The sequence below is a fragment of the Carcharodon carcharias genome, chromosome 13, assembly GCF_017639515.1.
Source record: "Carcharodon carcharias isolate sCarCar2 chromosome 13, sCarCar2.pri, whole genome shotgun sequence".
NCBI lineage: Eukaryota > Metazoa > Chordata > Chondrichthyes > Lamniformes > Lamnidae > Carcharodon > Carcharodon carcharias.
This window is the reverse complement of record NC_054479.1, coordinates 51130895-51275073: the sequence shown is the minus strand read 5'-3', so window position 1 is coordinate 51275073 and position 144179 is coordinate 51130895. Positions and strand designations below refer to the sequence as shown.

Below are 144179 nucleotides of genomic sequence, written 5' to 3'. Positions count from 1 at the left end.
TGCAATCAGATTTTCTCATCCCACTACATATATAAGCTGTAGATTAAATGGATGCAGTAATAAACTCCATCTGAATAGCCTTGTACTTCTGTCTTGAAATTTGTCCAGAAACTTTAAAGGAGTGTGGTCTGTATAAACAATTGTTTCTGACAAATTGTTTGAAAGATAAATCTCAAAATGCTGCAATGCTAATACCACACCCAAAGTCTCCTTTTCAATCGTTGAATATCTTTTCTGTTGTGCATTCAACTTCCGTGAAAAATACCCTATCGGTTTTTCAATTCCAGTGTCATCTTCTTGTAACAGTATGGTCCCAATGCCTGTATCACTTGCGTCAATGACCAACTTAAATTGCTTGGCATAATTGGGTACTGCCAAAACTGGTGTCGTAGTTAATACAGTTTTCAAATTGTCAAATGTCTTCTGACAATCCTGTGTCCACTGAAACTTCTTGTTCTTTTTTAATAGTTCAGTCAGTGGAGCAACCACACTGCTCAAATTTGGTACAAATTTTCGATAAAACTTAATCATGCCCAGAAATCTCAAAACTTCTTGTTTTGTTTGAGGTACAGGGAAATCCACAATAATCTTGACTTTCACATCTCTTGGAGCCACCTTACCATGTCCAATGGTATGGCCTGGATGCATAACTTGCGCTTTTGCAAATTCACTTTTAGCCAAGTTCATCACCAAATTAGCTCCTTGTAGTTAAGTAAATAATTCTTCCAGATGTTATAAATGCTCCTCCCATGTCTGAATGAAAATTATCAAGTCGTCAATATAAACAGCACAATTGCTCAGACCTGCAATTACTTTGTTTGTCAGTCTTTGAAATGATGCAGGTGCATTTTTCATTCCCAACTGCAAGACTTTAAACTGATATAGTTCATCAGGTGTCACAAAAGCTGATATCTCCTTTGCTCTCTCCGATAACGGTACTTGCCAATATCCTTTTAGCAAGCCAATCTTTGTGATAAATTTTGATTGTCCCACTTTCTCAATACAATCTTCCGACCGTGGTATAGGATATGAATTTGCTTTTGTCACCGCATTCACCTTTCGATAGTCCACACGCAGTCCTTGTGTTCCATCTGGTTTTGGTACCAGCACGTTAGGAAACTCCAGTAACCGCAACTAGACTCAATGATATCATTTTGAAGCATGAAATCAATTTCTTTTTGTACTTGTGATAACTTTGCCAGATTTAATTTATAAGGATGTTGCCTTAGTGAAGATGAAACTTCTACAGATACATCATACATAGCTAAGTTTGCCCTTCCCAGCTTATTTCCACAAATATCTTTGTGTGACCGCAATAGCTTTTCCAAATCACTTTGACACTTGTATGGCGGGCAACTCAATATTACATTTAAATTGTCAAGTACCCCCTCATTACCCAATCTGACTGGAGGAAAATCAATTTCAGAATCCTGCATTTCCACTTCTTTCTCATTATCTACCTCCACTGACACCTCGTTTTGGTCCTATTCCCCGTCAAAGTACTGTTTAAGCATATTTACATAACACACCCTTTGCTTCTTTTTTATCTGGAGTATTTATTAAATAATTTACTTCACTCAATTTCTTTTCAATCCTTTAAAGCCTGCTAAACTTTGCCTTTAATGGGTCTCCCAGTATTGGTAGAACTAGCCCTTTCTCCCCAGCAACAAAACTATGAGCTGCAGCTTTCCTGTCTGCTTTCATTTTGATCACTTGCTGTGATATCTTTAAATGTTCCCTAGATGGTGACTTGATTGAGGTGTACAAAATTATGAGGGGAATAGACAGAATGGACAGGATAAAATTGTTTCCCTTGATGGAGAATTCTAGAACCAGGCGACATAGATTCAAGATAAGTGGCAGAAGGTGTAGGGGGGACGTGAGGAAGAACTTTTTTATGCAGAGGGTAGTGGGTGTCTGGAATTCGCTGCCCAAGTTGGTGGTAGAGAAAGAAACTTTAAGCTCTTTTAAAAAGTACCTGGATCTGCACCTTAAGTGCTGTAAGAGGCAGAGCTATGGGCTGAGTGCAGGAAGGTGGGATTAGAAAGGGCACCTGGGTGTCCTCGGGCTGGCATGGACAAGATGGTCTGAATGCTGTAAGTTTTCTATGGTTCTATAACTAACATGCTCTGTCCAATCTTGACTCATAATCCAGGAGAGTAGTTTCTGAATTTTGACCCACCAATTTTTCATGAATCAATTTCAGGGGTCCCCTTAATGACCATAAACTAGTTCAAAAGGATTAAAACCAGTCGATACATTAGCAGCATCCCTAATAACAAACAACAAGAATGGAATTCCCCTATCCCAATCCTATGGATAATTATGACTATGATGCCATCTTTCCAAAGCCCCTTGTGATTCAGGATGATAAACTGTTGACTTCAACTGTTTTATTCCCAAATTGTTCATTACTTCCTTAAACAGCTGTGACAGCTGTGAAATGTGAACCCTGATATGATTGTATTTCTTTAGGTAAACCATATCTGGTAAAAAATTTTGTTAACTCTTCCACAATTTTCTTTCTAATGTTTCTCAAAGGCATTACTTCATGAAACCTTGTAGATACATCTATTATTGTCAGTAAGTATTGATTTCCACTTTAGTCTTAGGGAGGAGTCCTACACAATCAATCAAGACCCTAGTGAAAGATTTCAAATGTTTGGAATTGTAATCAAAGGTGCCGGTTTAATCACTGCTTGCGGTTTCCCTATCACCTGTCATGTGTGATATATTCTACAGAATTTGACTACATCCATATGCAATCCAGGCCAAAATAAATGTTTTTGTATCTTCGCCTGTGTCTTTCCAATTCTTAAATGTCTCCCCATTGGAATTTCATGAGCCATCCTCAGAATCTCATTTCTATATCCAAATCGTCGTACAATCTGATGCACTTCCCTCCAGCTTTCCTTTTCTGAAGCATGATAAGGCCTCCATTTTCTCATTAAAATATTATTCTTAAGGTAATAACATTCTAGAATACATTCGGCCTCTGTTTCTGAGTAAGCTGTTGGATATAAATGTTTTATTTGCAAACCCTGTTTCTGTAACTCCACTAATCTCCTGGAGTTAAACTTTTCAGCTGAATTGTCCTCTAATGTGTCTTCCTGAACAACCTTATCAAACACATCATTAGCTAATTTGATTTCCACATCTCCCCTGCCTTTGAACTTGCTGTTCTTCTTGTTGCACCTATGAGTCTGTGATCTCGCTATCACACAATCTGGAAACAATCCAGGATGCCCACTCTCCAGCACTTCTGTTGAAGACACCACTACAGGCTGCTCAACTACCATAGGCATCACCCACATTTGTGACCCAGCTCTATCATTACCCAGAATAAAATGATCCCCTGCAATGGGCAATTTTTCCACTGCTCCAACTATCACCTCGCCTGTTTTCCACTTACTCTTTAAATTTACCTTCCGCAATGGAATAGGTTTAGCATCTCCATGAACCCCACTTAGTAACACCTGTTCCTGCGACACTTTGAACAACAAATGTCACTATCCCACAACATTAAGGATTCACAAGCCCCTGTGTCTTTAAAATTGTAACATCTTTACCTACTCCATCCTGTACACATGGAAAGACTTTCCCTTCACATACAAAATCTTTAAACATTTCTGCAACCTGCTCCTCCGAATTCTCTTGGGTAAATTGTGAACACAGAATCACAGAATTTTAACGGCACAGAAGAAGGCCATTCAGCCCATTGTGTCTGCACTGACTCTCCAAATGAACATTATAACCTAGTGCCATTGCCCTACCTTTTCCCCATACCCTTGCACATTGTTTCTATTGAAATAATCATCTAATGCCCTTTTGAATCCCTCGATTGAACCTGCCTCCACCGCACTTCCAGGCAGCGCATTCCAGACCTGAACCACTCCTTGTGTGAAAAAGTTTTTTCCCACTTCTTTACCTGTCACAGATCCTCCCTGTTTTACCTGTACACAAACTATTGGTTTTTCATGTGACTGAATCTCAGAACCCACTGTACTTTTACTTCCAGTACTTCTCTGTACCCCAATAATTCCAACAGATTTTCCCTGCAATTTCCAACACGCTGACCTCATGTATGCAACTTTATTACAATGAAAATACCACAACTTTTGAATATCACATCTACCTTCCTTTCTATTCTGAGAAAAAACTTCCTGGGAACATCCAGCTACTTCTTCTCTTCCCTGGCTACCCACCTTCCTACTATCTATCCTTTTCTGGTTTAAAAGGATGACAAAAAAAGGTTTAGCTCTATGAACTAACTCATAATTATCAGCTATCCCTGCTGCTTGTCTTACCTTTTGGACCCTCTGTTGCTCCACATGAGTTCTCACTACCGAAGGAATTGTATCTTTAAATTCTTCCAAAAGAATTACTTCTCTAAGAGCTGCATATGTTGTCTCTATCTTTAATGCCCACATCGGTCAAAATTATTTTGTTTTATTCTTTCAAATTCAATATAAGTTTGCTCAGGCTGTTTACTCATATTCCTAAATTTCTGCCTTTATGCAGGAACCAACTCATATGCACTCAAAATAGCCTTTTTTTTTAACCATGTCATGTCATAGTTCACCAAAATTTCTTCTGAAAGTGAAACATAAACCTCAAGTGCTCTACCCACCAACCTGGATTGTAACAACAATGTCCAATTTTCCTGTGGCCATTTAATCTGTTTAGCTATTTTCTCAAATGAAAGAATGCTTCAACATCTCTTTCCTCAAACATTGGAAGGGCTTGTACAAATTTAAACATCTCATCACTGGGTTATGGTCTGGAAATAAGCCTTCTTCACCCACATGCATCTCTTTTTTAACTGCTTGTGTTTTAAGCTGGAATTCTCTCTCTCTCTCTCTTTTTCTCTTTCCTCCTTTTCTAACTTTGCCCTTTCTAATTCCCTTTCTTGTTTTCTTTCTCTCTCCTGCCTGTCTACCTGTTCCCTTTGAAATGCTCTTCCTTTTTCTGCTGCCTCTAACTCAAGTTTTTTCATTTCCTTTGTTAGTTCAAGTTTCTTCATTTCTAACTGAAGTCTCATTACCTCCAGCTGTGACTCACTAGTGTCCAGTATCACTTCCAACTTTAAATACTGTGCTATACCTTCAATTATATCTGCTTTCTTCACCCTTGCAGGTAACCCCAATTGTAATTTATTCACCAATTCCATTAAATTAACTTTAGTTACCTTTTGCAAACCATCTAAAGTTATAACTTCAACTCCCAGACAAGTCTGAGCAACTGCCAAAGCCATATTGCAGTCTCACTACTTCAAAAAACCTCACGCCAACTCCTGTAATCAAAGTACTTCTCGTACTCGTAACCTCAAGATTCACCAACTCCAAGCCAATCAAGGAATTTCAAATATACCCCAGACCAGCCCCCAGCTATGTTATGGTACAGCTGTTAGTAAATGCTGAGTTGTTCAAATCCCAGAGGGAAACGTGAAACAACTGCCACAACTTGTTTTCCAATGTGTATAAATTTCAAGATGCGTGTGTTGAATTCAGTAGCAATAAGACCACCAAGTCTTATAGGTTTTTACAAAACTAGATTAAACATTTATTAACAAGGAAAATGATTTTTTAGCATATACATACATCTACAAATTACTACTATGATAACTTCTAAATCCCCTAAACAATCTAGCTCCCAGTTACGCTTTCATTAAAGCAACAGTGAGACACACAGATTTTAAAAGAGCCAAGCAAAGAAACATGATACCTGGAACATTGATCTTAATTGACAGGAGGAAGTGTTTTGCTGTGGGACTTGGTTAGAAGAGGATCTTAGTTTTCCAAAAGTCCAAAGACATAGTGAAACAAGGTGAATTTGCATTCTAGCAGCTCACACTTATCCGGATTAAATTCCATTTGTCACCAATCAGCCCATCTGACCAGCCCGTCTATATCCTCCTGTAATCTAAGTCTAGCCTCCTCACTATTTACCACCCCACCAATTTTCATGTCAACTGCAAACTTACTGATCAACCCTCCTACATTCAAGTCTAAATCATTTATATATACCACAAACAACAAGGGACCCAACATCGATCCCTGTGGAACCCCACTGGATGCAGGCATCCAGTCACAAAAATACCCCTCGACCATCACCCTCTGCTTCCTACCACTCAGCCAATTCTGGATCCAATTTGCCTTGGATCCCATGGGCTCTTACCTTTATTATCAGTCTCCCAAGTGGGACTTTATCAAAAGCCTTGCTGAAGTCCAAGTAGACAATGTCAAATGCATTGCCCTCATCTACACACTTGGTCACCTCTTCAAAAAATTCAATCAAATTGGTCAGACATGACCTCCCCTGAACAAAACCATGCTGACTGTACTTGATTAATCCCTGCCTCTCCAAGTGTAGATTAATTCTGTCCCTCAGAATTGCTTCCAATAGTTTCCCCACCACTGAGGTTAGTCTGACTGGCCTGTAGTTCTCTGGTTTATCCCTTCCTCCCTTCTTGAATAATGTACCACATTGGCTGTCCTCCAGTCATCTGGCACCTCTCCTGTGGCCAGAGAGGTCTTGAAAATTATTGCCAACGCCCCTGATATCTCCTCCCTTGCCTCACTCAACAGCCTGGGATACATTTCAACTGGGCCTGGAGATTTATCTACTTTTAAGCCTGGCAGACCACTGAGAGCCTCCTCCCTTTCTATTCTAATTTCTTTAATTATATCACAGTCCTTTGCCTGATTTCCATACCCATGTCGTCCCTCTCACTTGTGAACACCAACCCAAAGTATTCATTTAGAACCCTACCTACGTCTTCCGGCTCCACACACATGGTCACTATGGACAAGTTAGAATGGATGAGAGGAGCAGAGAAATTGAGACGCAAAGGAACGCAAGCTCCAACAACTTATCGACACCAACACCCATCCAGGACCCTGCACCCCTGCCTGTCCCTCTGTCCCCATCCCGTCTTCCAATCCCAGCCCCGGCTGTGTATTCACTATACCCCTTGACCTTCCCCTCTCTGACGTTGAACGTTCAGTGCTCAGCAAAGGACTTAGTTTCATACCCTTATGCCCTCATCTCAATGAATTTCAGGCTCGGCATGACGCTGAACTCTTCTTCCGCCGCCTTCGTCTCCGTGCTCACTTCTTTGGGCAGGAGTCCTCTCCCCGTTCCACGGATCCTTTTACCCACCTCCAATATTCTCCCTCCACCTGGACCCCTCCCTCTAGATTCTTACCTTCTCTTGATCTTTTCATTGAGAACTGTCGGCGTGACATTAGTCGTTTCAATTTCTCTGCTCCTCTCACCCATTCTAACCTGTCTCTCTCTGAACTTACTGCACTCCGTTCTCTCAGGTCCAACCCTAACATTATCATCAAACCTGCTGACAAGGGTGGTGCTGTTGTTGTCTGGCGCACTGACCTCTACCTCGCCGAGGCTGAGCGTCAACTCGCAGACACTTCCTCCTACCTCTCCCTGGACCACGACCCCACCACTGAACATCAAGCCATTGTTTCCAGGACTGTCACTGACCTCATCTCCTCTGGAGATCTTCCTTCCACAGCTTCCAACCTGATAGTTGCCCAACCTTGGACGGCCCGCTTCTACTTCCTACCCAAAATCCACAAACAGGACTGTCCCGGCCGACCGATCGTGTCAGCCTGTTCCTGCCCCACGGAACTCATTTCTCGCTATCGTGACTCCCTTCTCTCTCCCCTTGTCCAGTCCCTTCCTACCTACATCCGTGATTCCTTTGACACCTTACGTCACATCAACAATTTCCAGTTCCCTGACTCTAACCGCCTCCTCTTCACCATGGAGGTCCAATCCCTCTACACCTCCATCCCCCACCGGGATGGCCTGAGAGCGCTCCGCTTCTTCCTCGAACAGAGGCCCGAACAATTCCCATCCACCACTACTTTCCTCCGTCTGGCTGAACTTGTTCTCATACTGAACAATTTCTCCTTTAACTCCTCTCACTTCCTCCAAATAAAAGGTGTGGCTATGGGTACCCGCATAGGCCCCAGCTATGCCTGTCTCTTTATGGGGTATGTGGAACATTCCTTGTTCCATTCCTACTCTGGGCCCCTCCCACAACTCTTTCTCCGATACATCGATGATTACTTCGGTGCTGCTTCATGCGTTTGTCGGGACTTGGAAAAAATTTATTAATTTTGCTTCTAATCTCCACCCCTCCATCATTTTCACATGGTCCATCTCTGACACTTCCCTTCCCTTCCTTGACCTCTCTGTCTCAATTTCTGGTGATAGACTGTCCACCAATATCCATTACAAGCCTACCGACTCCCACAGCTACCTCGACTACAACTCCTCACACCCCACTTCCTGTAAGGACTCCATCCCATTCTCTCAGTTCCTTCGCCTCCATCGCATCTGTTCTGATGATGCCACTTTCAAAAACAGTTCCTCTGACATGTCCTTCTTCTTCCTTAACCGAGGATTTCTACCCACGGTAGTTGACAGGGCCCTCAACCCTGTCCAGCCCTTCTCCTGCGCATCTGCCCTCATGCCTTCTCCTCCATCCCAGAAACATGATAGGGTCCCTCTTGCCCTCACTTATCACCCCACCAGCTTCCGCATTCAAAGGTTCATTCTCCGCCATTTCTGCCAACTCCAGCATGATGCCACCACCAAACACATCTTCCTTTCACCTCCCCCCACCCCCCGCCACCGGCGGCATTCCGTAGGGATTGTTCCCTCTAGGACACCCTGGTCCACTCCTCCATCACCCCCTACCCCCCTCCCATGGCACCTTCCCATGCGAAAGCAGAAGATGCAACACCTGCCCCTTCACTTCCTCTCTCCTCACCGTCCAAGGGCCCAAACACTCCTTTCAAGTGAAGCAGCATTTCACTTGCACTTCCCTCAACTTAGTTTACTGCATTCGTTGCTCCCAATGTGGTTTCCTCTACATTGGAAAGACCAAACGCAGACTGGGTGACTGCTTTGCAGAACACCTTTGGTCTGTCCGCAAGCATTACCCAGACCTCCCTGTCGCTTGCCATTTCAACACTCCACCCTACTCTCATGCCCACATATCTGTCCTTGGCTTGCTGCATTGTTCCAGTGAAGCTCAATGCAAACTGGAGGAACAGCACCTCATCTTTCGACTAGGCACTTTACAGCCTTCCAGACTGAATATTGAGTTCAACAATTTTAGACCTTGAATTCTCTCCTCCATCCCCACCCCCTTTCCGTTTCTTCCCCCTCCTTTTTGTTTTTTCCAATAATTTATATAGATTTTTCTTTTCCCACCTATTTCCATTATTTTTAAATGTATTTCCACCCATTGTTTATCTCTACTTTTTATGCCCTTTTAATATTATTTCATCCCACCCCCAATAGAGCTATCTGTGCCTTGTGTGTCCTGCGTTTTGCTCTTAATTAGCACATTCCTTTAGATAATATCACCACCTTCAACACCTTTGTCCTTTTGTCTGTGACATCTTTTGGTTATCTCCACTTATTACTGTCTGCTTGTCCTAACAACCCCACCCCCACCCTTAAACCAGCTTATATTTCACCCCTTTCCTATTTTTACTTAGTTCTGTTGAAGGGTCATGAGGACTCGAAACGTCAACTGTGCTCTTCTCCGCTGATGCTCCCAGACCTGCTGAGTTTTTCCAGGTATTTCTGTTTCTGTTTTTGTTTTGGATTTCCAGCACCTGCAGTTTTTTGCTTTGGTCTGTGGGTATGTATTAATTGGATTAAAGCCAGCTGGTCTGGGTCTTTTGATATGTACTAGTTTTGATATGTAAGAGAGATAGCGTGCATTTGCATTTTTTGTATAGGGCATTCAAGAAGTGGGGTGAAAATTGACACCTTACTAGCAGCTAGCAAGGAATATGCTTACAATACTAATAAAATTGGCATAATGAAAGCGGTTCCCTTGTTAAAAGGTGAAGTTCAAAGAGGTTGTTGATACAATGAGAATTAACATTCAATGGGGCTGTTGGGTATAACTTCAGTAGTTTTTGGGTTTGCAGGCAGAGGCAAGATTAAAAGGCAGCTGCAAGCCTCCAACTAGCTCCAGAGTGAAAATAACCTCATTTTGAATTTGTGAAGTGAAAACACTTTGCCTGGTGTTTGGTTAAGTCTATGGGTTGCTGTTGCCTTACTGGAGATTAGATTTGTTTGAATCTGTTAAAAGGTATGATAATAGTAATTTGTAGCCATGTGAATATGTATTTTTAACCTGTGTAAGTTAATAAAATGTTTCATTTAGTTTAATGTAAAACCTCGAGAACTACTGGCCTGATTCCTGAGTTTAGAGTCGTATCTCAAACATAACACTAAACAACTGTCATAACCAATAATTTTAAAGTTTCCCTCTGGGATTTTTAAAATAACTCTGCTTTACCAACTGCATCGGTCATAAGAAATGGGGGCTCGTCCAGTAGTAAATTATATTTTTAATTCCTCGATTGGTTAGGAATTGGTGAATCTTAAGCTTATGCGTACGAGAGGCTCTTTGAATTCCGGAGTTGGTGAGGTATTTTAGAAGCAGTGAGACTGCAAGATGGCTTTGGCAATTGCTAAGACTTGTCTGGGAGTAGAAGAGGTAACTCTGAGTGGGCTGGAGAAAATAACTAAAAGTAAGTTAACAGAGTTGGCGGGTAAGTTACAATTGGGGTTACCTGCAGGAGCTAGGAAACTGGTATAGTTAAAAGTATAGCACAGCATCTACAGTTGGAAGTGAAATCACAGCTGGAGGATGTGAGACTTCAGTTGCAAATGAAAAAGCTTGAATTAGAAGTAAAGGACAGAGAAATAGCTTTTAAAGGGAATTCTAAATTGCAAAGATGGAGAAGGAGGAAAGAGAGAGAGAGAGAGAGAAAGAGAATTCCAAAAGCAAATGCATTTGTTAGAAAATGCATTTTCTAACAGTTAGAAAAGAGATGCCAGTAGGTAAAGAAGGATTCATCTCTAGAGTAGAGCCCAGTGGAGATATGCTTAAATTTGTACAAGATCTTCCAAAGTTTGGGGAAACAGATATTGAAGCATTCTTTATTTCATTTGAGAAGCTAGCCAAATAGCTTAAATGGCCACAGGAAAATTGGACATTGTTATTACAGTCTAAGTTATTAGGTAGGGGGCTTGAGGCATGTGCTTTGCTTTCAGAATAAATGTCAGTGAATTATGATGTGGTGAAAAAAGCTATTTTGAGTGCATTTAAGTTGGTTCCTGAAGCATACAGGCAGAAATTTAGGAATATGAGAAAACAGCCAGGCAAACTTATATTGACAGAATTACCTGGAAAAACTCAGCAGGTCTGGCAGCATCGGCGGAGAAGAAAAGAGTTGACGTTTCGAGTCCTCATGACCCTTCGACAGAACTAAGTAGAAATAGGAAAAGGGTGAAATATAAGCTGGTTTAAGGTGTGTGTGTGTGTGTGTGTGTGGGGGGGGGGGGGAGAGAAGTGGAGGGGGGGTGGTTGTAGGGACAAGCAAGCAGTGATAGAAGCAGATCATCAAAAGATGTCACAGACAACAGAACAAAAGAACACATAGGTGTTGAATTTGGTGATATATATCTAAACGAATGTGCTAATTAAGAATGGATGGTAGGGCACTCAAGGTATAGCTCTAGTGGGGGTGGGGGGAGCATAAAAGATTTAAAAATATTTAAAAATAATGGAAATAGGTGGGAAAAAGAAAAATCTATATAATTTATTGGAAAAAAAACAAAAGGAAGGGGGAAGAAACATGATGACACCAGTGCTGGCAGTACCCAATTATGCCAAGAAATTCAAGTTGGCTGTTGATGCAAGCAATATAGGCATTGGGGCTGTACTGTTACAAGAAGATGACACTGGAATTGAAAAACTGATAGCGCATTTTTCATGGAAACTGAATGTACAATAGAGAAGATATTCAACGATCGATAAAGAGGCTTTGAGTTTAGTGTTAGCATTGTAGCATTTTGAAACTTATGTTGCAAACAATTAATCAGAAACAATTGTTTATACAGACCATAATCCTTTGAAGTTTTTGGACAAATTTTGTGACAAAAGTGCAAGGCTTTTCAGATGGAGTCTATTGTTACAACCATTTAATCTACATATTATACATATTGCTGGAAGAGAAAATCTGTTTGCAGATGCATTACTAAGAATTTGAAGCTTAAAGGAAATTGACACATTAAAAAAAAAATCTGGACATTGAACTGAAGTGATTTCCGTTGATACCATGTAATAAGTACAGTAGATAGTGTGAGATGGGTTATTAAAATGAAGCCGTCTTTTAGAATTATGACGGTTCATTTTTTGATAAGGAGGGAGATGTCATGAAGCTATTAATGTATATATTATTGGAAAATATTTTTCTTATAAAATAGAAGTCTTGTCTGCAATTGTCTTAATTGGATTAAAGCTAGCTAGTCTGGGTGCTTTGATATGTACTATTTTTGATATGTAAGAGAGACAGCGTGCATTAGCGTTTCTTGAAGAGGGCATTCAAGAAGTGGGGTGAAAATTGACACCTTTCTAGCAGCTACCAAGCAATATGTTTATATTACTAATAAAATTGGTATTATGAAAGGAGTTTCATTGTTAAAAAGCAAAATTCAAAGAGGCTGATGATACAATGAGAATTAACATTCAATGGGTGGGTATAACTTCAGTAATTTTTGGGTGCACAGGCAGAGGTAACGTAAGATCAAAAGGCAACTTCAGGCCTCCAACAGTGATAAGAATCTCACTTTGAATTCGTAACGTGAAAATGCTTTGCCTGGTGTTTGGTTAAGTCTGTGGGTTGCTATTACCTTAATGGAAATTAGTTTGGGAATTTGTTAAAAGTTATGATAGTAGTAGTTTGTAGCCATGTGTATATGTATTTTAACTCATGTAAATTAATAAAATGTTTAATTTCTGAGTTTAGAGTCGCCTCTCAAACATAATACTAAACAACTGTCATAACCAATAATTAAAAAGTTTCCCTCTGGGATTTATATAATAACTCTGCTTTACCAACTGCATCGGTCATAACACGCGTACTCTCTCTGTCTCTCTCTCACACACACACACACATACACACACGCACGCGCGCTCTCTCTCACACACACAATTCACAAACACAAACACAGTCTCTGTCTCTCTCTCATACGCGCACTCTCCCTTTCTCACACACAACTTACAAACACACACACAGTCTCTGTCTCTCTCTCACATGCACACTCTGCCTCTTTTACACACAAACTTTCTCTCGCACGCACGACACACACATGCAATCTCTCTCTTCCCCCACAAGCTCTGCAGTCTCTCGGTCCTCGCCGTCTCTTGGTCCCCAGTCTCTCGGTCCCCATGGGCCCTGCCGTCTCTCGGTTCCCAAGGATCCCGCTGTTTCTCAGTTCCCCCATTTTGACATGGAGGTTACTAAGTTTAAAGAATTTTCCATTTAGGCGGTATTTAACACTGGCACCAGAGAGCAGTTGATTTTTGATGAGGTGAATAGCCACTGTCAGGTAGATTTTAGATAGTATTGGGCTGATCACACAGTCTTGATTGACACCGGTCTGAATTTTGAACGGGTCTGTTTCAGATCTCCCACTCAAGACAGTTGTAGTAATATCATCATGAAGCAGTTACAGGATTTTGATGACAATTCTTGGACATCCAAATCTTTGGAACACAATCCACAGAGCCTCGCAACTGAGTCAAATGCTTTGGTCAGGTTGACAAGTGCAATGAAGAGCTTCTGCTATTGTTCTTGACATTTCTCTTGGATTTCCTTAGCATCAAAGACTATGTCCAAGGTTCCTCTGGAAGGGCTAAAGCCACACAGTGTCTCTAGGAGGATTTCCTCAACCACAAGAAATAGGCTATACAGGAGAAGGCCCATCAGGATATTCCCTGCTATGGACAAGAGGGCAATATCTTTAAAGTTTCCACAGTGTGATTTATCTCCCTTCTTGAAGACAGTGACTACTGTCCATTGGAAAAGTGCATGGAGCTTTGATGTGAGCAAAGCCCGTCAGCTTTGAAGATCACAGTTGGAATACCATGGCTGTAGGCTTTGTTGTTTTCCATCAGAGTGATTACTTGTTGCAGCTCTCCCATTGATGGTGGTTTGCCATGGATTCTACCACAGGGTACTGGGGGATAGCCTTAAGAGTTTCGGCTGCCACTGTGGATTCACAGTTGAAGAATTATTGAAAATGTTCTTTCCAGTCTTGACAGAACATTGTCATACTTATGAAGTGAAACATCCAATGAGTGACAGGATTTTGTCCATTAGACCTTGGTTTATAGATGGCCCTGGTGGCTTCAAAAAACTTTCGCACACCATAATGGTCAGCATACTGTTGGGTCTCTCGGGCTTTCTCTTCCTACCACATGTCCTTTGTCTTTCAGATTTGTCTATGGTGTCAGCCTTGAGGTACTGGAATGCTGCTTTCTTGACTTGTGATCTTGGGTTGTTCCGCCAGGTTGAAGGCTGTTTGTTTTGTTCTCAGAGCTCAGTATTGTTTTTGTCAAACCGAAGCAAAAACCATGACATCAGGAGTGGCCTCATTTCTTACTCCTTGAAGCAAAATGCTGCCAGTGGTAAAAGCAATTGACTATCTCTAGTTGTTATTAGGGATTTAATTTTAATCTTCCAACCCTCCAATTTTCATGAAATTTTCACATTGCTTGGATTTATGAATCGCCCAGAATAAAATTGATTTTGCAACAATGGCACATGAACAAGATTGTGCATGCTTTAGAGTCACCATTGGAACTGAGAGAAGTGCAGTTATTCCATGTTGCTGCTAGTTTGTGAATTTGCTTCATATGATTTCAGCTTATTCCAGATACTTGACTTGCGACCAATGCAATAAGTCTGCTCTCATAAGCAAGTACGCTTCCTGCCGTGAACTGAAACGTGACTTTTTATGATTTCTCGCACAAAAAATTTCATATAGCTTCCTACTTCTCATGCTTGCTTACTTGCCTGCCTTGCTAAATGTCTGTCAAAGTACCTTTTGAATTTACTGATATAATTTGTCCATCCTGATTCCTGGGCTCTACATATACATCTGTTCCTTTTTCAAGTAATTCAATCTAAGTCATTTGCTCACCTTTCCTCTTTTGTGCTACTGAACACATGAGCTTCCTAATTTTTGCTCAGTACCGTACAGGGCAATGCCTAATCAACTGAACACTGAGGCAGTGCTAAAGTTCAAGTGTTTAGCGATACCTTAATTTTAAAATTCACATCCTTGTTTTCAAAGCCCTCCATGGCCTTGCTCCTCCCCCTCTTTGTAACTTACTCCAGCCTTAAAACATTTAGGTCTCTGTGTTTCTCTACACCTAGCCTGTTATACATCCCTAATTCTCATCATTCTACCAATATTGGCTGTGCCTTGAGCTGCCTTGGCCCTTAGTCCTGTTACCTCCTTAATTCCGTATCTCTCCCCTCCTTAAAATCTATCTCTTTGACCAAGTTTTATGTCACCTGTCTTACTTAATATATTCTCATCAGCTTTCATGTCAAATTTGTAATCACTCCAGTGAAGCATCTTGGGATTTTTTTCCAGCCATTTTAAAGACGTTATATAAATTAAAATTGGTGTTTTTGATCTGTTTTAAAATTACTTGTTTAAAATGGTTTGAAATTTGAATCTTGAAGTTTTTTTATACAGCCAACTCAGCACCAGTGGTATTAAAATTACTCTTAATGGGCAATTAATTGTACAGCTTGTTAGTTACACCTACAATATAGTCAGTCAGCTGTGGCTTTTAATGTGTCCCTCCTTACGTGTTGGGCATAGGCAAAAGCAAGTTGTAGAAGATAAGTGAGCTCTTGCAAAAGGGAGCATTGGACGCCCACGTGTCTGAAACAATGAAGAGAGAAATTCATGTTTTAAAATTGCCCTGTAGCTAATTTGATAGACAGACTCTGATGTTAGCAAGTCAACAAAACTTTGTTGCTAATGCAAAAGAATGACAGAATAAAAAGTTTCTTCAAAACTTTAGAAATTTTCTACAATTCCTAACAATTGGGTAAATCTGTATACTTTAAAAATAAACAAATGTAGTTTCAAATAACTTTATTTTTCAAAAAAAGTAAAGCTCAAAAATTGTGGTCTGTGTCTATTTAAGACACTCCCTTAAGAACATGAGAGCATTGGAACTAGGAGCAGGATTAGGCAATTCAGACCCTTGAGCCTGCCCTGCCATTCATTATGATCATGGCTGATCTTATTTCGGCCTCAACTCCAATTTCCCACCCTCTCCCCATAACCTTTCAACCCATTACTAATTAAAAATCTGTCTATCTCCTCCTTAAATTTATTCAGCGTCCTGGCATCCACTGCACTCTGAGGTAGTGAATTCCACAGATTCACGACCCAGTGAGAAAAATAATTCCTCCTCATCTCTGATTTAAATCTACCACCTCTTAGCCTAAAACTATGGCCACTCGTTCTAGAATGCCCCAGAAGGGGAAACATCTGCTTCACGTTTTCTTTGTCTATCCCCTTTAGTATCTTATATACCTCAATTAGATCTCCTCTCATCCTTCTAAACTGTAGCGAGTATAGACCTAAACTGCTCAATCTCTCCTCATAAGACAAGCCCCTCATCTCTAGAATTAATCTAGCGAACCTCCTCTGAACCACCTCCAGTGCAACTACATCCTTCCTCAAGGAAGGGGACCAAAACTGTGCACAGTACTCCAGGTGCGGTCTCACCAATGCCTTGTACAGTTGCAGCAACACTTCCCTATTTTTATACTCTATTCCTTTAGCAATAAATTCCAAAATTCCATTTGCCTTCCTTATTACCTGCTGTACCTACATAGTGGCTTTCAGCGATTCGTGCATGAGGGCACCCAGATCCCTCTGCACTGAAGCATTCTGAAGTTTCTCTCCATTTAAATTATAAGTCGCCTTTTTATTCTTCCGATCAAAATGGATAACTTCACACTTATCCACGTTAAACTCCATCTGCCAAATTTTGGCCCATTCACCTAACCTGTCCATATCCATTTGTAAATTTCTTATTTCTTCATTGCAACTTACTTTCCCACCTATTTTGGTGTCATCTGCAAATTTAGCTATAATACCTTCTATCCTTGAATCCAAGTCAGTAATATAGTTTATAAATAGTTGTGGCCCAAGGACCGAACCCTGTACACCCCATTAGTTACAACTTGCCATCCAGAAAAAGACCCATTTATCCCAACTCTTTGCTTTCTGTTGGTTAGCCAATCCTCTATCCATGCTAATATATTAACCCTAACTCTGTGTGATCTTATCTTGTGTATTAATCTTTTGTGCGGCACCTTATCAAAGGCCTTCTGGAAGTCCAGATATACAACATCTACAGGATCCACTTTGCTTGTCACATCTTCAAAGAACTCCAGCAAATTAGTCAAACACGATTTACTCGATTAAGATTTACCGTGCTCCATTTTTTCTGATCGGTGGGGCCTACCAGTTGATTGCATGATATGTTGCCTGCATTGTCATCCACCTGACTAGGTGTGGCACCTTGAAGCATTGAAAAGTTTTGTTTCAGAATAAATGTTCAATAGAACATGTCAATGAAACATCCTTTCTGAAAACCAAAAAACAAAATATTGGTTTAGAAATCACAGACACAAAGATAAGTAAACACATTATTACCCTGTGATACTGAATTACACATACAAGGCAGATCTTAGATTCAATCACCATTCAGTGCTTAGATTATTTGATCTAAATTGCCACCACAATGCTCGGATTAACAACAAAATGAAACAGCGGTCCTGCTCTGAACTACTACTGTCATATACTGCTGGAAAGTGCTCGAGTGTTAACCTTAGTTGAGGTCAGGATCAGTGTTCAGCAGTCAAATAATACTTATACTCTTATTAAGTTTACACAGAAAGAATGGCAGCTTGCTGAGGTATGAAGACAGTTGATCAGAACTTGAATCCCAATGATTTTGAATGTCTTTTGGGGAGGGAGAAAATTGAAAGAAAGGAACTAACATGAACAAAAAGCAAAAAAAAACTTCAAATACAATAAATCTAAAACAAAAACAGAAAATGCTAGAAGCACTGAGCAGATGATATCTGCAGAACAGAAACATTGATCTTTTGGATGTGGAACTTTTATCAAAACTGGAAAATAGCATGAACATACAACCACCAAATAAAAAGGAAAATAAAAACTGCAAATGCTGGAAAGACACAGATCAGGCAACAGATTGGAAGAGAACAGATACATCAAATGTTAGAGCTCAGCCCTTCTTTAGAATTTCACAAGGTTTTTTTTAAATTCAGTTGAAGGTCTTTTCCCAAAATAATAACGAAAATAAACTTGCATTCAAATAGCAATTTTCCTCACTTCAGAACACCCCATAGTGCTTCACAGTCAATGAAGTACAGTCACTGTTATAATATAGGGAAGTATGACAACTAGCATGCACAGATCCAACTCTCATAAGCCGCAGTGAGATAAATATCCAAACACTCTTACAGTGGCAAAGACAAAAAAATGCTGGAAAAACTCAGCAGGTCTGACAGCATCTGAGGAGAGATAGACAGAATTAACGTTTCGAGTCCATGTGATTCTTCTTCAGAGCTAAAGAGAAGTAGAAATATGGTGAAATATATACTGTTTAAGGAAGGTGGAACAGTTGAAGCTGGATAGAAGGCCAGCGATAGGTGGAGGCAAAGGAGAGATTGCGAAAGATGTCATAATCAAAAGGTCAAAGGATTGTTAATAGCAGTGGTACTAGTTAAAGGAGGTGCTAATGGTGACATTAAGAGTGGAAAGCAGAATGTGATATTGGAAGGACCTGAGTAAGCACTCTGGAAAATGACAGATGGCCCTAGTTGGGGTGGGGGGGGGAGGGGACGGTGGTGGGAAAAAAGATCGAAAAGGCTAAAAGCTGGGGATAAAACAATGAATAAAAATGGAAATAAATGTAAAAAATAATAATGAAAGTAAGCGGAAAATAAATAAATAAATGAATACAGAAAAAAGGGAGGGATCAAAAAGGGGTGGGCATGGAGGTAAGAGTTCATGGTATGAAGTTGTTGAACTCAATGTTAAGTCTGGAAGGCTGTAAGGTGCCTAATCAGAAGATGAGGTGCTGTTCCTCCAGTTTGCGTTGAGCTTCATTAAAACATTGCAGCAGGCCAAGGCAGAAAGGTCATGAGGACTCGAAACGTCAACTCTTTTCTTCTCCGCCAATGCTGCCAGACCTGCTGAGTTTTTCCAGGTAATTCTGTTTTTGTTGTGACAGACCTTTCCGCTTGTCTCTTTCACCCTGTTCATCTTCATTCCTTCTATTTCTCTCCTAGTGTTTGACAAGGTGTTTGCCAAAACTCGCTTTCACAGCCATATTTCCTTCCTCAGCGATGGTCTTCGTCTCCAATTTACCCCACATGGATTCCAACTAAAGTTCCATCCCTCATGTTTCGAATCCACCCAGGATTACAGTTGTCTCCAGGACATACAACAGTCCTTGGACTATTGTTCTTGTCGCATCCTGAGATCCACACTCAGTGCCATGCGCCGCCATATGAACACACTCAATCTCTCCCTCCAGCTCACCCTATCTCAAAGCTGTCCTTGCCCCCAGTTTCATTTTATTCTTCATCTCATCTAAAGCCTTAACAAAAAGCTTTGTCACTTTCTTTCAGCTAAGGAATTCAAGCTCCAACACTTTGATACCAACACCCATCCAGGACCCTTCACCCCTTCCCATCCCACTGACCACATCCCGTCTTCTAATCCCAGCCCTTGCCATGTATTCACCATACCCCCCTGGCCTTCCTCTCTCTGATGCTGAACATTCAGTACTCAGAAAACGACTGAGTTTCACACCCTTACGCCCTCACTGCAATTAATTTCGGGCTTGGCGTGATGCCGAACTCTTCTTCCGCTGCCTTTGTCTCCATGCTCACTTCTTTGGGCAGGAGTCCTCCCCACGTTCAATGGATCCTATTACCTGCCTCCAGTATTCTCCCTCCACCTGGACCCCTCCCTCTGGTCTCTTACCTGCCCTTGATCTTCTCTTTGAGAGCTGTCAGCGTGACATCAGCCATCTCAATTTCTCTGTTCCTCTCACCCACTCTAATCTGTCTCCTTCTGAACTTGCTGCACTCCATTCTCCCAGGTGCAACCCTGACTTTGTCATCAAACTCGCCGACAAGGGTGATGCTGATGTTGTCTGGCGCACTGGCCTCTACCTCGCAGAGGCTGAGCGCCAACTTGCAGATACTTCCCCTACCTCCCCCTGGACCATGACCCCACCATCGAACGTCAAGCCATTGTTTCCAGGACTGTCACTGACCTCATCTCTTCTGGAGATCTTCCCTCCACAGCTTCCAACCTCAGTCTCCCAACTTCGGACAGCCCGCTTCTACCTCCTCCTCAAAATCCACAAACAGGACTGTCCCGGTAGACCGATCATGTCAGCCTGTTCCTGCCCCAGGAACTCATTTCTTCCTATCTTGACTCCAGTCTCTTCCTACCTACATCTGTGATTCCTCTGATGCCCTACATCATATCAATGATTTCCAATTCTCTGACCCTAACCTTCAGCATGGACGTCTAATCCCTTTACACCTCCATCCCCCACCAGGATGGTCTAAGGGCTCTCCGCTTCTTCCTTGAACAGAGGCCTGAACAATCCCCATCCACCACCACTTTCCTCCATCTGGCTGAACTTGTTCTCTCGCTGAACAATTTCTCCTTAAACTTGTCTCACTTCCTCCAAATAAAAGGTGTGGCTATGGGTACCCACATGGGCTCCAGTAATGCCTGTATCTTTATGGGGTATGTAGAACATTCCTTGCTCCAGTCCTACTCAGGCCCCTCTCACAGCTCTTTTCTCAGTACATTGATGACTGTTTTGGTGCCGCTTCATGTTCTTGTCTGGACCTGGAAACATTTATCAATTTTGCTTCCAATTTCCACCCCTCCATCACTTTCACATGTTCCTCTCCGACACTTTCCTTCCATTCCTTGACCTCGCTGTCTCAATTTCCGGTGATAGACTGTCCACCAATATTCATTACAAGCCCACTGACTCCCACAGCTACCTCGACTACAACTCCTCACACCCCACTTCCTGTAAGGACTCCATCCCATTCTCTCAGTTCCTTCGCCTCTGTCGCATCTGTTCCAATGATGCCACTTTCCAAAGCAGTGCTTCTGACGTATCTTCCTTCTTCCTTAACCGTGGTTTCCCACCCACGGTGGTTGACAGGGCCCTCAACTGTGTCCGACCCATCTCCTGCACCTCTGCCCTCACACCTTCCTCTCCCTCTCAGAACCATGATAGGGTCCCCTTTGTCCTCACTTTTCACATCACCAGCTTAGGCGTTCAAAGGATCATCCTCCGCCATTTCCAGCATGATGCCACCACCAAACACATCTTCCCTTCAGCGCCATCGGTTATTCATAGGGACCACTCTCTCCGGGACAACCTGGTCCACTCTTCCATCACCCTCCCACAGCACCTTCCCATGCAATCGCAGAAGGTGCAACACCTGCCCCTTTACTTCCCCTCATCTCACTGTCCAAGGGCCCAAACACTCCTCTCAAGTGAAGCAGTGCTTCACTTGCGCTTTCCTCAATTTGGTCTACTGCATTCGCTGCTTCCAAAGCAGTCTCCTCTACATTGGAGAGACCAAACACAGACTGGATCACTGCTTTGCGGAACACCTTTGGTCTGTCTGCAAGCGTGACCCAGGCCTTCCTGTCATTTGCCATTTCAACACACCATCCTGCTCTCATGCCCACATGTCCGTCCTTGGCCTGCTGCAACGTTCCAATGAAGCTCAAAGCAAACTGGAGGAACAGCACCTCATCTTCTGATTAGGCACTTTACAGCCTTCCAGACTGAATATTGAGTTCAACAACTTCAGACCATGAACTCTCCTCCATCCCCACCCTTTTTTGATTCCTCCCACTTTTTTCTATATTAATTTTTATTTTTAAATTTTTATTTATTTTCCCCCCACTTGTTTTCATTCTTATTATTTTTTACATTTTTATTCATTGTTTTATCCCAGCTTTTAACCTTTTTGATCTTTTTCCCACCACTGTTCCCTCCCCCCACCCCCACTAGGGCCATCTATTGCTTTCCAGAGTGCTTACCCTGGTCCGGCCATCATCACATTCTGCTTTCTACTCTTAACGTCAGTATTAGCACCTCCTTTAGCCAGTACCACTGCTATTAACACCCTTTGACCTTTTGTTTATGATATCTTTTGCAATCCACCTATCCTTGGCCTTCTACCCAGCTTGGCCTGTTCCACTCCCCTTAAACAGTATATATTCCACCACATTTCCACTTCCCTTTAGCTCTGATGAAGAGTCAAATTAACTCTGTCTTTTTCTCCACAGATGCTGTCAGAAATGCTGAGTTTTTCCAGCATTTTTTGTTTTTGTTTCAGATATCCAGCATCCGCAGTATTTTGCCCTTACTCTTAGTGATTTTGGTTGAGGAATAACTGTTGGCCTGGACTCCTCCCTGGCTCTTCTTGAAATAGTGCCACAGGGTTTTTTAATTAACCTGAGCGGACAGACGGGTTTCAGTTTAACATCATATCCAAAAGACAACACCTCCAACAATGTAGCACACCAATTGCAGTGCTGGACTTTCTTAGATTACGTGCTGAACACAACCTGGACTGAGCTTGTGCACATACTCTTCTGACTCAGTGCTCCCACTGAGCCAAGGTGGATGCTTAACTCATAAATTATTTTGTATAAATGCTGAAGGGGCCACTACGTTTCCAGCAATATTTATTTGTGCCCTGAAAAACTCAGCAGGTCTGACAGCATCGGCGGAGAAGAGTTGACGTTTCAAATCCTCATGACCCTTCAACTGAACTGAGTGAATATAAGGAGAGGGGTGAAATATAAGCTGGTTTAAGGTGGGGAGGGGGTGGGGTTGGGGTGGGGGGGAGAGAGGTCGGGGGGGAGGGTGTTGGTGTGGTTGTAGGACAAGCAAGCAGTGATAGGAGCAGATAATCAACAGATGTCACAGACAAAAGAACGAAAGAACACAGAGATGTTGAAGGTAGTGATATTATTTAAACAAATGTGCTAATTAAGAATGGATGTTAGGGCACTCAAGGTACAGCTCTAGTGGGGGTGGGGTGGAAAGACTACCAGGGCATAAAAGATTTAAAAGTAATGGAAATAGGTGGGAAAAGAAAAATCTATATAAAGTATTGGAAAAAACAAAAGGAAGGGGGAAGAAACAGAAAGGGGATGGGGATGGAGGAGGGAGTTCAAGATCTAAAGTTGTTGAATTCAATATTCAGTCCGGAAGGCTGTAAAGTGCCTGGTCAGAAGATGAGGTGCTGTTCCTCCAGTTTGCGATGGGCTTCACTGGAACAATGCAGCAAGCCAAGGACAGACATGTGGGCAAGAGAGCAGGGTGGAATGTTAAAATGGCAAGCGACAGGGAGGTTTGTGTCATTCTTGTGGACAGACCGCAGGTGTTCTGCAAAGCAGTCGCTCAGTTTAAGTTTGGTCTCTCCAATGTAGAGGAGACCGCATTGGGAGCAGCGAATGCAGTAGACCAAGTTGGGCGAAATGCAAGTGAAATGCTGCTTCACTTGAAAGGAGTGTTTGGGTCCTTGGACGGTGAGAGAGGAAGTGAAGGGGCAGGTGTTGCATCTTTTGTGTGGGCATGGGGAGGTGCCATAGGTGGGGGTTGAGGAGTAGGGGGTGATGGAGGAGTGGACCGGGGTGTCCCGGAGGGAACGATTCCTACGGAATGCCGCCGGGGGGGGTGAAGGAAAGATGTGTTTGGTGGTGGCATCATGCTGGAGTTGGCGGAAATGGCGGAGGATGATCCTTTGAATGCGGAGGCTGGTGGGGTGATAAGTGAGGACAAGGGGCACCCTATCATGTTTCTGGGAGGGAGGAGAAGCCGTGAGGGCGGATGCGTGGGAGATGGGCCGGACACGGTTGAGGGCCCTGTCAACGACTATGGGGGAAAACCTCGGTTAAGGAAGGAGCACATGTCAGAGGAACTGTTTTTGAAGGTAGCATCATCAGAACAGATGCGATGGAGGTGAAGGAACTGAGAGAATGGGATGAAGTCCTTACAAGAAGCGGGGTGTGAGGAGCTGTGGTCGATGTAGCTGTGGGAATCAGTAGGCTTGTAATGGATATTGATGGACAGTCTATCACCAGAGATTGAGACAGAGAGGTCAAGGAAGGGAAGGGACGTGTCAGAGATGGACTATGTGAAGATGATGAAGGGGTGGAGATAGGAAGCAAAATTAATAAATTTTTCCAAGTCCTGACGAGAGCATGAAGCAGCACCGAAGTAATCACTGATGTACTGGAGAAAGAATTGTGGAAGGGAGTAGGACTGGAACAAAGAATGTTCCACATACCCCATAAAGAGACAGGCATAGCTGGGGCATAGTTGCTCCCAATGTGGTCTCCTCTACATTGGAGAGACCAAATGTAAACTGGGCGACCGCTTTGCAGAACACCTGCGGTCTGTCCTCAAGAATGACGCAAACCTCCCTGTCACTTGCCATTTTAACACTCCACCCTGCTCTCTTGCCCACGTCTGTCCTTGGCTTGCTGCATTGTTCCAGTGAAGCCCAACGCAAACTGGAGGAACAGCACCTCATCTTCTGACTAGGCACTTTATGGCCTTCCGGACTGAATATTGAATTCAACAACTTTAGATCTTGAACTCTCTCCTCCATCCCCATCCCCATCCCCTTTCTGTTTCTTCCCCCTTCCTTTTGCTTTTTCCAATAATTTATCTAGATTTTTCTTTTCCCACCTATTTCCATTATTTTTAAATCTTTTATGCCCTGCTAGTCTTTCCACCCCACCTCCACTAGAGCTATACCTTGAGTGCACTAACATCCATTCTTAATTAGCACATTTGTTTAGATATTATCACCACCTTCAACACTTGTGTTCTTTAGTCTGTGACATCTTTTGATTATCTGCTCCTATCACTGCTTGCTTGTTTCTACAACCACACCAATCCCACCCCCCCCCCACCCCCTTCCCTTAAACCAGCTTATATTTCACCCTTCTCCTTACATTCGCTTAGTTCTGTTGAAGGGTCATGAGGACTCGAAACGTCAACTCTTCTCCGCCGATGCTGCCAGACCTGCTGAGTTTTTCCAGGTAATTCTGTTTTTGTTTTGGATTTCCAGCATCCGCAGTTTTTTGTTTTTATATATATATATTTATTTGTGCCCTTACGGTCAAGGGGGGTTTTAAAGATTTCAATTTGTGTGAACGCTATTGCTAATTTAGGTATGTTTAACTCAGTAAATTCTTTGTAGGATACCCTGTCCCATTGATTCGTTTGGCCTTGTGCCCCAAATGGATTTGCTGAGGTGACTATATATTTTTTGGTTGCATCTAGACAACCCACATTCGCAAAACTTGGCAATAACTCTAAACCATTCAGGGGTTTACGACTTTCTATGGTCACCTGCAGCAGGAAATATTCGAAAGCAGAGCTTCCCTCTGACAGCGATGTGAACTTAGGCTGGAGCACGCCAGTTGCTGGAGGAGAAAAATAAATAAAAGCGGCGCCTGGTTGCTAAGACACCTCCAGCCCGCTTGGCGACTCCTCAACTCGCTGCATGCCGGTCCGAAACAAAACGCGGCAGCAAAGGGCGGCGGGCTTATTGACTAGAGGGGCCAATGGGCGAATGGCGCGGGTGAGAGCCGGCCAATGGGGATTGGACAGGGGGGCGGGGCCTGTGTCCGGGTTGCCGCTATGTGACGGAGCCCGGGGGGTCTAGCGGCTGCATTCGGCTGCACGGGACGAGTGGGGACGGCAAGGACAAGGGTGAAGAGGGCTCCGAGTGTCACTGCTCACTGACTGAGGCAGAGATTTATAAACCAGTGAGTGTTCAAACGTCGTCTCATCGTCCGATCAGTCGGAGTCGCGAGCAATTGCGGCTAAACTTAAAAAACCGTTAAAAAGACCGGGAGAGAAAAAAAGAATTCCCCCGGAGGGCGGGCGCGATAAGACGACGGTTGCAGTGTGTTCTGTTTATTAAAGGCCTTTTTTGAAGTAAAGGAGGGAGGGAAAAGCCCTCTTGGGAATGGGACACGTCCTTTTACTATCTCTGAATCAGTGTTTTGAAAGATGTGCGAATTTATTGGTCTTTGGGCGGGAGAGAGATGCTGATGTCTCCGCCTTATTGTAATTCATCCAACAATCGATTCATGGCCGTCAGCGATTGAGGGCAGACACTCGACAGCCTCCCTTGTCTCGCCAGACTGAGACTCAAAAGAAACGTTCAGCTCCTGGTCACCGCCTCCACCGCTTTCTCTCCCCCTTCGCCCCTTTCCCTCTCATCCTCCTCCTTATCCCTCCTCCCTTCCCACCTCCTCCTCCCACTTACCCCCTCTTCCTCCTTATTCTCCTCACCTTTGCCCCTTAGTCGTCTCCTCGCTCTTGCCCCCTCCTTATTGTCCTTCTCTGCCACCCCCCCCACCCCTTATTGTCCTCCTCGCGCCACCTCATCCCTTATTCTCCTCCTCCTCGCCCCCCCTCCCCTCGCCCCCCTCCCCTAGGGAATATGAATTATTCAGATAAGTGAACTTTTACTGAAATTTTCCTTTGGTACAGAACTGGATATATGTTTCATTGTTATGAATTGAAAAGGTCTACATGAAGGCTTTGAATAATTAAAGGTGGGGGTAGTTTTAGGAAGGGAATTTCAGAGCTTTGGCCTAGACAATAACTTGTATTTATGAAGTGCTCTTAAGGAATGATGTAAAACGTCCCATCACAGGAGCATTATCAAACAAAATTTAACTCAATCAATTAAGGAGACTATTATAGTGTATTGATTAAAGTGGTGGTAGATTTTAAAGATCAAGTTAATGGAGGAGATGCAGACAGGAATGAAATTCCAGAGCTTGGGGCCTTAGCAGTTCATAGCATACTAATAGTAGTGGAGGAATTTAAATTTGTGCCACCTATTGAGACGTGGGAAGATTGGAATGGATTTATTGAACTTAATTTGTTGGAGGGCCAAAAAAATGAACAATTGATTGAAATATTTTTTAAAATATATGTACCATTGTGAAATGGTTAAATTCAATCCATTCTCTGATGCACCTTTTTCTTGTGTGTGGTGTGTTCCTGGTGCGTTGAGAAGCAGGTAACACCATTTTAGTATGTTTATAACTGATCTGCCTGATGCTTCATAGGACAGGGAGCAATCTAGACAAAAGACTTTTGGGAAATTAAGGATCCATGTCTGAAACATCAACCTGCTCATTCCATTGATGGGAACAGTTTCCAGCATTTAATTTTTAATTTGATTTCTGCAGATGTTCTGTTATTGCTCCAGTGCATTCGTTTGAATGGATTGTTTGTATTTACTTTTCTGTCCAGTTCAATTCTAGATACATTCAGTTGTTTGATTTCTTTTGCAATTAAGATATTTATTTTTGGTTTCTGCCAGGTAAAACCATGTCTGAAAGAAAAGCTGTCATTAAGAATGCTGACATGTCTGAAGACATGCAGCAGGAAGCTGTGGAATGTGCTACCCAGGCACTAGAGAAGTTCAACATTGAAAAAGACATAGCAGCTTACATCAAGAAGGTAAGAGTATTGCTACTTAAGTTATGATGTACTTTGGGCTAATTAGGTTGGATTTAATATTGCTGAGAGCTGGCCTTCTCCACCCTGAAATACATGTTCATAAAATAAATATAAATAAATAAAATTGGATTAAAAAAAAGAGGTCAAGATGGAGGAGGGAGTTCATGATCTGAACTCCTTTCAGGTATCATCTGTTGTAGTAACAATGAACTGCAAAATCAATCAGCAGACCGCAGTCAAATTTACTGAAATTGAATTTAGAACAACATTAAGTCTGTCCTAAAATAAGAGCCATGCAATGATACATTGCTAAGCCATTCCTGTACCCACCTGCAACTGAGTTGGATTTTTAAGCAATTGGGAATTTAAGACAAAAGTAAAATACTGCGGATGCTGAAAATCTGAGATAAAAAACACAATGCTCGGCAGGTCTAGCGGCATCTGTGGAGAGAGAAACCGTTAACATTGAGTCCATGTGTCGTCTTCAGAGTTAAAGAGAAGTAGAAATGTGATGCATTCTATACTGTTTAGAGGGGTTGGAGCAAGAAAGGAGATCAAGGATAGGTGACAGCTAATGAGAGACAACAAAAATGTCATGGACACAAGACAAAGGGAGTGTTAATGGTAGCAGTGAAAAGTAAAGATGATGCTGATAGTGGCATTAAGGTAAGATAGCAGAAGGTGTTAATAGCACAACATAGAAATTGACAGATGGCCTTGGAGGGGGGGCGGGGGGAAAGAAAAATGAACAAATAAATTAAAGAATAGAATAAAATAAATAAAATTGGATTTAAAAATAGGTCAAGATGAAGGAGGGAGTTCATGATCTGAAGTTGTTGAACTCAAATGTTAAGTCCAGAAGGCTGTAAAGTGCCTAACTGGAAGATGAGGTGCTGTTCCTCCAGTTTGTGTTGGGCTTCACTGGAACATTACAGCAGCCCGAGGATGGACATGTGGACATGAGAGGAAAATGGTGTGTTGAGATGGCAAGCGACAGGAAGGTCTGGGTCATGCTTTCAGACTGAGCGATGGTGTTCTTCAAAGCGGCCACTTGGTCTGTGTTTAGTCTCCCCAATGTAGAGGAGACTGCAGTGAGAGCAGAGAATGGAGTAGATCAAATTAAAGGAATTTTAAGTGAAGTGCAGCTTCACCTGAAAGGACAGGTGTTGCACCTCCAAATGCATGGGAAGGAATTTAAGACTCTGTTTTCCAGATTTGATTTACTTTTCTCTTTATGGTTTTTCTTAAACATTGCTATCTCTGTTCATATGTTAAAGCACTTGACTTCCCATTGATTAGGATGGTAATAAAATCTTGGAAACAATGCTGTTGAATTAAATAGCTGAAACATGATTATAATAATTGCCCTGATGCTCAGGTTCTGTAAACCTGTACAAGTTTTGATTTAATAGAATCGTTACAGCAAAGGAGGCCGCCATTTGGCCCATAAGTGTGTATGCTGGCTCTCGAGCAGTTCACATACTGCCTTTCTCTTGCTATCTCCCCACATTCCTCCTTTTCAGATATTTAGAAAACTTAGCAAAATGTAGAAATATTTACAGCACAGAAGGAGGCCACTCTGCCTGCTATGTCTGTGCCAGCTAGAGATACCCCTCCCCCATTTTCCAGCAGTTGATCTGTAGCCATGGAGGTTACAGGACTTCAGGTGCATCTCCAGAAATCTCTTCTACCGTTTTAGACAGAGTTCCAGACCCCTCCTACCATCCTCTGGGTGAAAATGTTTTTCCTCATTTCACTTTAATCGCTTATGCCCCCTAGAAGCTGACCTCTCTGCTAAGGGAAATCGATTCTTCCCATCCACTCTATCCAGACCCCTCAATCAAGTGTGATCCTCTTCACCTTCTCTGTTCCAAAGAAAACAACCCCAGTCTATCTGATCTTTCCTCAGCTGCAATTTTCCAGTCCTGGCAACATCTTCGTTAATCTCCTCTGTACCCTCTCTAGTGCATTGCATCCTTTTTTTAATGAGGTGACCAGAACTGCACAGTATTCAAATTGTAGCCTAACTAGTGTTTTATATAGCTCCAGCATAACCCCCATGCTCTTATATTCTACGCCTCTGCTAATAAAGGAAAGTATTCCATATACCGTCTTAACCACCTTATCGACCTGTCCTGCTACCTTCAGGGATCTGTGGACATGCACTCTAAGGTCCCTCACTTCTCTACACCTCTCAGTATTCTCCCATTTTTTGTGTATTCATTTGCCTTGTTTGACCTCCCCAATTGCATCACTTCACATTTCTCCAAGTTGAATTCCATTTGTCACTTTTCTGCCCACTTAACCATTGTTATCATCTTGCGGTCTACAGCTTCCCTCCTCACCTATCATTTAACATTTGATTGAGGCTCGTATTTTTTTTATTACTAGACTAAACCATGATGATCTAATGATGCTTCTTAATGTCGAATGATTGTGGTAGGACTTGATTATTTGGAAGAATTTGCTGTCAACAAACAAGAAAACACGTTTTGAACTATTTTATAGTTCATGAAAGTAGTCCAAGATTACATTGTGATACCATAGCAGTTGAAACATCTCATCATTTGAGGTCTGAATGAATGTATACAAGGCCTACATCAGACATTCATAGGACTTGAAGTAGCTGTAGAAAATACAAAATTGTTTTGGCCATCATTGTCATTTCCACTGAACAGATTTTAAATAATAGAAAGAATACATAACTACAACTACCAGTATTTGAGTGCCTTCACTGTGGAAACCTATTATACATTGTCCCATCCCCTGATGAACACTGAGAGGGAGTTGTCTTGGGGGAATTTTGAGTACAATAAGTCTCTCTAATTCTAAATGTGTTAAAAAACATTTTAGAATACTGTATTAACTGGTATTTCAAAACAGAATTAGTTCAGGAATGAATTACTGTAGTTTAACTACCATGGTTTGGGTTATTTTCTGAACCCCAAATGGCTGCCATATAAATTCCCTCCAGTCTGTGATGATTTGGAAGCATTAGTAACTGTTCATTGAGTTTATTTTACAGAATCGTAACCATAAAAACAAGCCATTCAATCCATGAAGCCTACGCTAGTGTTATATCCACGATAAGCCACACAGCCTTATCTCCCTCTCCTGCTCAATCCCTATTACTGTCAATATTTCTCTTTTGCAATCAGGTATGAAGAGAATTCCATAATTAAACTACTCTGCATATATTCTTTTTCTAACGTCCCTTTCAAACCTTTTTGTACTTTCAAAATTTTCCAGGGTTCTTGTTACCATCTGGTCAACCAATAGAAACAACTTTATTATGACCCTTAATCCCAATCTGGTAACATCCTAGTGAATCTATCCTTTTACAATGGGTTCTCACCACACACAATACTCCCAAGTGACCGAACAAAGATCTTGCAAAAGTTCAGTGTTAACTCTTGTATTCTGTGTCTCTAATACAAGACCATAAATTGTGCACGGCTTTATGGCCTGTGTATCTGCACACCTCTGCTTCTCTACTCCACCCCTTTCCCTATTGCTTCCAAAGTACACTGCTTCACAATGTTCTGCATTGAACTTCACCGAATAGCTGTCCATCCATCCTGAATTTGTCATGATAAAATATCACAGTTGCAATACACTCAATTAGTGTTATCAGCAAATTTGAGAATGCTGCCTTAAGTTGTAGTTGTAGTATTAAAATCTGTTAATTGGCTGTCTTGAGTAGATGCCTGTCCCTCAGTCTTAATTGCACTATTCCATTTTGGAATTTCATAAACGTTTCAAGATTAATTGTTTCTGACCTCCAGACTAAAGCTTACTTTAGTAAGAGCTCTTGCATACTACATATTAAAATGTGCTTTGTTGGGACTCATTCTTCTCAGATTGCTACTGTATAACCAAAGGTTTTTGGAATAGCAATGCTAAATTAGCCTAATTTCTTCACATTCCTAACTATCTAGTATTGTATTGCTTATGATTTTCAATAACGCTAGTCTAATTACTGGATCTAAGGTAGGAGTAATTATTGTCCATATCTTTTTTTGAGAATAGACATCTTGATATCTACTATGGGGTAACCTATTCATTTTACTTGAACTGACTACTAATTTAGTGCAAGAGATTTACTCAACATAAAATTTAGGATGGAGTACTTGTACAAGATGAAACCATTTTCATATTACTTAATGAGCTAGTATGTGGGGGTTGTTTTCAATGTTTGTTTAATGCAGCTAATTATGTGCCTGACTTTCTAACTTTTTTTTGTTTTGCAGGAATTTGACAAAAAGTACAACCCTACATGGCATTGTATTGTGGGTAGAAACTTTGGCAGCTATGTGACTCATGAAACAAAACACTTCATCTATTTCTACCTGGGCCAGGTGGCCATCCTCCTTTTTAAATCTGGCTGAAGAGGCTTAACTATTGGGTTTCCAATGCAGTTGATCCAAGTAAAAGACTACTTTAATTAAAAGTAACTTCTGTTTTGACCAATCTACAAACAGAAACGTGAGGAAGAATGTGTCCAGTGTAATTTCCAGCATGGTGAATCCAAATTTTCAAGCTGCTTTCTTTCCTCCTCCTCCTCCCCCCCCCCCCCCCCCCCCCAGTCCTCCCACAAAGGGTCACTGATGTTTTCTGGTGACTTGTATTTATTTTCTTTGTCTTAATTTCCAACATTTCCAATTCAATAAACAAGATTTGATACCACTTTCTTTGTCTGTAGTTTGCATTCTGCTGGCTGGTTTACATGAAGGTCTTTCTATAAGTTGTTCATTCTGAATTTTCTTTGAGGAGTGTCAGGAGGGAAGAATAATGAACATGCACTGCTCCCAATAATCTTTGTAAAGTTATAAACTCTACCTGTGGATAAAAACTTCAGTGGCCCATGAATGAAAAATAGATGACACCTACCCTGGCACTGGTGCAATAGTTTATTTAGCAAGTCATGTTAATTTGCATGTGTGGCGTATAGCTTCCACAAAAGGAGGACTTGTTTACAAATAACAGACAATGATATAGAATAAGTAGTTTGGTTCTATATAAACATTACAGATGGATCAGTATCTGGGGCTGATGGTGAATAGTAGCTTCTATCACCACTGAACAAATGTCCTAATTTAGCTAGTGATTTATATAATTTCATTAGAATTAATGCTTTCAAGTTGGTACAACTACAGAACAAACTGTTCATAATTTAGCAGTGTTTGACAGTTGGATGGGTGGTGAGTCAAAGTATATAACCTCCTCACTGCTATGCTAAGAAGGGAAGTTCTCATCCATGCCACTCCTATTTCACATTTTCACTGTACTTAATATTGAGTACTTTGCAACTTACACAAAATCCAGGATAAGCTTGCTGCTTCACCAGTTTGATATATATTTTCCATACCATCTATATGATGGAAATAGAGTACTCAGATTCAATTTCAATCTGAGAATTTAAAAGAGCATTTGCGGTCTGTTTTGTATTAGTAAAGCCCACAATGAAACGGATAGACAGTGATCACGAGTGGGATTGAATAGTACAATCATGCAGCAGTCAGAAGGGCCTGAAACTACAGGGCTGTTAGGTCTACAGCTACATCTGTGGAAAAACTTAACTGCATGGTCAAAATCTTCACCCTGTTTTGGTTTGCCTAAACGCTCCAAGTGGCTGTAGTGCACAGAACTGAAGACTCACTGCTACCGCCACATAGTACTGGTGAATTTCCTGCTGTTTGTCCAACTAGAACAACCTTGCCTCTGGCTACAACTATAAATTGAAAGCAAAGCCAGCTCTGCCAGGCCTAGGGAGAGGAGTTTTATTTTACACTGCTATCCAACAACTCTTGCTGGAAAGCATAGATGATGAACAAGGACACTATAGTGATGCTACTCTAGATAATTGCTGTAGGCAATCAAACCATTTAAAACAGCCCCTTGCATGAGCTACATTTATTGTATTTATACTGTACATTTAACATAGTAAGTACTCAATTCATGACATGTCAAAATGGACCAAAAACTAACAAAAGTATATCTGAAAAGGCTTCTAAAGCTGGGAACACATACTACAGATAGTGGTGTTCAAGTCAGAAGAGTAGAAGGCATGTAGGGTTAGAGGTAGGTTATGGATGAATTTTTAGATGAGGATTTTGAATCCAATGAAGAGTCCGATAGAGATTAGTAAGATTGAGCAATGGGATAGCTGGACAGGATACAGACTGAAGGATTATCAAGTTACACTTAATGTAGAGTTGAGTACAGGAGACTGGTAAAGAGATGTAGAGCCTATAGGGGACGAAGAGGTGAAAAAACGATGTGGTTACTGGAGTGGAAATAAGCCCGTACATCACAAAAGTTAGTTAAAACCATTCATAAAATTTTGTTTTTCCCATTGAAATTGAACGCTTCATGAACCTTCTGAAAAACAAATGGTGTAGCCTTATTGAGACATCTCCATTGCCATCAGCACTATTTTATGCAGCTTCAAAAATTCTGAATAAAATGCATCACTACACTCACATGCATATACAAAAGTAGGCTAGTCATATTGTGACATTTGCTATCCAGTTCTGAATGTAAAAGTGGTAAGAGTTAGTCATATTTCACTTACAGTGCAACATGATCTGCAGCCTGTTTAGATAGTTGTCTTTCTTCTTTTACAATGGCAACAAGAGCCTGGCAGGAGGGAATTGTATCCACCTTGGAAAAGTTCATACTGTAAGGCTGAAATATTGATCAGACACATCACATCAAATAAAAGAAAAAAATGATTTTAATGCACATTTCTTCAAAGCCATTTACAACACTGCAATAGTGGCATCAACTTAAGGTACATCAACTTAAAATGGCTTTCTTTGCTGAGTATACTCAAATTATCAGGTCAGAATCAAGGGATTTGGACAATGATGTCAAGTACAACAGCACACCTAATTCATCTGGATCTCAAAATTAGATCACTACGGTGAATACTGATTAAGGCAGGCTTGTCCAACCTTTTAGCATTGGTTGGGGGTGGGGGGCGGGGTGGCACATTTCCATTTTTCTCACACTCGGGGAGCTAATGAGCAAGTTTTGGAAAGATGAGGTTTGACACAACATTAAACGTGAATTTCAGAATAAAAAAGCTGACGTATGAAAAGAGACAACTTGTTGAACAAGAAAAAGTCACAACAATAAATTGATAATTAAAAAATGAGTAATAAGTAAAGACAAGCATTACAGTGGGAAAGGGTGAGAGTGCGTGTGTTCAGCTCAATCACCCTCAGCCCCTGTTAGAATGGGTGCCTGTGATGTGGGGATGAGGGTGAAAGAGAACCGAGACTTGAAGCAAGCCAGACACACACTCTCCCCTCCCTCTCACCGCACCCCTCACACAAACACCCTCACCCCACCCCCACACACACACTCAGCCAGCCACACTCACCCCCTCACACTCAGCTGCCCTCATGCACTCAGCCACCCTTGCCCTCTCACATTCACTTACTCACCCTCGCTAAATCAGCTGGGGGTCGGAAGGTGCAATGAGAGCGAAAGAGAAACCTGGTGCGAGGCCTGAGGCTGAGCAGCATCCGAACGTGGATGCCCACCGAGGGGAGAACCTGGGAACAGCCAGGGGAACACAGCCACAGCCAGGCCAGAGCACCAGAAGCTGGGGGAAAGTGGTTAGAGCCATGGGAAAGCTTGGTGAGCAAAGGCCCTGCTCTTTCTAGAGTCTCTATCTTCACAAACTCGCTGTTGCCCATGTTCACTGCTCCTCCAATCAATAGTGAGCCTATCAGCAGCAAACGCGGGAGAGAAACAGACTGTGATTGGAGGAGCAGTCCCCTGCAGAAATATTCAAACTCACTGACCACTCTTACCGAATTTTCGTTCCGGGCCACACAGCCCGCAGGCTGCGGATTGGATAAGCACGAATGAAGGAAACTACTTGGCCCATCAAGCTGCCATAGAGATCTCCCATCACTGCATCAAAATGACTGAATGATTTAAGGGCTTTGTCTACATTATCCGACTGAAGATGTGCTTCCTGACATAACGCTGAATTGGCCTCATATAAGTTTGTACTTGCCATTTTCATTTATCCTGTGGTTGCAGTGTCTCTAACGTAATAAAACATCTTAAAGCATATAACTTAAAGAACAAAGCTTTGGATTTCATCTTTCTCATTGCACAGTTCTTTTATGGGACAGGACTTCTGTCTGTGCTTGAGCTGCCTCCTAATCCTGGCCACATTACTAATCCTGGTAATCATATACTTAAGAGAGTTGCATTTTTTATTCATTCACGGAACGTGGGATGGTCTGGCTAAGCCAGCATTTTTGTCCATCCCTAATTCACAGAATCACAGAATTTTAACGGCACAGGAGGCCATTCAGTCCATCGTGCCTGCACTGGCTCTCCAAATGAGCATTATGACCTAGTGCCATTGCCCTGCCTTTTCACTGTACCCCTGCACTTTGTTTCTATTCAAATAATCATCTAATGCTCTCTTGAATGCCTCGATTGAATCTGCCTCCACCACACTTCTAGGTAGTGCATTCTAGACCCGAATCACTTGTGTGAAAATGTTGTTTCTCACGTCACTTTTGCTTCTTTTGCAAATCACTTTAAATCTGTGCCTTCAAGTTCTTGATGCTTTTACAGCCTCTCCCTGTCTACTCTGTCCAGCCCCCTCATGATTTTGAACATCTCTATGAAATCTCCTCCTAGCTGCCTTCTATTTTTCAGCCAATTTTGTATCCTGCTACTGTCCCTTTTATTCCCTGAGCAATAACTTTACTTACAAGTCTGTTGTGCGGCACTGTATCAAATGCCTTTTGAAAGTCCATGTACACCACATCAACAGCATTACCCTCATCGACCTTTTCTGTCACCTCTTCAAAAAACTCCAAGTTAATTAAACACAATTTCTCCTTTAGAAATCCATGCTGGCTCTTCTTTATCAACCCATATTTTTCCATGTGACTACTAGTTCTATCCCGAATAATTGTTTCTAGAATCTTACCCATCACTGAAGTTAAACTGACTGGTCTGCAATTACTGGACTTATCCTTACAATCTTTTTCAACAAGGGAGTAATGTTTGCAATTCTCCAGTCATCTGACACAACCTGAGAGAAGAGAAATCTGAAAGCTTATGGCCAGTGCCCCTACAATTTCTACTCTCACTTCCTTCAATATCGTTGGATGCATCTCACCTGGTCCCAGCGCCTCATCAACTTTAAGTACTGACAGTCTATTCAACACATCCTCCTGATCAATTTTGAATCCTTCTACTGACAGAGTTTCCTCGTCTGTCACCATGGCCTGGGTAGCATCTATCTCCTTAGTACAGATGCATGGAAAGATTTCATTTAATATCTCAGCCATGGTCCCTTTGTCCGTGTGTAAATTCCCTTTTAAGTCCCCAATCAGCCCTATTCCTCCTTTTACCACCCTTTTACTATTTATATGACTGTAGAAGACTTTCGGATTCCCCTTTATGTTGGCTACCAATCTTTTCTCATAATCCCTCTTCACTTCCCAAATACGCTTTTTCACCTCCCCTCTGAACCTTCTGTATTCCTCTTGGTTCTTAATTGTATTTCTACCTGACACCTGTCATAAGTGCACTTTTTCTTCTTTATCTTAATTTCTATCTCCTTTTTCATCCAGGGGGCTCTAAATTTGTTTGCCCTACCTTTCCTTTCAATGGAATATACCTAGACTGTGCCCAAACCAATTCTTTTTTGAAGGTAGCCCATTGTTCAGTTACAGTTTCTCCTGCCAATCTTTCATTCCAGTCTATTTGGCCCAATTCCGTTCTTGCCTCATCAAAGTCTGCTCTCGTCCAGTTAATTATTCTTACTCTGGATTGTCTATCGTCCTTTTCTATCAGCATCCTAAAACGAATGATACAATGATCACTGTCCCCTAATGTTCCCCCACTGATACTTGACCTACTTGGCTCTCCTCATTTCCAAGAATCAGGTCCAACAGTGCTTCTTTTCTTGCTGGATTGGACACATACTGCTGTAGAAAATTCTCCTGAACACTAGGAAATCTAGGAACTTTTGCCCCTCTCCGCCCTCTACACTACCAATGTCTCAGTCTACATTCGGGTAATTAAAGTCCCCCATTATAACTACTCTATAATGCTGGCATCACTAACTTCCCTGCAGATTTGTTCTTCTACGTCCTTCCCATTATTTGGCGGTCTATATACTACACTGAGCAATGTGATTGCACCCCTTTTTGTTCCTCAGCTCTAGCCAAATTGATTCTGTCCTTGAACCCTCTGGGACATCATCTTTCTCAGCACTGCACTGCTCTCCTGAACCAATACCCCTCCTCTCCTTCCTTTCCTATCTCTTCTGAACATCTTGCACCCAGGAATATTTAACACCCAGTTCTGCCCTTCCTTAGCCAGGTCTTTGTTATTGCCACAACATTATATTTCCACATTGCAATCTGCTCCTGTAACTCCCCAGTCTTATTTGCTATGCTCCGTGCATTCACATACATGCATAGTAACCCCAATTTAGATTTCGTTACTTTCTCCCTTACCTCGACTTTACCTATTAACTTACTATTCTCTATACTAGTGCTATCTGTCCTTCCCAGTATTTTGTGCACCCTGGTATTCCTCTCTAATATTTTCTCTTGGTTCCCACACCCCTATCGAGTTAGTTCAAAGCCCTAACAGCACTAGACAAATGCCCTGCAAGGAACTCAGTTCTAGCTCTATTCAGGTACAATCTGTCTGAATTGTACAGGTGCCATCTCCCCTCCTGCACCATCTTTCCAGCCACGCATTTATCTGCCTTATCCTCCTATTTCTGTATTCACTGGCATGTGGCACTGGGAGTAATCTGTAGATTACTACATTTGAGGTCCTACTTGCTAATTTTCTACCTAGCTCCCTAAATTCTGATTGCAGGACCTCATCCCCCTTCCTAAGAATTGATTCCAATGTGGACCATGACCTCCCCCAGATCACTCTCCCCCAGATCACCCTCCCCCAGATGAATGTCCTGTAGCTGCTCTGGGACATCCTTGCCCATGGCACCAGGAAGGCAACATACCATCCTGCAGTCACATCTACAACCACAGAAATGCCTGTTTGCTCTCCTAACCAATGAATCGCCTATCCCCATTGCTCTTCCTTTTTTCTTCCTTCCCTCCTGTACAGCCGAGCCACTCGTGGTGCCACAAACTTGGCTCTGACTGCACTCCTGAGGAACCAGCACCCTCACCAGCTTCCAAAATGGAAAACCGATTTGTGAGCAGGACACCAGGGGACCCCTGCACTCCCGGCCTACTTCTCTTGGACTACCTGGTGTTCACCCATTCTCTGTCTCCAGGCCCTAAGCTGCGGTGTGACCACCTCTCTGAACATGCTATCCACATAGCTCTCAAGCTTGCAAATGCCCCACAGTGACTTCAGCTGCCACTTGAGCTCTGAAACCCAGAGCTCAAGTTTCTGCAGCTGGCAGCAGTTCCTGCACATGTGGTCATCTAGCATTCCACTTGGCTGAGCCCTGCCATGTCTTAACTTTACTTCCCTTACACTAACTTTATTCTACTTTGGATTATTTATATTACTTCATTATATTGTCCCGAAATTTCCTATAATCCTGGCACTTCTCAGTTAAATCCAAGTATAGCAACTTGTTTAAAAATATTACACTTTTCTAATTTACTCACCAGGTCCAATACACCAAGGCTGCTGCTCTTCTTTCTAAGGAAAGGTAGAAAAGGAAAGGAGGACCTCCTCTCTCTCTGTCACCAAACTCAAACCGAAGCACTCTACTGCAGCCCAAAACAGCACTCAGTACAGACAAAGTCAGCACTATAAGATAACCTACTTTTATACTCTCTGATCCTAGCTTCTGAAAACCTGATTAAGCCAGTTACCTAATTAACTGGTTGCAGCTGCAAACTGAGCCTGCATGAGTGCTGTTTTAAGGCTGGACTAAAAATCACCTTCGTTCAACCCAAACAGCAACTTTTAGTTAATTGCTAAATTAAAGAAAGATGAGACTTCAGATAGAATTTAACCCCTCATTTAACCTTCAGTCACCAAACTTCAACTGAAGCACAGTTCAGTGCAGACAAAGCTGGCATTATAGAAGATAATCTCCCTTGAGAAGACAATGGTGAGCTGCTTTCTTGAACCGCTGCGGTCCATGTGGCATAGGTACACCTACAGTGCTGTTAGGGAAGGAGTTCCAGGATTTTGACCCAGCGACAGTGAAGGAACGGCGATATATTTCCAAGTCAGGATGGTGAGTGGCTTGGAGGGGAACTTCCAGGTGGTGGTTTTCCCATATGTCTGCTGCCCTTGTCCTTCTAGATGGTAACGATCATGGGTTCTGAACGTGCTGTCTAAGAAGCCTTGGTGAGTTGCTGCAATGCATCTTGTAGATGGTACACACTGTGCATCAGTGGTGGAGGGAGTGAATGTTTGTGGTTGGGGTGCCAATCAAACTGGCTGCTTTGGCCTGAATGCTGTTGAGCTTCTTGAGTGTTGTTGGAGCTGCACTCATCCATGCAAGTGCAGAATATTCCACCATTCTCCTAACTTGTGCCTTGTAGATGGTGGACAAGCTTTGGGGAGTCAGGAGGTGAGTTACTCGCCACAGGATTCCTGGCTTCTGACCTGCTCTTGCAGTCACAGTATTTATGTGGCTGGTCCAGTTCAGTTTCTGGTCAATGGTAATCCCCAGTATATTGACAGTGGGGGGGTTCAGCAATGGCAATACAATTGAATGTCAAGGAGCAATGGTTAGATTCTCTCTTGTTGGAGATGGTCATTGCCTGACACTTGTGTGGCACAAATGTCACCTGTTAGCCCAAGCCTGGATATTGTCCAGGTCTTGCTGCCTTTGGACATGGACTGCTTTAGTATCTGAGGAGTTGAGAATGGTACTGAACAGTGAGCAATCATCACTGAACATCCTTACTTTGACCTTATGGAAGGAAGGTCATTGATGAAGCAGCTGAAGATGGTTGGGCCTAGGTCACTACTCTGAGGAACTCCTGCAGTGATGTCCTGGAACCGAGATAATTGGCCTCCAATAACCACAACCATCTTCCTTTATGCTAGGTATGACTCCAAACAGCGGAGCGTTTTCCCCGATTCCCATTGGGAAAAACTGTGTGGAGGATACAAAACCAACGAGTTGCTTTTTAAAATGGCGTACCATTATCCTCTCACCAACACAAAAGCAAAATACTGTGGATGCTGGAAATCTAAAATAAGAACTGAAAATGCTGCAAATACTCAGCAGGTCAGACAGTATCTGTGGAGAGAAAAACAAAGTTAATGTTTCAGTTTATGACCTTTCCTTCACAGACCTGAAACATGAATTCTCTTTTTCTCTCCACAGCTGCTGCCTGTGCTGCTGAATATTTCAGGTATTTACTGTTTTTATTCCATCTCCCCTATCAATTGGAGTTGAGGCCGAAATTAGATCAGCCATGATCGTATTGATTGGTGGGGCAGGCTCAAGGGGCTGAATTGTCTACTCCTGCTCCTAGTTCTTATTCTCTTATGTTCTCTGCTGCCCTTACCGCCCGTTTTGTTCTCAAATATTTCAAAGCCCTCTCACTTTTCTTCTCACCCCATTGCTTTTACCAGGCTGGAGGTGAACAACAGTAACAACTGTCTACCTTTTAGCCTATGCTCTCATTGCAACAGCACCTGTTAACTGTCGACCAACCGAAATACAGTTCTGCCTTTCCAATATTCTTTCCACTGTCTACTCTCCACAAATTTAAGAATTTAGCACAGATCCACTGTTTTAAATTGTACTTGATCCTTCAGCTTTGTCACATGAAGCAAGAATTGCTTAGTGGGCAGCAGATGGAAAACAAACTGTATGGAGAAGTTGCTGCCTTTACTTCAACCACTGGATACGAATAGATGGCCTTTCCATTTACAGCAGCAACAACTGATACGGTTTTAGCTATGATGGAGTCACAACAGAAGGATGGGGACTCCATTATCATGAAAAATGATGCCACAAAGTAACTCTATTTAGCAGGACATCTGCAGTTGATAATACAACTGCAGATCACAAATGAATCGGAATTTCTCCATAAACAAAATGTAAAGAGACATTGGTAAGTTCCAGAAATTTGGATCTTAAACAGCTGTGAGATTTCCAGCATCCGCAGTTTTTTGTTTTTACCCATGAAAAGTGCTGTCTTGAGATATAATTTACCAAACATTTATGTCATGTCATAAATTCTTTTTCCTTTTAAATCACTGTAGAAGGAAGAAAACCAGCTTTAGAGGGAGAAAGACAAAGAATTTGATATACTCTGCCCACATTCCCTCTCTCCTTAATTACAAGCCATTTGTATCCAGACATTACAGATATTTAAATTACTTGGCCTAAAACCAGAAAACACGTTTGTCCAAGATATTTGACACAGATCAGAGTCTCAAGTATTTTGGTTGGTGATTTTGTCTGTGGACAGAAATCTCTGACTTAGGAGTTCAGCTTAGGTCATCTGATCTCAGCAGACGAGTAGCCAGTAAAGAAACTTAGGTAATTTGATTCAGTGGCAGTGGTTCATTAAGAAATAAAACATCCATTTTCAAGATACACTGCATGTACAACAGAGGTAGTTAAGTGAGAAGTGGCTTTATTTTTTCAAAAACCCAATTTACTTCCTATCCCCTGCCTAGGTGCCAGTCAGATGCAAGAGGCCCACAGCAGTGGCTGGCTTTATTGGAGCCACCTTACAGCTATTCAGAAGCAGCAGCCAAATACCTCCTGCCCCAATTGCCCAGCATAAATGAAACAAAGGAACATTGCTTCTGCCTCCCGTGTCATTTACCTTTCCTTCTATAATTTGAGGGAGACTTGGTGCAGGGCCTAAGACCTATTGTTGGGTGTCCCTGTGGTGAGCAAACAAAAAAAAATGAGCAAGGAGGTCAGGTATGCCCTCTCATGTCTTGTTAACATCACATTTACCCCCACCCCAGGCAAACCCTTATGTCAAAGGGAAGGAGATCTGGCATCACGATTCATCTCTACCTTGTTCACCTGTCCCTTCCCCCATGTTTTGAGTCTGGTTTTAAATGTTACATGAAATGGATGGAAAATTTGTCATAAATTCTATTCATTTAACTGTTCCAAGTTAAATAAATTGTCTGTTCACTCATAGCTTGATTCTCAATATGATAGAATGTACATTCAATCTATTTATCAAACACAATCATGTGGTACACTTCAGTATGATATGTAAAGGTTCAGTATGATACGTAGAAGGTTTTTGCAGCTGATTCCTGGGATGTGGGGTGGGTTATCCAATGAGGAAAAGTTGGACAAGTTGGGCCTGTATCCATTGGAGTTTAGAAGAATGAGAGGTGATCTTATTGAAACATAAGATCCTGAGAGGACTTGATAGGGTAGATGCTGAAAGGATGTTTTCTCTTGTGGGAGAAACTGGAAGTAGGGAACACAATTTGAAAATAAGGGGTCTCCCTTTTAAGAAAGCGATGAGGAGAATTTGTTTCTGAGGGTCGTGAGTCAGTGGAACTCTCTACTACAGAGAGTGGTAAAGGCAGGGTCATTGAATATTTTTAAGACTTGATTATTTAGATTCTTGATTGACAAGGGGGGGTCAAAGGGTATAGAGGGTAGGAAGGAATGTGAAGTTGAGGTTAAAATCAGATCAGCCATCATCTTATTGAATGGCGGAGCAGGTTCAAGGGGCTGAATGGCTCACTCTTGCTCATAATTCGTATGTCCTTAAGAATGTAAAGGGTTTATGGTTAAATCCATACATCTCCATCATTTGCCTAGATACGAAGCAGGTGGAGACCTTGTAAGGGGTCTGAGGTCTTCTTGCTAAAGTGGTGACTGTTGTTGAACCCAAATGAAATACCTAGGGTAGAACTCAAAACACACCAAAATCAACTAAAAAAAAAATTACGAGATGCAAAACCCTGCACCAGTAACCATCAGAACTTTGCTAAAGCTTTTCTGAATTTCTCATTAGATAGAGACAAGGGTGAAACTCAGGAAAGCACTTGACTTCTGCCAATTACCTGATGGGTGTAGAGATGAGGTTAGCAACTCAGCCAATAAGAAAGGGAATAAAATAATTATTAATTCAAATCTCAGAGGCTTCACATGCAGTGAATAGTTCCAGCATGACTGAAAACTTGTATGCCATCATTCAGCAACAACTTGCATTTATGTTGTGCCTTTAACCTAGTAAAACATTCCAAGACACATAGCGCACTACTTCACAGTTCAACTGGTGCTCCATGATTCTGCCCTGTATATAGAATATTTCATGATGCATAGAGTTTACTGTGAAAAGCCTCACAGTCCCAATTCTGTATAGGGATATTGTTAAATAACTCCCTACATTTCTCATTTATTGTGATGTTACACAGAAACAAAAATCAGTATCTATCTCTTATTTGGAGAAGTAACCTAGAAATTCCAGTGAAACTGAATTCTTGTCCTAAATAAGGGTATTTTTCAAGCACGTTGCCCTCAGGTTTGGCAAGGTTACCTCCTGTTTTTTGTGATTTGTGCAATGGCTAATGAGATAGTAATTGTGCAGGCAGATTGACTAACATTTTGTGAAAGACAGTTGAGTGATATTGTCTACCTACAAACTAAAGAGCAGGGAAAGACTTACAATTTGGAAGGTAGGCTTAAATACTAAAAAACAGTAATAAAAACATGGCTTTCTTATTTTTTTCCCTCTCCATAGTATTTCACCAGATGCTCAAGAAATAAAGTTGCTGTAGTTTTGCTAAGAACTATTGTGATCAAGCGTATTCATTTTACAATGCACAGCAAGATCATGTGATATAAAGGCCACTTTCTAGAAACTTAGCTATACAGTAGTGTATCACAAGGTCACCAGTAAAAGACCTGCAGTTTTCCACAGTCCTATTGATTATCCCCATCTAGCATGCTTTGTCTTGTGTTTCCTTTTAAGTTATTGCAATTATTTTCTCTTTGTCTTTTATCTTCGTCAATCACAGGGACAATAGTTCTCTGATAATAATAAAGTCCACCATAATTAATTGAAGGAGAGGAATCAAATCCTCATGCATATCCTTCAGAGTAATTACTTTGATTATGAAAGTCACAATGGTTAAATGGCGCTATCTTCAGAACAGTTGTTGCTGAATATGAAGCCCTTTGAAACATTCAAAAAATGTATTGAAGTGTCATCCCAATTTTTCTTTCACTTTTTAAAACCACACATGCACACTCTAAAAAAAGTTAGCAAGAGAGTGCATTTTTTGGTTTTAAATTTATGATGTGTTTTGAAAATTCAAATTAAATGCTGTTTTGTTTTGCATTTTTTGAGTCTGATGAAACAAAATGTTACATCATGCGGTTACGTTTTGGAATGTTTGATCAATTATTTCTTAAATTATTTTATAAAATTCTTTGAAGTATTATGTTTTTAGTTTAAAAGAAACAGAAAGATGATTAGAATGTCAATGAGCTAGGCATTGAAGCTGGTTTCCCAAAAGTAATTTTTTTTTTTGCCAGTCTTAGTTGTTAAAAACCTCACATCTATTGCATTGGGAAGTCACTTATTCCTGGAAGCTCAGTAGAGGGTTTTGGCACAGGCCCATGCCTCTCTGCTTGAAGAAAAACATCAATTGTCAGGTTTTTCAGTAGAAAGCTAATAGGCAGGCTTTCATCCAAAAGCTTAGGATACAGAAGCCTGATTTCAAGTTATTTTGATTTAAGTCAAGTGATAAGACATGAAGATTTGGGGCCGTGTAGCATTTCATTATTTTATATTATTACTTGAAGTTATACTCGTGTTAAATATATCCAAAAATAATTACTTTATATATTCATTTGCTATTCAAAAGCATGTTTTGTTCTAGCCTTGACTCACTAAAACATAAACAGTCTATCCACTGAAAGACTGGAAAAGTATATAAGAAAAAAATTGCAAAAGGCAATTATCCAGTTCAAGTCTCCTGCGTTACACTACTATATAACTACATATTGGACAGTGAGTCAGCTCTGGAATGCAAGGTGCAAGGGATCAACTTACAGGAGCAACTGCTGCCACTGAACCTGAGCAGTTATCTATAGCAAACCCGACTTTTGCAACGTGGCCTGTCTTTAAAGTACAAAATGTCTGCCGGCTCCATGTTATTTGCTTCCCTGTCATGTTCTATAATCCCAGTGGGTGCCTTTGATCTACTATTAAAAGCTCATTGCTGCATATTGAATTAAAAGCTTTTGCAACTGTTAAATTGTGCCTTGTGTCTGTGCATAATGGGCTTGAGATCCTTTGATGGCTTAGTGGGCAAGTGCACCACCTGGTATGGCACTAAGCTACACAGGTGTTTGGCTGTGGGCATGTAAACATCTTTGGGTAACCATACCAACAGTTGTATCCATAAAAGCCTTTGACTCAGGGCAGTGTTGAGCTTTATTAGTTATTCTGGTGCTTTTTGTAACAGTGTGTTTATTTGGTGCTATATTGTGCTTTATAAATGGTTTCCTCAAATTATTAAAATTCAGCTGATCCCCAACTTGTTGCATTTATGAATATTGATAATCAAATCTGGAGGCCCACCTTCAGAGGAAAAACAAGAAGTCAAGGTTGGATTAAGGCCTGTAAATTTTCAGAGACATGGAAGAGAGGAAGAATGAAAGTGCTGGAGGAGTCTTTCAGAGACGGTTTTAAATTGACAAAAATCTGTTGCTGACGGAGAGGTAGTCGGAGAACTGCCAAATAACCATGCTATGTGCATAACAATAATTTTATTTGGTTACTGGACAATTTATATTCCTTTGGTATAAAATAGCATATCCACCAACTTAACCACAGGGGAGTTGCAGAAAGCACTACATAACTTACACATCTGTCAGTCTGTCACATGGCCAGTGTAACATTTTGTCACAGTTCAAAGGAAAGTTCAGTTCTACCTTACCAACAGATGAAGAATCTGCATTAGCTTTTCCACCCTTAAAATATACCAAATTATTCAACTTGTCATTTCCATATTACAACAGGTACTACACTTCATCGGCATGGGCTGCAGCGGTTCAAGAAGGCAGCTCACCACCATCTTCTCAAGGCCAATTAGGGACAGGCAATAAATGCTGGCCCAGCCAGCGACACCCACATCCCATGAACTAATTTTAAAAAACGCTTTGAGATGTTCAGTGGTCACAGGTAAGCAGACTGTGCAGTGGGTGCTGTATTGAAATGGCAAATATATTCTGCCACATGAATTGAACTTTCACTCCAGTACTGCCAAAAAAATGGGGGAAGGCAAGTATGTTGCAAGTTTTTTTTTAAAATGCAAACAACTTTGATGGTTTAGTGGTTAAATGCACCACATGGTGTGGTATTAAAACCCACTGATATGTCTGGTACTGTGGTGGCTTGACTAGCAATCAACAGACTGAGAATTTAAATCTTACATTATGAAATCAAATTGAATAATGTTGGGAAGGGACGAAAACTGGCTTGGTAGTGTCCCCCAACCCATAACCAGACAGCCATTCATGTGAAGAATGCTGCAAGATACAGAGAACCATACCCATCTAGCATGAGCTACTTCCTTCAGGAAGGGGAAGGTAAAAGAATGTTTTCTTTTGGCACAGCGTACAGACGGATCTGCTAGTTTACTGGAGTATACACTTGCATCGAGAGATGCTCAAATTTAAAAAGTCATCAGCAAAACACCAAACACCTTTAAAAATACTACAGATGCTCCAATACATTTAATTGCAGTAACAGCATCACCTTTCTCAGCCAATCTGGTGGCAAAATGGCTAGGTAGGTAAAAAAAAACAAACAGGCGGCTTGCAGTACTGATGTAGCTCCTTCTAGCTGATCACAGAACTGCTGTGACACCTCTGGAACCCAGACTATCCCACTCTGTCTGAATAGGTTTGCCTAATAGCAATAGTGCTGGTGGCACTAAAGAGAAATTACGTAAATGTAGTCAATGCTATTTTGTGTGCCCTGCTAAAAACTGCCAAAGCTCATTACACACGAAGTTGCTAAATTTGACAATCAGTCTCCATTGATTCTGCTGAGACACAAAATATCAGCTCTGTATTAGACAAGCAATGGCCTTTGTAGCTTTTGCCGCTTGGACAAAATGGTATTTCACATTCACATGGAGTGCGAAAGGTTGCAGCTCCTATTTCCACTCCCCTAGGAAGGATATACTTGCCTTACAGGGAACACAATGAAAGTTCTCTGGGTTGTTTCTTGGGATAAGAGAGTTATGACGAAAGATAGAATAAAACGGGCCTATATTCGCTGGCATTTAGAAGAATGAGAAGTGATCTGATTAAGAATTTTATAACTTTCAACTTGACAGGCTAGATGTTGAGATGCTGTTCAAGACTAGAACTAGGGACCATAGGTCAGGATAACAGGCTGGCCTTTTAAACCTGAAAGCTCTTCACTCTTTAGAAATTCTCTACTCCAGGGGATTGTGCATGTTCAATTGAGCATATCCAAGACTGATTGATAGTCATTTGGTCAATACAAGAACCAAGGAATATCACCATCCTGACTTGGAAATATTCCTTCACTGTCACTGGGTCAAAATCCTGGAACTCCCTCCCTAACAGCACTGTGGGTATACCTACACCACATGGACTGCAGCAGTTCAAGAAGGCAGCTCACCTTCACCTTCTCAAGCCAATTTTGGATGGGCAATAAATACTGGCCAATAAATGTGGCCAGTGACGCCCACATCCTGTAAATGAATTAAAAAAACGTGGGGATAGGGGAAGGCAAGTAGAGTCGAAGAAGATCGGCCCTGAGAGCAGATGAAAGTTCGAGGGGCTTTATGGCCACTCCTGTTCCTAATTATATTCTTAACAGGGCTGCTCAATTTTTGGCTGGATCCCTGTGCCACATTTCTCATCTTTGGTCATCTGGTATAGAAGGGGTAGGGGTATGTAAAGAGCAGTGGGTGCTGTAGTTTGCAGGCAGGTCAGAGGACCTTGGTGTTCTGCTCCTGGGACTGGTGAAGGCATTCACAGGTCTAGGAGGAGTTCAGCTCACCAAGTTATCTGGCTGCCTACCTCTTTCCCCTGGGTGTCCCTGGGGATATCACTGATATTACATGAAGTTTCCAACATTAGCTCAAAACCTTCTGTGACCAATGGGTAACATGAGGTGTAATTGACTAACAGCCATAAGTGAGATTATAATTTGGAATGGTAGATTTCTTCAGTTAGACATTAGATCAGTAGTGCCACCTTAAGAGGAGGCACTTGTTGAGCTGTCCTTCAGTGGCTGACACCTTCAAAAGATCTGCTTCATTATGAAGGAAAATTGATGTCACTGTGAAGCAACCTGATTCTACAGTGTCACCGTCAACTTTATTGTTTTATTAAAAGTCAGATTCAAACATTTATGATAAGAAATAATATTTGGAATAGGCCATGTGGCCCTTTGAGTCTGTCCCATCGTTCAACAAGATCACGACTGATCTTCTACCTTGGCTCCACCCTTGCATTCTTTCAATTCCCTTCGTACCCAAAAATCTATTGACCACTCTGTTTTGATAAGAACAGAAGAAATAAATTTAAAGGACAACCTAAGAACTTAACTTCTAGATTGCTATTAAAACAGTAACTATTCTAATGCTCATCAATACAAAATAATTTCACTTAGTTAATGGAGGTAGCATCCTATAGCCATTTGCACATGAAACATAATTTGAGTGCCAGAGCCAAGAGTGAAACAAAAGTGGTAGTTTATGGCTTTCCATTCGTGCAGACCCACTGCTTGAAGAAAGTCCATTACCTTATTACAATGTGATGACTGCATCAGAATCCTGCATATCCACACTGACCAATTCTCTATTGTCCATAATACAATCCTGTAAAATCCACAGCTTTCAGAATGGAAACTGTATTTTGTTTATCCAGTTTTCTTCCTTTTATAAAGTTGCAGCCTCCAGCTGCTATAAGGCTCCACAAGCACCAGTAGCCTCCTCGTACCTTGTGTAAGTAGCCACTCTTAAAGCAGTTAACCAACGATCAATGAATGAAAACTGAATCCTCCCATAGACATTGTCCTCACTCCCTCCTCCAATGTCCAGCTCAGTGGAACTGCCCTTACTTAGTTACCTAACTGATCATAACCAGACCACCTTTAGTAATGGCTTCTCTTCCCACTCCACACTCTCTTCTCAGAAGGATCCATCATTGGCTCATTTAAATGCTCCCTCGGGGTAACATCATCTGCAGGCATGGGGTCAGCTTCCACTTGTGCTGATGACATCCAGTTTTGCCTGTCCAACATTCCTCTCAATCCCTCCATTAAATCTGTATATGAAATTGCTAGACTGGGCCTCCGTCAGGTGGAAAGTAAACCAAAATAGGAGAACAGGATGCTTGACCTTGTCCTACCCAATCTACCCATCACAGACATATCTGTCCATGATAGAATAGGTAGGATTGGCCACTGTATAGTCTGTGTGAAGGCATTTCATCTTCACCGTGAGGACACCCTTCATCATAAATTGTGGAACTGCTCAGGACAGATCTCTCAGCCCAAAACAAAGCATCCATAAGGTACCGAGGACCATCAACAGCATCCAGAATAGTAAACCACCACAATGCTGAACTACTGTTTGGTACTTTCCAGTAAATGTTACCAAACTTATGCCTTGAGTTTTACTCTAGGGTTCATTTAAGTACCCACTCTTTGTCCAAGTCATATTGAAAGTTGTCACATTTGCTCAGAAGTTCAACCATTTCTACTTTTGTTACAGCTCCTAGTCGGTATGTTTTGGAGATGCTTGGGACATTGCTCCCTCACTCAAACACAGGAGGATCAGAGCTCACTTTGAGGGGAGCAATAAGCTACTGATACAAAAACTACCTGTCATTGCAAGAACACCCCTAAATCAACTTTAAAAAAAGATATACAAAAATCAAATTAGAAAAAAATGCTTTATTTAATATTAGGACATTTGAATATTTATCAATCTGCAATTTGTGTAAAGACGAATTCCTGCCACACACACACGCACAATAAATTTAAGAAAAAGTCAGACAAAAGCTAAACTGCAGGACTACATGAAGTAAAAGTACACTCTCAGTCTTGACACCTGTGAAAACACCATAATATGACTTACTCACTGCATAGGAGTAGAGTACATCATTTTTTCTAGTCCTGAACTAACCTGCCATTGATGACTGTATGCATTCCCAGTGCCAAGAGGAGTCTCCTTTGAAGGATACTGGAACTCATAGCCAGTCATCAACTTCCAGGACAATAACATCTGTCAAATTTTGTTGAAAAGAGGGAACTGTGGTATATTTTTTTCTGTCTCATTTTGATTCTGTAATCTTTTTGGGTAGGACAAGTTTGCATCGAGCATCGTCTTACTCACAAAGCGATGGGAATGGCAATACTTGTCTCTAAGAGATCCTGTAGGTTTTACTCTAAGGTTTTTAAGATGCAGTGTGTGTGCGAAATATATCTCTTTCTTGTCATCTGACCAACATCAAATTTTTCGTGCCGGAAGGTCAGACAAGAAGTGCAACAATTTCTATTCCATTGTGTTTCACAGAAAATATGAAATGATCAAATACTTGATTTCTTAAAACATGAATAAATTTAGCAGGCTAGTTTAATAACTAGTCTGCTGCTGGCAAAGCTTGGATGTCAGTGGCAAATTTATTTATTTCCTTAATGTCTAAGGGCTTTATGCACTGATTATTTGAAGATACGACATCCTCACAGAGGAAAACCACACAGAACAGGAGCAGACAATGTGCACCTGCGCTTTTACACTTCTAAATGAGGATAATATAAACCAAATGACGTTGCAGCACATTCCCCTCGGACCTCACTGATAATTGCGTGGCTGTTAAGTGACTGACTGACTCAGACATATCTGCCAGTATTACAGCAACTTGGCAGTGGTGTGTGTTAACTCACATAGATTACGTATCTGAGTGAATGGAAACCGGGCCTCGCAGCAGGCAGCTGTCAATTTCCTTTCGGTCACTTCAAATTTAGAGCTTAAATCCAGAGTGAACAGCCACAATCCCTGATGTTAAGTTGTTGTATTCCACCTTGTAAAACCCTGCATCCTCAACCATTCCTTTGAACTCCTCCTGAAAAAAACAAAGATATAAATTAAAGCAACTCCAGTGCTGGAATTCTCCAGGTATACATTACTTATTCTGCATCAAAATGTGACAGCCTGGGAGCAGAGACTAGGCTCCTCTTCAAGAAAGGAAATAAAACACTTCACCACTCCCACCGAGAGAGTACCTTTTGACAGTCTTGCACATCTCCCAGTTGGCAGTTATAAAACAATACTGATAAAAGAAAGAGAAGTCTGCTCTGTCACGACTCACTGGGGATAGTGCGCTGTAATATCAAGCCCCATGATCCTCCAAGCCGTGACAAGTGTGAAAAGTTTGACCAAACCACCAGATTGCTCCAATTTTACCTAACGGCTTAATTTAGGTTAACAGAAAATAAGCACCAGGTTTGTAAACTTAATAAGTAAATAACTGTTTATTGAACAAATTGTGTTTAACTAGTGGCAAAAGAGAGAAATATGAATTGCTAACTTCTAACAATATAACTTAAACTCTGCCCCCTTCTTAAATCCATATGCGCGGGTGCGCACACACACATAACATGGATTTTAAGGATGGGATAAAACAGTTCAATAGCGCTAATCTGGAGTACAGGATTCAATGGGTTGATTTTGATCAATGTCTTCCAAATTCCTTTCAGTTCATGTTGATGACATGAGGTGGTCTTCCAGCACTTTCAGTACTTAGTTCACTGGTTGAGAACTTGCTTTCCAATGTCTCCAACAGTGGTTTTCCCCTTTTCCTTTTAACAGGGGTTTCCTCAGAGACAGAGCAGTTTATAGAGATATGAGGAAAATAGGTTTTAGATGTTTTTTCTTTGCAGACCAGGAGCTTTCTGCTCCACTGCTTTCACACAAAAACCTGGTCACCTGGTCAGGAGCCAATTAAAATACTGTGGTCAGGCAGCTCCCTTGGTCCAGGATCCCTTTCTAGCACCATCCTGTCTTTCATGGCACACTCTGTTCCAGGACTGCAACGTTGTATATAAATCTCATCTTGTTCCAGTGGACATGTCTCTTAAACCGCAGCCATTGCAATCCCAACCCACAGTGCAACAGAAAATAAAAAGATATGTTCTTTACAACAGTTCAACAGAAATAAAAATATATGCTCCTTACAGCTGCAATTCAGTGGCAGCACTCTCACCTCCGAGTCAGAAGATTGTGGTGTCAAATCCCATTCCTGGAAATCAAGCACAAATTCCAGGCTGACACGACAAGTGCAGTACTGAGGGAGTGCTGCACTGTCAGAGGTTTCAGATGTTAGGATCTGAGGAACAGGAGGTCATTTAACCTCCAAAAACTCCATATATCCACCTTTACCACCAATCTCTTAATACTTTTGGTTAAAAAATCAGATTTAAAATTAACAACTGAGCTAGCAGCACAAACTACTGTGTGTAGAAAAGAGTTTCAAATTCCTACCAATGTGTGCGTGTTTAGAGGAGCTTCCTAACTTCACTCCTGAAGGGTCCGACTCCTAACTTATAGGCTTTGTCCCCTTGTCCTTGACACCCCAACCAACAATAGTTCTTCTCTATTGACCCTATCCGTTCCCCATTAATGTATTGACAACTTGGATCAAATCATCTCTTAACCTTCTAAATTCCAGGTAATACACCATTAGCGTGTAGTACTAGCTTGTGTAGTTTCCTGCATTACAACAGAGACTACATTTAAAAAGTACTTCAATGGCTGTAAAATGCCTTGGGGTTCTGAGGTTGTGAAATATGGTATATAATGTCTTTCTTTTTGATGCAGCTTCTAAGTTCAAGCAACAGTTATGTGGCACAGGAAACCCAGGACAAAATAAGTAACAATGTCTCTACTACTAGAATAGTCTGCCCCATTCTTCAAGTATAGTTTGTCCTCCATCTTAAGAAAGGGGAAGGAAAAAAAATTAAGACTACAACCTTTGGAGCTTTAAATAATCTGAAGTCAAATATTAATTCCTCAAGCCCATTCTGTGCAATCACATTTACAACCCATCCTTGATTCAAATATAGGCCAACTACAATACAGGTAACTTGCAGTGTGAAAAAAAAACATCCTGATAAACAACAGTATAGTGTGCAAGTATATCAAAGCATAATGGTGAGTGCTTGAACATGAACATTTTAAAAATATCTAAATGACAGTAGTATTACCTGATCAGGAAAACATCGGATACTTTCTACAAGGTACTGGTAGGATTTCCAATCAGCAGCAATGACCTCACCCAGCACAGGTATCACTTGAAAACTGTACAAATTGTAGAGCCTGGGCAAAAGAGAACAGGTATTCAGTACCATTACAATAAATACAAAACAGTCCAGAAGAAAAAAGTGAGAGGTAAGGAAAATCCTTTGTTATGAGAGAAAAAAAGAGGTCCAATGAGTGTCTATGGACCAATGAGAAACTACGGACCAGGCAGATTGCAGATTTGATCCGAGCCAAGTCAACTCAGCTTAAAGTTTGGGATGCAACAGGAAAAATTGTCAGAGTTCTTGGGTACAAATATCAGGTGAGAGCAGAATTGGCCTCAAATGTGGCTGAACCATCAAATTCAGAGATGAAGAATGGCAAACTGATCAAAATATTTGAGGGTGAATGTTGCCTATTGAACCACATCCCAACAGGAAGCCAGTCAATGTCTTCAGAGGAGGAAAGGCTGAAGAAATATTGGTGGGGAAAATAGGCAAAAATAAAAAGTTGGAACAGGGAGGCACAGTTCATTGGTATACAAACATACTATACTAGGGAACATATCTGTAGAATGATAGGGTGTGGCTTTGCATCCACTATTTCGCATCCATTTTGATGACTTATGGGCATAATGAAGTTGTAACAATGGAAAAAGAGAGAGAGATTTATGATGCTAGATTTCCACCAACTTGCTGCATCAAACAGAAAATGCTGGAAGAGTTCAGTGGATCTGGTAGCATCTGTGGAAAGTGAAACAGAGTTAATGTTTTGAATCCGTATGACCCTTCAGAGCTCTGAAGACTCACATGGACTCGGAACATTAACTCTCTTTCTATCTTCACACACATTGCCAGACCTGCTGAGTTTTTCCAGTATTCTGTTTTTATTTAGATTTCAAGCATCTGCAGTACTTCGCTTTTATTTTATTAACTTACTGCATCACAAAGTGTTAAATTTGATGGGTCCAGAAGGCGCTCAGCTGAAAGAGGCTGGGGTTGAATTTTAATATGTTGAAGTCATCATAACAACCAAATAGCCCAGGCATTTCTCTAGTTGTCCCATCTAAAAAATGCTGATTCATGTTTTGGTCAGTTTAAAATAGGCATCTAGGTTTGCAAGTGTACAGCTGTGTGTGGAAATGGATTGACAAGAGACCCACCCGAAAGTTATTGCTTAGTAGTATTTCTGAACATTTTGCTTGTTTTTTTTGCTGTTACTTTGATGGTCAGGGGCCTTTGAGCAATTGTTCTTACAGAACAGTAATACAAATGGCGCAATGAGCTTCCCCATTGAATTCTCCTATACTCGTACTGTTTGGAGGAAATCATCTTAATTACATGCAATTCGTTCACTTCAACTCTGGCCAAATTGCACTCCATCTTGATTGTTCTGGACTGAGGTTCACAGGGGCCAGAAAATCTAACTTATTGAGTTCCCACAGCAGCTACTTCATTGAAATCAAAAACAAACAGGGGTAAACCTCATCAGCTCCCAGCAGAGAGAAACTCTGATCATTATCTAGTGGTCTCTGAGCAACTGGTCCATGAGCAGCACTGGCTCATGCAGGATACTGCAGAAGCTATTTACCAACAATATATTGACAAAGGTCTAATAAGACACGACTTAAACCGTCTGTTGACGTGAATGCAGGCAGGTTACCAGTGTAAGATATCTACAAATAAATTACATTTCAGGAGAAAAAAAAATGCGCCAGCTTCCCCCTCAGTAATACTAATTAAATGACTGCAGCCAGCTTCCCACTCAGTAATACTAACTAAATGACTGCAGCCAGCTTCCCCCTCAGTAATACTAACTAAATGACTGCAGCCAGCTTTCCCCTCAGTAATACTAACTAAATGACTGCAGCCAGCTTCCCCCTCAGTAATACTAACTAAATGACTGCAGCCAGCTTCCCCCTCAGTAATACTAACTAAATGACTGCAGCCAGCTTCCCCCTCAGTAATACTAACTAAATGACTGCAGCCAGCTTCCCCCTCAGTAATGCTAACTAAATGACTGCAGCCAGCTTCCCCCTCAGTAATACTAACTAAATGACTGCAGCCAGCTTCCCCCTCAGTAATACTAACTAAATGACTGCAGCCAGCTTCCCCCTCAGTAATACTAACTAAATGACTGCAGCCAGCTTCCCCCTCAGTAATACTAACTGACTGCAGCCAGCTTCCCCCTCAGTAATACTAACTAAATGAATGCAGCCAACTTTCCCCTCAGTAATATTAACTAAATGACTGCAGATAGCTTCCCCCTCAGTAATACTAACTAAATGACTGCAGCCAGCTTCCCCCTCAGTAATACTAACTAAATGACTGCAGCCAGCTTCCCCCTCAGTAATACTAACTAAATGACTGCAGCCAGCTTCCCCCTCAGTAATACTAACTAAATGACTGCAGCCAGCTTCCCCCTCAGTAATACTAACTAAATGACTGCAGCCAGCTTCCCCCTCAGTAATACTAACTAAATGACTGCAGCCAGCTTCCCCCTCAGTAATACTAACTAAATGACTGCAGCCAGCTTCCCCCTCAGTAATACTAACTGACTGCAGCCAGCTTCCCCCTCAGTAATACTAACTGACTGCAGCCAGCTTCCCCCTCAGTAATACTAACTAAATGAATGTAGCCAACTTTCCCCTCAGTAATATTAACTAAATGACTGCAGATAGCTTCCCCCTCAGTAATACTAACTAAATGACTGCCACCTACTTCCCCCTCAGTAACACTAACTGAACGACTGCAGCCAGCTTCCCCCTCAGTAATACCAACTAAATGACTGCCGCCTGCTTCCCCCTCAGTAATACTAACTGACTGCAGCCAGCTTCCCACTCAGTAATATGTTTTTACTGCAGCCAGCTTACCCCCCAGTAATAAATTACTGCAGCCAATTTCCCCTTCAGTAATACAAAATTACTGCAGCCAGCTTCCCTCTCAGTAATACTAACTAAATGACTGCAGCCAGCTTCCACCTCAGTAATACTAAATTACTGCAACTAACTTCCTCCTCAGTAATACTAAATTACTGCAGCCAGCTTCCTTTTTTTATAATCCCAATTTACTACAGCCACCTGGAAATGATTGGATTCTGTACTTTGCTGAATTCCAAACACAGGAACCTTCCACCTGGCTTCAAAACTCGATAGGCCTCTTGCAATACCTGGTGAAGGGAAAACAGGTAGTCAGTCAGCATCAGAGTTTCCTACATGGATAATTTCTTGCATTATTAAGAGTTGAACAAAGGAATTTTTGTAAGAAATTCATCACAACAGACAAGTTGTAGTAAAACTTATATTTTTAATTAAAGGAATATTCAAAAGATGGAAACTTATTGGCTTCCTTTAAATGTACACTTTCAACCTCAATATACACGCATCACTTTTGTTGGTGGGAGGGAGGAGAGAAGAAAAATGGCAGGCAGCAGGTTCTCTATTGGAACTGATCAGAAGTTAGTTACAGATGATGCACTGCATCTACTCACATGATCAATATGAGTAACATTTCTAATTCCAAAGGCAATTGTATAAACATCAAACTTGTCATCGTCAAATGGCAGCTCTTCTGCATTTCCCACCACCCAGGACAGGCCTAAAGGGAACAACCAACCAGAGAACAAGTGTGAGCACACTGACAGTATCCTTAGAAACTTCTTATAGTCAGAACATATTCCTTTGGACCAAGCACCCCACAGTCAATTCTGAGCAGAAAGGAGAAATAAACATAGTTTACAATCTTAAAAACAAAAAACTGCAGATGCTGGAAATCCAAAACAAAAACAGAAATACCTGGAAAAACTCAGCAGGTCTGGCAGCATTGGCGGTGAAGAACAAAGTTGACGTTTCGAGTCCTCATGACCCTTCAACAGAACTAAGTAAAAATAGGAGAGGGGTGAAATATAAACTGGTTTAAGGTGGGGGGAGGTTGTAGGGACAAGCAAGCAGTGATAGGAGCAGATAACCAAAAGATGTCACAGACAAAAGAACAAAGAGGTGTTGAAGGTGGTGATATTATCTAAAAGAATGTGCTAATTAACAATGGATAGCAGGACACGCAAGGTACAAATAGCTGTAGTGGAGGTGGGGTGAAATAAGACTAAAAGTTTACATAGTTTACATTCCGACTGTTAATTGGTGCTAGAGAGTGCACCTGTGGGTATTAAGTGAGAGTAGCACTAAATTAGTGGCACTCAATCTAGGCTCACGTGAAGAAAATCACTTTAGCAGAGAGTGTGAAGAACAGTTACAAATCCAGCATGAATTAGCACCTTCAGGAACAAGTGGAGAGCAGAATCTTTGGCAGCATTGAGAAAGTGAAGATTAAATATTTAAATAAAAGCATGCAGCTTATTACTAATCACATTCTATCAGTTGAATTTCTCTTTTCATTACAAACCCGCAAAAAGGAGTTTGCACAAGGAAATGTGCATTCAATCCAACATGAACTATGATCCAGGCTCCTTCAGCCATTACAACTTGCATTTATATGACACCTTTAAGGGAAAAAATTATCCAAGTATACCTCACAGTTACATAATCAGAAATAGACAGATGCTAAGCAAAGGGTAATATTAGGAGGGGGTGATCAAAAGCTTGGTCCAAGAGGAAGATCTGGAAAGAAAAGTCAAAAGGTAGAGAGTGGCTTAAACAGGGAATTTCAGAGTCATGGCATAGCTAAAGAGGTACAGCCACCACTGAAGAGATAAAGGATGGGAGGATGCACACAAGCCAGAATTGGAGCAATGGAGCAAAAGGTTGGAGACAGTATAGAGATAGGGAGTGGTGAGGCCATCGAGGCATTTAAGCAAAGAATGTGAACTTTAATTTGGAGGCACTGGTGGATGGCACCCAATGTTGGTCAGCAAGTGGTTCCTTGCGATGTGAAAATTGGTTGTTGTGCAAGAGCAGCTTTTAGATTATGGTCAATAAAGGTGAATTTGCAGGCTATGGGCAAAGAGCAGGGGAGAAGGACCAATTAGGCAAGTTGGCACAGTCATGATGGGCCAAGTGGCCTCCTCCTGTGCTTTTTTGGCCTACTGCTGCACTGTATGGTTTTAAGAACTATCTATAAGCGGAGTGATAGTTGAGCAGACTTCACCTGTATATTTTGGCACAGAAACAAAAACGCAACCTGAAATGCAGCATAAGTGCATTCGTCACACAGATAAAATGGGCTGTGGACAAACTGAGGTCAATTTTTTTTTATTAGAGATTGACTCAGCAGCCATTTTACTGCCTTTATTTAGACAAATAACTGTATGACTGGTTATTTTAGATGTTATTTTAATGTCAAACATTTCATTTTCCATCAAAATGTGACAAAACCCTGCTAAATTTGTCAAATCTCTATATATTGCTTCTTATTGGAAAGGTCAATCTTGAAACTGTCTTGTGCTCCAGGATAGAATGCAAAAAAAATTTCAGTCTCCTACTTTAACTCACTCATTCCCAGGATTTCAATTATAGAATTTCTTACTTCACTCAGTAGCCTTTTATTCCCATTATAGGCACGCTTAACATCACCTGATCATTAGTTCCAGATTTATCTCCAGTTTTATTTCTTCAGCCTTGTCCTGCACTACCACTTCAGCCTCTGATTCCAGACTTAATAAGAAACATCTTACTGAAGCACGGAGGAGTCAAAAGAACTGTCACTAGCTGAACAGACTGAAAAAGCAGATTCCTTCAATACAATCATTAGTTGACTCTCAAACTTTCAATCTCTTTTCAAGCAGGACTGTTTATGGAGGTCCCCATTCACTTCTCACTTCACATCCAGCACTGAGGAAAATTTCATAAAGTACCACCTACCTTCAGTATAGTTCAATTGTTCTGCCTTTTGCTTTCCAACTTTTAACATTTCCTTATTGATGTCACAGATGACTGCCTTTGATCCCAAATCAGAATCGTATTTATTCTGCTGTTCATAGAAGTTACTGATTTGTTGCCATGATGGGCTCTGGTTAGATTTCACTGCTCGTCGACTCTGTCTTTCATGTTGCAATCTCAAGTAATCCATAAATCTGAAGGCTATATCCCCTGCAGAAATACAGAGCAATTTTACTTCTTTCACATTATTTTAGCTGTAAAGAACACTCCCAATCATGGAACAGAACTACACAGACCAAGAAATAACCAGTTTCAATCACCAGCTTGTGCAAATGGTGATAAGTGTATCACAACTGGTCCTGTTATCCCTTTACTGGGACAATATAATGGAAAAAACCAACCAATCCTAATAAGATTTCCTGCTAAGTGAATGTGTTGTCAGTGGGGAGGATTGGCTTGGGCTTGGCTATCATGTTCCCTTGGGCGATTTGCTTCCTGACACACGACAGCAGGAAGTGGCAGATCCCCAAGGGTCTGCACTCCAGCAAGAATAGCATTCAACATAGTTTTTAAATGCACATATTTTACTCAGGCCAGTGATGAGTCATTCTCATACTGGAGGATATAACGCCAGTGTGACGTTGGCGATACCAGAAAGACACTTTTGTTTAATGTCCAGAATATACAAGGATAAAAAAAATCTGACAGCTTGATCATACAGCTTCATGGCTGACTATAAATCACAGGAGTGAAACTGGTCTTAGTTTTTTTTTTTAAATCACTGAACTCAGTCAATTTACCAATAAAAACTTAATATAAAACAAGTTTTGGAAAGTTGCCTTGATGTCACAGTCACAATCTCATTCCACAGCATGAAATTAAATTATATGGAGCAGAAACATTTGACTCCCCTCCCCAAGCCTGTGCCACTCAAAGCTTGAGTAGTAATTGCCCTCAGTTGACATTGCAGTATCCATGGGCTGGGGAGGGAAACATTCAGGTCAGTCCTCTTACTCTTGATCAGTGTCCTTTCTGGAAGGTATAATGGGAGGCTTCTATGCTTCTGAGATCATAAGAGAAAGGGGGAAGTTCAGGAAGGGGTAGAAGATAAAGAACCTGGGAAAATGCATGTTTTCTAGCTTTCTTATGATTAAATAACAGACATGTCAACTGGAAACACACAACAGAAGGTTTCATAAATTGGGTGAAAATGAAAAACTGACAACAGTACAACACCTATGGATACACTACATTAGACAACATAATGCAATTCCTAAACAGATTATCTATTATATGTGACTCACTTCCACATAGCACTTGACAGATAATTGCCAAGAACAATTCTCTATCAGTTTGCCAAACAAATGGGGAAATGTTCAAGATAGTTCCAATAGCCATCAATAAAATAAAGACTTTGAGCACTAGGCGATGCGGTATAGCTTTGGTACATTTAGTGCAGGGTAGGTCCAAAAGTACTGCAACTATAATGATTGCTGCTTAATTTAACTATCAGAGGAATAAACGATTCAAATTGTACAAAATATCTATCACATTGCACCAGAAACACTGTAATCAAATTAAGTGCCAACTTAATAAAAATTAAAAGGAATAATTCTTTGTCAAGCCGACACAATCCAAATTTTTATTTCATTTTATTTACAAACATTTGTCAATACAATGTTTTTGGGGAAGGGGAAAGGACACAATAATGGATGTGAAAGGTTATTTGACTCATCTTGATTATCCATCAAAACGATCCTAATGCCACTCCAACAACCACATACCTGCATTTATATAACACCTTTAACATAGTAAAATGTCCCAAGATACTTCACAGGAGAGTTGTCAAACAAAATTTGACATTTAGACACAGAAGGAGTTATTAGGAGATACGATCAAAAGCTTGTTCAAAGAAATAGGTTTTAAGGAGCACCTAAAAGGAGGAAAGAGCAGCAGAGAGGTTTAGAGAGGGAACTGCAGAGCTTAGGGCCTAGGCAGCTAAAGATACAGCTGCTAATGGTGGAACAATTAAAATTGGGGATGCGCAAGAATTCAGTATTGGAGGAGCACAGATATCTGAGGGTTGTGGGGTTGGAAGAGATTACAGAGATAAGGAGGGGCAGGGCAATGGTGGGATTTGAAAACAAGGCCAGAACGTTAAAATCAAGGCAATGCTCAACTGGGACCATTGCAAGTCAGCAAACACGGGTGATGGGTGAGTGGGATTTGGTATAAGGACATGAGCAGCGGAGTTTCGGATGAGCTTGGGTTTGTGGATGGCGGGAGGCTGCCCAGCAGTGCATTGGAATAGCTAAGTATGGAGGTAACAAAGGCATGGATGAAGGTTTCAGCAGCAGATGAAGGCAGGGATAGAAAGGGGTGACATTACAGAGGTGGAAGAACCAGTATTAGTGATAGCATGACCATGTGATCAAAGGCTCATCTCAGGGTCAAATACAACAAGGTTGTGAAATGTTCAGTTCAGCCTCAGATTATTGCCAGGGAAATAGATGGAGTCAGTGACTAGGAAACAGTTTGTGGCAGGAAGACTGAAGCCAATGGCTTTGGCCTTCCCAATATGTAGTTGGAGGAAATAATTGCTCTGTCAAGGCTGGATTTCAGACGATCAGTCTGACAATTTCGGGGCAGCGGCAGTGCCGAGAGAGGTAGTAGTGAGGTAGAACTGAGTGTTGTAAGTACTGGTGAGGAACCTGACTTTGTATTTTCAGCTGATGTCACTGAGGGGCAGCATGTAAATGAGCAATAGAGGTTAAGGATAGATCCTTGGGGGAATCTCCCACAATAACAGCATCCTATCATTTCTTAATAATTCCAGGGTTTTTGCCTCCACTGTGCCTGGAAGCTTATTCCACATTTTGATTGCTCAAAACTTTCCTGACATGTTTCCTAAGAGCATCGTTCTACTCCCACATTTAATTTGAAGTAATCTTCTGGGTTTATCTGTAACTTAATGTATCGCTATAAAGATAATTTCTCAGTTGAAGAGTCCAAGTTTCTCCACTCTTTCTACATAATTCAGACTCTGATACTGTGAATCAGCTCTAATGATTTCTCTGCACTGCCTTTAGTGCTTGAATATCTTGTTCCTTGAAGGCTGTTTATATAAATTAGAAATAACAATGGACCCAGCACAAGTCCTGAGGCTTCCCACTCTCAACGTTCCCATATAATAATTGAAATAGGTGGGAAAATAATATTAAAAAAAATTATAATTATTAGAAAAAAGGGGATCAGAAAGGTCCATCCTCACCCCCTTTCCGATCCTTTTTTCTAATAATTACTATATTTTTAAAATATATTTTCTTTTCTCACCTATTTCTATTATTATTTTTAAATTTATTTCCATCCATTGTTTTATCTCCACCTTTTAGCCTATTTTGATCCCTTCCCCCCACCCCACCCCGACTAGGGCCATCTGTCACTTGCTCATCCTGCTTTCTCCCCTTAATGTTACCATTAGGACATCCTTTAGCTAACATCAGCACCGTCAACACCCCTTTGTCCTTTTGTCTATGACACCTTTGGCAATCTCTCCTTTGCCTCCACCTATCACTGGCCCTCCATCCAGCTCCATCTGTCCCACCCCCCTTAAACATTTCTATTTCTCTTTAGTTCTGATGAAGAGTCATACAGACTCGAAACGATAACTCTGTCTTCCTCTCCACGGATGCTGTCAGGCCTGCTGAGTTTTTCCAACTATTTTTGTTTTTGTTTCAGATTTCCAGCATCTGCAGTATTTTACTTTTATCTTAAGGGGAAAGACTGATCAAGAGCACAAGTTTCACAAAATCTTCTCATACCCCTAGCAGTGTGTAGAGCATAGGAATAGATCTGAGCAATTATTGTACCTGTCCCTCCAGCCACATCAAGCAGTTTTGTTCCTGGCAGTGGGTTCATCATACGAATAAGAGCATCTTTCCATAATCTGTGAATGCCAAGGCTCATAGCATCGTTCATTATATCATAGTTTCTGGCAACATTTTTAAATACTCTGTAAACTATAACAAAAAAACATAAATTATTTTACAATAAACATCAAATGCATAAATTCAACTAAGTTGTCTTTGAGTCCCTATGAGGACTGAAAGGAAAACCTACATTTATACCAGGGAAGTGTAACAAACTGAAGTGCAAAGGCAATTGTATGCTAGTATTCTGTTTTCTGTCCTGTAGCCAATTTTGCATCCTCATGGCCTTTAATCCCATGGGTTTTAATTTTGCTAATAAGTTTATGTGGTACTGTGTCAAACTCCTTTTGAAAGCCTACATTCACATTCAACTGTGCTACTGTCACCAACGTTCTCTGTTATTTCAGCAAGTTAGTCAGATATGATTTGCCTTTAACCACACCATGTTGGCTGTTGTTTATTAACCTATGTTTGCTCAAGTTACAATTATGTCTCGCATTATCATCTCTGGAAGTTTCCATGCCATCAATGTTAGGCTAACTGACCTTTCGTTATCTGGTTTAATTATCTGCCCTTTTTTGAACAGGAGTGTACCATTGGCAAACCTCCAGTCCTCTGGCACCATTCCAAAGAGAATTGAAAGATTGTGGACAGAACCTCCACTATTCCCACCCTCAGCAACCAAGGATGCCTTCCATCCAGAGTGGTGATTTTTCTACTTTGAACACTGTCAACCATTTTGTACCAGACCTTTATCTATTTTTTTTTAAATTTTATCCAATTCCTCTGACACTACCACCTTTACTGTAACAGTGGCAGCATCCTCTTTAGTGAAGACACATGCAGTACATGAGCCATACGTTCTGGCTCCACAAGATTTCCTTTATGGTCCATAATCTGTCCTGCATTTCCTTTGACTATCCTTTTACTCATGTTTATTAAACAATGTAATGTTCCCAAAATCTTTTCTCATACATTTGCTTTGTCATTAATTCCTTTTAAGTTTTCCCCTGTATTCAGCTCTACTATCAATAGTAAAAGAGTAGCGAAAGGAGGTATTAGAAAGGCTGACTGTATTTGATAAGTCACCAAGGCTGGATCAGGTGCTCCTGAGGATATGGAGAAAAGGAAAGCTGGAAGTTGTGGAGACAGTGGCCATAATCTTCTAATCCGCCTTAGATACAGGGGTGGTGCCAGAGGACAGAGGACTGGAGAATCGCAAATATTATTCCCGTGTTCAAAAAGGGTTGTAAGAATTAGTCCAGCAACTAACTATAAGCCAGTCAGGTTAACCTCAGTGGTGAGGAAGTTTTTAGAAATGATAATCTGAGACAAAACTGTCAGTCATTTTGGCAAATGTAAATTAAATATGGAAAGCCAGCATGAATTTGAGAAAGGCAAATTATGTTTAACTGACTTGATTTGAGTTTTTTGATGAGATAACAGAGAGGATTGATAAGGGTTTTGCAGTTATGTGGTGGATATGGACTTCCAAAAAGGCATTTGATAAAGTGCCACATAATAAGCTTGTCAGCAAAGTTAAAGTGCATGGAACAAAAATGGGACAGTGGCAGTATGGTTGAGTGACAAGAAACAGAGTAATGGTGAATGGGTGTTTTTCAGACTGGAGGAAAGTATATAGTGGTCAGTGCTTGGACCATTGCTTCTCCTGATCTATAAAATCTATATCACACTTGGGCATACAGGGTACAATTTCAAAATTTTCAGCCAACTGAAAACTTACTAGTATCATGAATTGTGAGGGTAGTGATAGACTTTAGGACACAGGCAGGCTGGTGGAATGGGCAGAGGCACGGCAGATGAAATTTAATGCAGAGAATTATGAAATGATACATTGTGGAAGAAAGAACAAGGAAAGACAATAAAATTGTACTTTATTTTGTAAAGAGGATACAGGAACTGAGGGTCTATGGAGTATATGTGCACAAATTGAAGATGGCAGAGCTAGTTTGAGAAAGGAAATTAGCAATGTACACAGGATCCTGGGCTTTATAAGTAAGGGCATAAAGTACGAAAGCAAGGAAGTTATGGTGAATCTTTATAAAACACTGGTTTGGCCTCAACAGCAGTATTGTGCCCCCTTCTGGGCACCGCACTTTCAGAAGTATGTGAAGGCATTAGAGAGGATGCAGAACAAGAACAGTTCCAGGAATGAGAGCCTTACTTTACATGGATATATAAGAGGGGCTGGGACTGTCCTCCTTATTGAAAAGGTGATAAAGGTTTTAAAAATTATGAGGGTTCCAGACAGAGTAGGTAGGGAGAAACTGCTCCTATTGGTAGATGGGTCAAGAACCAGAGGACACTGATTTAAGGATATTGGCAAAAAATCCAAAGACGACATGAGGAAAAACTTCTTTCTTCTCCCTCCCTCCACCACAGTGAGTGGTTAGGATCTGGAATGTACTGCCTGACAGGGTGGTGGAAACAATTCAATCATGGTTTTCAAAAAAAAGGGTTGGTTAATTATATGAATAGAAAAACATTGAAAGGCCACATGGAAAAGGTGGGGGAGTTGGCCTAGCTGAGTTGCTCTTCCAGACAGATAACACATAATGGGCTGAATGGCCTCCTTCTGTGCTATAATCATTCTACGATTTTATGATTCTACTCTTAATTGCTTTGATCTGAAATTCATGATAAGTCTTGTTTTGCTGTTTCATTTTAAAATCTATATTTTTAGTCATTTAGTTTAGCTCTTCCCAACCCCCTCATAGGAATATGCCTTGTTTGTGCCTGAACTTTCTCCTCTTTGAAGGGCTCCCATTGCTCATTTACTGTTTAACCATCCAATCTTTGTTTCCAATTTACCTGGTCCTACCAACTCACTGAAGTTAGCTTTCTTCCAGTTCATTGCTCCTTTCCATAACTACTCTAAACCTTTTGATATCTTCATACTCTTCCCTTTGAGGACTGTAAAGTGGCTGAAGGATCCACAGGCTGATTAACTGACAGTCTGCAGCTTCTCTAATGGCAATTATGCTCATACCAGCCAATAGGATGGTTAGTCTTATACAGGGGCTGGGATTTTATAAGCTTTCGTGACCCTTTGTCAGGAAAGGAGGTCTGGGTGGCAACTGGTGAGTTGAAATGTGCCTTCCAGTCTTGTGATGTTGCCAGGTGTCAGTATTTGACAGGTCTAGTGACATTGACTAGCTAAACCATACAAATTGAGAAGGTCTCAAATACCAGCTGATATGTGGTGAGCTTGCTGATCCAAACAGTGAAACCACCACATTTGAATATCATCCTAGAGTGACCTGGGCACTGTTTCAGGAGACAGGCACACCCTTAGATTAATTACATCATATTTGGACCATTGTCAGGGACAGGAGGGTGTGACTGCGAGTGAAGCAGGTATGGGAATCCAAAATTTAGCTTTGGGAGGGGCCTCAGCCAGTGCCCTTGTCCAGTAGGTACAAGGTTCTTGTTCCCGGTGTGGACAAGGGGAAAGATGAGCAAACTGACCACAGCACTATGGTACAGAGTGGGGGGAGAAAAGAGAAATGTAGTAGTAATAGGATAGCATAGATAGGGGAATAGATACTGTTCTCTGCAGCAAAGGCAGAGAGTCCGGAAGGCTGTGTTGCCTACCTGGAGCCAAGGTTAAGGACATCGCTCTGAGCTGGAGAGAAACTTAGAGTGGGAGGGGAAGGATCCAGTTATCGTGGTCCACGGAGGTACCAACGACATAGGTAGGACTAGGAAGTAGGTTCTGCTAAGGGACTACGAGCAGCTTGGGACTAAATTAAAAAGCAGGACCATAAAGGTTATGGATTACTATCTGAGCCATATGCAAATTGGCATAGGATAGATAAGATTAGTGAGGTAAATGAGCGGCTCAAAGAATGGTGTGGGAGAAATGGGTTCCGATTCATGGGGCATTGGCACCGGTATTGGGGAAGGAGAGCACTGTTCCGTTCGGGCGGGCTTCATCTGAAACATGTGTTTCTGGCAAATCGTGGAACTAGGGTTGTAGATAGGACTTGAAACTAATTAGTCGGGGGAGGGTTCATTGAAGGGAAGTTTAAAAAATCAAAAAGAAACAAGAGAGCATAGGTGCAGGGTAGTGAAGAGGTGAACAATAATCCAAGTGTGACAGGAAGGGGCAGAAAATATAAGCTGAAGTGCGCAGCTGAAATCAAAACCAGAATGAGCAATAATGGTAAAAAGTCAAAGCTTAAGGCTCTTTATCTGAATGCAAGCAGCATTTGTAACTAGATGAGTAGATGGCACAAATAGAAATAAATGAATGTGACTTGATAGCTATTACAGAGACGTGGCTGCAAGGTGACCAAGACTGGGAACTCAATAATCAAGGGTATTCGACATTCCGGAAAAATAGGCAAATAGGAAAAGGAGGTGGGGTAGCTTTCTTTATAAACGAAGGTATCAATGCGGTGGTGAGTAATGATATAGGAGCAATCGATCATGATGTGGAACCAATTTGGGTGGAAATAAGGAATAGCAAGGGGAAGAAGTCATGGTGGGAGTTGTCCATAGGCCCCCGAAGAGTTGCCTCACTGTATGATAAAGTATAAATCGGGAAATAATGGAGGCGTGTAAGGAGGGTGCTACAATTGTCATGGGTGATTTTAATCTGCATATTGACTGGACAAATCAGATTGGCAGGGGTAACATGGGAGACAAGTTTGTAGAGTGCATCAGGGACTGTTTCTTAGAGCAATACATTGCAGAACATACCCAGGAACAGGCTATTTTAGATCGAGTAATGTGTAATCAAGCGGGATTAATAAGAAATATCATAGTTAAGGATCCTCTAGGGGGTAGCGATCACAACATGGTGGAATTTCAAATTCAGTTTGAGGGTGAGTAACTTGGGTCTCAAACCAGTGTCTGCAACTTAAATAAGGGAAATTACAGAGATATGAAGAAAGAGTTGTCTAAAGCAGGCTGGGAAAATAGACTAAGGGGAAGGTCAGTGGATGAGCAGAGGCAGACATTTAAGCAGATATTTCATAACGCTCAGCAAAAGTTTATCCTGGTCAAAAAGAAGGACTCGATGAGAAGGATGAACCACCCGTGGTTAACAAAGTTGGTCAAGGAGAGTACCCAAACAAAAACAAAGGCATACAAAGCGGCGAAAACTAGTGTAGGCCAGAGGATTGGGGATTTTTTTTACGAACCAGCAGTGGATGACTAAAAAGCTAATAAAGAGGGAGAAGATTGATTATGAAAGCAAATTGGCAAGAAATATAAAAACAAACAGCAAGAGCTTTTACGGGTACATAAAAAGAGAGCAACTAAAGTGAGCATGGGACCCTTGGAGGATGCGACTGGAGAATTGATAACAGGGAACAAGGAAATGGCAGATAATTTAAACCAATATTTTCTATCGGCCTTCACGGTGGAGGAAACTATAAACATCCCAAAGATATCAGATAAGCAAGGAGCTAATGGGAGGAAAGGTCTTATAACAGTCTCTGTCATGAGGGGCAAAGTATTTGACAAACTAATGGGACTAAAGGCAGACATGTCACCAGAATCTGATGGCCTGCATCCAAGGGTTTTAAAGGAACTGGCTGCAGAAATAGCAGAGGCATTGTTCGAAATATTCCATAACTCTGGATTCCGGAAGGGTCCCAGCGGATTGAAAAACCACTATATATGATGCCCCTGTTCAAGAAGAAGGGGAAACAAAAAGCAGAAAACTATAGGCCAGTCATTGGGAAAATGCTATTATTAAGGAAGAAATAGCAGACCATTTAGAAAAGCTTAACGCAATCAAACAGAGTCAACATGATTTTGTGAAAGGGAAATCATGTTTAACAAATTTACTAGAGTTCTTTGAGAATATACCAAGCAGGATTGAAATAGGGGAACCGGTAGATGTAGTGTATTTGGATTTCCAGAAGGCATTTGATAAGGTGCCACATAAAAAGTTATTGCACAAGACAGGAGCTCACGATATTGGGGGTAATGTATTAGCATGGATTGAAGATTAGAAGACACAGAAGACAGAGTGTTGGGATTAATAGGTTTCTTTCAGGTTGGAAAGATGTAACTAGTTGAATGCCACAAGGATCAATCCTAGGGCCTCAATTATTTACTAACTATATTAATGACTTGGAGGAGGGGGCAGAGTGTAATGTATCCAAATTTGCTGATGATACAAAAATAGGTTGGAGGACATGTTGTGATGAGGACATAAGGAATCTGCAAGGTGATATAGATTGGTTGAGTGAATGGGCAAAACCTTGGCAGATGGAGTTTAATGTAGGAAAGTGAGAGGTCATGCACTTTGGTAGGAAGAATCAAATGATAGACTATTTAAATGAAAAAAGAGACTCCAAAGAAATGCAGCACAGAGGGATCTGGGTGTTCTTTTGCATGAAACAAAAAAAGTTAGCATGCAGGTGCAGCAAGTAATTAAGGCGGCAAATGGAATTTTAGCCTGTATTGCTCAAGGGGTTGGAGTTTACAACTGTACAGGGTGTTGGTGAGGCCGCACCTGGAGTATGTCTACGGTTTGGTCCCTGTATTTAAAAGAGGATATACTGGCATTGGAAGCAGTTCAAAAGAGATTCACTAGGCTGATTCCTGGGATGATGGGGTTGACTTATCAAGAGCTGCTAAACAGGTTCATAGAGAGAGAGGAGGTACTAGCAGGTTTAGTGGCCTTAAAAATGGATAAATTAGCAGGCCTGGATGAGATGCATCCCAGGCTGTTGAGGGGGTCAAGGGAAGAGATATCAGGGGTCCTGGTAGTAATTTTCAAATCCTCTGTGGCCACAGGTGAGGTGCCAAAGGACTGCTAACATTGTCCCATTATTAAAAAAGAGAGGAAGGAATAGACCAAGAAATTAGAGGCCAGTCAGTCTAACCTCGGCAGTGGGGAAGTTACTAGAAAGAATTCTGAGGGACAGAGCATATCAGCACTTGGAGAGACATGGATTAATCAGGGATAGTCAGCATGGATTTGTTAAGAGAAGGTCGTGTTTGGCAAATTTGATCGAATTTTTTGAAGAGGTAACCAGGAGTGTTGATGGGGGTAATGCATTTGAAGTGGTCTACATGAACTTTAACAAGGCTTTTGATAAGGTCCCTCATGGAAGACTGGTCAAGAAAGTAAGAGCCCATGGGATCCATGGTAACGTGGCACATTGAATACAAAACTGGCTGAGGGGCAGGAAGCAGAGGGTGATGGTAGAGGGATGTTTGTGTGACTGGAAGTCTGTTTCCAGTGGGGTTCCGCAGGGCTTGGTGCTGGGGCCCTTGCTGTTTGTGGTGTACATAAATGATTTGGACTTAAATGTAGGGGGTTTGATCAAGGAGTTTACGGATGACACGAAAATTGGTAGGGTGGCAAATAGCGAGAGGGATAGCCGTAAACTGCAGGAGGATATCAATGGACTGGTCAGGTGGGCAGAGCAATGGCAAATGGAATTCAACTCAGAAAAGTGTGCGGTAATGCACTTGGCGGGGGGGGGTGGCTAACAAGGCAAGGGATTACACTATGAATGGTAGGACCATGAAAAGCACTGAAGATCAGAGGGACATTGGTGTGCATATCCAGAGATCCCTGAAGGTAGCAGGGCAGGTATATAAGATGGTTAAAGCGGCATATAGGATACTTGCCTTTATTAGCCAAGGGATAGAATACAAGAGCAGGGAGGTTATGCTGGAACTGTATAAAATGCTAGTTAGGCTACAACTGGAGTACTGCGTACAGTTCTAGTCACCACATTATAGGAAGGATTTGATTGCACTGGAGAGGGCACAGAGGAGATTTACCAGAATGCTGCTGGAGGGTCTAAGCTATGAGGAAAGGTTGGGTAGACTGTGGTTGTTTTCCTCATAACAATGAAGTTTGAGAGGGGACCTGATAGAGGTGTATAAGATTATGAGATGTATAAGATTATGAGAGGCATAGATGGGGTAGATAGGAAGGCACTTTTCTCCATTAGTGAGGGGTCAATAACAAAGGGTCATAGATTTAAGGTAAGAGGTAGAAGGCCAAGAGGGGAGTTGAGGAGAAACTTTTTCACCCAGAGGATGGTGGGAGTTTGGAACTTACTACCTGAAAAGATGGTTGAGTCAGAAACTCTCGTAACTCTGAAGTATTTAGATATTCACTTGTGTTGCCATAGCCTCCAGGGCTTTGGGCCAAGCACTGGAAAGTGGGATTAGTGTAGTCAGATTTTTGTTGGCTGGTGTGGGCACGATGGGCAGAATGGCCTCCTTCTGTGCTGTAGACATCTATGAGGTTAGGCCTTTATTCATTAGAGTTTAGAAGAATGAGGGGTGATCTTATTGAAACATACAAGATTCTGAGGGGGCTTGACAGGATAGATGTTGAGATGCTGTTCCATTAGTGGGGGAATCTCAAACTAGGGGACATAGTTACAGAATAAAGGGACACTCATTTAAAACTGAGATGCGAAAGAATTTCTTCTCTCAGAGGGTAGTGAATGTCTGGAATTCTCTACCCAAGAGAGTTGTGGAGGGTGGATCACTGAAAGCATTTAAAGAGGAAGTAGATAGATTTTTGAAATATTGGGGAGTTGAGGGCTATGAGGAGAAGGCATGAAAGAGGAGTTGAGGCCTGGGGCTGATCAGCCATGATCTTATTGAATGACAGGGCGGGCTTGAGGAGCTGAATGGTCTACTCCTGCTCCTATTTCTTATGTTCTTATGTTCTTATGTTCTATTGAACAATATGGGGGTGCACAGTGTAACAGGGGAGAATCCACACCCACAGGACATGAGAATTGTGGGAGCACCTTCTTGCATCAAACAGACTGCAGTTCAAAAAAGCAGCCTACCACCAAAAGGTAATTACAAATGGTCAGTTAATAAAGGGAACAGCAGGAAAAGATATGTCAAGGGGAGGGAAGAAGTCAGTAGCTAGGGATGGGAATTTGCAGCAGGAATTGGCTTCAATATTCCCAGTTAGGGGAGATAGTGGCATAGTAGTATTGTCTCTGGACTAGTAATCCAGGGTATTGCTCTGGGAACCAGGGTTCGAATCCCACCACAGCAGACTTTGAAATTTGAATCTAATAAAAATCTGGAATAACAAAAGTCAAATGATGACCATGAAACCATTGTAGATTGTTGTAAAAATTCATCTGGTTCACTAATATCCTTTAGGAAAGGAAATCTGTTGTGGTTACCCGGTCTAGCCTACACGTGACTCCAGACCCATAGTAATGTGGTTGACCCTTAAAATGACCTCCGAAATGGCCTTGCAAGCCACTCCGTTGTATCAAACTGCTACAAAGCCTCAAAGGAATGAAAGTGAACAGACTACCTGGCATTGACCTGGGCTTATACAGCATCTTGCAAACCCATGACCACTACCATCTAGAAGGGGAGCAGATACATGGGAATGCCACAACCTGGAAGTGCCCCTCCAAATCACCCACCATCTTAACCTTGAACTATATCGCCATTCCTTCACTGTTACTGGATCAAAATCCTGTAACTCCCTCCCTAATAGCACTGTGGATGTACCTAGACCACAGGGACTGCAGCGGTTCAAGAAGGCAGCTCACCACCACCTTCTCAAGGGCAGTCAGAGGTAGGCAATAAATGATGGCGTAGCCAGCGAAGCCCATATCTACCAACCTAAGGCGCTAAGGTCAATTGACTGTCACTAGCAGATCCTTACCACATACCAGCTCGCTGGAGCTTGGGACTCTCCCGGTTTCTATGCTTCAGCTACTCACAGTTATTAAACCAGTCAGGTACTGACATCGGGTAACACCAGGAGGCTGGAAGGCACATCACAGGCTCACCAAGCTCCACCCAAACCTCCCAGGTCTCAGCGCCTCCTCAGCCCTCACACTCGCACCTTTCTCTGCCTTTTCGGTCTCGGACACATTCTCGAAGCCGAAATGAGTTTGCTTTTCCTCGGCCCTGCCGGAATGAAATCTAACAGAAATGCAGGCCGTAAGATTCCGCCTGCAAACGAAGAGCCCGCTCCCAACCCAGCGGCCAGCTCCAAATAACCCCAGTAACCGACAGGCGGCCATCTTTCTACCGACTCGACAACCTCCGGGCTTCCGCTTCCGGGCGACCAGGGAGGAAACCTGGGTCACATGAGATAACTGGGGAACTGATTCCCAATTACTCTAACCTAGCTTTGCTCTGACATACCTATAGCTTTAATATTCCAACAGGCCTCAATATCAAGTAAATGTTCGGATTGAGACCTTAAAACACAGGACCGATTACAAACACACTTGGATTTGTGTTTATTTTTTTTATTAGTGAGTGAAATACAGCAAATTGTATAAACCAAAGCGACTATGAGTGAACTCAATAAATCCCTTAATTTCCATTAGTCTGATGTTTCATTTTTTTTTGTTAGTTTCAAAAGCAATACCTGATAGCATCTGCTGTATTTTTCTCCTGGCTCTTGGATTACTATGGCCTGGGAGAGTCAGATTCTAATATGTGTTGCAAAAACAGCATTACCTGGAAAAACTCAGCAGGTCTGGCATCATCGGCAGAGAAGAAAAGAGTTGACGTTTCGAGTCCTCATGACCCTTCACTTTTTTTTTGTTTTTATCTAATATGTGTTGTCCTGGGTAAGGGGCTAATATACCGTATGGTGCAGACTCATGGGTCTGCTTTTGGTGCCACATCAAAGCTCTGGAATACTTCCACCAAAGACATCTGAGGTCTATCACAAGAATTTGATGGCAAGACAAAATCTCAAAGTGTTGCGCTGAGTTCAACCAGCATGGAGACCATCCTCCAGAAATTTCAACTTTGACGGGCAGACCATTCTCTTGCATGGATGACTACAGAATCCCCTAGCAGATCTTCTATGGGTAACTGTCTCAGGGCAAATGAAATTGAGGTGGTTGGTACAAGTGATACAAGGCACTCTAAAAAAGAACCTTAAAAATTTGCAGCTAACTGGTCTATGTGGAGGCAAGCACTGAAACTTGGTTTGGCATGGTTCAAAGACCATGTAAGCAAACTCAACATCTGATGTGGACAGAGGAAAGTCAGAGGTGGCACAGCAACAGAAATTCCTCCAACACCAACAATTACAACATGAACTGCCAGCTGTGTGGATGTCCATGCCAATCCTGCATCAGACTTGTTAGTCATGAGAGGACACACACAAGGCAGTTAAATCACTTACAGCTTGGCCATACTAGAACTGCGAGGAGTCTACCACGAAGGGGCGAATCCCACACTTTTCTGAAGTAGATGCAAGAGTGCGACCAACTGAATTAAGTTGCTAGTAAAGTGGACCATCAAATATAACAGAAGGAACTGGGCACTTTTAGCCAGGGAACAAAATTCATAAAACTTTGCCAATTGGTAGGCCTTTATCAGTCAACATATAGGAATGAGCCAAATGGAAGGACTGAATATTCTGTCACTTGATTTATGTTTATGCAAACATAAAATGGGCCTTTGAGCACCCCATCACGGAAAGTGGTGTGTCTGCTGAGGCAGACAATCAGCTTTGTCTTTGCCAGTGGAAATCTGGAAATATTCAGACCACTAAAATACTTAGACTAATATTGGCAATGAAGATCCACTTTCTCAGAATCTTATGAACTACCATTGGATTCAATGATTCTGCTACTGCCCATCATCGAATGGAGAAAAGCATTTGATAAGAAAGCAAATAATGGGCAGCGATGCCGGGAAGCTACTGTAGGCTGCTCTCATTGAATCATAACTACCAAATTGAATGTGTTAAGTAATTCTGCTTGCATTTTGGCACAAAAAATCAATAATATGTCTTCATATTATTTCAGTAAGTAATTCTAAAGACTTGCTGCTTTGACCATATTGGCAAAGCCAAAAGGTTGCCATCCTATTACCTTCCCTAATCCAAGATGAGAAGAATGATGCTGGGATATAGCTTCTGGAGGAAATAGCTTTCATATTAACTCTGTTTATTGATATCGTGATCATTTAGGGATGCTGTCAATATACATTGGAAGGGGAAGAACATGTACTTACATCATGCCCTTCTGGACTCAGGACCATCCAAAGCACTTCACAGTCAACAAAGAACTTTTGGAATGAAGTCACAGCTGTAGTGAAAGATGCAGTAGATTTTTTGTCCATAGCAATATTCCACAAATTTATAAGATAAATGACTAGATAATTTGGTTATTAAGGTTGAGGGGTAATTTTTGGCCAGGACACGTGGTAAACTCTAATGCAATAGCAAAATAATGCAGATGCTGGAAATCTGAAATAACAGAAAATGCTCAAAATACTCAGCAGCTCAGGCAGTATCTGAGAGAAACAGAGTTAATGCTTCAGGTCATCAACATATCATCAGATTCTGATGACAAATTATTGACTTAAAATGTTAGCTATATCTCTCTACTATTACCAACTCTACTAATTCTCTTTAATTAGTGCCATGGGATCTTTCACATCCACTGGGGAGGTCACATGGGGGTTTGGTTTAATGTCTCATCTCAAAAACAATTGGATTAATAAGTTTGCTAATAGTTCTTAAAGAAGGACTTGAAAGCTCTGAAGGGTCATACAGACTTGAAACGTTAACTCTGTTTCTCTCTCCACAGATGCTATCAGACCTGCTGAGTTTTTCCAGCATTTTCTGTTTTTACTTGAAAATTCTTTATAGCGAGAGAACTTTTTTTTTTGGAAACTCAAAAACGTTGAAACCAATAATTGTAGCATCATTGGGAATTCGGGGAAGGAATTATGTATTAATTCCTACGTATTATCAGTCTTTTGGATAGGGGAGCTGAAAGGAAATTGGTAAGGAGTTTGCAGACTGTGCTTAAAATTACCTTGTCAATCCTTGAAGGATGGTGTGGTAGATAACCACATATGGAGCTGATGGTGATGCCTTATCGTGCTGAGACCATATGATTATACGAAGATAAAGAGTGTACCAAAATACAAAATATGCAGAAAATATACACTAGGTCATTCAGAATATGCAAAAAGGAAATACGAGCTAACTTTAAGATGATGATCTTCTTCAGAACTCCCCTACTGTTCACTTCAATTTGTGGTTAGCTGGCTGCTTCTAAGTATTTTGTTTATTCTGAGCGGAAAAAAGCAACATGAATTATCCATAAAAGTCACTGCAATACATATATGCAACTCTGATATTTCTATACTCCAGCCCTTGGTCGCTCCCAAAGCTAGTAAGCAACTGCCTTGTAATGTTTAGGAACAAGCGTAAGAAGGAAAACAAAAACAGAATTACCTGGAAAAACTCAGCAGGTCTGGCAGCATCGGCGGAGAAGAAAAGAGTTGACGTTTCGACTCCTCATGAGAACTCGAAACGTCAACTCTTTTCTTCTCCGCCGATGCTGCCAGACCTGCTGAGTTTTCCCAGGTAATTCTGTTTTTGTTTTGGATTTCCAGCAACCGCAGTTTTTTTGTTTTTAAGCGTAAGAAGGAGGTGGCTGTGACATAGAATCACGTGATCAGCGAAATCGGCTGGCCGTTGGCTGCTCAAAGGGAGCCTCGCTTTGGTTTGAGGGTCATTGGGTTAAAACTACATTCCCCAGCGTGCCTCGGCGCAGAGGCACAAGTGCGCAGGCGTCATATTCCCAGCGTCTATAAAAGCGCTTCGATCCGGGTCCTCGGGTTACTTTCTGGCGATTCGTCGCCATTGTTGTACGGAGTCGGAGAGGTGCTGGAAACGGCAGGCTCGGCCTTAGCCTTACAAGCCAAAGCCCCCTTTAGGAGCGCGGGGTGGGGGCCAAGCGGAAGAGCTGGACCCTGCAACTCGTTTGAAAGGGCTTGTTTCGAGCCGACTTCGTCCCCCACCCCCCACTCTCTCCGCTCCTTCCTCTCCTCGATCCGCTCCTTCTTTATTTTCGCCATCTTTAGGTTGGTCACGATGCAGAGGTCGCCATGATGAAGATTAAAGTTAGGCCTAGTTACGCGATGCCCTGTGGAAAATTGGTTGGCACAACCAGCCACGTCGTTCCCACTGAGCTGCTGGAAGCTGATGCTGGAAGATCCAGACATGGAAAAGAAGTCTGCACGTTCCGCTTCGGCAGGACCCACCAAGGCGCCACCCCCCGACAGTAAAACCAAGCAAGGTAGGGCTGCTGGCGTCCTTCCCCTTGCAGACCACAGTGTTTACGTTGACTGTGTTTACGTTGCGATTAGAAGACGCACCGAACTCTCACTGTCCTCCCTGGTGAACTGTCATTCTCGACAGAGCATTTTGTCTTTTGTTGTACGTTGCCAGATGAATCATATGCTAATCTTGTTTGTGTAATCTGTATTTCCAAAGTACACCTGATTTGTTGTGTGAACTCAATATGGTAACAGTTTGTCAGTAGCCCATCTTAAATCTGGTAAAATGTACTAATTTCACTACGATTGAGACAATCCAATCAGCTGCCTCTGCCGTGGCCCTTGCTTCCACTAGCCTACCTGACCAAATTTCCTTTAATGCTCCTCCCTGCCCTTAGCCTGAACTTGTATCGTTCTCTAAGATAAAAGGAAAAAACTGCGGATGCTGGAAATCTAAAACAAAAATACCTGGAAAAACTCAGCAGATCTGACTGCATCTGCGGAGAGGAATACAGTTAATGTTTTGAGTCCAAATGACTCTTCATCAGAACTAAGAAAAATAGGTAAAATATAAGCTGGTTTAAGGGAGGGTGGGACAGGTAGAGTTGGATAGAGGGCCAGTGATAGGTGGAGATTGCCAAAAGATGTCATAGACGAAAGGACAAAGAGGTGTTGACGGTGCTGATATTAGCTAACAAATGTGCTAATGGTGACATTAAGGGTAGAAAGCAGGACGAGCAAGGTACAGATAGCCCTAGTGGGGGTGGGGCATGGGGAAGGGATCGAAATAGGCTAAAAGGTAGGGATAAAACAATGGATGGTAATACATTTAAACATAATGGAAATAGGTGGGAAAAGGAAAATATATATGAATTTTTGGAAAAAGAGGGTGGGGATGGTGGAGAGAGTTCATGATCTAAGGTTGTTGAACTCAATATTCAGTCTGGAAGGCTGTAAAGTGCCTAGTCGGAAGATGAGGTGCTGTTCCTCCAGTTTGCGTTGAGCTTCACTGGAACGTTGCAGCAGGCCAAGGACGGACATGTGTACATGAGAGCACCTCAAATACCGCTACTGTTAAATAAAGCCAATGATTCTCAGTGGACTATACCTAAATTCACCCCTAAAACTTTTGAATAGAATGATCCAATTCCCCACTACTCTTTTGTAATTGTTTTAATGGCTGCTCATTTCTAGTAGATAAGCAGAAAGAGGACAATAGCATTTGACAAAGTGATGCATGACTGCTCCTACTTTCATAGACTACCTGCTAGCTCTAATTTAAAAAAAAGCTTGTCCAACAGTCCCCACCAGGTCACTGAAAGAAGAAGCCCTGCTTTGCATTTGAATTAACACTTACTGGAATTGCATTTTGGTCAAATTTATTTTGATTATGGGAGAGAAAGTCTTGAATCCAAATTGAGAACATGATGAAAATGAATTATTTGCAGATTGTGTGAATTTCCCTACGAGAGTAACCATGTTGACATTTTCATCATATGTAGTTAAGATTCAGGCATCTAATATTAGTTGGTGCTAATTCCTAGGGAGCAGCTTACTTGGTTAGTATTGTCCTTGGATTTCCCATTCAAGTTGAAAGGTCTATTTGTTCAATAAAAATGAATAATTCTTAAAATATTTTTGCAGATGGTAAAGGTGGAACTGGATCAAGACGCTACAACAGGAAACGAGATGCAACTTTTCCCAAAAACGAAAATGTATCTAACCAGACTCGCCGCACCAATCCACAGAAAAGCAAAGCTTTTGACAAGAGACCCCCTGCACGTGGCGGCAACAAATCCTTTAGCACTTTTGGTAATGGTGGTAGACGGGAAGAGGTGAGATTGAGCTTTTTAATGTCGTGATTTAATAGATGTATGATGTAATTCTAGGACCAGTTGGTCATTGATAGGGTCAATACAAGAAAGATTATTAGATATCTTAATGTGTGAAGTCTTAATTACATAGTGCAACTTCAATTTGGCTGGTGTCTTGGAATGTACACCACGTTCAAACCTGAAGAGTTTGTCCCTCCCTAACAGTTGAACTGACAGATGTCTGGCCATCACCCATCAGGTGCTGTTCAGGCTGCAAGGTCCTGGGCTTGATCTGTGTGCAGAGTTAGCCATTTTCAATGAAAGTGTAATCTTAAATCTGTCTGAATTTAGGGATAGGGAGAATTTGATGTGGTTATGTTATCTAGGACTGTGTGGTGTCATTTGTATGATGGAAGGATGAAATCAGGGAATGCTCTACTGTGATAACCCAGAGTGTCAAATAACCTGTTATACTACGTAATTATTGTAGGCCACTTAGCCTTCCGTAGAGCCTGTTCCACCATTCAGTGAGATCATGGCTGATCTGAGACCCAGAACAACTCCATATACTTACCTATGCCCCATTTCCCTTAATTTTGGTTAACAAAAATCTATCAATCTCAGTTTTAACATTTACAATTGATCTAGCAATGTTTGTTTGTGGAAATGTTCCAAACTTCTATTCTCCTTTTTGTGTAGAAGTGTTTCCTCTCTTGACTGCTGAAAGTCCTGGTTCTAATTTTTAAACTGTCTCCTAGACTCCCTAGACAGCATAATCTATCCTATCTGTTTCCATTAAATCTTGAAAACACCAAATCACCCCTTTGCCTTCTAAATTCCAACAAATACAACCCTAGTTTGAATGATCCTCATAGAATAACTGGATTTCAAGGGTTAAACCATCATTCTGGTATGCCTTCACTGCATTCCCTCCAAGGCTAATATATCCTCCAGACATTGTGCTCAGAACTGCTTTCAGTACTCCAGGTGTTTCTAACCATGATTTTGTTGAAGTAGAACTTAACCTATTTGTAATCTGGACCCCTAAAGACCAGCATTCCATTGGCTTTTTTGATAATTTTCTGCACCTACACGTGACATTTTGATATACCTGGAGCTCCTTGTCTCTTTGGCTTGCCATTGTTTCTAGACTTTCACCATTTAGAAAGTACTTGTTCTATCTTTTATAGGTCCAAAGGAGGTGATTTCCTAATTTCTTAAATTGAAGTCCATTTGCCACAGTTTTGCTAATTCACTTAACCTATCAATGTCTCTTTAATTTTATGCTTTCAACTACACAGCTTACAATGCCATTTATATTTGTGTCATTGGCAAATTTTGATATATGGCTTTCCATCCCATCGTCTAAGTTAATGAATACGGTAAATACTTAAGCTTCTAACTCTGATTCTTGCAGGACATCACATCCTGCCATTAGAGTACATGCCCATTATCCTCCATCTGCTACTGCTCAGTCAATTTTCTGACCAGGTTAATAAGTTGGTTTCAATTCCATGACTTCCAATTTTAGCTAATAGCTCAAGGGGCACTTTATCCAATACCTTCTAAAAGTCAATTTAAATAATATCTATGGACATTCCCCTGTCCACTATTTTAGTCAGCTCTTCCAATTAAAAATTGAATCAGGTTTGTCTAGCATGACCCACCAGCAGGATACTTTGCTGAACAATTTCTACCCTTAAGGTATGGACTCCAATAATACCTGACAATAGATGTCAGTTATAATATAAGTGGTCTATAATTCCCTGGCTTTCCCCCTCATCCCTCTTAAATAAGTGACATAGAATTTTCCAATCTAAAAGAATTGTCCCAGAATTCAAAAAACTTTGACAAATCATAGTTGCGATGCCTGCAGCATTCACACCTATTGCCCTTAAAACCCTGAGATGAAAGCTATCTGATCTCTGGGTTTTACTGCCCTTTAGTGCCATTATTTTCTTCGCTGTTACTTTGCATATGTTACTTTTGGTGAGCTTCCCTGATTTAGAGAGTTTCTTTGGGATTTCTTGCACGCTAAGCTCTTTGTCTACTGTAAATATTGACACAAAGTAATTCAATATGTCTATCATATCCCAATTTGCTTTGACAATATTACTGTTATGGTGCCATTTCTCCTCCCCAACCTCTTTCCTAATAAATTTGTAGAGCTTTTTGTTATATCTTACAATTTTTTCTTGCACTCTTTCTATAGTGCTTACTATCTGTTTTGTATCTGAGATACATACTTGAGGGCTGTCACACGTGGAACTTAATGTAGCACGAGCCCTGACCTTTGTGTGATGGGGTAAGAGGGAAAACATAGTGTGAGGGCATCATAGTTGGATGTGCAATTGAAAGTTGAACTGCTACACAAAATTAGACTGTTCTGTTTATCTACAGGTAGCAGAGGTGCAGAGGGCAGAGTTCAGTCCTGCCCAGTTTACTGGTCCTAAGAAGATAAGCCTAAACCACTTGTTAAACTTTACATTTGAACCTCGTGGACAGTCAGGCTCACATTATGATGGCAATTGCCATGGAGGCTGGGGAAGAAGAAACAAATGGGGACATAAACATAAGCCATTCAACAAGGAGCAGTTTTTGCAGGCCAAGTAAGTAAAAGAAAGAACATGAATCCAGTGATCTTGACTCGTTTACTTAATTGGCAAGGAAGGATCATTGTTATGCAGACACAAAATCACTGACTTTTCAGCATTTGATATAATCAAATATTTGACATTTGATGTGAGCATTGCTGCTGCTTTGTAGTTTGGAAGTTTAAATGTTGCTTTGGTGCTTAGGCCAGTAATTGAAAACTACCTGAATCATCCTAGGTCAAGTTTAGCAGGACACGATCTACAGTAAAATTCATACACTGCCAAAGGTCTATGATACTGATGTGATTTCATTGCTCTAGCTGCTTTTTTGAGTGAAAGTGCTGTTGGATATTGTTCATCAGAAAGGTACTTTGCTCCCACTGAGGTGGAGGAAGGAGGAGGGTGAAGTTCATATTTTCGAAATATGGTTTTCTCTGGAATTCCATTTCAAGGGAGAATTTGAAATTGCTTGTTTTTTCCCTATTTTTAGAAGTCCCTTGTACAATGTGAAATTTGTTCCCAAGAGCCCAACTGTTGTTTTCTGTAGAAAGCTACTGTAAAATACCTACAACTCATTTCATTGTCTTCACAAAACAATTACATTTCTGCGTACTGCTGAAATTCTGGCCCATTAAAGAGATGAGGATCAAAGGAATAGTGACAACATCACAAACTCTAATTAGCTGTAATGCCTAATTTAAGCTATCAGTTCTAAAAGTGATTAATTTTCCATTTTCTTTTCAAGCTGTCAGTTTGTAGTCTCTGAAGAACAGGACTACAGTGTTCACTTTGCTGACCCAGATATGTTGGTGAACTGGGACTTTGTACAGCAGGTGGTGAGTATTATATATGTGTAGTTAGGATGGTTGAGGGTTTCACTAGCTATATTAGTGAATTGGAGAACAGAAAACAAAACAGCTCTACCTCAGACTTGGAAAAATCAGATTTTGCTATCAAATCCTTTGAAATCATTTAAGATACTTTTAGTAAGTCCTCCATTTCAGTAAACTTGCTGATCTCTGCAAATATATGCCATTGCCCATGATCCAGAAATTTCAGCCTCCACAAAGAACTATAAGCCTTAGGATTCAGATCATAGTTGCCATTAGAACCAGAACTCTTCTTGATTTGGAAGTATCAATGCATCTTAGTTAATTACAGGTTCTAAATTGCTATTGCATTAGTGATCTAATCCATAACAGGCTGATACTTCACTGTCTTGTATTGTTTGTTCCTGTGGTACCTCCATATGCGTCAGTTGCTTGAGACTAGGTTAAGACGACTCCACACTTTTTCAACGTGCATGTTTACAATAGAAGCTAGGGAATTGATTGTGAATTTAATTGAAGACAGTAGATTGGGTCTATCGGTTGGATTGTTTTTTGCTTTTAAATCAGTAGGGAGATAATTGGATCTGGATCTAGAACCTAATGTGCAATGCTCAAGTTGAGCAGCCTTGTGGTAGGAAAAGTAGCAACATATTTTGCGTCAGTTTATTTCCTAAGGTGTCAAAGGGCAAAGGGATTTAGGGATACGGGTGACCAAATAATTAAAAGCAGCAAAATAATTAAACAATTAAGAATGATAACCGGCACTGAGATTATTTCTAGGGATTCAAAATAAAGTTATGTTGAGTTTCTTACAGGAACCTGTTCAGACCTCACTTGGAGTATTGTGTATCGTCCCAATCTCCATACTGTAAAAAAGGTCATAGCACTAGATAGTGTAAAAAAATGATTTAAAACAAAGGCAACAGAACTGATTGTACAACTATTGGGAAAGATTAGACAGGTTGGGATTTTTCATTTTGCAAACTGAAAATTCTGAATGGGTTGAACAGGGGTAAATGCAAAGAGAATGTTTCCACTTATTGAAGAATATAAAATCAGTGCTCTTAAATAAGTTAGTTAATAAATCAAATAGGGAAGTGAGACGTTTCTTTATTCAGTGCTTAGAATAAACCACTACCATAGGAGGTGATTGAGGCAAATGGCTTGCATTCCTTGAAAAGTGAAGTAAATTAGTATATGAGAGAAAAGGGAATACAGCATATACTGAAAAATATAAGAGATCTACTACCCTTTGTTGAAGTGCTTTCTGACATCGCCAAGCATTGTTTCTTTGTAGGGTCAAAATTCATCTGTTCTCTGTAGTAATCCATGTTTTGATTAAGGTTTATACAATGTGCCTTTACTTTCTAGCGCATTTGTAGCCATGAAGTTCCTTCGTGCCCAATCTGCTTGTACCCTCCCTCTGCTGCAAAGATAACTCGCTGTGGACACATCTACTGTTGGGCTTGTATTCTCCACTATCTCTCTCTGAGCGAGAAAACTTGGGGTAAATGCCCAATCTGTTATGAGGCTGTACATAAAAAAGACCTCAAGAGGTAAGAATGAGAATTGCTTTCAAGCAATTTGCAATTCTTCTATTTGCAAAAATAGTCATGTATTTGGAAAATGTGCCAAATGTAATTTGTCAAAATAAGATATCAGTTAGAGTTGGAGGAGTATTGTACTTTTTGTGTAATGTTCACAAGGTATTCATTAAGCCTAAGAATTTGCCTTTTCAGAATGGCTAGTGTAAATGACCGTAGTTGAATATAAAGTTAAATGAATTGTTGAACCTACTTGGACATGTGATGACTTTTTTCCCTCCACCATTATGAAAAAGATAAAATGTTATGCTGATATGCTAATTGAATATTGCTCTAAAGACCAGGTGGGAATTTGCTTGGTTAGAGCTACATAGATCTGAAATTCTAATTCCATTGTCTAGTAAAATTGGTAGATAATTTTAAGTAATCTTGTAAAATATGGTACAGTTTAAAAAGGCTAATTACATGCTTAGTGCATACAATAAGTCATAGACCATTACTATGTGCTCTGATTAAATATCTTGTTGCAAGAGAGAGCTTATTCATCTCTGGAAATTAATATTGTTGGATAAATGGGGGCCATGCATAGAGCAATTTAATTGTAGCTGACTGCATTGGAACTGTGGTTGTAATCTCTGGTTCATTTCATGCTATTATGAATAACAATACGGAGCTGATGAATCATGCTGTTAGTAAGCACTCTCCCAATCTGTGACCCATTTATAATGTCAGCCATGCCATTGGTTTGTAATCTGTTTACATCATAAGGTTGCATAATGATGGAAAACTGCTTCTGTGCACCTGCATGTTTGTATTTTCAAAGTTGTGAAATTTTATATTTTTATCACAGTCTTCCCTGTCACAAGGGCTGGGCAGCTATAGCATTAACCACTGAAGGTTTGCAAGGAAAGTTATCCAGTTGCTGAATGTAGTCAGCATTTTGTGTGGTCATACTGAAATTAGTATAGGCACTGTTTCAATAAGTAGTATTTTATCTGATGTACTGCTGCCTCTTACCTTGTGTCCTGGTGGGTTTTTTCTGTCTGTGATGGAAGATCCTGCATTCAGATGATCTAATCCAAATTTGTGGGACTGAAATGGATTTTATGTGCCATGGCAGTTTTGAAGGCACCCCTATTTGCACTATGTTTTGTGCCAAAGAAGGAGCCAGTCTTCTGTGCTATTCAGTGCTTCTGTTATTTGAATAGCTGTTCAAGTATTGTTTTTCTCTCCTTTTTAGTTGTCAAGTTACACAGGGTGCCCTTGTAGGCTTGACAGTCTAGGTTTCCTTCAGATAATGAGATTGAAATATGGAAGTGTAGTGTCTGTATGAGGAGGTGTTGTGGTGCAGTGATAGAGCCCCTACCCCTGGGCTAGAAGCTCGGGTTCAAGTTCTACTTCAGGACTTGATGGGCATGGAACGTGTTCATAACATAGCCAAACAGGTTGATTATGAGCCTACAAGTCCTTACAATGAGCTTGATGGCAGACAGAGTGGGAGAGTTTCCTGGTCAGCCATACTGCAGAAGTTAATGGTGAACTGCTGCAGTACTTTGCCAAGCATGCTCATGGACCAATCTAGTGGAAGTCCATGATGATCCTCTGAGGGCACCCCTGAACACAGTGTGTCTGTATGCAGAAGTTTTTGAGCAACAGATGGTATTCTTTACCATACTGTTCATTTGAGATTTATTTGCTTTGTCTTTAACTCTTCTTTCTCAGCTTCACCAAAACATTGGTGGCTTCTGATAAAAAGGGAGTGTGTTCTGCTTATAATGTATTGGTCTGTGCTAGAATAAATAACTTTGTATTTTTTTCAGTATTTTTTGCTCAGGGCGATTCTCATAATTAAATTTCATTCCCTTTGTCCTTTAGCTCCCAGTTATCATCACCAGTTGATTAAGGCAGCATTTGCAGATGTCTGGCTACCCAGTCAACCATACAGATGTGCAAGAGTGGTCTGTGCAGTTGTACTACTGAGGGGAGGGCCTGCCCTCTGCTCTGCATCTCCTTATGACAGAACTGACCTCTTAAGTTGTAATGCTAAAATTGTGGAAGTGAGCCCTTCTGCCAGCCACTTCAAATCCTTTCATTTCCAAAATAGTTCTATTTGGCATCAGTAAATTTTCTGTAAATGTGAAGGTTGGAACCCTTCATTGATCATGTAGAGTTTAACCAGTGTTGTTTTTTCAGTGTTGTTGCTATGGAGACTCATCAATACAGTGTGGAGGATACAATTACCATGCAGCTGATGCGTAGGGAGAAGGGTGTCCTGATGGCTTTGCCCAAATCCATGTGGACGAAAGTTGAACCAATTTACTTGGGAGGTGAGTGGAAACACTGATTCACTTGGCTCATTGTTTGCTAAATCAGTACCCGCTTTGAACAAAGTGTATGTATTACACAGGGCAGGTAGTCCAAATTGCATACAGAATTGTGGATGGTTGGGAAGGAACAACAAGGCTTATAGTTTCATAAATCCACAGATACCATGTAGAGCTATACAAACTACCATATGAATAAATGTTGAAATAACCTTCATTCTAAAGTATTACAATACCTGCACAAAGATTACTGCATTTGAAAGTAATTCATGTGAAGTGTTTGAACAGTGATGAGGCAGAAGTAAATACAAGTTTTCTTTTTATTGCCATTACCAGAACTATTCTGTAGTTCAAATGTAGAATCCAAAGCAAAAGATGTTCGAGATGTATTTTATGGGTGAGAATTAGCCTATTTCTGTACTAGAAAAGGATCTTTTAAATTGACAGCATTGTACCATAGGTTTGTTCGGGTGCTTGAAGTACTTCATTAAGCCACAGTGTAAGTTTGGATGTGCTTGTGACCTACAATGGAACCTCATTTATGAAACGTTTTGGTGATATTGGGATGCCAGTGGATGTTGTGGCTGCTTTTGCATGTTATTTCTATTCATCCTGTGATATGATTTAGCTGACTGTTGCACAGTATGAATTGATATTGTCCAACATTATTCCTGTAGAATTACAAAATGATTTTTTATTCTGCAATGTGATACTTTCAGTGTAGTAAATTATGTGTACTTTCAAGTCTGTCATTCCTGTCTGTTTTGCCCAGTTGCCCTTTGATGTGGGATGTCCTTTGCAGTTGAAAATTAAGTAAACAAAGTTACTGACATTGGTAACCAACATATGTCACTGACTTTATGAATGATCAGACCAGTGGACAGGCAGCTCCCAAGCTTTTGTCATTTCTGAAATCTTTTGGGGTGCATCCAGCCTCCACTTGCTTTTCTGAACTGAGGTGACTAACTTGATTGAATTGTTTGAGGCAACATGGAGGGTTGATGAAAGTAGGGTCGTGTCTTTGATGTGGTGGGCATGGGTGTTATAGCACATAGGATGGTAAATGCTAAACTGCTCAAATCCCAAAGGGAAACTTGAAACAACTACCACAGCTGTTTTTCAGTTTGTATATTTAGAGATGTGTGCCTTGAATTCAGTAGTAATAAGACCACCGAGTCTTAGGTTTCTTACAAAACTAAATTAAACCTTTCTTAATAGAAGAAATGATTTTAAGCAAGTACATAGGTCTATAAATTACTACTATGATAACTTCTAAATCCCCTAACTAATCTAACTCCCAGTTACACCTCTGTTAAGGCAGCAGTAAAACACATAGATTTAACAGACCCAGGCAAAGCGCACACCTGAGATAGTCAAATTCAAAGTTTTTCCTTAGCTTCGGTTCCTTGTAGACAACAACTTGAGGCTTTTCACACTTATTTCCTTCATATAGATTTTTCCCTTTTCAATGTAAATCCCATTGGTTCGATATGCCTTTTCAGTTTTACTTTTCTAATAATAAAAATCTATCATAGTACTAATTTTATCAGTAAGCTTTGGGAAAAATAAATACTGCTAGGCTTAGCCTCTTGGCTAGGTGTAACACCTTACTACCTCTTTGAAATTCACTACTCTAATTTATCTAAAAATGCAAATATTCTCTTTAAACCTCAGATTCTGAAACACCAGCCATGTTTACCTATTTAACATTTCAAACCTAGCTTCTCCTCTTGATACATCAAAGCCTTTAGACCAGCTGTCTCTAATTCAGTTAAGTCCCACACATACACAGACACACACTATTTCTAATTTACCATAAATTCCAATTACATTATGAAAATTATTATATCTTCCTGACAATGGGGTTTAGCAAAGTTTTTGAGAAGTCCCACATGGCAGACTTGTCAGAAAATTAGCACATGAGATCCAAAGAGAACTGGCAAATTGGATCTAAAATTGGTTTAGTGGCAGGAAGCAAAGGATCATCATTCAGTAGTGTTTTTATGACTGGAAGGTGTGCTCTGCAGGTCTCAGTACTGGGTCCCTTGCTGTTTGTGCTATTTATCAGTGATTTAGATTTAAATGTAGGGGTTATGATTAAGAAGTTTGCAGCTGATATGAAAATTGGCTATGTGATTGATGGTAAGGAAGAAGGCCACAGACTGCAGGTGATATCAGTGGACTGGTCAGGTGGGCAGAAAAGTGGCCAATTGAGTTCAATACAGAGAAGTATGAGGTAATGTATAATAGGGAGGACAACAAGTCAAGGAAATGTACAATAAATGATACGATTCTGAGAAGTGGAGAGGGTCAGAGGAGCCTTGGAGTACATGTCTAGAGATCTCGAAAGGTAGAAGGACAGGTAGATAAGGTGATCAAGAAAACACAAGATAATTTCCTTTATTGGTCAAGGCCTTGAATATAAGAGGGATATAATTATGGTTTAATGGCATAGACTGAAGTTTGTGTAATGGGCACAGATCTAGTTACCATATTATTGAAGGGGTGAGATTGCATGGAAGAGGAGACTGAGCAAGTTTAAGAGGATGTTACTAGCAATGGAGAATTTTAGCTAAGTGGAAAGATTGGCTAGGCTGGGGTTGCTTTCTTTGGAACAGCAGGATTGGGGAAATTTAACTAAGGTGTATAAAATTGAGGGGGCTAGATAGAGTGAATAGGAAGGATCTATTTCTGTTCACTGAGGTCAATATCAGAAAAGATTAGAGGGGAATTGAGTAATCTTTTTCACCCAGAGCGTGGTGGGGTCTGGAACTCCTTTTGAAAAGGTGGCAGAGGCAGAAACCCTCATTTTAAACAAAAAGTTTGGATATGCATTTGAAGTGCTTTAACCTGGAGATCAAGAGCTGGAAGTCGGGATTAAACTGGATAGATGTGTTTTGGCTGCCAAAGTGCATGGCTGCCTCCTGTGCTGTAAGTCTGTTTCAATGCTTGAAACCCCAGAGGATGATGCCTCGTCATTAGATGTGCAAGGACTTCTATGTTACCTGTCCAAACGATCAAACTAGAGGCTCTAATTTTAAGTTGCCCAATTGGTGGAGCTTACTTGGATGAGTTTATTTTTCACCGACCTTGAAGTAGTTGCCTCTAAACAGCTGAACTTTATTGCTGTAAATAGGATAATATTTCATTGTTAACTGAATTGACTTTTATACCACTCCCTCCCTGCAGTCACATATTAATTTGAATCCTTCCAGTAGATGAAGAATACAGCCGATATTCAAAGCTGCTTCTGGCTACAACACAGCAGGTTTTGCAACATGTAATAGACAAAGAGCGAACAGCTTTGTTGAGACAGTATGAAGAGGAGAAAAGTACACCTGAATCCTGCTTCATTGAAGCAGCATTGCAGGAGCTCAAGGTATGAAAAACTAACCTCAACATGTTGAATCACTGTTCACGTGCATTTGTAGAATGTCCCTGAAGTTTGTCTTTATGTACCAGGAGTAAAAATTAAGAATTGCTTCTGTAAATGAAAGCTTATCAATTCAAACTGTAGGCAAATTATTAATTATTGTTGGTAAATGTATGGTTTTAAAGTATGTTACAATCACAGAACAGTGGCTTTATCAATATTCTGGTTTTTTCCCACTTTTTGTTTTTCTCACTCTTGAAGGCAGGGATCATTCTTGTACTATAGTACCGCAAGTAATTCTCTAGAATTTTGTCTTTGGCCATTTGTGTTCTGAACAGTACTATTTATGGTAAAGAAAACTGCCATCTGGATACTATTGATGTTAAACTTCGTTCTGTTTCTGACCTTTGCAACATGGGGCATTTGAGGTTAATCATAGATCTTTTTATTTCTTCGGCATCTGAAGATTAGGAGTGAGGGAAGTTGGTTAGTAAACCTCAGCTAGAGGTTTAATTACTGCAGCACAATGCAAGAATTAAATTTGGGACCTGCCTGATTTAACACCATATGATGGTTATTAATATTGAATGATGAGGGTGGGATGTTGCTTCTGCAGTTTCTGAACTACATTGCATAGAAGTAAAGAGCCAAGCAGAGGTAAAAATTTATTGTGTTTTGCTGATCTAAAAACGATAGAGAAACTTGCCTTTTTGCTAGATTTCTGAAGGTCAAAGGTGTTAGATGTGAGTGATTTTCCCAGTCTTCCTGATTCTCTGTTTATGGTATTGTTGCTTTGCTCAGGTTTGTTTAAGAGGAGACTGGAAAACACGAGAATTCAAACTGTTGATTTATGTGCAGCTTTTAAACCCACTGCTAATTTCTCACCCCACACCCAGACACAGTTATAGAGGAACTGATGTAGTAACTTGGGTGGAATAGTAGCTGTTTCTTTTTGGCTGCAATTTTCTCCCTACTGTTTTACTGGATCTCCAAATCTGTGTTAAGTTTGTTCTAATGATATGAATGTGAAAAAGATGGAGTGTTACATTGTTCAAGTACCGAAAATAATACAAGGTGTAGCAAGAGTTTTTAAGTGTTACGTGTTTAGTAATTCTACCATCAAGTTTGACGAGCTTGAATTTGAAATAGAATTATTATATTCTAGGTTCAAGCTGAGCTGATTGGATTTTTTTTAATTGCAGAGTCGAGAGCAAGAGTTGTTAGGCTCTTGTGCTCCAGAGAAGGAAGTTCTTGGTACAATGTTTAAACTTGAGGAATTGACCATTGCTGATTCAACCATGGCTGCAGAGAATGAAAAAAATACCACCATTTGCTGCAAGAACCAAGTTAGTATCAAAATTGAGGGCTAATTTTAATTTTCTAGTCCATTCTCTGTCCCCCAAAGGGGTGTTCCTGTTCCTCTAGGAAAGAGTATGGCCATGAAAGAATTTGAAAACAAAGATAAGGTTTTAAAATTGAAGTCTTGCTTTACAGAGAACCACTGTAGGTTAGTGAGTAGAGGGGTGATGAATAGGACTTGATGTAAGTTCTGGATGACAAGTTTGCGAAGGGTAGAAAATGGGAGGATGACCAGGAGTGTGTTAGAATATTCAAGTTCAGAGGTAACAAAATTATGGATGACCATTTCAGTAGCAGGTGAGCTGAGGCCTAGGCAATGAGATGGAGGTGAAAATAGATGGTCTTAGCAATGGCAAGAATATGTGGTAGGAAGTTCATTTTGGGGTCAGCTATGACACCATGGTTGTGAAGAGTCTTATTCAGCCTTACATTTGGCAAGGAATCACTATCACAGTACTGAGTTTGTGGCAGAGGCTGAAGATAATAGCTTTGATCTTTCCAATGTTGGAGGAAATTACTGCTCTTTAGTACTGGATATTGAGCAAGTAGTAAGAATTTTTTTGTGATTTCAAAAAGTAGCGATAAAAAGGCTAGCAAGATGTTTCAATCTAATCTGACCTTGTTTGAATATCTCCGGATAGCATGTATTGGCATATTCATCTGCATTTGATGAAATTATCGATGAATCTCAAGAGGAAGCTATTGCTGCACAATGCACTGTGTTGGATGAGTCAGTCACTGTTCCTGAATCAGTCAGCAGTTACAAAATAGCAGAAGGAGCTTGTGGTGGAATTCTTTCTGGAGAAGCTGAAAGTGGGCCTTCAATTGAGGCTACTAGACCAAGCTCAGAAACAACCTACTACTACTACTACCAAGGTGAGCCTTCCAATTGGATGATATCAAATAAATCTTAATTTAGCTTTTTTTTTTGATAAGAATAAATATTACCTTATAACACAACTGAATCATTGAACTAGTCGCAGATCTGAAGGTTTGCTTCTATAATGCTAGCATTTTTCAAATGATGGGGGATGAAACTGTTATTCAAATATAGCCAAGTTTCTATAAAACTTAACTCTGGTTGCTATAAATGAAACATCTTCAGTGTCATGAAAAGGTGGCTATGTGCTAATTCTTTGAAGGGGTTTGATTGATATCAGTGAGGGATCCTTTCACCTAAATTCGTGCCATTATAAAAGAAAATTTTGTCCATGAAAATGCCCTAACCATGTATAGGAAGAAACAAAATAGATATTCACATGTAACTAAAATATTCTGGCTTTGTGTTGTTTCTGCAAGTTTAATTCCTTTGTTTTTCAGCGGAGGATGGACAATATATGTTTCTGAGCCCAGTTAATGTGCGATGCCTAGTGAGGGAGTATGGTGGTCTGGAGAACTGTCCTGAGAAGATCACTGCGGCAGTGATAGAGATAGTTGGGCATTCAATGACTGAGGTAGAGTAACTTAAATTTGAATTTATAAACTTGAACACTCAGTATTCATGGTGAACTTCACTGGAACATTGAGACTTTTGGAATCCAATGTTGGCATTGTTGCTATTGGGTCAATCGAATACAGGCAGCGGTGGGACAGCCTTTACACTGTCCACTGCATACCTTATTCCAATCTTGGATTATGTTGATTGTCCAACTAAAAATTTCTGCACTTCATACACCAACTGTCTTATGATTCCTCGATTTGGTGGTCCTTATTGAAATTGTAGGTTGTTTTGAATGTGTGACCTTGAAGTTGCTTGAGACTACTAGAACTCCTTGTGGAAAAACAGAGTGCAGCCGACTTGAGTGCAGACTTGGAGATTGGTGAGGGGGGCGGGGTTGGTGAAGGGGCGGGGTGGAAGGATTTGTTTGTTTTCTTTTTCTATCTTTCTCAGCCCATAGAAATTGTTTCTTCTACTACAGGGATAGGAGCTAGTTGTTTGGTGAGTATCTGGTAAGTGATTAAGCTCTATTCTATCCCTAACTTTTAAAATAATACACCAATTAGTGGTAAAGTTAATAAAATATTTAAGAAAGCAACATAATTAAGCAAATGAAATAAATATTTAAAATACATTGAGGATGACAGGTGATGTGTCAAGGCTGCAGCATGTGGGAGCTCTTGGATAACCATCGTGGTCCAGAGCAAACACGTCTGCAGTAAAGGTTTGTGGCTTGAGAAACTTCGGCTGAGTCATTGAACTGGAGGTTGAGCTGCAGACTGTGACACATCAGGGAGGGTGAAAGTTATCTTCGTGCGTTATACCAGGAGGCTGTCACACCACTTAGGATAGGGTCTTCTGATTTGGTCAGTGGCCAGGGACAGGACGGTGTGACTGCGGGTGAGGCAGGTATGGGGACCTACAGGGCAGGAGTGTGAGGCTCTGCAATTGTCCAATAAGATTGAGGTCCTCTCAGCTTGTTTGGATGAATGGAGGCTGCAGGGTGAATGAGCAAATTGACCATCAGGAAGCCATTCGAGTCGGGGGAGAAAAAAGCAATATAGTGGTAGTAGGGGACTGTATAGTAAGGGGGATTGACATTCTTCTCTGTAGCAAAGAGCGAGAGACAAGGTGGCTTTGTTGTCTACCCGGTGCCAGGGTTTGGGACATCTCAGGGCTGGAGTGGGAGGAGGCAGTGGTCGTGGTCCATGTAGGTACTAACGACATACGCAGGATGAGGAAGGAGGCTCTGCGTAGTTAGTATGATCTAGACACTGAATTAAACAAAATGTTAAAGGTAATAATTTCTGGATTATTGCTGGAGCCATGTGCAAATTGGCATAGGACAAATAAGATTAATGAATGTGCCTCAAAGACTGGTGTGAGAGAAGTGGGTTCTGGTTTGTGGGGCACTGACACCAATATTGGGGTAAATGGGGTCTCTACCATTGGGATGGTCTACACCTGAACCACGCTGGGGCTGGTGTCCTCACGAGCTGCCTAACTAGGGAAGTAGAGAGAGTTTTAAACAGAATAGTGGGAGCAAGGGATCAAATTTGGGAAGATGTGGTAAACCAAAGAGTAGAGACAGGTACTAACATGGGAAATGATAAACAGACTGTGACAGGAAAGGACAGAGTACAAATTTAAGTAAATAAGCAGATAAGGCCAAAGCTTCAACAGTACCTCCAAACCTGTGACCCCACACCCTGAAGTACAAGAAATACCAACACCTGCAAGTTCCATTCCCAAGTTGCACAATATCCTGAATTGGAAAATGTATTGCCCTTCTTTCACTGGCACTGGGTCAAAATCCTGAAACTTTCTCCTTAACAGCGCTGGAAGTACTGTCACCACATGGACTGCAGAAGTTCCAGAAGGTGGCTCATCATGAAGGCAAATAGGGTTGCATCATGTCAAAGTTTGATTTTTATTCTTCTGGATCACTTTGTCATTTAGCAGTATCAACGGAATATGTGATAAAACTTGACCCTTTCACCAAAATAAACTTATCTTTTCAGATTTCTTTCTCTTTTAGCTATTAATGATTTTGAACAAGGGTGGGTTTAGTTGAGGTTCTATCTGTAATACCATGAACTCACCAGTTGTACTTCCAGAAGTTGGATTTGAATTTAATGGATAAATGCATGGGGTGGCACTTAACTGTCCAGATTACTGAAGTCTCAGATTTGATAACTGACCTCATCCTGGCCTAAGTAGAAAGGGGAGTTGCTGTTACTCTTGGTGAAGTAGTAGTGATGAGTTGGCTGTTTTCTCTCTCTCAGCGATTTCAGAATTTAATGGATAACGATTGGGAGTCATATCCCTCTCTAGCCAAGAGATATTAATATAAATTGTGGCACTCCTGCTGACTGAGTAGTTCTAGCACTGAATGGTATTGGTATTACGTAGTATTTTCCACCACACACCACTGGGTCAGAAACAAAATGCCTTGCTCTAACCTGTACCCTTGTAGCACTTCTATCTTAGTACCTTACTCAAAGTCCAGGAGTATCTAACTACAGCAGGAATTGACTGATTTAGTACAAATTGAGGATTGAACTTGCTTGTTTGTGGCATAGTTGTCTCTTGAGTCAGTATAAGGGAGCATCATACTGGGTGTTTGCTGTGTATTAATCTAGAAATCTTTATTATACGGAGGACTGCTGGATTTAAGTTGTGCATTTAATGACATTGTGCTTGAATGTTCTCCCACAGGATGTACGGCGCAGACACCGCTATTTGTGCCATCTACCTCTTACCTGCGAGTTTGGTATTTGTGAGCTGGCTCTGAAGCCACCTGTGATCTCTAAGGAAACTTTGGATGCATTTTCAGGTTTGTTCCTGCTACTTGAATCATAAACTTGTATTGAGTGACCTGCATTTGGTGCTTAGAAATTTGAGATTGTATTTTTCCCTACAGATGATCTGAACAGAAGGAGATGTCTTCGCTTAAAAAAAGCTCGAGATGAACGTCGAAGAGAGCGTAGGATTGAAATGGAAGAAAATAAAAAGCAAGGCAAATGTGAGACTTTGGTTTACCCTCAACTTGCCTCTTCTTTACCTTGAATTCTAATGTGACTTGTGTTGAGTGGCTCGTTAATACAGTTTCATTACTCTCCTTTAGATCCAGAAGTTCACATTGCCCTGGAAAACTTCCAGCAATTCCCAGCATGTGGCTCTTCTCCAGAAGCTGCACCCTTTATCGTTTCCCCTGATGCTGACCCTCTTCCTTCGAGTTGTCTTTCAGTCAATACTACCCTTATCAGCAGCCCCAATTCTTTGGCAGGTAGGAAATTATATTTGTGTACTCAGAAAATATTTGTTTTTAAAAACTTGAACTTGTACAGTGTCTTATAACATTCCTTAAACTGCTTTACATAATTTGTTGGGTGTCATGCAGGAAAACATGGTTTTATTTACAACAAGATTTCTCAGCAAGTAGAATAATGACCACTTGAACTGTTTTTGGTAGTTGTTGAGTGAACAGTGTTGGCCTAGACAGAACTTCCGCCTCACCTCCCCCTTCCACGCTGCTTTGTGTTATGAGTTCCACCTGAATAGACTGACATGGCGATCACCATTCGATTTCTTGTCAGTACTCTTAACAATGTAGCGCATCCCCAATACTGCAATAGAATGTCAGCATGGATTGTGCTTTTTTAAATTCTGCTCTACATAAACTTTCCTCAGGCAACATTTTTTAACACACAAATTTTGTGACTTTCATGGTTCACACCGCACGTATGTTAACTGTGATTTGGATTAGCTGGAAATATTCAGGTCAGATAGCATCTGTGGCATTTCAGGTCAAAAATTTAAATGTAACAGGTTTTAAGCAAGTACAGAGGCATAGAGAGGGGAGAAAGCTGAAAAGTAAAGATCTGTGATAGAAAAGCAAAATACTGTAAGTGGTGGAAATCTGAAATAACAAAATGCTAGAAATACTCATCATCTGTGGGGGGGAGAAACAATGTTTTCGGTCTGAGACCTTTATCAGAGCTAGGAAAAGTTAGAGATGTAATAAGTTTTGAGCAAGTGAAAGGGGAAGGCCTGTGATAGAGTGGAAGGCAGGAGCAATGAAATGACACAAGTGATGATGCAAAGCAAAAAGGGATGATAATGCAACAAGTGAAGAAACGAAAGATAGGTCTAGAGGAAGTGTAAACAGGAAGAGGAGAATCGTTACCAACAGCTGGTATCTGGAAAAACGGGGAAGTGGTTATGATTTCGATTGTTGACCTCCGTGTTGAAATGGAAGGCTGTCAAGTACCCAATCAAAATATGAATTACTGTTCGTTCAGCTGATGTTAGGTTCCACTGGAACAGTTAATGGGACAGAAGGCCATTTGACCTATCGAACCCATGTCGGCTCTAGCACAAACCAGTCAGTCCAATTCCCCTGTATTAGAAGCTGAAGATTGAGGTCAGAGTGGGATGGCAAATTAAAGTTGGCAGCTGACCAGAAGCCTGGCCATGCTTGCAGACAGGAGGTATTCAGCAAAGTTATCATCCAATGTGCTTTTAGTCTCCCTAGTGTAGAGGAAAAACTGCATTGTGTGCAGCGAATACACTAGCTAAAAGGCAGTATGACACTAACTCATATGGACTCGAGACATTAACTCTGTTTCTCTCTCCATGGATGCTGCTAGACCTGCTGAGTTTTTCCATTATATTTTCTGTTTTTGTTTCAGATTTCCAGCATCTGCAGTATTTTGCTTTCATCTACAATGGTGTGTTGGAGCGTTAACAGTGTCACCTTTCTTTGTCATCTCCCCATATAATGGGGTTTAGCAAATGTCTTGTTTTATTTGATAGCTATAGTAGCGAAAAGAGAATCACTGATTTAAAGCCTCCTGCATAAAGTCATGATTTAAAGTGGTTGAAACGATGTAATCTCTCAGTTTTCCCTTTAAACTCTGAGGTTATTGATTCCAGCTGAGTTTTCTATTGTTTGATAATAGACTCTTTGCTGTTTTTGATATCTGGATAACAGTAGTTTGTGTGTTTTAATATCAATACATTGAGAATCTAAGTCTATATTTTCCTTGTGTGATTAACTCATCACTTGAAATTCTGCCACCACACCAGTGGTAAAAAGAACAGTCAGTTTAGATGTGCTGGCTTCACCCTAAAATTTCAGCGGTGTCACCCCATGGCACTTCCAGTAGGTATGGTTTGTCTGGTATACTTTTATATAAAAAGGACTTGTGACAATTGATACTTCTTCCTGTTATGCAACTCTTAGTACTTTCTCTGGACACTAGCCAAGATTGTTTTCCAACATTGAAATTAATATGAAGATTTCACATCCAGTGTTGTACTTATTGCAGTATTGGTGACCACACTACCACTTATGTCTGAGTTGGATGCGGTTGCTGAGCAAAGAAGTTGGAATTTTAGCTTCAAACTAGTTTTTGCAGCATTTTGTTGATTATCTGAAATGCTAATCTCCTCTAATTACAAAGGGGCATGTGGGGACTTGCGGAAAAATCAGTGATGTCAGTACTTTGATGTGCTGCTTTTAGAGTCTTGATAATTGAATTGCAAATTCACAGCTGAGTTGCATACTTTAATCCTTGTGTAGTGTTTCCTTCACAGTAGGAGTTGGAATTCCCATGTGTGAACTGAGAACAGTCAGGGAACAGAATGGACATTCATTACTTTCAGTTCCTAGGCTCAGGGGGTTTATTTAGTCTTGGGCTGATAAATAGCTAGCAGTTGTGAATCTCATTGTGTTATGGATGAAATGCAAAATGAGCCAAGAACTGAAATATGGTGCTCACCTCAAATCCTTGGGAACTGCTTTTAATCTGTCCTAGTATGACTCATGTAAGCATTGGAAAGAGGCCTCTGTGAAATGTCCTGTCTTGAAATTGATGCTTAATCTCTTTATTTTTGTAAAGTTTTGACCTAACTGGCAATGTTGGAACTGCTTGAAGTGAATACTTCTGAATCACTTCTTAATTCTTCCTGTAGAATCAACATTGAATCAATCCGCTCTTGCTTTTAGACCAGGGAGTCCTTCTCAGTGTGCAGGCAGCTTGGAAGATGATGCACACTTTCCTTCATTTGCTCAGGTAATTTCAGTTCTGAAGTATAAATATATTATTCCACAGCATGAAAATGCATTTCTGGTGAGTATAGGTCATGTGTGCACAAGTTGATTTTACTCAGTGGGGAGGATAGAATCTGGGATGTTGCTTGGTTTCACGTGGCGTACCTTACTGGCTGTTCAAAAAACAGAAGTGATGAACTCCAAGAATTGTAAACCCCACTTAATTTGAGAGCAGCTTGTTTACTTCGAGAGAAATAGTTACAGTATATTATGGAGAGTTACACAACAGAAATGATACTACATTCCAGCCACTAAATTATAACCAGCTTTTAGGTCACTTATCTCATTTGACTGGACTAGCTTCTGATCCAAATTTGAGATGAGAATGGAATCACTCCAACTGTTGATCACTTAGTCCCTTGATTTGTCTAATGTAGAACTTGGGGTAAAGTTGTAAATCACCATTTATTGAAATTGAACATTCTTGGGACACTTCTATTCAAGTTAAAATAAGTACATCAGAAAATGAGCTTGACAAGTTAGCAAGTACAATATTGCTGTTAAAAAACACAAGTTTGTACTGGAAATGCTATGGAGAGATAAGACTCATTTTTGGTGTGAACTCTTCAGATCTGGACGGACACAGTACAGTTGGAGGAGCTGTATATTTTATGATGTAGAAATACAAAATGTGTGGAATGATTCAGCAATTCATCTTAGTAAGGTTTAGATTGCAGTCAGAATTGGGTGTGTGTGCTGCTGTTCTGAAGATGCATGTGAAATGTGCTGGAGAACTCAAAGAAACCTCTACTTAGCTCAGGTCTGGCCCAATATGGGTCAGATGCAGTTTCTTAAATTGAACCAATTTTGCTATTAAACAAACCTGTAAGTAATTCAACTTCCATTAAATTAAACCTGTCTCCCATGCCACTGCCAGCCTTCAAATGAATGGAGCTCATGGACCTCTTGGTCACTGAGATTGAGGTCCCTTGAACTCTTGGCTTCCCCCTCTCCTTTTGCACATGGATCTTATCTGACTTTGTGCCATCTAGAAGCTGCTCTTGCCCATAAGAACCATCCCCCTGCTCCTTAGCTGATCTGGTAAATTGTTTGCTCTGCTCAAGTATTGTATCCCTTCCTTTTTAAAGCCACTCTCATTAACTTCTCTCTTCAAAAAGAACACCTGTTTTGACCCCTCTGCCATTACAATTGCTGACCCCTCTCCAACCTACTTTTCCTCAAGTGTTTGGGATGTCTTTCCATCTTAGATTTGTCCATCTTTAACTCTAGCTTCTTTTCCCACCCCAACACTTGTGATCTCAAGGATCTATCATTTGCTCATCTATATGCTGCCCCTTGGAGATGTCACTACATATATGGGGTCAGTTTCTCTGTACTGATAACATTTACTCTATCCTTTTACTACACCTCTTTTGACCCCTCTGCTACCCATGTTATTGTACTGCTTGTCTATCATCCTGCCTTGGATAAGTTGTCATTTCCTTCAGATAAACATTCTGGGAAATAAAACTTACCTCTGTACCTTGAGAATCATTCCATTCCACATTCTGGCTACTGTCTCTTGCTGACTTAGCCTGTTTGTAATTCTATCTTATTAAATTGTGTTTCTGGCCAAATACCTTCTGAATACCTTCTTCCACCCGCTACTGCCCACTAAGCTACTACCTCAACTTTCTCTTGCTGAAATCCTCTTCCATGCCATTGTCACTGCCTGATTCAACTCCCTGGTTGGTCTCCCCTGCCCCTCTAACCTACATTTTTTTATTCATGGGATGTGAGTGTCGTTGGCGAGGCCAGCATTTATTGCCCATCCCTAATTGCCTTTGAGACGGTGGTGGTGAGCTGCTGCCTTTTAGCACTGTAGCCCATGTGGTGTAGGTACACCCACAGTGCTGTTAGGGAGGAGTTCCAGGACCTTGACTTAGTGACAGTGAAGGAATGGTGATATATTTCCAAGTCAGGATGGTGGGTGACTTGGAGGGGAACCTCCAGGTGGTGGTGATCCCATCTCTCTGATGCACTTGTCCTTCTAGATGATGGTGGTCGTGGGTTTGGAATGTGCTGTCTCAGGAGGCTTGAGTTCCTGCAATGCATCTTATAGATGGTACACACTGTTGCCACTGTGCATTGATGGTAGCAAAATCAAGTGGTCTGCTTTGTCCTGGATGGTGTCAAGTTTCTTGAGTGTTGTTGGAGCTGCACTCATCCAGGCAAGCAGTGAGTATTCCATCATACTCCTGACTTGTGCCTTGCAGATGGCGGACAGGCTTTGGGGAGTCAGCAGGTGAGTTACTTGCTGCAGGATTCCTAGGCTCTACCCTGTTCTTGTAGCCACAGTATTTATTTTGTTAGTCCAGTTCAGTTTCTGGTCAATGGTACCCCCCACCCCAAGCATGTAGATAGTGGGGGATTCAGCAATGTAAATGCCATTGAATGTCAGGGGTGATGGTTGGGTTCTCTCTTGTTGGAGATGGTCATTGCCTGGTACTTGTGTACATGAATGTCACTTGCCACTTGTCAGTCCAAGCCTGATATTGTGCAGGTCTTGCTGCATTTGGACACGGACTGCTTCAGTATCTGAGGAGTTGTGAATGGTGCTGAACATAGTGCAATTATCGGCGAACATCCCCACTTCTGACCTTATGATGGAAGGAAGGTCATTGATGAAGCAGCTGAAGATGGTTGGGCCCAAGACACTACCCTGAGGAACTCCTGCAGTGATGTCCTAGAACTGAGATGATTGACCTCCATCAACCACAACCATCTTCCTTTGTGCTAGGTATGACTCCAACCAGTGGAGAGTTTTCCCCGATTCCCATTGACAGTTTTGCCAGGGCCCCTTTGTGCCACGCTTGGTCAAATGCTTCCTTGATGTCAAGGGCAGTCACTCTCACCTCACCTCGAGTTCAGCTCTTTTGTCTATGTTTGAACCTAGGCTGCAATGAGGTCAGAAGCTGAGTGACCCTGGCGGAACCCAAACTGAGTGCCAGTGAGCAGGTTATTGCTAAGTAAGTGCTGCTGGATAGCACTGTTGATGACCCCTTCCATCACTTTACTGATGATAGAGTAGACCAGAGCAGTAATTGGTCAGGTTTGATTTGTCCTGCTTTTTGTGTACAGGACATACTTGGGCAATTTTCCACATAGCTGGGTAGATGCTAGTGTTGTAGCTGTGCTGGAACAGCTTGGCATAAACTGCAGCTCATCTACATTTATCTCCTGATGCCAGAGTACCTCAAATTTGTGCTTCTTTTGTAATTAAATCTCTCCTGGCATCACCCCTTTCCCTTTCCTATCTCTTCAGCCTCCTGCAACCCTACAACTCCCCCAGTATCCGTGTTCTTCTGGCCTGTTGTGCATTTCCTCCCAAAAAACCCTTCTGCCTCTCTATCTCCAGCTTTAAGATCCTCTTTAAAACTCACCACTTTGATAGAAGCTTTTTTCCCCATCCCTTCCAATCTCTTCTCTCCTCCTCTGGCTTGGTGTATGTATTTTTCCTTTGTCATGTAATGTAGAAAAAAAATTGGCGTTAAGGTTTTAAACGCCCATAGTTAGTATATTTTTTCTTACAGATGCTGAAGGATGGGAAGGCGAAAGCAGAAGTGTGGCCCAAAGTAACTCCAAGAAAAGGTGATTTTTTTTAAAAAAAAAATGTATAAACACTTAACAAGACTCATCAATATTCATGGTAATGTGTTTCTTCGTATTGGTGTGGACGTTAGAATACTGACTGAAAAATTGCTTTGATAGCAGAAACCGTTTTGATGCCCCCACCTGCAGCAGATAGTGATGGAGAGAGTGACATCTCAGACCGTGTACCTGTACCCAGCTTTCAAAATTCCTTTAGTCAGGCTATGGAGGCAGCATTCCTCAAGCTTGATAAAGTTTCAGTCCCAGACCTCTGTGCAGGTAAGAGTAGAGTTGATTGCTGCCTTTTAGGGGGAGGGAGAGAAGAGGAAGATGGTGGTTGATTTCAGGGCACTAACAAATATGCTGATATTACAATAAACTGTCATCTGGCACTCTACCAACCAGAATTTCTGATGTTCCCCAAATATGAATTGTCACTTTACCAACGGGAAGCAGTTAAGCTATCTGGAACCTGTATCTGTATACTGTATTTTATATTTTAACTTGTTTTAATGTACTGTTGAAGATTAGAATAAAAATAATACTGTTTCTGAGTAAGCAATCTGCTTGTGGTGCTACACTTTACATTCTTTCATGGGTTGGGATACTCCACATCATTTGCAGTGAGTAGGTCTTTTGAGTTTCGAATATTTAAATTGCTGGTGATTAATTCATGTTATGTTTGCAGGCTAGTAGCGGTTGAAAAACTACAAAGGAGTCATTAACTACGGGGTTTCTTGGTGCTTCAACTGTTTACAAATCTGTGTCCTGTTCCAGAAAGCTAGTTGGTGAAGGATAGACTTAGAGCCAATTTTTAGACACTTTTATATTTAGAATTACATATCTAAAACATGCACCTGATTCCAGCCACAGTTTCAATCTATAGAGCTCAATTGAATCCCCAGTTAATGCCCACCACCTGCATACAATTAAATGCAATGAATATACAACTAACACTATGCAGGATTGTACTCAAGTGTGTCTTTCCTCCAATACTACCTGTGGTTTAAACAAGTAGAAAGTTTATCATTTTCTATTTTCTTAACTGGATATAATAGAACCTGAAGTATGGTTCCATAGTGGTGGTACCATTAACAGAAATTTGCACTTTTAAGTCTACATGTATTTCAACAATGAGTGACAAAAGGTTTCTTTAATAGAATTCAAATGGAAGTTGTTCTCCCCACTAAGTTTCAAAATGCAAAGTAGGGTTATTTGACACCATTCTATTTTGTGGTTTAGATAATTTGACAAATACAGATGAAAAAGTAATTCCCAGTTATTGGGTATTGACAGCATTATTTAACCATTCTAACAAAGTTGACTTAGTTTTTCCAGGTAATTCTGGTTTTGTTTTTAGTTTGCCTAGCTCCATGAAAGGACAATCTTCCACGTATAGTCAAACTTTTCTTCAGAACAGGCTGAGGAACTGCATAGATTCTTGTTTTAAAATCCACTCTCTGTACATCTAGCCAGTCTTTTAGCCTTCTGAGTGCTTCATCTATATGTAGTCTAGCACTGTGTAAATATGCTAGTGAATAATGCTCAGTGTACTAAGGAATGAACTGAACATGTCAAGTTTAAAAGTAGGAATGTGTATATAATTGTTTCTCTAATTTTGGGTCATTTTATTCTTGCAGAAGAGAAGAATGGAAAAAAGAAGAAGAAAAAGCAGAAGCTTCTCTTCAGTACTTCAGTAGTTCACACAAAGTAATTTAGGCAGTCATTGCCCATTTCAGCACCACAGGCAGCCATTGCCTGTATTTGCATTCACTGGTCTGTGCAAAAATATTTTTTTTGCTGCTATAGTTTTAAGAATTTTTGGTTGCATTTCAAGCCCATAAGATAGCGAAGGCAATTGTTTTGAGTGGTTTGTAAATGAAAGTTTGCCTCTTGTTTATGATGTATACAAATTTATTACAGCTTTGTGGTTAAACACCATAACCAATTCATATGGCTTGTGGCCTGGTATATTTTTTAAATAAGGGAAATTCCAGTAGAAACTTCAGCTTCTGCCACTGTGTAGAAGTTCACAGGGGAATAAAATTTTGTTTTGGTCACCCTCTACCCTGGAAGCAGCTATTTTGTAAATAAACTGGCACATGATTTTCTTTTAGCTAAGTCACTAAGTTAGTCAAATGGTGTTTCATCCATTCTCCTGTTTTCTCCCTTGGACCAACATCACTGAAGATTTGCAAAATATTCTTCCCCTCTGCACAGAAAAGAACATGGGTTTATTCATGTTGAGCATATTGAATTGGCCTGCCTGTAATTAAAATCATACCCATCCTCCTCCATACCCCAACCATATCAGGTGTTACCCTGTTAGTGGCAAAATATAAATTAAAAATGGCTGGAGTTTCCCTTTTTTGAAGATTTTAATTTGAAAAGTATCCTCTTAAGGAAGTGAATGTAAAGAATCTAATGAAGTGTTCAGTTTAGCTTTGTTATTTCTACCCTTTTCTTTAATGCAACAGCAGAGTAATAGATGCAATTAAAAAAAATCTTGTGTTGAGTGGTGTTGATTTTCTGCCTTAAACCATAAAGTTATTGGTTAATGATTACATGATACAGCTGATCTAGAAAACCACAATCCTTGAAGAAACCACTTTGGAATGACCAGGTTTCTTTCCAGTGTTAATGTGCTTTAATCTTACTTTTTGAGGGAACATTTACACAATCTATTTTTCAATCCATCCTGACATCTGACCAGAGATACCACTGTTCTTGGTGAAATTTAATTCACACAAACACTTATCATTTTTGTCTTTTCTCCTCCTGTTAGCCTAACACCCACAATCTCCTGAAAAACACTTTGCAGGGTACACCCAGCTACTGGCCCAGAAGATAAGTTCATCCAACAGATGGAGCATATCTGAATACATTGCAACAATTAATAAATATTATTGAAAGACATGTTTGCCTCTAAGCACTAATATTTCTCTGGTTTATCATTTTGCCAAAAAGCACCAACATGCAATATTTTTAATGTTCTTTATGCTGCAAATCAAATTATGGTAACAGAACATGATAGATATCACTGCATAAACTTATTTAAATCCAGAGGTAAGAACTTGCATTTGAGAATAAGGAGCTGAGAGCAGTTTTAACCATACAAGTTGTTGCCTCTGCTTCTGTGCTTATTTAATTTCACATTCTTATGTCCTGCAGCCTGTAGGCTTGTATTATTTGTGATATCTACACAGTGAGCTTATAAAATGCATGTATGAGCAACTGTGCATTGAAAAATGCCTTTTACTTTGTGATTTCATGGAGGGTGTTCATAAGTGAGGGAAATATTTCTAATTTCTTCCCATTTCCTTTAAGGCAATATTTTATAATTTTGAGATTGCCCTGAAACTCATCCAGTTTTTAAAAAAAAACTCTCTTCCATGCATTCATAAGTGATATAATCAGACAGAATGGATACTTAACCATGAGAGGAACCCAAAATGATTGGTCAGAAGTGGGTTTTATAGAGGGGTTGAGGAGAAAGGTGTAGAGGGAGATTAGGGAGAAAATTGCTAAAATGACAATCACTCAGATGCATTGGAGGGTTATAGTGCTGGGTCAGAAAAGAATGTTATAAAAGCTTCAACTACATGAATAACAATTTCACATTTGGAGGATCGGGGGGGGCCTGGTCTCAGCTAATATAAGTCAGCAAAGATAGGAGTCATGGGTGAGTGAGATGTGGTACAAGGTAAGACTTCAGTAGTTTTTTTTGAGGTAGTCAAGTTTCAACAAACTGAAAGTGGGCCAAGGCAGCATTAGAACAGTGAAGTTCAGACATAACAAAGGGGTGAATGAGTGTTATTGGCAGATGGTCTGAGTTAAGAGCAGAACCCACATCCCTTGAATAAAATCTCTGGATTATTACCTAACCCACATGCAAATTTCAATAGGACAAATCAAATTAGGGAGATGAATGTGTGGCTTAAAAACTTGTGTGGGAGAAGTGGTATCCGGTTCGTGGGGCACTGGCAGCAGTACTGGGGAAAGTGGGATCTGTACACTTGGGACAGTCTACACCAGAACTATGGGGCTGGTGTTCTTGTGAGCTGCATAACTAGGGAAGTAGAGAGGGTTTTAAATGAAATAATGGGGGCAAGGGATCAAATTTGGGAAAACATAAATCAAAGAACTGAGACAAGCCAAAGAAAAAGGTATTACAGGAAATGAAAATTGTCTGACAGGAAGGGATAGTGCACAAATAGTAAATCAACAGATAAAAGAGATTGTAAAGAATAAAAGGATAAAACAAAAAGCTCTACCTGAATGCATATAGCATTCAAAACATAACATGAACTGAGTGCACGTGGAAATATATAATTGTGATGTGATAGCCATTGCAGAGATATGGCTGTAGGAAGACATGGATTGGGACCTGAATATTGAAGAGTTTAGGACATGTAGGAAGGACAGGAAGTGAGGAAAAGGTGGTGGAGTGGCTGAATTAGTTAATGATGGTATCAGCACAATAGAGAAAGATGATCTAAGTTCAGGAAACTAGGATGTGGAAACGGGTAGAGGTGAGAAATTGTAAAGCCAAGAAGTCACTTGTGGGAGTTGTGTACAGGCCCCCTAACAGTAACCACATAACATGGTGGCGCATGAAGAATAACGAGCTTGTCAGAAAGGCATGGTGATAATCATGGGAGATTTTAATCTACATATAGACTGAAAAAGTCATATGCAAAGGTAGCCTAGATGAGTTCATAGAATGTTTTTGGGGTAGTTTCTTAGAACAGCATGTTCTGGAGCCAGCCAGAGAGCAGGCTATACTACACCTGGTATTGTGCACTGAGATGGGATTAATTAATGATCTCTCAGTGAAGGCACCCTAGGTAGCAGCAACCATAATGATTGAATTTTATATTCAGTTTGAGGGAAGGAGTAGTGGGTCTGAGACTGTTTTTAAAGTTAAATAAGGGCTATTATGAAGGCATGAAAGCTGAGCTGGTTAAAGTGAATTGGCAAATTAGGTTAAGGGATAGGTCAATATAGATGCAGTGGCAAACATTTAGGATATTTCAGAATGTACATAAGGTACATTCTAATGTGTAAGAAAAAGTCCAAGGGATGGACATATCTGTGGTTAACTAGAAAGGTTAAAAGATAGTGTCAAACTTAAATAAAAAAACAATTGTGCAAAGGCAGGTGGAAGGCCAGAAGACTGGACAGAATATAAGGAACAGCAAAGAATGACAGACTACTGAGGGAAAAATTAGTATGAGAGAAAGCTGGCCAAAAATGAGTTTTTATGTTTAAAGATATAGCAGGGAATTTGTGTTTAACCAATTTATTGGAGTTCTTTGAAGTACGTGTTACTTCAAAGAACTAAGTTGGTTAAACACAATTTCCCTTTCACAAATCCATGTTGACTCTGTCTGATGACCTTGAGCTTATCCAAGTGCCCCACTAAAACTTTAATAATAGCTTCTAACATTTTCCCTACAATGCTAAGCCAACTGGCCTGTAGTTTCCTGGTGGATGTACTGTACTTAGACTTCTAGAAAGCATTTGATAAAGTGCCACATCAAACGTTATTGCAGAAAATAAAAGCACATAGGGGGTAACATTGGCATGGATGGAAGATTGGCTGACTAACAGGAAGCAGAGAATATGCATAAATGTCTCAGGTTGGCAAGATGTAATGAGTGGTGTATCACAGGGATCTGTGCTGGGACCTCAACTGTTTATAATTTGTATAAATGACTTGGATGAAGGGATGGTTGCCAAAGTTTGCTGATGACACAAAGATAGATAGGAAAGTAAGAAGAGGTCACAAGGCGGCTACAAAGATATAGGTTAACTGAGTGGGCAAAGATCTAGCAAATGGAGTATAATGTGGAAAAATGTGAAATTGATTTTGGCAAGAATAAAAGCAGCATATTATTAAATGGTGAGAGATTGCAGAGCTCGGAGGTGCAGAAGGGTCTGGGTGGCCTAGTGCATGAATTGCAAAAGGCAGGTAAAGCAAGTAATTAGGAAAGCCAATAGAATGTTATAATTTATTGCAAGGGGAATTGAATACAAAAGTAGGGAGGTTATGTTTGTTGTACAGGGCACTAGTGAGACCGCATTTGGAGTACTGTGTACAGTATTGATCACCTTATTTAAGGAAGGATATAAATGCATTGGAAGCAGTTCAGAGACAGTTTACCAGACACATCTGGATTGCGTGGGTTATGAGGAAAGGTTGAACAGATTAGGCTTGTATCCACTGGAGTTAAGAGTAAGGTGATTTGATTGAAATGTACAAGATCCTGAGGGGGCTTGATAGGGTCTTGATAGGACAGGATGTTTCCTCTTGTGGGAGAATCTAGAATTAGGGGTCACTGTTTAAATGGGCAGCCCCTTATTTTTATAACAGATGAAGTGAAGTTGTTTCATTGAGGTTCATGAGTCTTTGGAACTCTCTTCCTGAAAAGGTGGTGGAAGCAGAGTCTTTGAATATTTTTAATGCAGAGGTGGATAGATTCTTGGCAAGCAAGGCAGTGATAGGTTATCAGGGGTAGGTGGGATGCAGATTTGAAGTTACTATTAGATCAGCCATGATATTAAATGGCAAAGCAGGCTCGAGGGGCTGAATGGTCTACTCCTGCTCCTTGTTCCTATGTTTAAAAAAAAGTTTGCTGGAAATTTTTTAAAAAGTTTCCCTTTCTCTTCACATTTCTGTAGTTTGTAAACTAAAACATTGACATATACATTTGTAATTCAATATCTAAAAATTATTCAAGCTATAAAAAGTCCTAACTGAATTTGATCATTTTGTTAGAGGATGGACAGGGAGACGTGGGCAGTGATAATTTCACTGGACAGGTAGAGACCCAGGCTAATACTCTGGGGACATGGGTTTAAATACCATCACCCCAGTTGGTGGAATTTAAATTCAATTAATGAAATATGGGATTGAAAGCTAGGCTTAGTAATGGTGACCATGAAATTATTAATTGTCATTAAAAAATAATCTCTGGTTCACTATGCTTTACGGAAGGAAATCTGCCATCCTTACCTGGTCTGGCCTACTGTGACTCCAGAGGTTGACTCTTAACTGCCCTTTGAAATTGTCTACCAAGCCACAAGCCACTCAGTTGTACCAAATTGCTACACAATAGATTTCAGTGGTTCAAAAAGGTGGCTCACCACCATGTCAATTAGGGATGGGCAACAACCTGCCAGTGATGCATCAAATGAAAAAAATTAAAATACTTGCCCTATTATGTGGAATGATAAGGGGGATGGAAAGAAAAAGCTAAAGTGTACAGATTCTTTACAAAGTTTACTTGTAATCAGCCCTTTTAACACTTTTTAATCTTGGTTTCATTAACTACAAAACATTTAAAATTTGTAATTTATAGGAATTAACAGTCCTAGTCAAATTAAAATATCACCAATCTGTTTCATTTTGTAGCTGTTTTAATCCAATAGTTTGTACACAAGGCAGGATTAACAAATTTATGAAACTGCAGTATGTTCTAGGTAACTTTACTCACATTCTATAAGTAGCAATTACATTGAGATTCCTATAAAACAGTGCTGGTGACCTCCCCTGCTTTCCCACAAAAACAGGCATTTTTTTTCCTGCCATAAGCCTTGTTAGCAGATTGTCTCTTTAGCACTATGTCTTTCAAACATGGAAAGCAAATGAACAAAGCAATACTCAAGTCCTTCCAACCACTGCAGACCAGTGCTAGCTTTTCCATATTCCTGGATAGGGCCGTGTCCAACAGAACCAGCTTCCAATGACAGGAACGATGGATGAGCGAGGCAAGACTTAGGCAATGGGGTGTTGGACTAACTTTAATTGATACAAAAACAGAATATGCTAGAAAAACTCAGTAGGTATAACAGCACGTGTGGAGAGCAACAGTTAATATTTTGAATCCATATGACTGAGCTATGTTCCTTATTGGTATGAACTGTTGAAATTGCTGCAGAAATGTTCAGGTGGGTTCCTTTATCCATATTCCAATACTGTACCAACAAGACATCCTTGTAATGAAGTCAGGAGATTCTCAAAAATGGGAATAGTGTAATAGTTTGCTCTTTACACCTATTCATGGATCTTAGCTCTATAAGCCTGAGCTGAAGATTAACGTGTAATCTTAAGCAGTTTGTATTACAGCCAAACACCTTGATTGTACAGGGGAGGTGGGAAGAAGTATTTACACTGTGCAGTTCTTCACTCTTATCCAATGATGTATTTCCATAAGGCATTTAATCAGTCTGCTCCCTGCAGTTCTTCAGCTCTGTACTTTGACTGATCTCCCTCCAATTCCTTTAGAGAGCAACTCAAGATAGATCTTTGAATAGACTCCCTCTCCCCTGCAAGAAATGAACAAAGGTTAAGGACACTGAAAATACCTGTTTGCATAGGTCAAAAAGTACAGTTCTCTATAGCATGCCTGAGTGCCAATTCTTCATGTAAGCACAGATTGTGTCAGTGGCTGATTTAGCCATTGATTTTATCATTGGCTGGACTGATCATCTCATTCAATTCTGAAGGAACTCCGGCCGATTTCTTTCCTTAATACGGTTGTTCACAGATAGCTAAATCATTGGGAGGTCAGCAGAGATAATGTAGTTTACTTTACCTCAGGTGTTGATGCGGTAACACTTGCACCAGAAGCAAAGCCATAACAGATCCCAGACAAAATCATCACGATTAAAAGAAAAAAGATCAATTTTGAAGTTGTTTTGAAAGTGACTAACAGTGGAAATGGGAAGCCTCTCAAAATACCCACTCAAAAGTAAAATTTCCTCACCTTTAGTTTTACAGTCTTTCATGAGAAGCAGCAACTGTTTGCGGTTATACTGGACGAGGAACTTCTGGCAGGTTCGGATGGTACCTCAAAAGGGACCAAAATTCATCATGATTATTACATTGACTTCTGAAGAGAGCATTAATAAACTCAAGGACAGAACTGTTTACAAATGTATAAATATCGGGAAAAAGCAGGGCAGCACTAAACCTAGTGGATGAGCTAGCAACTGAGACAGGTGCAATGGTTCAATGGCCAATTCTACAAAACTTCCAGCATTCTTACCTCCCACATGTAACGTGTTAAAAAAGCATGGGTATTTCTGGTTCTTGTTCTCCAGGTAGGTGATAAATGGCAAGGCTGACCACAGCAGTCGGTAGAAGTCTTTTCGACACCTTAATAAGACTATCCCTGTGTAGGCATTTAAGTACTTGACTGTGGGGGAAAAGAAAATCAATGATTGATAAATCAACATACTATGACTTATGGAAATGATTTTGTCCGCTGTATTTTTGCAGTGGCCCTTTTAGGATTCAAAACAGACTGCCTAAAAGTAATAGTTCCAAGCAGAATCTGTGCACTGTTAAATTGTTTTTTCTTAGGAAGAGTAAAGATTTAAGACAAGATTAGTTGGCTTTTGTACATATTAAAGACAAGATCCTCTACAATTTAATAAGGATATTAAATTCCAAAGCATTCTCTTAGTCACATAGTATAGAATCAGAGCACAGAGGAGGCCATTCAGCTCTAATTAGTTCCACTAACTACTGGTCTTTCACTATTGCCCTGGAAATTTCTCTTTTTCAAGTATATGTCCAACTCCCTTTCTAAAGAGAAAAGTGAACCTGCTTCCGCTGCCCTTTCAGGTAGTGTAATTCAGAACACAGTAATTTGTTATAATTGAAAAAAATTCTCTCATCTCCCCTTAAGTTTCTCTGTCATTAGGAAAACTATCCCAGTTTCTTTAATCTCAACTAACTGAAATTCCTCATGCCTGGTATTTAATCAGGGGCAAAATGCACATTGTACCGCAGAAATGGATAGACATTCAGAATAATAGCTTTTTCAGAAAAATACAAAAATAGGCATATAGTTGAGTGACAAGATAGAAGTTGAATTTTATATGTTGTGAGCTGTGCTCCTCTACGTTAAAATGGATTAAATAGTTATTCATAATATCAGTTCCTGACTGATTGCAAAGACAATGATTCTGATGGCAATAAAAGTATCCAATGTTTGATAAATTAATTCTTTTATAGTGCAGGTCATGGTCTGACAGGAAGCTTAACCTTCTGAGAGTTTGGGAAGTAGCAGAGAATGCTCGTGACATACGCAGTGAAGGTTTCCTCTTCAAACCCCTAAACTCACTACATTACCACAGTTTTTGAATGCATAATATATTAAAAAAAATAAGGGTGAGCTAGTTCATAGAAATGCCCCTTGACAAAGATCATGTGCAATATCTGAATTAAAATTCCAAAAATGTAACATTAAACACTAATGTTTCATACAGTATGGATGTGGATGAGGATATTAGTTCAATATCAGTAAGCTGAAGACAAGTCTATATAAAATCTTGATCATTGGCAATTATCAAGCACAATCACACCTCGTGGCTGGGTGAGGTGAAGTAGAGCACAAAACAGTAAATAAGTCATTGAATAAATTGCTGTTAAATAGTCACAAAAGGTTAATCACAATCTTTACAGTGCAGGAGGCCATTTGGCCCATTGAGTCTGCACTGACTCTCTGAAAGAGCATTCTACCTAGTCCTGCTCCCCTGTCTTATCCCAGTAACCTTGCACGTTCTCTCTTTTCAGGTAGCAATCCAATTCCCTTTTGAATACCTCGATCAAACTTGCCTCCACCATCCTTTCAGGAAGTTTGTTCCAGACTCCAACCACCCTCTGCATGAAAAAATTTTCCTCACATCACATTTACTCCTTTTGCCAATTATTTTGAATCTGTGCCCTCTAGTTCCCTTGAGTGGGAACAGCTTCTCACCAATTACCCTGTCCGTACCCCTCACGATGTTGAATTCCTCTAATGGATTCAATCTTTGAGGCTCTAATCCAGGCGACACTAGGGTTACAAACTCTGGTTGCACACGTTCCTGGCGGCTTCTTGATATGACTGGTCTGGAGTCAAAAAGCTCTCTATCTCGAATATTTTTATCACTAAAATGAAAGTGGTCAAAGAAAATGAAAAAACACACAAAAAATGCCCCTGTGATTAGTATCTGGTTGCTTGCACCAAAATTCAGTAGATTAATCCTTAATCTCTGAAGATTCAGGAGGACAGAGAGTTGAACATCATAAACTGCACATGCATGCAACCATTAATAGGCTCAGAATGACAAGGAGTTTTGCTGTGGTAACATATCTTTAGTTTCCTGTAGTCTTTTCACCCTCTCAACCGTCTTCATTTTCTCTTGTCTTTTTTTATGGCTTTCCATCTTCACAGCTTTTAAATCACCCCAATAACTCCCTCTCTGTGATTGGTGAATCTATGTTGCTTCTAACTTAAAATGTAACACTTGCTTATCGTCTAATTTTCCATTCTGATCAAGAGTCTATGCTCTTCTTGTGCTGCGTGACCCGCTATATATTTCCAATATTTTCATTTCAGATTTCCAGCATTTGAAGTTTTTTTTTAAAAAACTGTATAGTCTCTCTAAGTGGCCGGTTGATGATCCAACAGCATTGCTGTCACCATATTTCTCACACACAGTTTGAGAGAATAATTTCAGGATCAGTGAACCACAAATATCTCCAGACAGAATCAAGACTACCTGCAACTTGCACTTATATAATGTATCTGATGCAGGAAAAACATATCAAAGAATGTGCTTTACAGGAGTATAAACAGATAAAAATTGACACTGAGCTAAAGGATACGACATTAGGGCAGGTGACTGAAAGTTTTGGAGGAAGGCAATGAAGCGGAGAGGTTTAGAAAGAATTCCAGAGCTTGGAGCCCTAACCAGCTGAAGGCATTGCCATCAATGGAGTGTGAAGGAAGTGAGGAACAAGGAAGAGGCCAGAGTTGGGGGTAACACAGATCTCGGAAGGTCGTAGCACTGGAATAATTTAGGGAGGGATGAGGCCTTGGAGGGATTTGAACACAAGAATGAGAAGTTTAAATTGGATGCATTGATGAACTGGAAGCTAACGTAGGTCAGTGAGCACATCATTGATGGGTGAGTTGGACTTGGTGCAAGTTAGAATACAGGCAGCAGAATTTTGGATGATCACGTTTATGAAGATGGGAGGCCATCTAGAAAGGTTATTTGAATAGTTGAAGCTGGAAGTTTCAGAAATACAGATGAGATGTGGTTAGTGGAGAGACTGGCGATGTTACCGGAGGTAGATTCAAGATGACAACATAGGGGTCAGAAGCTCAGCTTAGGGTCAAATAGGAAGGATGAATGGTGTACTTGTGTTGAAGATTACGTTGGACAGAAAGTAAAGAAAAAAAAACAATGCAAGAGTTTAAGCCACAAGCAAAATGCCTAGTGTTAGAAATAAAACAGACCAACACCATAAAGACTAAGCAGATGAAAAATCTATTCTGAAGCTTGTAGATGTTGGCAGCAGTTCTGTTTAACTTCATTGCTGATGAGGGAACCAAATGTAATATTTCCAAGTTTGCTGACAGCAGGAAACTTGGTGTGAATGCGAGTGGTGAGGGTGTTAAGAGGCTTCAAGGCAATTTAAACAAGTTGAGTGAGTGGGCAAATACATGGCAGATGCAGTATAACGTGGCTAAGTGTGAAGTTATCCACTTTGGTAGGAAAAACAGAATGGAAGAGTATTATTTAAATGGTGATAGATTGGGAAATCTTGATCTACAAAAGGAACTTGGGTGTCCTTGTACAACAATCACTGAAAGCAAGATGCAGGTGCAGCAAGCAGTTAAGACGGCAAATGGTATGTTGGCCTCCATTGCGAGAGGACTTGAGTACAGGAGCAGGTTTGTCTTACTGCAGCTGTACAGGGCCTTGGTGAGACCACACCTGGAGTAGTGTAAGCAGTTTTGGTCTCCTTACCTAAGAAAGGATATACTTGCCATAGAGGGAGTTCACCAGACTGATTCCTGGGATGGCAGGATTGTCATATGGGAAGAGTGTGGGCCGACTAGGCCTGTATTCACTGGAGTTTAGAAGAATGAGGGGAATTGATCCATATAAAATTCTGACAGGGCTGGACAGACTGTATGCAGGGATGATGTTTCCTCTGGCTGGGGGCTCAAGAACAAGGGGTCACAGTCTCAGGTTAAGGGGAGACCATTTAGGACTGAGATGAGGAGAAACTTCTTTACCCAGAGGGTGGTGAACCTGTGGAGGCTAAGTCACTGAATATATTTAAGGAGGAAATAGATAGCTTTCTGGACTCTAAAGGGGTCAAGGGGTATAGGGAGAACACAGGAGTATGGTGTTGAGAAAGAGCATCAGCTATGATCACATTGAATGGCGGAGCAGACTTGAAGGGCTGAATGACCTACTCCTGCTCCTATTTTTCATTGTTTCTATGTTAGGGATATTAGTTTAATGAAATAAATTTCCTGCCTCTCCTCTCTGCCTCTCTATTTTCTCCAGGAAGAAAGAGGAGTGTCTGAATCAAGTCTCATTCTTTCATTCTGTATTGTTTACTTCATGCAGTTTCCAGCAATTTTCACTGATTAGGGGAGAGAAATCTGACTGAATCTCTAATTCTCACCCATGGGCACTGTGGCAAATTGTAACACTGGTTGTAGCCCTGCATGAGAACAAATAGTTCAGTACGAACTGGGGATCATAGCACAGCCCAAACACAAGGTACAAAAAAAAACCTTCTGGCCTAGGGAAAATGAAAATAATTGAACAGGGATGCAACTTCTTCAGTAATACACCAGTTTAATGTAATGCTCCAAACTAATACATTGTATTCAAATTTTAGTTTTATTATTATGGACCTTCCATTACAAACCTGCCAGGGATAATGAGCAACAGCCAAACCCAAAGTCACCATGCGCTCGAACGATTACATCTTTAACTGTTTTATAGACGTTTCTCTCCTCAACACACTGCCGGAACTGTGGGTTCTCAAACACTATCTCGCACAGGAGGTACCTGCATGTGAAGAAATGCCACAAATTTGCTTGGATGTTTTAGATATTTACTTTTACATAGCAGCTGTTTTTAGCAGTCAACCAATGCCAGGAACACAATGCCACCCCTGCACCCCCCAACTCCACAGATTAACTGGTCATTCATCCCTTCGCTATTTGTGGGGCATTGCTATCATAGAAAGGCTGCCGTGTTCATCTAACAGTCACTGCTCACTAAGATTTAATTGGATATGTAGGCACTGAGATGTTCAAACAATATATGCAAGATAATTACTTGTTTTGTTATTCAGGCATTAGTCAATTAGTAAAAACAGAATCGTCAGAGTCAGATTGTCTGCATGGATGCTTAGCAAAATGAGCGATGTGACTAGTATGCCATGTCCTAGGCTTACTCATCAACTGCTTAATCCAGGTCCCCAGAAATGCCTCATGTCATGAGGTTGTCTTCCCCTCCAATGACTGGTCAGTACAGTCAAAACACTTCCTCCTTACAATAGAGTTTCTTTTTTGCCACAAAGCCACCTCACAACTTGTCCTAGATCATGTTAAGTCAGCTGGAGGAAATCCTTCCATTCTATGCTAGGAGTTCCAAACTACAAAAGGAGAAATATCTGGAAGTGTACTTTGCACCTGCAAGTTTTACCTGCAATGGGATTTGTGGCAACGAAGACAATGAGGAAGACCAAAGCGACCTTCATCCCTTCGCAACAGTCTTATCCAGACTGAAGTTGCCATCTTGGTAATGGACACCAATAGGAAGGCTGGTGGTCACTTGTGCACAAGGTAGTGAATAATCATGGCTGCCCAGGCTTAATCTCAAAGACAATAGCTTCACCTCAGGGCTCAAGAGGCGATTGTTGCCTTATGATCTGTTCAGGATAACTTTGCAATGAGCTTTGGATTCTTTTTGTTTCTTCATAGCAGCAGCAAGGCACCTTTCAACTGCTCCAATTCTGCCTATGACTTTTAGTTCTGTACTGATTTTGGCACATTTTGAGCTCAGGCACAGGAGTAGACCTTTTAGCCTGTTCTACAAATCAGTAGCTGATCATTGCTGATCTGTATCCTAATTCCATATACCCACATTTGCCATTAACAAAAATCTATCAATCTCAGATTTAAAGTTAACAACTAACCTAGTAATTATCATTTGTGGAAGAGAATTGCAAACTTCTACCACCCTTTGTATGCAAATTGTCTCCTGACAGGCCTGGCTCTAATTTTTAAGAAAATGTCTCCTAGATTTCCCAACCAGTGAAAATAGTTTCTCTCTAGCTTCTCTATTTGTTCCCCTTAATATCTTGAAAACCTCAATCAATTCACCCCCATTAACATTCTAAATTCCACGGAATACATCCCTAGTTAGTGTAATCTCTCCCCGTAATTTAACCCTTAAGAGTCCAGGTATCATTCTGGTAAATCTATGCTGTGCTCCATCCAGGGCCAATATATTTTATGCTATGGTGCCCAGAACTGCTCCAGGAAAATTACAGTTGCAGTCTGCATCATCTACAATGTTCTCAACTACTTCTTTTAAAACCTTCCCTCATTTGGATTTGAAGGAGTTACAAAACACACATTAAAACACATTGACAGTAATAGAAAACAACATTTTTGTTAAACAGATATTCATGAAGCTGCAATCAATACATTCTAAAATGTCATTGGAGGTCTAAAATTGTTGATGCTTAGACTTTTGAGACAAAGGGGTCAGAGGATAAAACAACACTGACATACCAGTTCTGATGAAAGGCCAGTGACCTGAATATTAACTCTCCCTACATGCTACCTGGCCTGTTGAGCATTTTCTGCTCTTATTCCCAACACAGTTTGTTTCGCCTATTCAAAGGGTTCAATATTTCCATGCATTTTAACGGTGCGTGGGTTGAGACTTAAAACTCTGCCCCATCAAGATGTGCACTCTTCTCACCTTGAGAATTGTACCAAACTGCAGAAATTTGGATTTGTAGAATCAATTACACTTGGTACTTAAAATAGTAGCAATTAAAATTAGAATTAAAAACATTAGTTTAGTTGAATCTTCCCAGTGCTGCAAATAAAATGAAACGTCTCTAACTTTAAATATACCGAGTCTTTTATCTGAGGGAAGTTACATCTTTAAAAGTGAAAGCATGCCTAAGTAACTAGTCACAGATTGCCATTAGGAAGCTGCTTCATCCTCCATATTCCACCTATATGCCACTAGGAGATAGAGTTAAAAAGCACATCAGAACTAATCACAATTACCTAGATTTAAAACGAACCATTGCCTTCAAGAATTAAACTCCAGCAGCCTCACACAGCTCGCTCTGTTACACAGGAAATGTAGCAACCTCGATGATTGACAAGGCAACGGACCACTCACAGCAACGCTAACGGCAGCCGTCCGGACTCCTGCACCAATGGGCGCGGTGTGGAGGCGGGTCTTCTGATTTACTTCCGAGTGTGGGCGGGCCTCGTGCTTGCTGATCCATTATTCAGGAGCATTGTAATCAGCTCAGAGGTTCTTATTCTTTTAGAATGTACAATGTAGATCATTCATTATTAGCTGTTTCTATTCCACGTTTAACACATAACAATTTGTTTAGGTAAAAGCAAAATACTGCGGATGCTGGCAATCTAAAATAAATAAATGCTGGAAAACTCAGCAGGTCTGATAGCATCTGTTATGCAGATACTTTCTGCATAGTAAAGAGCTAAAGAGTAGAAATGTGATGGAATTTATACTGTTTGGGGGTGGAGCAGGTGAAGCTGGATAGGTCAGCCATAGGTGGGGGTTCAAGAGAGATTGATAAAGATGTCATGGACACAAGAAAAAGGAAATCTTAATGGTAGTGCTAAAGAAGGTGCTGAAAGTGGCATAAAGGTAAGAAAGAAGGTGCTGATAGTGGTATAAAGGTAAGAAAACTTTCTTACCTTTATGCCACAGTCAGCACCTTCTTTAGCCCTTACCACTACCATTAACACTCCCTTTGTCTTGTGTCCATGACATCTTTGTCAATCTCTGCTTAGCCCCCCACCCCTCATCTATCGCTGGCCTTCTATCCAACTTCACCTGCTCCACCTCCCCTTAAATAGTTTGTTTAGGTGTTTGGCCCATGTAACTGCTCAGTGAAGAGTTCTTCCAGCGCATAGGCCAACAAAGACAGCAGAGGATTGTATGATTGGACAGAGTACAAAGAGATTAGGAACGAAGTTAAAAAGTATAATTAGGAAGGAAAAAAGAAACTACGAAGTTAAATTATCAAGAAACAGAAAACAAAAGAATAAAACATTTCACAGGCATATCAATATAAAAGGAAGGCTGTGATGGGAATTAAGGGATACACAGGAAAACATAGGTAACAACAGAGAGATGGCAGAAATATTAAAGAATTATTTTGCTTTGGTGTTTATCAACAAAATAAAACAGGTAGGTACACATGACGTTGAATAGCGAGAGGAATAATGAGATAAGTGCATTTAAAATAACAAAACGATGTATTGAAAAAACTAAACAAACTCAACAGAGGATTTTGTCCTTGGTCTGGATGGATTTCATCCACGTATTTTAAAAGAATCTAGGAAAGAGATAGCAGAGGCATTATTACCTAGTAATTTTTAATAATCTATTAGAAAAAGGTGTAGTGCCAGAGAATTGGCAGGAAGTTAACGTAATTCTTATCTTTAGGAATGAGGGCAGAACATGTACAGGGAATTATACAGGGATGTAGTGCTGCCAAGGCACTTTGGAGTACCATTCCAGCACCTTCAAACAGGGCCCAGGGAGCAGAGTGCTGGGGAGGAGAAGCTGGCTGCAAGGCTCGGGCGTGAGATGCTGCGGAACCCCAGGTCATTTCAGGGGGAGGGGAAGAGGCTGATTGCCCTGTGTGAGAGATTGAGTGAGAGAATGAGTGTGTGGGAGTGAGAGATAGAGAGAGAGAGTGTGTGTGTGTGTTTTGGGGGGAGGGGGGATGAGAGAGTGTGTGGTGTGTGTGTGGGAGTGAGAGATAGAGAGAGAGAGTGTGTGTGTGTTTTGGGGGGAGGGGGGATGAGAGAGTGTGTGGTATGTGTGTGGGAGTGAGAGATAGAGAGAGAGAGAGTGTGTGTGTGTGTTTAATTTTTAAGGATAATACCAGGAATGTGTGGGTACACATCTCAGGAAAAGATTAACAGGCTGGATCTCCTCTCTTGAAAAAAAGACTCAGGGGTGACCTAATAAAAGTCTTTAAAATTATGAAAGGTTTTGGTTGAGTGGATACAGAGAGAACGTTTCCGCTTGTGGGGAAGAATATAACTAGAGGCCATCAATATAAGATAGTCACCAAGAAATCCTATAGGGAAATCAGAAGAAATATCTTTATCCAATGAGTGGTGAGAATATGGAACTCACTACCACGTGGAGTAGTTGAAGCGAATAGTATAGATGCATTTTAGGGGAAACTCAATTAGTATGGGATAGAGAAGTGAATAGATGGTTATGATAGTAGATTTAGATGAGGAAAATTGGGAGGAGGCTCGAGTGGAGCATAAATGCTGGCATGGATGGTTAGGCTGAATGGTTTGTTCTGTGTCATTACTCCTGTGTATTCCTGAAAGAGTAAGTATTTTTTTCTTTATTGCTATGTGTTGCCCATCCCTGGGCAGTTAAGAGTCAACCACATTGCTGTGGTTCTGGAGTCACATTGAGGCCAGACCAGGTAAGGCAGCAGATTTGTTTCCCCAAAGGACATGAGTGAACCAGGTGGGTTTTACAATAATCTGTGATAGTTGTCATGGTCACCACTACTGAGACTAGCTTTTAAAAAAAAAATCCCAATTTATTACTTGAATTTAAATGGTGGGATTTAAACCTACATCCCCAGAGCCTTAGGTTGGGCCCCTGGATTACTAGTCCAGTGATATTACCGCCATACCCACCATCTCCCACGTTGTTCTTCCCTATCTTATGGGAGCCACCAGAAGGAAGAGAGTGCTTGGTCATCAGCATCATGCCGGGTCTCCCCTTGGAGCTCCTCTACCAGGCAGAGCAGTACCAACTGTTACAGGAAACAGGGACAGGTGGGCAAGGTAACCACCTTTAGCACTCCTCCCCCCAAACAGGACATCGCTCCGCCTCCTCAAGTTGGACCTCCAGTGCTGCAGCTGAGAACCTGTGCACCCCACTCACTCAGTCCCGCAGCAACAGCCACCCTGAAACATGCCACTATGTGTTAGCCAGCTTACTCCACACATTCAGTGTGGGTAAGTGGAGCCCACAAATTGCTTCTAATCAATGTCTGAGTGTTAAAGCTGCCCCCAGGCTTGTTCAGGTTATTACGATCAACCAGTAAGCACAGAATTACATTAAAACCAGACTTTCAGACAGGTGTGTCTTATTAGTAAAGCACATGCCTGTTTTTAGCCTTTCACCAAACAGCCTCTATTTTTAAAGAATACTATTTTAACCAAATTATAAATAGTTTCAACAACTCTGAGACATGTACAAACATACCTCCTGATCTTTCTACCCCCTCATTTTCCTCTGACCCCACCCCTTCTTTCATTCTTATCTATGTTTCACCATACTTCCCCCTCCCTGCGTTATTTCTCCTCAGCAAAAGCCAAAGCTTCATTTCCAATGCCCAATGAATTTTGAGCTCGGCAAAATCCACAATCCTTCTTTCACATCCATGCTCACTTCCCTTAACCAGGCATCTTTCTTCTTCCAACCCAGAGACCCAGAGTTGTACTCAGGTCCCCTCCCCCATCTCATTTTCCAGAACATTGATGTCTGTACTGGTGCCACTTCCTGCTCTTTTTCCAAACTGGAAAATGTCACCAACTTTGCTTCACCCTCCCTCACATTTTCCATGTGTTATGATCACAGCTGATGTTAATTGCTGCGCAAACCAAATCCCAGAGAGAAACTTGACTTACGGTCCACAACTTTTTTCCTGTATCCTGATAACAAGAAGAATATGTATCAACCTCAGCAGTAAGAAGTCCAGTACACTTTTGGGTTTTTAAAAATTACAAGTAAAAGTTTTATTAACAATAAAAAAAAAACTTAAGCACACAAGATTACAGTTATACAATTAAGGTTAGTCTTACGAAACATTCCCCCCAAAACTCTCTACTTGGTCAAACCCACAACACTCCCTTTACAAAAACAAAAATACCTGGGAAAACTCAGCAGGTCTGACAGCATCTGCGGAGTGAAACACAGTTGACATTTCGAGTCCTTATGACTCTTCATCAGAACTAAGGAAATAGAGAAATGAGGTGAAATATAAGCTGATAGAAGGGAGGGTGGGACAGGAGGAGCTCGATAGGGGGCCAGTGATAGGTGGAGGCAAAGAAGAGATTGCCAAAGATGTCATAGACAAAAGGACAAAGGATGTTGACAGTGGTGATATTATCTAAGGAATATGCTAATGTGGACATTAAGGGCAGCAAGCAGGACAAGCAAGTAGCAGATGGCCTTAGTGGGGGTAGGGTGAGAGGAAGGGATCGAAATAGGCTAAAAGGTGGAGATAAAACAATAGATTGAAATAAAATTTAAAAATAGGTGGGAAAAGAAAAATATATTTTTTAAAAATTATAAATTATTGGAAAAAGGGGGATCGGAAAGGGATGGGGATGGAGGAGAGAGTTCATGATCTGAAGTTGTTTAACTCAATATTAAGTCCGGAAGGCTGTAAAGTGCCTAGTTGGAAGATGGGGTGCTGTTCCTCCAGTTTGCGTTGAGCTTCACTGGAACATAGCAGCAGGCCAAGGACGGACATGTGTGCATGAGAGTAGGGCGGTGTGTTGAAATGGCAAGCATCAGGGAGATCTGGGTCATGCTTGCGGGCAGACCGAAGGTGTTCTGTAAAGCGGTCACCCAGTCTGCGTTTGGTCTCTCCAATGTAGAGGAGACCACATTGGGAGCAGCGAATGCAGTAGACTAAATTGAGGCAAGTGCAAGTGAAGTGTTGCTTCACTTGAAAGGAGTGTTTGGGCCCTTGGATGGTGAGGAGGGGGGAAGTAAAGGGGCAAGTGTTGCACCTTCTATGGTTGCATGGGAAGGTGCCGTGGGAGGGGGATGAAGTGTAGGGGGTGATGGAGAAGTGGACCAGGGTGTCCCGGAGGGAATGATCCATGTGGAAAGCCACCAGGGGGGTGGTGAAGGTAAGATGTGTTTGGTGGTGGCATCATGCTGGAGTTGGCGGAAATGGTGGAGGATGCTTCTTTTGAATGCGGAGGCTGATGGGGTGATAAGTGAGGACAAGGGGGACCCTATCATGGTTCTGGAGGGAGAGGAAGGTGTGAGGCCGGATGCACGGGAGATGGGCCAGACACGGTTGAGAGCCCTGTCAGCCACCTTATAGATGTTTAAATATGGAAAACATTTTTATCACACAAGGCAAACTGCTGTAGCTTCAAGAAAGATGTACTACATAATCTTTACCCTCTTCCACTTTATGGTATGCACTCCACATCAGAATAAAACTGCTTGCTGCAGCGAAAGACTTCTCAACAGCTCACACTGCTTCAGCTACTTCCAGCCATCTCCTGCGTAACAGCTATGCAGCCATCTCTCCAGCTCAATAGCGCTCTCTAACTTAACAGTTATCCACAGTAGCTCTAATATACCTTTTTTCCCCTTTCATCGAATTTTCATTGTTCTCACACCCCTTTGAAACTCAAACCCTTCCGAATATAAGTGGGAGGATTTTTCCCTTGTTGAGCGGGCTCAGCGGGAGTAGGTGGGAACAGTCAGGAAGCTGACTGCCACCTGCGATCGGGGCTGGACCACAATTTCACGCTGGCAGGCCAATTAAAGCCCGCCCAGCGTGAAACATGAGCGGCACCGCTCAGCACTGTTGGGGTGGGGAGTGAGGAGGGTGAGTGCGAACTATGAGTGCATGCGGGTGAGCACTTGAAAATCTTTCAAAATAAAAAATAAAGATTTTTTAAATGTTATAAAACATGCCCCCTCATGTGACTTGGCAGGGACACGTATTAATTAGATTTTTAAATTCTGATTTTATTTTTATTTGCTGCTTGTGGATAAGGTTCCCTGAAAAATACAAAGGCCGCTTGGACTTTTCGTGAACCGTAAGGTTGGACGGGCAGCACAAAATTTTTCTCGATTAACTTTTCTAATGGCCTTAATAGGCCCTTTAATTATCGGCGGGCGAGCTGCCGACTCCGGCACGCACCTGCCAACCAAAACATCGTGCGAGTGCACGATGAAGTCAGGTCACTCGCCCAACGTCATCGTGTGTCATTTTATGCTCGGTCGGGTCGGGCGTGGGCCCGCCCGCCCACCGAGCTAAATGTTTTCCTCAAAATGTTTCATGTTTCCAACTTGTCTTTGATTTTGGATCAATAAAAAATAATATCCTTACTACTATTTACCTATGGACTCCTGCAAGATGCAGGTACTTTCCTTGCTACCTCTGACAGCTTTTTGATATTCAAACAACCTCCCAACTTAAATAGGGGGCTATTTGGTGAAATGTTATCCTAACCTATTTACTTGTGCCTCAACTTAATACCTTTATCCTTTTCATGTTTCCAAACCCCCAGACTGCCTGACTCCTATCAACTCTGCCCAACTTAATTAAATCACACAAACAGACACCCAGCCTTCTTTACAGAATAACACAACATATGCCAAAATATTTTTTTAAAAATCCATTCTCACAATGGCCCAACTCCAGCCCTTCCTTTCCTTTTCTTCTCTATCTCCATTTATGGGATAACCTGTCCACCAATATCTATTATGAGCCCACTAACTCCCACAGCAGCCTACATTATATTTCCTTCCACCCTATTTCCTATCAGGACTCTCTTCTATTCTCCAGTTTCTCTTTCACTGTTGCATCTGTTCTGACAATACAACTGTCCTTGCCAGTATTCCCAATATGCCTTCCTTTTTCCTTAACCAAGAGCTGCCACATCCAGTCGTGAATGGTGGTGGACAATTAAACATCTCAGCAGAGGAGGAAGCACCTTAAACATTCCCATCCCCATAGTCAATGATGGGGAAGCCCAGCACATCAGTACAAAAGACAAGGCTTACGCATTTACAATCATTTTCAGCCAAGCGAATGATTTATCTTGGCCTCCTCCTGAGGTCCCCACAAATACCAGTCTTCAGCCAATTTGATTCACTCCACGTGATATCAGGAAATGGCTGAAGGCACTTGATATAACTAAAGCTAAGATCGCCGCCAACACTCTTGTGCTGCAGAACTAGCCACACCTGTCGCCAAGCTGTTCCAGTACAGGCATTGACATCCACGCAATAAAGTGGAAATTCCCCAGGTATGTACTGTCCACAAAAAAACAGGACAACTCTAATCTGGCCAATTACTGCCCCATCAGTATACTCTCAATCATCATCAAAGTGATGAATGTTGTCAGCCACAGTACTATCAAGCGGCACTTACTCACCAGTGACCTGCTCACCATTGCTCAGTGTGGATTCTGTCAAGGCCACTCGACTCCAGGTCCCACTACAAACTTGGTCCAAACATGGACAAGAGAACTGAATTCCCAAGGTGAGGTGAGAGTGACTGCCCTCGATATCAAGGCAGGATTTAACTGTGTGTGGCATCAAGAAGCCCTAACAAAATTGAAGTCAATGTGAATCAAAGGGAAACCACCTCAGTGCCTGGGTCATATTTAGCATAAAGGAAGATGGTTGTGGTTGTTGGGGGTCAGTCATCTCAACTCCAGGACATCACTGGAAGAGTTCCTCAGGATAGTGTCCTCGGCCCAACCATCTTCAGTTGCTCATCAATGACCCACCTTTCCTCAAAAGGTAAGAAGTGGGAATGTTTGCTGATGATTACACAATGTTCAGCACCATTCACAACTCCTCAAATACTAAAGCTGCCTGTGTCCATAAGCAGCAAGGCCTGGGGCAGCATATTCCTATTGGCGAGCGGGGGGCGGGGCCTGCTTGCCGAGTTGTAAAATGATGCGCGGTGATGTTGGGCCGGTGTCCCGATGTCACCGTGCATCAGGTAAATTTTCAGTTTGGCGGGTGTGCGGCCAACTCAGCTGTGCACCCGCCAAACTGTCAAAGGCCTGTTAAAGCCTGTTAAAAACTAGTTAAAACAATTAAATGAGCTGCCCTTACAACCTTAAGGTTGGCGGGCAGGTGAAGAGACCAGGCGGCCTTCGCTTTTTTCATAGAATCCATGGGCGGGAGGAGGTTTCATGAAGTGTTTAAAAAATCATTACATTTTTTTCCAAAATTTCATTAACATGGCCCAGCTCATGACACTGACACATGAGGGGACATGTTGCGAAAGTTTAAAAATCCTTTATTTTAAAGTTTAACACTGAAACAAATCGCCTTGAGGCACCTCCATGCCTCAGGGAGAGATCTCTGCACTCTTTCATGTGTATGCGTGAATCCACACCCCCCCACCCCGACTGCACAGGGAACGCTCAGCAGTTCCGGGCGCACGTCACGCTGGGGGGGGGCCTTAATTGGCCTGCCCATGTGAAATGGGAGCACGGACCTGATCGGGGGCATTGATCGGGCTTATTCCCGGCCTCGCCCACCCCCGCAGCACCTTCCCGACGGGGGGAAATTTCTGGGCCTAGGCAATGTTTAGGCTTGGGCTGATGTGTGACGCAAATGTATTTGCCAGTTAAGTGCCAGGCAATTACCATCACTATTAATTAAGGGAGAATCTTAACCCCTTGATATTCAATGGCATTACCATCGCTGAATTCTACACCAGTAACATCCTGGGGGTGTTACCATTGATCAGAAACTTAACTGGACCAAGATTAATACCATGACTTCAAGAGCATGTTGGAGGCTGGGAATTTTGCAGTGAGTAATTCACCTCTTGACTCCCCAAATACTGTCCACCATCTACAAGGCACAAGTCAGGAGTGTGATGGAATACTCCCCACTTGCCTGAATGAGTGCAGCTCCAACAACACGCAAGAGGTTTGACACCATGCAACACAAAGCAGCTTGTTTGATTGGCACCCATGCCACCACCTTAAAGCATTCATTCCACTCCACAGCTGATGCACATTGTCAGCATGGTGTACCATATACAAGATTCACTGCAACAACTTGCCAAAGCTCCTTTGGTAGCACCTTTCAAATCTGTAGCCTCCACCACCTAGAAGGACAAGGGACAGCAGGTGCATGGGAACACCACCACCTGCGAGTTCCCTTTCAAGTCATCCTGACTTGGAACTATATCACCATTCCTTCGTTGTCATTCGGTCAAAATCCTAGAACATATTTGAAGTAATTATAGCTTTTGGGAAATGTAGGACTGTGGCTTTAAGAATAATCCTGTGTCATAAGATCATATGATCTGTGTAAACCAATGTGTTAGCAGTGATGGGAACCTCTAGTAGAGAGTTCTTTAGTTATGGAGTTTGATGCACATGTGTAGTTGCTGCTCCTGGTTTGTAAAGAATGTTAAATGCGTCCAGTAAGAAAAGTTGCCTGGAAGATCAACTCTATAACAAACTGGCTTGGAGGATAAATCAGATACGGTGCTGTATCCCACCCAGTGATTGTGAGTATTTAAGTTCATTAAAAAGAAAAGAAGATATACTCATCCGAAATGATAGGTCTTAATATATAGAACACCTTGAGTTCTACTTTCAAACCAACAAAATCATGAGAGAGGAAAAGAGGAGAGCGATTCTCCAGTATATTTGTGGGAACAAGACCTACAGTTTAATTTGAACCTTGATATAGCCCCTTGTGTCCCGGATTCGAAGACTTTCAGTGAATTAGTAGACCTTGTTGAGGGACATTTTCAATCCAAGCCCTCAGTCACAATGCAGAGGTTCAGGTTCAATTCACAGAATAGAGCCCTGGGAAACAATTGCTACCTACATGGCGAAATTAAAACAACTAACGGAATTTTGTGATTTTGGTGAAACCCTGAATGACATGCTCAGGGATCGTTTAGTATGTGGCGTGCGGGAAGATGCTATTCCGCGAAGATTGCTGGCTGAAGTGAATCGTGATTTTAGGAAAGTGTTAGAAATAGCGCTGGTGATGGAAAGCGCTGTGAGGGATTCACAAGCAATTCAAGGGGCTCAGCTGGAAATGGCGTGAAAAGCCAGGACTCCGCCGCAAAGCCAAAAATAAGAGGAACCAGCTTAGCAACAAAATCGAAAACGGCTTTTATTATCAACGTGGAAACAATCAGTCTTCTAGCAATTGGCAACTTAAAAAGTAGAATGTTATTTTTGTCACAGAAGTGGACACAAAATGAGACAGTGCAAAGCGAGATTTAAACAGGCTTCTAAACAACAAACGAAGCCTAATGAAGCCTATAGTGTAGAAGAGCCAGAAACAACCAATTCTGACATTTATTCATTATTCAACATGAAAGTTGGGAAGACAGAGTCAATCACTGGCACATTGCAAAGGATTGGTAAACCATTGAAAATGGAAGTAGACACTGGAGCTTCTACCACTGTAATAAGAGAACACACTTTCAGATATTTAAACAAAGGCGATCAACAATTAAATTTGGAACAAATCTCTGCCAAGTTGAAAATGTACACAGGTGAAGAAATTCAGGTAAAAGGTATCACCAGAGTAACTGTTCATTATAGACATCAATCAACACATCTACGCATGATGGTATTGGAAGGTAGAGGACTAGGTCGAAATTGGTTAAGGGAAATTAACCTTGATTGGCTAATGAGATTTCAAAAGGAAGCTGGAAGACCTCCTGTCTTGACGAAGGACCAAGGTAAGGTACTTCAGAAAGACCCTGGAGAGTCCAAGGATTGCAACAGGATGAAAAAGGAGTGTGTAACCACTTAGCAATCTGAAGAAATGAAGATTATTTTAAACAATGACATGGAAGAACAGCAGAAGAAACTCAAGGAGACTCTGCTGAATGACAGAGTTCAAGACGAAGTGAATGAGCTTCGCAAAGAAAGGGAAAACCTGTTGAAAGACCTTCACACATTACAAGGATCCCTCCAGTCAAAGTTTGTGCCTCTGAAAAATTACGAAGAGAAACAGGAAGAATTTAACACCTCTCTGAACAAACTGAAGAACCAGTTGACAGAGAAGATGCAGCAATGTTCAAGGTTCCAGGAGGAAGCCAACAGATATAAGAAGGAGACAAAAGAGCTGAAGTATCAGCTAAATGAAGCGAAAGAGGTTTTGAAAGCATAAATTGTAGAACTTTCCAGATGCGAGTAGATAATGAAGTCATCAGTAGCTCAACTACTGAACCAAGACAAGTTGAGATTGCATATGAGAGAATTCTGACCGACAGTGAAGTCAAAAATAAGGCCAAGACTAAATTCTGTGGTTAGAAAGAAGAAAGCACATAAAAAGAGGATAAGGAATTACTGTCTTCAGACAAGACTAAGCCTAATACTTCCCAATTTGGAGGGGAATGTGGAGAAAAATCAAGGGAACAAAAAAGTGACTCGTGATTTGCATAGTCATGGGCAACAATTTACTGTTGGAGAAGCAGTGTATGTAAAGAATTTTGGAAGAGGACTGAAGTGGTTACCTGGTAAAGTGAGTCCTGTGACCGGACCGTTGTTGTACCATGTGGAAGTGGAGGACCGGATCACCTGTAAGCATGTGGATCATTTAAGAAAAAGATACCCCAGCAAAATGGTGTTCCACTTATAACCATTAATGAATCAATGGTTCCTGTTGAAGTTGCTCAACCAAGGCAGACATGCCCGATGTCTCTGCCGGAGTGGACAACACTGAACTGCCTGTGCCTAATGAGGTATCTGATGTTATTCCGGTTCCAGAGAATGTGTTTCCTACAGAAGAATCTGAAGTTGTGGAACTGCAACGTTCGACACGGATCTGGAAATAACCTGAAAGACTGAACTGGTAATTTCATGACTTGTGTAAATATTGTAATGTCATGAGATAAATATCCTTGTAAATGTACTGAAAAATTAAAAGAGGAGGAATGTAGTAATTATAGTTTTGGGAAACGTATGACTAACTTTAAGAATAATCCTGTGTTGTAAAACCTGTGTAAACCAATGTGCTAGCAGCATGGGGAACCTCTAGGAGAGAGTTCTTTAGTTATGGAGTTTGATGCCTGTGCATAGTTTCTTGTAAGTGAAATTAAATTTGTCCACTAAGTAAAGTTGTCTGGAAGATCAACTCTTTAACACGATCCCTAACAGCATTGTGGATGCACCTACACCAGATGCACTGCGCAGTTCAAGAAGGTGGCTCACCAACACTTTGTCTCACCTCCTCGCCTCTACCACCCCCATCTCCTCTCCTCTCCCCCGTCTCCTCTCACCCCATCTCCTCTCCCCTCCTATCCCCCATCTTCTCTCATCTCTACCTCCCCCCACCTTGTTTCTTCTTCCCTCTTTCTCCCACACATTCCTTGCCTCTGTATTTGCTTAAAACCTGTTAGGTATCTAACTTTTTCTGAAGAAAGGCCATTGACCCTAAGTGTTAACTCTAATTCTCCCTTCCTGACCTGCTGAGTATTTCCAGCAGTTTAGCTTATAAATATTGGTCCATGCGTAGTCCTAGAGGATGGAACATGTACAAAGAGAACTGGCCCTATGCTGCAAACAATAAAGTGTGTTCTGGCTTTCAATCCGTAACTATTAATGTTATACTCAATGAGTACCCACCATGTTTCTGCCCATACTTAACTTCAACTCAAAAAAAGGACAGAGGGTCATAGGACCTTGAAGGTGAGAAAGAGGCTTAGGGAAAGTTTGTGTAAAGAACCTTCTCTAAGTCCCCTCCTCATGCTTTGTGATGTTCAAATTGCTGACCTCTCATCACTGACTATCCCAGCCAGAACTTTTCCCTATTCACCATCAAAATCCTGCCTCATGATAAAAATTCTATTATATCTCCCCTTAACATTCTCTCCATCAGTGAAAAGTGTTCCAGTATTGCTCCTGATGATAGAGCACAGAATGAATTGCCACAAGGAGTGGTGAGAGCAGAGACCATTGTTTCTTTTAAGGAAGGAGCAGGGCAGTGGGATTAGTTTTGGATTGGAAATGTGGCTCGGATATGCAGGCAGGCAGAATGATCTCCTCCTATACTGTAAACTGCTGTGGCACATGGACAGCAAATCACAGGAAAGAGACTGTACCTGAGACAGTGACATAGTTAGTGTCTGTCACACTGACTGATTGCTTATTTCCTCCCAGGCCAGTCCTTCAACTATTCAATCACTATTAATTGTTTTGAATATCCAAGAACCAGCAAAGAAGTTAACAGATTTGGAAACTGCCTGTAATGAAAACAGTGCGAGCCGGGTCCATTTATATGGAGCTGGGACTGGCAAATTGAGGAATTTCCCAACTGGAGTGTTGTTAGCGAAAATTCGGCCCTGCATGTCTGAAGCTGCAGTCCCAGTCACCATCTATCCTGATACTGATAATCAATTGTGTCAGGAAATATAAATATTGGGATGAAGTTTCCTCGGCACACCGATGGTTGTTAAAAGTCAGGCTGAAATTAGTGTTCTCCCACTTTAAATCATTCTAACCTTTCGATTGATGTTCGCAGATAGAGAAAAAGAGGCTCCATTATTCCCGCAGGAGATGATGGCATCCAGAAGATGGCAGCATAGCACAACACTGAAGAAGAGTCATCTGGACTTGAAAAGTTAACTCTTTCTCTTCAGATACTGTCAGACCTGCTAAGCTTTTCAGCAATTTTTGTTTTTGTTTCAGATTTCCAGCATCCGCAGTATTTTGCTTTTATCACAGTGTAAACACTGCATGAGTCTCAGATGCAGCATATGCATAGGCACGGATATACAGACACACATTCAGACACATACACATAAATGCTCAGGTGGACTGGTGACCCTTTTTTAAAAATTCTTCCCTGGAATGTGGAGGTCACTGGCAAGGCCAGCATTTATGGCCCATCCCTAACTGCCCTTGAGAAGGTGGTGGTAAACTGCCTTCTTGAAACGCTGCAGTCCATGTGGTGTAGGTACACTCACAGTGCTGTTAGGGAGGGAGTTCCAGGATTTTGACCCAGCGACAGTAAAGGAACGGCAATGTAGTTCAAGTCAGGATGGTGAGTGGTTTGGATGGGAACTTCCAGGTGGTGGTGTTCCCATGCCCTGGTCCTTCTAGGTGGTAGAGGTCACATGTTTGGAAGGTGCTGTCAAAGGAGCCTTGGTAGGTTGTTGCAGTGCATCTTGTAGATGGTACACACTGGTCTCACTGTGTGTGGGTGGTGGAGGGAGTGAATATTTAAGGTGGTGAATAGGGTGCTGACCAAATGGGTTGCTTTGTCCTGAATGTTATGGAACATCTCGAGTGTTGTTGGAGCTGCACTTATCCAGGCAAGTGGAGTATATTCCATCACACTTGTGCCTTGTAGATGGTGGACAGGCTTTGGGGAGTCAGGCGGTGAGTTACTTGCTACAGAATCCCCAGCCTCTGGCCTGCTCTTATAGCCACAGTATTTATATGGCTAGTCCAGTTCAGTTTCTGGTCAATGTACCCAGGATGTTGATAGTGGGAGATTCAGTGATAGTAATAACATTGAAATGTCAAGGGGAGATGGTTAGATTCCCACATGTCGGAGATGGTCTACTTGTGTGGCACGAAAGTTACTTGCCACTTATCAGCCCGAGCCTGAATGTTGTTCAGGTCTTGCAGAATATTGACAAGGACTACTTCATTATCTGAAGAGTTGTGAATAGTAATAAAGACTCTGCAATCATCAGTGAACATCCCCACATCTGACCCTTATGATGGAAGAAGGTCATTGATGAAGCAGCTGAAGATGGTTCGGCCTCAGACACTTTCATGAGGAGCTCCTGTAGTGATGTCCTGGGACTGAAATGATTGATCTCCAACAGCCACAACAATCTTCCTTTGTGCTCGATATGACTCCAATCAGCGGAGAGTTTTCCCCTTGAATCCCATTGACTTCAATTTTGCCAGGGCTCCTTGTTGCCACACTCAGTCAAATGTGGCCTTGATGTTTAGGCAGTCACTTTTACCTCCTCTCTTGAGTTTGGCTCTTTTATCCATATTTGGACTAAGGCTGTAATGAGATCAAGAGCTGAGTGGCCCTGGCGGAACTCAGAAGAACATCAGGGAGCAGGTTTTTGCTGAGTAAGTGCCACTTGATAGATCTATCGATGACACATTCCATCACTTCGTTGATGATCGAGAGGGGGCTGATGGGGTGGCAATTGGCTGGATTGGATAGGTCCTGCTTTTTGTGTACAGGACATACCTGGGCAATATTCTACATAGCCGGGTAGATGCCAGTGTTGTAGCTGGCACACACCTACTCAGACACATGCAGGCAAAGACTCATGCACACACACACTGTTAAATGCAAGATGCCAGATTGGTTTATATTAACTGGGTTTTATATTAAACTGATTTATAATCACCCAGAGTTAGACACATTGTACTGGACCTTATTCCTGTTTCTGCCCCATTAGCATTTCAGTCTGCAGCATTACCAATTGGTGAGACCAGATACACCAGGACTCTGTCCAATAGTAACAAAAACAAAAACAGAATTACCTGGAAAAACTCAGCAGGTCTGGCAGCATCGGCGGAGAAGAAAAGAGTTGACGTTTCGAGTCCTCATGACCCTTCGACTCTGTCCAATAGTGTTGAATGCACGTTTCCAGTGATGATATGGGCAGAGGGAAGCACTGTGCACCAGTGTTAAACTGGGCTTCTAACATTTAGTATAATTATCAGTAGAGATATTTTGAAAAGAGCAGCATTTTCCTGTGGTTATGCACGATGGGAATTGTTTGTTAAACCTGTCCAAGTGATCAGGCCATTAAAGGGCTTCTGGAGAGGACCTTATTGCTTAAGGGCTGCTGTCTTGGAACTGACCTTTATTCTGCAGTTATTGTCCTTAAGGTTTCTCCTTCAGTGAAAAGAGCAGAGCATTCTGATCAACGCCTCGGGGAAATCTATTTATCCTTTGCCGCCGATATTTTACATAATGTGGGCTGGATTTTCCTCTGCAATCCTGCTTGAAATTGGGCACAATTGCAGCAGGAAAGGAGGCAGAATTGGACAGTATGGCCGACCACTGCATTCTCTAGCCCGACTCCTTTCTGGGCTTGGACAGCTCCTGGCCATTTCTCCCTGTGTGCCATATGTAAATGCCTGTGAGTTTTTTTTGGGGGGGTGGGGGTGGGTGGGTGGGTGATGTAGGTCGGTTACTCATCCCATTTGCCTCCTGTCTGTTCCTGTTACTGCTGCTCCCAGGGCACTCCCTGATAGATGGTAGTATTGGCACCAAAGTGCAACGATGAAGGAAAAGAGCCTCCTCTGGAGAATTCCACTCTCTCCAATTTCAACACTAACCACTAACCTATGAAGAACTCTACAGAGGCCTTTGGGCCTGCGAGGCTGCAGCTTCTGTCATCTTTTGGGGTCCCTCTTCTCCTTTTAACACTACTTGCCACCTCTGCAGCCAGGCACAGATTCACCAGTTTGTCCATGATGGGGTTTTGTAACTTGCTGCTGAAGGGGCTGTGACTGAATGCCAGTTCTGACACAGCTGCCATTGCCAGTGAAGGTCACGGGCACCCTGTACCATCAGACTCTTTCCAGAGACTAACAGGGACATCTGTAGTCGCAGCCAATGTGCGGGTGCATCACTGTAATAAAGCATTGCTCTATCAAAACAAACAACTAACCAGAGGAACAGGAATTGCAGATGCTGCTTTAAAGAAAAGATTTAAAGAACATACACCTATAACATAACCCAGCAGGGAATGGTCTTCCTCATCTTTGACTGTTTCTTAGAACCATAGAACAGTACAGCACAGAAAACAGGCCATTCGGCCCTTCAAGTCTGTGCCGAAATATTATTCCGCTAATCCCATTGACCTGCACCCAGTCCATAACCCTCCAGACCTCTCCCATCCATGTATCTATCCAATTTATTCTTAAAACTTAAGAGTGAGCCCGCATTTACCATGTCAGATGGCAGCTCGTTCCACACTCTCACCACTCTCTGAGTGAAGAAGTTCCCTCTAATGTTCCCCCTAAACCTTTCCCCTTTCACCCTTTCACCTTTCTTATGTTCTTATAAAGTTGTAAATATGGTGCAGAAATTCTGTTTAAATCAAAAAGCAGTAATAGTTGCAATTAATATTGTGTCTTACACTCTTTGCTTCTTATAATTAAGAATCAGTGATAATTTTGCCTGTTGGTGACTGTCAGCAGGTACAGTCAGGCGTAGCTTGGTCAGCTGCACTTGCCAACAGGCCACCATCCTTACTTGGAGGCATTGCCACACTAACCTGCCAAGGTCGGTGGGAGATGTTTTCAAATGGTGCGGGCCAGATGCAGGGAAGAGCAATCTATTGTGAGGATATCCTCTTGTAGCATGGTGTTGGCACAGTCAATAAATGAACCAGCCATTTAGTTGTGGCCTCAAGTCTGCACATGGGGCTTCCTTCCCCTTCGCATTTGACTTTTATTTCAGTATAGCTCCTCCAGTTGTCCAGACATTAAGCTCTGGCCCCCCTCCCTGAATGACTTTGATTTTCTATGTCTCCCTCTCTCTCTTTCTTGCCTTACCTTTTAAGAGACTTGTTAAAACCTAGATGAGCTTCCCTGTCCTAACATTTCCCTGAGTGTCACTTTTTGTCTAGTAATGCTCCTGTGAAGTGAATTTGGCACTTTCGCTTTGTTAGAAGTGCTATATAAATGCGAGTTATTGTTGTAATGGGGGGAGGTACATTTTTGAGCCTTTCTGAAGTCTTACTGAATTTTGAACCTGCCACATTTATACCCTCCCCTTTAATTGTAGCCATCTCTTTAAGTTGTTACTTTCTATGATGCTGTGCTCCTCCTGGTTTGCAACTTGATTTAACAATAAAGATGCAAATACACAGAGTAGACACATTTGTTGCACTCAGGCAGAATTATCACTGATTCTTAATTATAAAAAGCAAAGAGCATAAGACACAATATTAATTGCAACTATTACCACTTTTTGATTTAAACAGAATTTCTGCACCATATTCCTTTATAAGAACATAAGAAACAGTCAAAGATGAGGAAGACCATTCCCTGTTGGGTTATGTTATTGGTGTATGTTCTTTAAGTTATGTCTTAAATGATAAATGATTTTTTTCTCTCTGTTTTTTAATGTGTTTTACAATTCTTGTTCCTATCTGTATACACTTATCTAAATGCAAAATGTTTGCCTACATGGGTATGCTGGTTATAACTGAACAACGTCAGGATGTGTATGAAGCTTAAGATTTTGTTAGAGGGTATTGTTAACAATAACTGCATTTTTCCTTCAGGTTAGTTCTGTTCAAGGCATATATATCATACAAAATGACAGCACTAAAAGCTATTAAAAGGTGTTGATAAGGATACAAAGATGAGGAAGGGCCATTCCCCAACAGGTTATACTATATTCTATGTGTTCATTTGTCTGTCCAGTGAGATTTCAACAGGCTCAGGTCTGTGAAAGATTACACCTGTGTACAGAAGCCTCCGGCCTGTGTTACGCTAGCCTCCGGCCTGTGATCCGGTAGCCTCCGGCCTGTGTTACGCTAGCCTCCGGCCTATGTTGCGGTAGCCTCCGGTCTGTGTTACGGTAGCCTCCGGCCTGTGTGATGTTCGCCTCCGGCCTGTGTTGTGGTATCTCACATTCCACCACTAAAGAAATACCAGGAGTTGCTTTTGGACAACAGTTAAAAAAAGTCATTCTCATGATGTGGGTGTCACTGGCAAGGACAGCAATAGTTGCCCTGACAACTGAGAGGCCACTTAAGAGTCAACCATGTTGATGTCTGACTGGATAGGCCAGACCGGTTAAAGACAGCAAGTTTGTTTTCCTAAAGGCCACCAGAGGACCAGTTGGGTTTTAATGATAATGATCAGTTTTACTGATAACAGATTTTTATATCCAGTTTGTTAATTGAATTTAAATTTTCAAGCTACCATAATGGGATTTGAATGCCTAGATTAATTCAAGCCTTCGGATTTCTTGACCAATAGCGTAACCATGACACTATCGTACTACTTCCTGCTTCACAAGAAGCTGGAAGAATACACTTCAGAGGTCGAAATTCCACACTATTGACAAAAGTCCACTCATGGTGTCTCTTCCTACATATTGGCATCCAACCTTGGACTTTAAGGGGATCTTGCCAGCATAATTTAACTTTGCGCATTATTAAAATTCAAAAATTAAAAAAAAAATTAAAATTGACAACTGCACAAATGTTTAATGGATGTGTCCATGTTGCCCCACTTTATTTACTTTGATTGATACCTTTTATTGTATTATTGAAATGTATTTAATGGTAATCAGGCTTGTGCAAACCTGGGCTGGAGTCATGGTTAAAGTCAGTAGCGTCTGTTTTTAATGCAAAGTCTGTACAAGTTTGGGATGAGGTGAACTTCAGTACAGGCATGATGGGTTGAATGGCCTTGTCCTGTGCCATATAATTCCACAATTCTAAATATCCACAGAATGCCAGATGCAGAACTTCAGTGCCTGCAGATCTGTCCCCTGACAGTGTCATCGCCAGGAACTTTGCCTAGGAATGCCAAACTTCCAGGATTATCCTAAAGTCTTGAGAAGTTAAATATTAACCTCCTGTATGCTGTTGCATGCAATGTCTGATATCAGGAGAATGTGCAACCATGACAAGTACCAAGAACCCTCCTGGGAGTGCACAGATCCAAGACTTCTTCTCTTCTCTCCAAACTGAAAGGTCTCCATCTGTCTCTCCCCTAGTCTCCTTTCACCTTGACCTCATTGTTAGCCTTCACCTTGTTGACACATTTGTGTAAGTAATAAGGCCTAAAATATCAAATTGTACTGTACATAAGCTAAATGATGAAAAGTCTTAATTTGTATGTATTTTTGGGATGATTCATGAATTTTGGAGTATGTTGTTAAGAAAGACTTAAAGCTGGCATTTCTTTAAGTGTCAAGTAATGTGATGTAGTTGAAGAAAGAACACGTGGAGTGAACTGAAGTTATAGCTAGGACACATTTTCACAGTTGGGCTCCAGTGAGTCTAATTTAGCAATAAATAGAAGCCAAAGCTACAATGCTAATTGGCCAGGAAGGTGGCCTGGAGGACTAGATGTTTTAGACCTTCCAGTCACAAGTTATAGTTTAGAAGTTAGAAGGGAAGCCAAGGCTGCAAAGCTGATTGGTTAGAAGACTGCTGTGAGGGCTAGGTGTTCTGAAGATCTCCATTTAAGAGATACAAATTAAGATTAGATTAGAAGCAAAGAGCGCTCTTCCCATTGGTCAGAAGTTGTAAATAATGGGTTAGAAGTTGTTAGTTGTGTTGATCCAGATGCACATACTTGAGCCAAATGTTACAAAGCTACCTGAAAAAAGGACATATAAATGGAGGGGGGGGGGGGATTACTGAGGTCTTTGCATTTGCCAAGGCTTAGCATTTGTCACAGGCCACTTGCAAAGGGGCATTTGTCAAGGGAGAGAGTTAGGAATCGGGCACTCGCCCGGGGCAGGGCAACTTGGCAGGAGTAGGGCACTTGCTAGGAAGTTAGGATCTGATTAGGACATTGCCAGTCGACGGGTCTTTGTCATGGGCTGAGGTGTTGCCATAGGAACCCAACATTAGGCTTAGTTAGTAACTAAAGTAACTGTCACAGGGCTGAGCATTGCCATAAGACGCCAGTACTAGAGATCAGTGGATCCAATAGAGACAGGATTGTGTTCTGATCCCAGCTGATTTATTACTGGACAAGTCAGATCCCAGGGTGGAACCTGGTTTGATAGATCCTAACTTTCTTTTTATAAATGTGAAGGGTGGTTACTGAACAGAGTCACAGGAGTCAGCTGGTGAACTATTAACAAAAGAATAAAACATTTATTAAACAAGAAAAAAAAACTATATTACTATATTCCTTCAGCCACGCATATATATTCATATTTGTAAGGATAACATAAGTTACAATAGCTATCTTATACCCTAATGTTCACTGTAAATACACAGTCCATGTAAACCAATAGGTGACCTGTGGCCAGGTGCACCACCCTCTGAAACTACGTGACAGGTCCCACCCCAAACAGATGCTATGGATCTCTCATCAACTCCCCCCAGACACTTGTTACACCATGAGCCAACTGGTCTCACTGAACTCCATCTTTCACACTAGGGTTTCCAATCTCCACTCTCAAACATCCCACTTTGGAATCTTCTCCCAAATGACACTTCCTCCTGGATGCCTTCCACAAGGATCCACCTCCAGGGTCTCAAACTCTCCTTCCGATGTTTCTCTCCACTGGATGGCCACATGCATTCAAGCTTCGCCTTCCATTCACACTTTCTCAGATACTCATCTGTGCCTACAGAACACCACTGCTTCACATGCCCATAGTAAAGGGCTGCAGACCTTCAGCAGTCTCCTTGGATCTCCTGGTTTCTCGGAAGCCTACTTTCCTTTAAGTCTGCTTCCTGCAGCTTTCTTCTCTTTAATTTGGAGCTTTTCCCTCTGCTCCTTGCTTTCACTTCCACCAAACAGGATCTTATTCCAGATTGCTGTCCTTGATCTTTGAGTTAACTTAAAGGGCTTCTTACGACCTATCTCTTTTTCCTTTAGGGCCTGCTCCCTGTAGTTCCCTCTCCCGGTAGACTGCTGACAACTTGGTATCTCCCTTGAGATCCAGAACTCACTGGACATTCACAGTTGCTCTAACTTCAGAGCAACTCATCTAAGATTCTTAGACTTATTTTCCTCAGCAATCTGCTAGTATGTCAGCTAGAGAAAGACTTAAACTGCTTCCTCCATCTTACAGCATAATCACCAACTGAACTCAAACTGCTTTCGTGTCTCTGGGTCCCTCTCTCAGCACAGATTTTTCTACCTTGTGTTTGTTTTAACTTCCCTTCAAGAGTGTTAAAACCTCATTAGAATGCAGGTGTCATTTAAAGTGAAACTAAAGCTCAAGTTACCCCCTTAACACACCAATACAGAAACACAAATTAAGCTTAAACTTAAACCTAAAACTCATTCCTAATACCCACAAATACAAATGTAACTTACTTAAACTGTCTCTAGTTCCTGACAATTGTCAGGGGGAAGGTACTTGTTTTAAAAGAGAGAGAGAAAGAGAGGGAGAGAGAGAACACTTAGCAAGCAGGTGTGAAGTGTGTAGCTTCAGCAGTTAAGGTGAACTGGAAGCTTCAGCAGTTAAGGTAGACTGGGAAGCTGTGGGTTTGAAAACTCAACCAAGAGTTGAAGTCTTAGATCTGTAACAGAATTTGTATGTGTGTTAGACTCGATTTGGCTAAAAATCTTGAAGGACCTGGTGAGTCAAGAGGCCAGGTTCAAGAAGCAAAGAAGAGAATAACCCAGAACTCCTGGGATCCATGGGAAAGGCAGACTGACGTGTATTGAACTTGTGTATTATGCCATGCCTTGACTAGTGAAATGTTAAGTATAATTCCTTATTGTCTGATGAACCTTGTTAGTTTGTATCCTAAATTAGTGATTATCATTTTTGCCAATATGGGTGCTCCTTGACAAGCATTTTATTACTCAGGTGTTTAGTATAGAGTCCAAATCCCTACATCATCTTACTGTTTGCTTCCATCTTGCAGTTAATCTTATTTAACCTCTTCATTTCTGGTTCTTTCTTCCTCTCATTTCCTTTCCCATTCCCCACTCACCATTTCTTCTTTAGCTTTTTATTCCTAAATTCTTTCCTCCTGAAAGTATTCCCTAATCTCGGTCTAGGCTTCCCTGCTTTCTGTTCCAAGCCATTTATCTTCTTATTTTGCCCGAATCTACATTACAATTTTCAATTTTATTGCACATATTATCCTGTTTATATTTTAAACATCTAATGACATTTTCCCCGCTGGTTTTTAATATGTTTTACAATTATTGTTCCTACCTCTATACACTCATCCAAATGCATAATTGGATGTGCTGGTTATGGTTGAAGATTCTAATAATGCTGGGACATACATGAAGCATAACATTTAGTTAAACAGTATCATTAACAATAATTGTATATTTTCCTTCAATTTAATTCATACAAGATGACAGCACTAGAATCTGTTTAAAGCAGTTGGTAAGTACACAGATACAAATATTTAAAGAATACAAATTTAATGAAAATCAGAAAGTAGCTATAATCTCTGATGTGATTCGTATTTTGCTATTAAATTACTTATTTTTGCATATTTATGCATTATATATTACTAAGTCTTCACTAAGATAATTAGAAACAGATTATAATAAAATTACATAGTGCTGACGTGGAGTTTTATCTTCTTACAGCTAACTTTCCACTAATTGAACATTTGATATTTTAATGCAAGTTCTTGCAAACTGCAGCCCCAAATTCTGGTCAATTATTTGCGATTACTCCTTATTCACTGATTTGTCCTGTTTGAATTTTGTTTGTCTGAAGGTTTGAAAATGGTTATGCAACATATGCAATATGCTGGGAATGTGAAATGCAAACTTTCAAAAATTCGGGCAATTCAAAAATTCAAACTAACATTGCCCTGTTGCTCATTCCTGAATTCCATCATTCCAGCATTGTTGGCCGCAGGGCCAGGGGCAGAAATCATGGGTCCTGGTGCTACTCCGGTTTCCAGGCCCCTCATTCCACTGCCCCTCCCTCTTTAACCCTCCTCCTCAATCATGCATGATAGTTTTTCCCCTTCCCCTGTCAAGATTCACCAATCAATTCCCCAGACAATCACAGCAAGGTTCTGGTAAAATGATAATGCCTGTTGTTGGCATTTGATTACAAATATCGTCCAATTACATCTGCAGCCATGGGTCATTAATATTAAGAGCAGCAATGATATAATGCAGGGCGCAATCTTCTCAGCTTCCCACTAAGCAGTAGCAGGCGGGTAAAATGCAATGGCGGCTTTTCACGCCGTATCGTCCCAAACGCGATGCTTAATTATGCATTCCTTGGAAACACGCTGTTTACATGGTTTACATGGTGGGCGGGCTCTCATTCGCCCACCAGGCCATCACCTTGCCACTTCATTATGCTGGGCACCATATTTAAAGTGCAACCATGCACACACCTCTCAGCGCTTCCAGCTCATTACTGCTGCAAAGAAGACATGGCCCTGAAAGGCAAAAAGACTGCAGCCCCCAGGTTCAATGATGCGTCCCTTGAGCGCCTTTTGGATGCAGTGGAGGCTCACCGTGATGCCCTCTACACCACCCTAGCCGCAGGATGGGCGGCGACATCACTGATCCGGCTTGAGACGCAGTGGCAGCAGTGGTCAGGTAGAGGACAACCACCCAGTGCTGTAAGAGGATGAATGATCTCTTCCTTTCCGCCAGGGTAAGTCGCTCTTCTCATTATTCTCAACTCACACACTCACAAACACATCACACATTCACAGGCCCTCACTCACTGCCAGTTCAAGGGACATCACCATTCACTTTCTCACACACACCTTCATTGTCCTCATCCTGTCCATGGGATCACTGACCACCCACACAGGCCAGGCATGCTTATGTGGCCTGGCACGCCTGCTTACACTTTCTCCGTCTATCCATCCAGGACAAGCTGGCACACAACAAGAGGGAGAGGTTGCAGACTGGTGGAGGAACACCTAAAATCAAGATCCTCATGGACTTTGAAATCCAGCTGGCTGGTGAGGATCTAGACTGTTCCTGTGCTGACAGTGAGGTCGGCCCTGCTCTACCAAGTGAGGACCCAGCAGTACAACATCCATCAGACAACCATGCTGTGACTGATGTGTCCTGTTTCACAGGCCACTGCCATGCACTAATTATCTCCCCTTGCTTTCACAGGCAAATCTGGGAAACAGCCGACAGACTCCATGACCCAAGCTCTGAAGAAACCTCTGAAGAGGAATCTGAAAGGACCCTCCTTGAAATCTCATCATAGCGCTCACCCACACCCTCCACCAGCGCAGAGACACACACCTTGGTGGGACCTACCTTTAGAGTAGCCTCAGGATCACAATCTGGTAAGCACATTGCACTGTCTGATCCACAGCAGGTGGTAGCAGGGACTTCCCAGGTGTCCGGCACTTGAAGGGCTGCTGGAGACCAGAACGTTGCTGAGTCCGAGTCAGATGACGAGTCTCTGGACTTGGTCATGTCACAGTTGTTGGAGCTGCAACGGCAAGCTCGGGAACATCAGGATGGGATGCCCGCTGCATTAATCAGATTGTAAGGCATGATGGAGGAGTCTGTCCGCCTTCATGCTGAAGAGGTAGCGCCAACATGCCAATGCAACGAGGTCAACTCTGATAGGACTGCGGCCGCCATGGAGACTTTGGTCCAGGACATCGGCCCTGCACCGCTGCATGGGCTCAACTCCATTGCTGATGCCATAGTTGGCTTCCAACAGTGTGTATGGAAGAGTGGTGCAGGGCAGCTCAATCTCACTCCAGCTACCCCTTCTCCTCAAGGAGTCAGACAGGGGCCTTTGAGCACCCACAGAGAGAAGGATCAGCAGGTGTACTCCCCCAGGGCCATCCACCTGGGTGACTCAGCCACCAGTTCTCCAGATTTTTGTTTCTATCGGAGTCAGTGGGGAGAGATGTCAACTGGCTGCTGATTTGCTGTCACTCATTTTACACCATGCAGCTAAGATCTACCCTTGCACATGGCTCCTAAGACTACATGAGTGCCATTCCAATTGTAATGGAGGAATTAGCATATTAGAGGGATGGGTTTCTGAGGGTTACTAGCCTTTTACCATCCTTGATTTTGCTTTTGTTCATGTGCATATCGGGGGGACCACACTTCACATCTGTTTCTGACA

General features: G+C 41.3%; 4 protein-coding genes and 1 long non-coding RNA gene across 10 annotated transcripts; 2 read left to right on the top strand and 3 right to left on the bottom strand.

The window, feature by feature from the left end:
• The first annotated feature begins 25678 nt into the window (after positions 1–25678).
• Positions 25679–32227, top strand: LOC121286397 (dynein light chain LC6, flagellar outer arm). The gene is made up of 3 exons (XM_041203489.1): positions 25679–25824; positions 27402–27541; positions 31792–32227. Exons 2-3 carry the CDS (start codon positions 27410–27412, stop codon positions 31927–31929), a joined length of 270 nt encoding a protein of 89 aa, XP_041059423.1. The 5' UTR covers positions 25679–25824; positions 27402–27409; the 3' UTR covers positions 31930–32227.
• On the bottom strand, positions 30028–34228 carry LOC121286398. Its single transcript, XR_005944930.1, has 2 exons — positions 34116–34228; positions 30028–30167 (listed from the first exon to the last, which is right to left on the bottom strand). It is a non-coding gene; the product is annotated as an uncharacterized LOC121286398 (long non-coding RNA).
• Positions 34229–50424: 16196 nt separating this feature from the next.
• Positions 50425–76471, bottom strand: coq5 (coenzyme Q5, methyltransferase). 3 transcript variants are annotated; one of them, XM_041203287.1, is made up of 8 exons: positions 76336–76471; positions 75527–75600; positions 63488–63637; positions 59601–59828; positions 57275–57381; positions 56865–56953; positions 53752–53863; positions 50425–51611 (listed from the first exon to the last, which is right to left on the bottom strand). In XM_041203287.1, the coding sequence occupies exons 3-8, from the start codon at positions 63594–63596 to the stop codon at positions 51510–51512; spliced, it is 747 nt and encodes a 248-aa protein (XP_041059221.1). In that variant the 5' UTR covers positions 63597–63637; positions 75527–75600; positions 76336–76471; the 3' UTR covers positions 50425–51509. The 3 variants fall into 3 exon arrangements, with proteins under 3 accessions (XP_041059221.1, XP_041059219.1, XP_041059220.1); XM_041203285.1 differs by lacking the exons at positions 75527–75600; positions 76336–76471 and adding an exon at positions 73386–73593; XM_041203286.1 differs by lacking the exons at positions 75527–75600; positions 76336–76471 and adding an exon at positions 73261–73396.
• A 653-nt stretch (positions 76472–77124) lies between these two features.
• rnf10 (ring finger protein 10) lies at positions 77125–105087 on the top strand. Of its 4 annotated transcripts, none has more exons than XM_041202074.1 (17): positions 77125–77607; positions 79232–79422; positions 81802–82010; positions 82741–82831; positions 84197–84381; positions 86563–86696; positions 89912–90072; positions 91269–91412; positions 92067–92301; positions 92746–92879; positions 95582–95699; positions 95787–95888; positions 95991–96152; positions 98843–98943; positions 102515–102572; positions 102696–102851; positions 104213–105087. In XM_041202074.1, exons 1-17 carry the CDS (start codon positions 77514–77516, stop codon positions 104284–104286), a joined length of 2349 nt encoding a protein of 782 aa, XP_041058008.1. In that variant the 5' UTR covers positions 77125–77513; the 3' UTR covers positions 104287–105087. The 4 variants fall into 4 exon arrangements, with proteins under 4 accessions (XP_041058008.1, XP_041058006.1, XP_041058007.1 ...); XM_041202072.1 differs by having other exon boundaries at positions 102693–102851; XM_041202073.1 differs by having other exon boundaries at positions 89909–90072.
• Positions 105088–109976: 4889 nt separating this feature from the next.
• On the bottom strand, positions 109977–118839 carry pop5 (POP5 homolog, ribonuclease P/MRP subunit). The gene is made up of 5 exons (XM_041203469.1): positions 118697–118839; positions 116308–116450; positions 111626–111775; positions 111344–111427; positions 109977–110903 (listed from the first exon to the last, which is right to left on the bottom strand). Exons 1-5 carry the CDS (start codon positions 118714–118716, stop codon positions 110800–110802), a joined length of 501 nt encoding a protein of 166 aa, XP_041059403.1. The 5' UTR covers positions 118717–118839; the 3' UTR covers positions 109977–110799.
• Positions 118840–144179: the final 25340 nt, after the last annotated feature.

Coding starts and splice junctions, on each gene's coding strand:
- coq5 (XM_041203285.1), bottom strand. CDS start 73,566: ATGGCCGCCTGTCGGTTACTGGGGTTATTTGGAGCTGGCCGCTGGGTT. Junction 63,638..73,385: donor GACCGAAAAGGCAGAGAAAG/GTGCGAGTGTGA, acceptor TTTTTGTTATAG/TTTACAGAGTATTTAAAAAT. Junction 51,612..53,751: donor TCCGATGTTTTCCTGATCAG/GTAATACTACTG, acceptor TGTTTTTTTCAG/GAGGAGTTCAAAGGAATGGT.
- LOC121286397 (XM_041203489.1), top strand. CDS start 27,410: ATGTCTGAAAGAAAAGCTGTCATTAAGAATGCTGACATGTCTGAAGAC. Junction 27,542..31,791: donor TAGCAGCTTACATCAAGAAG/GTAAGAGTATTG, acceptor TTTGTTTTGCAG/GAATTTGACAAAAAGTACAA.
- pop5 (XM_041203469.1), bottom strand. CDS start 118,716: ATGGTTCGTTTTAAATCTAG. Junction 111,776..116,307: donor TTGCTCATTATCCCTGGCAG/GTTTGTAATGGA, acceptor TTTCCCCCACAG/TCAAGTACTTAAATGCCTAC. Junction 111,428..111,625: donor TAACACGTTACATGTGGGAG/GTAAGAATGCTG, acceptor GTCCCTTTTGAG/GTACCATCCGAACCTGCCAG.
- rnf10 (XM_041202071.1), top strand. CDS start 77,514: ATGCTGGAAGATCCAGACATGGAAAAGAAGTCTGCACGTTCCGCTTCG. Junction 86,697..89,908: donor TGAACCAATTTACTTGGGAG/GTGAGTGGAAAC, acceptor GAATCCTTCCAG/TAGATGAAGAATACAGCCGA. Junction 96,153..98,842: donor CAGCCCCAATTCTTTGGCAG/GTAGGAAATTAT, acceptor TTCTTCCTGTAG/AATCAACATTGAATCAATCC.